At 35.6% G+C, this 108682-nt stretch overlaps 1 protein-coding gene across 2 annotated transcripts; it reads right to left on the bottom strand.

The window, feature by feature from the left end:
• Nucleotides 1-5256: 5256 nt before the first annotated feature.
• On the bottom strand, nucleotides 5257-98916 carry LRPPRC (leucine rich pentatricopeptide repeat containing). Of its 2 annotated transcripts, none has more exons than XM_010997156.3 (38): nucleotides 98729-98916; nucleotides 86970-87166; nucleotides 85476-85598; nucleotides 82874-82995; nucleotides 82712-82770; nucleotides 81944-82030; nucleotides 81176-81302; nucleotides 80703-80847; nucleotides 80266-80411; nucleotides 79886-79991; nucleotides 79697-79804; nucleotides 75978-76096; nucleotides 74164-74257; nucleotides 70982-71048; nucleotides 61673-61700; nucleotides 59889-59946; nucleotides 58710-58816; nucleotides 58405-58482; nucleotides 58033-58077; nucleotides 57575-57688; nucleotides 56431-56561; nucleotides 55626-55711; nucleotides 54003-54210; nucleotides 46007-46131; nucleotides 45424-45530; nucleotides 34263-34331; nucleotides 33380-33470; nucleotides 27283-27425; nucleotides 27042-27147; nucleotides 23913-24039; nucleotides 19192-19280; nucleotides 15402-15606; nucleotides 13535-13674; nucleotides 13283-13398; nucleotides 10733-10807; nucleotides 8624-8708; nucleotides 6515-6657; nucleotides 5257-5414 (listed from the first exon to the last, which is right to left on the bottom strand). In XM_010997156.3, the coding sequence occupies exons 1-38, from the start codon at nucleotides 98875-98877 to the stop codon at nucleotides 5358-5360; spliced, it is 4182 nt and encodes a 1393-aa protein (XP_010995458.2). In that variant the 5' UTR covers nucleotides 98878-98916; the 3' UTR covers nucleotides 5257-5357. The 2 variants fall into 2 exon arrangements, with proteins under 2 accessions (XP_010995458.2, XP_064350602.1); XM_064494532.1 differs by having other exon boundaries at nucleotides 86970-87162; nucleotides 98729-98809.
• Nucleotides 98917-108682: the final 9766 nt, after the last annotated feature.

Genomic DNA, 108682 nt, shown 5'->3' with positions numbered 1-108682 from the left:
AATAATTTGAAAATAAAGACAACTGAATCACTTTGCTGTACACCTGAAACTAACACAATATTGTAAATCAACTATACATCAAAAAAAAAAAAAAGCAGGGATTGCAAATCTTTCCCATTAGGGGTCAGATAGTAAATATTTTAATCTTTGCAGGCATAGTCTCTGTTGCAACTACTCAAGTCGACTGTCACAGTGTGAAAGTGCCACAGACAACTGCAAAGTACGGGTAGTATGGCTGTGTTCCAGTGAAACATTATTTATGAGAACAGGCAACACGCTGGATTTGGCCTGAGGCTGTAGTTTGCAGACCCCTGATCAAAAGGTAAAGGTTTTGAAATTTGCATTTTAAGCCCTCCAATTTTGAGTTATGCTATTGACAGGGAAATTTTAATTAAGCAGAAAATAATTACCTATATTGACTCAAGTATTTCCTGATGTGATTTTTTTTTTAATTGCTTTCGTTCCTATAAAGATTATTTAAGACTCAATCCTGCCCTCAGTCAAGCTGATCTCCCTGGTCAGGCTCACAGAGGTAGATCTTGCATTTGCTTTTTTGTTTTCTTCCACTTTCTTCTTGTTTTGATCCCAGATTAAACAGCTAGCAGCAGTGATATTTAAATCTACCCCAAATCCAAGAGTTAACTACAGACCTGGAGCTAGGGGGTTCTACTGAGATGGAAATAAGTCACTTGGCGGAGTTGAGCACAGCTGCCTTGAGCCACTCTCCTCTGGGCCCAGTCATGGGTCTGGAGCACCAAGCAGGCTCCGAGGAAGAGATCAAAGGCCCGGGATGCAGGAGTGAGGAAGCATCTCACTGGCTGATCTGTGCTTATTTGAAAAATATACCCAATGCTCATGCCTGAAAGAAAGCATCCTTATTGGCAAATAGTCTGAACTAGGTAGTTCAAATCTCAAGTCATCTGTCACTTGTTTTTGGTAAAATGATTGGTTCTTCTGAAGTCACTGGGGCATAGAGCAATATCCTGTATCCCCATCACACGGTCCGCCCAAGGCAGCTGGGGCAAGGGAGGAGGCGGGCAGGTGGAGCATAGCGCGCTTTCTGGTGGCGGCCCAGAAACAGCCGCTCATGTGGTGTTAGTAGCTAATAATTAAAACAGTGTTTTAAGCAGTGAGTTGAGATTTTTAAACACACAGCAACTCAAAGGCTGGATAACAGTTCCCAGCTTTCGTATAATAGTGCTCACTTTTATCGTTTGTGTGATGGTCTTTGTAAAATTGGAGGTGTTCCTTGTTTTCCCAAACTGCTAAAAAGCTCTCCGGCCCCATGGTAAAATGAAGCTTGGTTTTTGTCCATTCTACTCACTGTGCTTGCGCTCAGCCTGAGGTTATCCGATTTCATCACATTTGAGAGCCTGCCTCCTCTTCCTGATGGCAAATGTGGAAATGCTTTCACGTGGCACACAGGTTTTGAAGGACTTCTTGGGCTTCAACCAATAACCTAGCTCTGAGCTACCTACCAAGTGGCATCTCTGATCTGCTATGAAGATGTGTGTGTGAGGAAACCTTCAGTGCACATGAACCGTAACGTCTCAGAAAAAACATGACTTGGAAAGGGGGACAGGTGATGTGCCCAATGAGCCATTCAGTGATGCTTACTGGCCACCTGCTGGTGCTAGGCTGTTCTAACAGGTGGGTCTGTGGACCACTGGGAGAGTTCAAGTTCTTGGGGAGGAAGCTACAAAAACAACTAACGGGTAGAGTCTCAGCAAGTGCACACCCAGGGGCAGGGCTGGTGAGGTTACTTTCAAGAGAATTCTCTAAACATGGGTCCCAAGGGCCAACCATCATCCGAACAAATGTGCAGGGGCAGTAAGTCTGAAGTTGGTTAAATGTTTTTGTTCTACCTGGACCTGATGTTTCTTTTTTTCAGGTTTAAAAAAAAAAAAAAAAAAAAAAAAGAGGTAAGTGCCTATTTTGAATTTGCTGATGCAGCCATTTTATTTGTACTAAGGCAGCATAATGTGGGCTTTGTAAAGCCCTCAGGCCTGAAAGCAGGATACATGTCTAATGGAAACACTCATGTGCATGATTGTACAACAGCAAAGCAATAAATTACCATGATTTTGTACCCCCTGCAGCTATTTAGTTCGACCATACTTCAAGAATGCGGCTTTCACTTACAGAAAACTCCACAAATATTGGTTGTCAGAAAGACAAACACTGAATGAAAATTATGCTCAAAGACACAGGAAAAAGTGTACAGAGCACACACATTGCAGACCTGAGAAACTGTACTAGGAAAAACAATGTGCAATATAAAGCTTGCTTAATAACTTACAGGAACTTGAAAACCTGGTGATTATGCCAGGTCCTGGGTATTTGATTAAATGGAAGAAAATAACCTTACAGTGCAAGCTGTCCAGAGCCTGGGAAAACCTATAATAACGTAAAAGTATTTTTTTTAATATTCTTTTTTTGGGGGTAGGGTAATTGTTTTATTTACACATTTATTTATTTTAATGGAAGTACTGGTGATTGAACCCAGGACCTTGTGCATGCTAAGCATGCACTCTACCACTGAGCTACACCCTCCAACACTAAAAAAAAAAAATTCTTACAGAGCTTCCAACTTGGCATTAACTGAATTTTTAACGGAGTTAACTGGACTGCATCAGTTTTTTTTGCATTCTAACAGTAATACTGTCAAGAATCCTCGACATGTGATGTATCGCTGTGATTCTGGACAAATTAACTTCTGTGAGCACGTTTTCTCACTGTGAATATCAGGCAAGAGGGGTGCCTGACATGTGGTAGAACCCACAGAACCCACCTGCCAACTCGGGTATATGCAAGGCCTGGGGATACTTACACAGAGAGCTGCTCCCCCGAAGTTCACAGCCTGTGTGATATTGGTTCTGCGTTCAAGTGGCTGTGGGATCTGCAGAGAGAGAACAATTAATACACTGGCTGGGAGCGGTGACACTCGTAGCGGCCTTGGGAGCACTCACAAGCCAAGAACAGGAGGGTGGGGACAGGGCTCCCAGTCATCTGCATGCCTGTATAATGCTCCGTCTGACAATTAAAGCAAGATAAAATCCCCTTCGTTTTCAGTGTCGTTTACCATAACCCAACTCTAACTTTGTTATTCTTCCTGGTACAATTTATTAAATAGCTCCTTAAACAGAATACGGTGACTTTGTTGATTCTGAACACCATTTAACAAAGAAATTCTGGCCACAATAGTGGCCACCACACAATTTTCCATTAAAAATTTCCAGACTAAAGTCCTTGAAATGGCTTAAAGCGGTTATGCAATTTGCTAAGATAAAAACGAAGAAGCCAGTGGGGTTTTGGAGTACAATTTATTCAAAGCATTTCACATTAAAATTATATTAAAGTACAATCATATAAAACACTATACTTTTCTGAAGTTAACAGATGTTTACCTTTTAGAATTAGCTGTTTGCTTATAATTTGAGTCTAAAAGGTATCACTCAGTGCTGCTATAATTGTGTTTACTGTTTCTATTTATTTTAATTTTGCTATTAGATACTTAGAAAGCATTCATAAGCCCACCCAGAATATGCAATGATTACATTTTAAATATTTACATTCCAAAGGGGAAACCAATATAGTGCTACAGATATATGACTTGGTAATTCTTTACTGCATGTAATATATTTAATGGTCCAGACTCCTGTTCAGAATGCTAGACGAAGGATCTGCATCTGTTTCTTCTGCGCTAGACCCACCTTTTACCAGAGTCCATACACAAGACTGCCCTGGAACTGCTTCATGCAAATGAGTTTGTACTCCCAGTTTCCCCAAAGATGACTGGGAAGTCCAGATTATGCCCCAAAGGTTCCACCTCACTTTAGAGACCTATTTTAGTGACTAGCAATAAAATTTAGCTCAACTAACTTATGGTTAGCATAACTACAAACTATAAGGCCTGCTTCAGTGGAATGACTAATGGAGTGAGGCTCACGGCAAATCAGGTAATATCAAAACTACAACGTGTACAAGTCCTGCACTGAGGAGTGCACAAAGGAAAGCTTCACCAAGTCCTCCAGGCTGGGACTCGGCACTGACCGAGCCCCTGACTCTACCACAGAGAGAAGGAAAGCATGGCTGATGCCATGATGACGTTTTTTTCTTGGCTTCCGTCCATCAACCCTGCCTCTCATGCCATCTGTAGGCTCTAGGATGGCTCGTCCCACAAGACACAGGTTAGCAACATGAACAGCATGAGGCCGGCTTACCCGCCCCAGCCCCTTCTGCCAAGGCCATGTCTCTCTTCATGTAGACGGTGGGAACCAAGTAACTTCACTGAAACCAAAACAATAGCTAATCATCGATTTCCAAATGGACAAGGAATACATCAAGGTGGGGTAACTCTCAAATAAAGCACCTTCAACATTTTAAAAATTAATTACATAATCCCCAAATAGATCAACATTACATATTAAGATGGCAAACCATCTTGTCTACCCATCTTGGATTCCTTTACAGTAACTAGTTACAATATAGATATTAACAGGCATGAAGGCCAATTTGGGGATAACTTCGATAAAACTGAACACAAACCAAGATTTCACTCCTTCATGTATACTTCATCACATGTTCATTGGATATGAGTCCAGTGTAGGGTATAGCTTGTGCTGATGAAGACCTGAAACCAAGACAAGAGAAAGCGCATTGCTCTAATTCATGACCAAAGTCACGACTCAGATGTAGTTTTGGAGACGTCTGTGAACAGAGGCTCATGGGGGCCATTGTGGTAGAGGGAAGACCCGGAAGGGAGTGCCCTGACCAAGTGCAAGCCTCTGTGAGTCTCAGCTTCTCACTGGGAAATGACGAGCGCTGGATCTGATGACTCATGAGATGCCTTCTGGCGCCAACATTTTACAAGATCGGAAAAGTGTACAGGGCTTTAAATAAGTAAAGAATTGTTATTTCACAGAATATTAAGCATTAGAAAGCTCAATGAGCATCATTTTGTCCAGCTCCAAAAGTTTCCAGACAAACATTACTGACAAGCAAGTCTTAACTAAAGGAACAACCTTTTTATGAAAATAATAAATGAAATAAAATAAGCATGGGATCTGAAGAGTCAACTGGGAGAAGAACCCTGAAAAACAATGGCTTCATACACCGGACACCTCAAAGAAAATGCCATACAGTTACACTATAGGCAAACTTCCCAAAATTCAAGTGACTCTGTACACACAGTTATTGTCAATAAGATGTTGAACATATCCTATACTATGAATAAATAAAAGTACATAAACAAGGTAACTTCATTTGTTTATTTTGTCCTCTCAAATACATTTAAAAAATAACATTTTAGACACAGAATCACAAATACACACAAAACAAAGTAGTGCCCAGTTGTTTCACAAAGGGTTTTCCTTCAATTCCTTTAGCTGCTTTGCATAAAATTCAAAGCTTTCCTGTAGAGAAAAAAAAAGGAGGGAAATTACACATAAAAGTTACCAGCAAGAAGTGATGGTACAACACTCAAAAATCATAAAGTACTGCCCCCCACCCATGTTCATTACAGCATTTACAATAGCCAGGACATGGACACAACCTAAATGTCCACTGATGGATGAACAGATACAGAAAATGTCACACACGAATATTATTCAGCTATAAAAAGAATGAAACCTTGCCATTTGCAGCAACATGGGTGGACTCTGAGGGTATTATGCTAAGTAAAATAAGTCAGGCAGAAAAAGATAAACACTGTGTGATCTCACTTACATTTGGAATCTGAAAAACACGAATAAATAAAACCAAGCTAATGGATATGGGAGAACAGACTGGTAGCTGCCTGAGGTCAGTCGAGGGTGTTGAGGGAGGAGGAAGATAGGTAAAGGAGTTCAAATTTCCAGCTACAAAATGAGTTAAGTCATGGGAACATAACGTATAGCACAGTGAGTCTAGTTAATAATACTGTACTGCGTATTTGCAAGCAGCTAGGAGAGTAGATCTTGAAAGCTCTCATCACAAAAAAATCTTTTTTGTGATTCTGTATGGTGACAAATGTTAACCGGACTTATTGTGGCGATCGTTTTGCAATATACACAAATATCGAATTATTATGTTGTACACCTGAAACTAAAATAATGTCAATTATACCTCAATTAAAAAAATTCCTAGATGAAATAAAAACCAACTTATTTAAAATGGAAGTGAACAAGTAATTAATAGTGACATAATATGCTTGGCTATTGAAATACTGGCCATTAAATCCTATTTCAAGTTGAAATGAAGAGAGAACTGCCCCAAGGACATTTGATAAATTCATACCTAGAGCTGAAGGTCTGAGATTGACCTCATATTTTAGACCTCAGCCCCAGAGGGCTATGTTCTCCCGCAGCCAAACCCACGGCACGGCTGTTCAGTTCCTGAAGCCCTCCCTCGAGGGTCCTTCACAGAGATCTAATCCTCATGTAATTAAGTATTCAACTTATTTTTTTACACATTATTATGAAGCACACACAAATCTGTAGAGGTATTTTTCCCCTCTTAATTAAGAAATACTCACAGGGGGTTCAGTGAAAGGGACAGACTCTCCAGCATTCTTCAGCAAAACTGCATAACGCTTCAGAAACATATCATTCAATTTTACATCCTTCGCAGTCAAATTTTCATATAGTGCTTTAGCAGATGCAACATCATTGTCCAAGACTGAAGAAGAAGATATTAATCATAGATAAAGGCAACCCATCTTCTCCTTTCCCCAAAACACTTAGCCTTTCAGGGACTCCTGGATCTCTTTTTATCCCAAAGCAAACAAATACTTCATCACCTTCAGCAGAAAGCCACATTCAGAATCTGTAACCTCCCCTCCTTCATTCCCTACCCCTCATTCAGCATTATTCCCTATGAAAGATAAGGAGAGGTTTTATTTTAAAAGACGCATGCCACTTAAAGTGACCACAAACTGAAGTCTTCAAACATAGAGTAAGTATACAGCATTCAACCTTCTTTTGCTTAAAACTCCACTCGAAATCAAGCTAATTCGGGGACTGCTGCAGTGAGGGGCCTGTAAAGTAAGTGATGTGGAAGTCTGTATCTATACCAATATCAAGATCATCAGCTAAACACCACCAAACGACTTTCAATACCTTTTCCCATTGTCAAATAAGCATATGAGGAATATAGTTGGCTACGATGACGGAAAGAAATATATATACATTATCAATATACATAAAAAATTATATACACCCATAAAACATTAATAAGTTACACTGATATTTCACTTAATTGGATGAAGTAGCCTAGGGGCTAAGTTTAGCTGGCTCTCTACTTGTGGCTGATTTGCAAAAATTTTGTTTTTAAGTTCACTGGTAAGATTAAAAAGGCTCTGCTAACAATTACTGTTGGTGATTCAACTCTTAAATTTTGCATTAGATTTTTAGTATCTAAGCAATTAACAACCCCCTGCCCTACACTGATGCTGAATAACCTATCCCAACTCTAGGAGCACCAAGGTGAGCCTCCAGGATGGATGTGGGAAGGTCAGGGATCGATCCAAGAATCTCCCAGAAGGGAAGGAGGGTGGGTGACTCTTCAGGTCTCCCTGGACTTGAACAGATCTTCACAGTTTGGGTGAAGTAGTTCCCTCTATGTAAATCCCTTGTTCCCCTCCCTAAGGGACCAAATCCTTCCCCTGAGTCAAGGGCTCAGCTCAGGTTCTACCTTCTAGGAAGCTGCTGGGAAAACTCTCCTCTCTTCCCTTGCACTACTTCCTGGCCCCTCCTGCTCTTCTCACTCCTGGCTCCCAAGTGCGATTACACAATATAGTAGTAGTTTTACACTATTTCACCTTATTTCGTTATTAGTTAATATTTGCCAATTCCCCATATAAAACTTTAAGAAAGCTTGTGATTATAGCACTGTTTTGAAATACATCATGTTCCACTCATAAGGGTGAAAAAATGGAGAGCCAGTTTATTAATTCTGATTGCTGAGTCTGGTGTCCTGCCAGCAGTAAAGTCAACAAAACAAATATCTACCCCTTGCCTCAAGTGAGCAAATCAGTGGGTGTCAGATGGACAGGTGATCATAACTCAGAAATGCTAACATTTATCTGGATTACTGAGGAAACTGTAGACTGGCTCCTTTTCATATGTGATTGGCTGGCAATCAGGGAGCAAACTGTTTAAAAGACTGGAATTTTACCTGTGACTTAAGGTAAAACCTTGGGACCCACTTTTTAATTAAGGGGTCCGCTATTTCAAAGGAACAGGTAGGCAGGAGAGGAGGGCACTGATGGAGCAAGAAGGCAAATCAAGTGATAATCTCAAATATGTACCTATTTCATGTTACATTTTAGGTGGCAGGCCCTTGGAGAGACTGGACTGGCTCCCAATATGTACACCCAAGTGGGCTTCCAAGTTCTTTCCAGGAGCCTAAGAGCATACTTAATAATTGTGGGCCCCTCTGAAGATGCTCAGTGATACTTTATGTAAAAATTTTATGAATAATTTCCCATTTTCCTTAATATATCTTAAAAAACATATTCTGAAGCTAAATAATTTATATCGTAAGTAATATCTGATAGGATTACTGCCTTTGAGCTGAAGACTTAGCTGACTATACTACAGATATTTAAATCACTTAAATAATGCAGTTAGAGTGAACTTGTTACCATAGCTTTTCATGACGGAAGTATATGCTTCTTCCTTTTCAATTAATTCAGGAATCAATTCTAACAAAGATTTCATAGCTGGTGCCTAGGAAATTAAATACAGGTAACATTACTACAACTCAAAAGAACGGTGAAATAGAACACTGGTATATGGACATAATACAAAAAAATCTTGACAATAATGACAATACAACTGTCTGTTCAATTTAATGGACTATTTCTCCCTCTGTATATCTTAGAGCAGTCAGCCCTCTGTATCCAGCGGGTTCTGAATCTGCGGATTCAACCATACACGGATTGAAAATATTCAGGAAAAAAAAAAACCCAGGAAGTTCAAAATGGCAAAAGTTGAATTTGCGTCATGTCAGCAAATATTCACACAGCATTCACATTATATTAGGTATTATAAGTCATCTAGAGATGATTTAAAGTATACGAGGGATGTGTGGTAGATTATATGCAAATACTACAGCATTTTATATCGTGGACCTGAACATTTGCAAAGTTTGGTATCCTCAGGGGTCCTGGAACCAATAACCTGCAGACACCAAGGGATGACTACATCTGATGTTGATTTAATAATTTACATCCAAAACAAACCAGCATTTTTCAAAAGTTAATGCAATTCCATTTATATTTCTATGAATATTTTTATAAAGTATTATAAAGGTTGCTTGTTTTGTCAACTGATAACCATTCCAGGAAGTTATGTGATCCCAAAGAGTAGAAGACATAATAACCGTGTCTTTTAGGTGCCAAAATTTTTAGATGAAATGTAAAGAATTCAATCAAACATTCTGAAGTTTTCCCTACTTGGTATATAAGCAGAGCATTTCCAAGGTATCACTGAAACTTTTACTTGATCACTTTCAGGAGTATCCAGACATAGTTACAATTTTACTTCCTGTAGTTCATACAGAACTACCACATCCTAATGAATAACCACTGAATATTTCCAAACATACCCCAATGCTGCTGGATAAATCAAAGATTTAGATACATTATAAAATTGAGGATTTTATACACATTTATGTCCTGCTTCCGTAATACCAAGGAACGCTAAATCTGGCTTAATTATTCCACCGTCAGAGAGCTAGACATTGTAACGGGGAATTTTCAAAAATCCTGATTTACTTTTTAGCATGTTTATTCAGTCCATCCATAGTTGGACCTGCATCTTCGCAGGACTTCTAGCAATTTAAAGTGTCCTGGGAAGAATGTTCTACACAGATATATTACGATACATTTCCTGACCCATCCTCTGAATAAGGCAGTAGGTACTTGGCAAAGCCCCACTGGTGGAGTGACAAGTGCTTTAAAAGATTTCTTACACTTTTAAATTACAAATTTAAAAAGACAGTCTCTTTGAAAGGAAAAACAAAGGACCACTAAATATTTTCTGAATGTTATTTGTTGTAAATAAATACAGGAGTCAGAGATTAAAAAGTGCAATTAGGTAAAAAAAAAATTTTAAGTGTTTTTTTGGGGGGCAGTATATGAAAATTAAGGAAAACTAGACCTCTAAGAGCTGGAAACAACCTGTTTCACACAGAAATCTTTTTGAAATATGCTTTTATTCTTTTTTCAAAAAAACATCAAAAATAGGACCTGGTTCTCTTTCACATGTACTTTTTAGTGTAAATAGGTAACTGCACAAGCTGAGAACATTAATTTGTGGCACATATCAGTCTGAACGCTAACTGGTTCATCTACCCGACGATTTCCACCCGACAGGAGACGCCCCGCGGTGGAAGTCTCCATCAGCAGTGCTCTGTGCTCTGTACTATTAAATGTACCAAGTGACCCAAGCAACAGGATTTTTACCTTACATTTCTAAGGGCCCTTTCTTGGGGATCAGATCAGTGCACAACTACATGAATGAAGAATTCACCGCATAAACTTGTTTTGCATTTCCAGTACAACCAATGAGCCAGAACTGACTCTCTATCCACATCTAAAACAGTAAACAAGTACAGACCAGCAAGTGTTCAATATCTGCTGTATTTTTCGAAAAGGTCCTGTGCAAATAAGCTCTTCTGTGATACTCGATACCTTTGAACAAGACTGGCTTATAGCGTTAATGATTTATCAGCAAGTAAAGCACCATACCTTCCCCAATTTCCGAGAAGTCCTAATACAGAACACCGAGATAATTGGAATTTGTTCAGCAATTGCTCCACATCTCTGAAAATTGAAACAGTGGTCAGGTAAGTGAAGGTTTCTGATAAACAAACAGACCAACGTGAATATTTCCAATTAAGAAAGTTCACAATAATACAGTAATGTATCATTACCAATAGGAAGGCCTAATAGTCGGCCAAATTTTTTAAGGCAAGAAGAAAGAAAACAAATGCAAACTATGCCAAGCTTTTGTGAATGCTGCCCATGGCATTGCAACTATAAAGTTTGTTTAAAAAGAAAAGGGAAAAATTAAACTAATGCTTCAACAACCACAGAATAAGGTTTAGGACTGCAAAGGAAGATGAAAAAAAGAAACACTATTCCTCTCCAATTATACTGCCAAGCATTCACAAGTGAGCTAGGGATCATAAGGTTAATTATACATTTAATAAGGTGTCAGGGAGATAACTGCTCGTTTCTTTATAAAAATTAAAATGTACAAAGCAAGTTCTCTTTAAAGTATAATTACCTACACTTATGCATACAAAAGGACTGATTTCAATCTCTCTATTTTATAAAAGGCTTTCATGGCAACAGACAGCCAGTGCTTGAGAAAGAGACAAAAGTTAAACTCAAAAAAAAAAAAAAAAAAAAAAAAAAGTTTATATGACAGACCAGATAATCAAGTGTCTATCCCATCTTAGATGCTATAGTAAAATCAAATATGGCAAGACCGTATTTTAGTTTACACTCATCACAAATGTCATTCTCTTAAGTTTCTAAAAGCACATTGCTCTTTCAAAGCTTTAAAACATTGTCAATACTAAAACGACTAGTATAAAAAGAACTTTGGGGGACACACAGAACACTTATACTATAAACGGATGCTTTCGACATCTGTGAATAAAGTATTCTTCACTACAGCAAGAACAATCTTTCACTGTTTGACAAGCAAGCAAAGAATGGGTAAAAGGTTTATCATCTAAAACCTCAGTCTATTGAAGGAATAAAAATGAGAAGACTGTGCTGTTGCAGCAACACTCGGCTGTCATCAAGAGCCCTAGACAGGCCGTTGCGGGTAAACGCAGCTCCAAGGGCAGCTGCGACGTCCCTGCTATCTCCCACCCTGGGCTGTGGTCAGTCCTGCTTCTAAGAGCCCTGAAGATGGCTCTCAGAACAAGCTGATAGCTGAAATACCAAGGGTCACTTTCTAAAGAGCTATCAACACTGTGTTAAAACTGAACGGATACTATCACATGTAAAGTTAGATGTGTATAAACCCTGAGTAGGTACACTCAGGTATGTACACACAGAGATAAAGCATTAGATTTACTTTCAAGGTAGAACTTTTAACTCTAAAGACAAGATAAAGCAATGAAAAGATTCCTGAAATCCTTATCACAAATTGCCTTTTCTGTTTAAAAAAAATTTATAAAGGAGAGAAAATGTAAACAAATCAAACCAAACAAGAAAATTCTGTTACCTGGAACTTCTCTCCCTTTAGGATCAAAAGTAAAAAAGCTTTAGAGGAAGTGCCAATTTATACTTTGTACAAAACTATTAACAGGGAAATGTCTCAGGAATTCCTTTTAAAAATGGCTTGGATTCCACTGTCAAAATTGATGAACTTGGAAGGATCAAAAGTAGAGCTCCAGCCAATGGGTACAGTTTTACCTTCCCTATCTACTTACTCAAGATGTGTCGCAGCTCGTAAAGACGAAGGTGAACATAATACTATTTACTATCGAAATTGGTCCCAGGCCTCAATTTGACACAGGGAGTCTACACAAACACAGCCGGCTGGCAGGATCACAGTGACTGTTTGACTGCCACCTGCTGGGAAGGGGCTCCCCAGCGGGGCCTGTTTGTGTACATTGCCAGTGGCAGCTCTGATCACCCGCCGTTCTGTCGGCACTTGGCGTGGCTTTATACTTAGTGCTGTTAAAATGGCATGAATGCAGTTGTCTCCTTCCCTGAAGATTGCTAATTTAACTGAGAGTGTGGGCCACAGAGACCTGCATTTGTCATTTAATGTGTCTGTGACACACAAGTGAATAGAAAGCAAATTCAACTCTTAATAAACCTTGAATAAGGCACTGAGAATGTTTGAGTATGCAAGTGAGAAGCTGTACGTGAAAAGCAAACATTTCCTACTTTTTGTTTGCAAACTGTGTTGCCATGGTGATGCACAGTATTTAAAGCATAAGAGAAATTAAAGAAGGAAATCAAAGGAAGTGTTTTGCATTACCTATCTGCACAGAAACATTTGTCTTTAAATCACTTCAGCAAAACATGTCTTCTCCCACCCCCACTTAAATCTAAAGACAGTTCTAGCCCGATCTGGCATCTTTTAAACCAGCAACCTGTAACTTACAATCCAGTCCTTGTCATGTAACCTTGATTCACACTGACTTTAAATGTACTAGCAGCACTGCACCTCATTTCCAGTATTCTACCACACACCTGACTCTAGTAATTTCTCAGCTGACTTCTCACAAGCCACAAGCCCCACTGCTCCACGTGCGGTGCGGTCATTACCTGTAGGAGAGCTCTGGCGTCCTCCACCTTGCCTGAATCCACAAGCTGAAGGAAGAGATCGGTGACAGGTTTGTAAACTGCAAACTGATTGGCCAATCTCTCTGCCATGATGCTTACTGAAAAAATGACGGGTAAGAAAAAATCTTTCGTTTAAACTGTGGTGTAACTAAGTCATCCACCAAGGTCAGTCAGCCCAGACTCACTCGAGAGAAAAAGTGCTTCTGTGTTCTCTGGCTAGAACAGCACACTTACGCTTTTCAAGCGCTGGTTCCAACTGCTCCTCTATGACTTTTCGGAATAAGTATGCCAAGCCAAAGTACTGAAGTTCCATGGCCTGAGTCCCTGAGGTTAGCATATTTTCAATGTTTTCTATGGCAGCGTCTATGTTATCGCTGTAAAAGAAAGTAAAATAAATTATAAAAAAAGATTTGCTTTTGTATTAATGCTGCAGGCAGTTTCAGCATGAGTGCTCTGGGCTTCACAAATTTCACTTTAGGAAAAAAAAAGGAAATACATTTATAATTAACTGGATAAAAAACACCATGCAAGTTGAACGCAATCACATCTAGGTGGCAAAAGCAACCACTAGATGTTTCATGCTACAGTAACTCAAGTAGCTGCTTATTTTAAAACACTGCTCTAGAGAAAATATCAAACAATTATATACAGAAGAATGATGATAACAAAAAAATTATATCTCAAAGATTTAATTTGATTTTTGTAGCTGTTTGGATTTAAATGAAAACTTGTTTAAATGCTACAGCTACAACTGGTCACTACTGCAGGAAGTAAAGATAATGTGTAACATCTCGGGATTCTTAAAAATGCTGATAATGTTTCACATCTCTCAACCCATAGTCACAACAATTTGTTTTTGTCAGGTAATATACAACATTTGAAAAATACTCAGTTTATACTAAAATTCTCAGAAAAAAAGATCTGCACATTTTACAGTAAAAAAAAAAATCAATTACATGGCTTTTTTCAACTAGTTATGATAAAAAAAATTATCTTTATGACTATCTTTTTGGGTAAGGTTCTCTTTTAATTGATACTGCACAATTATGATACGACACTCCAAATCCAAATAATTTATGTTGGAATTATTACCTAAAATAAGAATTCTCTAAAAATGAACACTCCATTACAATAAATTTCTCTTACAGGTTTTACAGAATTATTTAATAGTGACTAAAACCATATTCTCCACATCATATAAAACTGTGTTTATATGGTAACGTTTTAAAATTCATTCAGATCTTTCTTGGATAATTTTCTGGATCGTCTAACTCAAAATAATCATATTTTCTAATTAAAGGGAAAGTTTAAAGTTCTACCTGGTAAAATAGTTTTAAAAGGAGGAAAACTAAAAGAAAACCTCTTCTCTGCCCAAATAAACATGAACAAACAAAATACCCTGTAAAAACCAGTGTGACATTTTAATATCAAAACCCATGGAATGCACGTAAGATTACTAAGGAACATTTTTTCTTTTGAAAAACCATTAAGAATGTTACTTCCATAATCACAATCACCCTGTGAATCTTTAACTTTGCTAGTGAAGTTAGTAAAAATCAAGTTCTTATTTACTTCTACAGTAGTGATTCTCAACAAGGAATCCAGAGGTGGTGGTAAGAGAATCAGCTCTAAAAAACTCCCTTTGTGTGGCTGTGTGCTAACAGGGGTAGACGAGCAGGAGGGTAGGGAAAGTGGAAATGCATGTAATTTTTAACAAGCTTGCTGGGCCCTGTTTCACAATGTGCTGGTAGAGCATCACCCTCAAGTGTTGCTGACAATCAAATGAACTCAGTTTTCACTTTTGCAACCAACTGCTCTGACAGCAAGAAAAGTTAAACGAGAAAAGTTACCAACCATGGAGCAAGTTTAATGAATTTGAAAAATTTGATAAATGTTGTTTATTCTACAATTTAACTTAAAGCTAAAACATATTTTGTAATGTATAATTATTCCCTGATACTTAAAGAATAACCAGCAACTGCCACCAATATTTCCCCTGTAGTTGATATGGTTTCTAATCGCCTAGTTTTTAAAAGGTGGTATTTGAGGTAATGCTTCTTCCAGTTTCCAGCAGAGGGAAAGAAAGCTCAACAATACTCACTTCTTTATTTGTGCTAAAGCAATGTTATTGATGAAAACCATTCGGGAAAGTCCAATTGAATCTTCGAGTCCATTTACCAACTTCTGAATTGCCTGTACACTTTCCGTATCACCCTTCAAGGCGCATGCCTGAATAAGGCGGGTCACTGCTACCCTAGAAGGTACCTGCTCCAGATCTAAGGTTGTTTTTAGCGTTGTCAGAGCATCTACAAAAGAAGAACAGGCGACAGTTTTTCTTATATGAACTGTATTAACTTTAATGCATCTTGAAGACCAGCTTTTAAATATGTGTACCAAGTGGCTACACACAAAAAGCTATGAATAATTTATTCTGTATTACAGAAAATATTAATACTTTATGAGAAACCTAAAAAATATAATGCTTTATTTGACTACAAAATATCAGAGATCAGAGAAATTTCTTCTTTAAGACACAGAGAAAAATGGAAATGTTACTGACAAAACATGAGCTCCACTCAGGGATAACATTTAGTGACTAATTTCAAGGAAGCTTGACAAGTTCAGAGAAGTACAAATAAGAATGAGTTTTAAAAATTAAAAACTTTCCAAAAATATGTAACTTCTACCCACTTTCATACTTTCCCAGATTTTATTACACTCAAAAGATTCATGATTATCAAAATCTTCTAATATCCCAAAGATTCTTCCTTGAAAAATGATGTCTCTTTCTAGTCCAAAAAGGGCTGATCATACAAGGCCAGCCAAACCGGAACATTCGAGTTACACACTTAACAAATTTATTTTACATGATTTAAATCCCTAGTCAATATTTTCTTGCAATGATTTTTTCAGAGAAAATAAAGCTCATCTGATTCCCAGGAAGACTCTCCACAGAAGTATTTGTTTTTTAAAGCATCATGCTCACTATAAGTACTTAATTATGGATAAATATGGAATATCCTTCTGATTTACTAACTCCTGTGCCAGTGTAGCAAAATCAGTATTAAATAAAGTGGCAGACTGGGAGAATGTAACACTTAGTAACAATCACCGCTCTCACTACCTAAGGAAACTTCATGGCTCTGTAGCAATTAAAGTGGTGTAACCTGCGTAAAACTGAGACTCTCAAAGCAGCTTTCCAAGGAAGAACGGCCTCTCTTTTACAGAAGAATGGGGAAAAGGCAATAATTAAACACTCTATTAAAAGTGATATAGTAAAAGACATAATGAATTCAGTATTTATTACTGAATAAATAATTTATAATTACTCCAACGTTACATTCTAAACCAGTGATTCTCAAGTGGGGAAAAGGGAAAAGAAGTAGCTTTAGAAGGCATATACAATAAAATGTTATAAATACACACAAACACACAGGAAACAAAAAATGCTATTTATACTACTTTAATATTATCTATAGAAAATAAGCCTGAGGAAGTCTTCTTAACTGGCAGGCATACAGAGATAAACAACTTCAGAATATTCTTATTAGCCGAGAATACTGTCATCCAAGGAGGATCTTTCTACGAGTGGATCAAAATAATATCAACAAAAATAAGATCACGATGATGATGACAGCAACCAGCATTTTACCACATTTGTTGCGCATTTACTCCACGCCAGGCACAGTATCAAGCAGCTACACTCACAACTACCCTTCTGAGGGAAGCACCAATTTTATAGGTGAGAAACTGAGGCACAGATAATTTATGTACTCTGCCCAAGGTCATACTGTTAGAGACCAACCCAAGAATCTAAGCAGCCTAGAGTCTGCATCTATGGGCGCACGTGTTCGTAACAGCGTGGAGGTTTGAGAATAGATCGTTTCACGTCTATCCAAAGGGAGCACATGACCTTTGAAGTGAAGTCATATCCCCATACGGGACTTACCTTCTGAACAGTTTATGACTTAAGGGACACCAATAACGATTTCCGTCCTACACCCCTCCCTCCGAGTCCTTTACATGCTGTCACCTAATTTACTAGTAATATTGATGATACTGCAGAAGTGTTATGTATCAGTTGTTAATATTCCAGAACAGCATTAGCTTATAAAATTAGATTAAGACTGAACTGACTTTATTTTTCTTCTGGCTTTAGATGGGATTGAGAAAAAGAAACCTGAAAAAGAGAAGGGTAGTTTTAAAATTGGGAGCTCTAGTTGGCCATGAAGCAAAATAAAGAGAGGTGTGTGGAGAGTGCCAACACCATTCGCACCTTGCCAATAACCACTTCAACAGTAGGTCAGTCTGTGGCGAGGCACGGGAGGTGGAGGTGGTTGGTAGTGGGGAGCAGTGGGCTTCTGCTCTCAGCCAACCTCCAGTTGAACTAAATAGCTGAGAATAAATGTGAAATTGTATCATAAAGTTTCTTGTCGTAATCATAGGTACCTAACAGACAAGCAAAGGGTAGCAGTCAAGTTAAAACATTGTTCAGATTCAGCTCAAAAATTAACCCCTTGAAATTAAAAGGTGTTTTTTTCCTGATCTTTATGTCTACAGAAACTTTAGCTATTTACAAAAATGAGCTTATTTATATGGAGAGCAAGCTTAACTTTCCAATGTTTTAAAATTGTTTATCATCTCTATATTAAATATCAATTTGTCATAAAGCCTTTTTTATTGAAAATAAAATGAAAGCTTTTAAAGTTTTTATAACAAGTCCTACAACACTCAATTATGACTTAAGGCTGTCTAGATGTGGCCGGCCCTGCCTGTGGAATACTGAAGTAGAAATTCTGCAAAGGGAGAAACTATCACATACATGCTCAGTCCTAATCAATTAGGAAGACATCTAAAGACCAACACTTCTAGGTATTACGGGAATACTAAAGCTGAACAATTAGACAGCAACTCTCACGGATGGGAAACTATTTTATAAACATGCAAGTGAAGAGTAACCCCATTATTACAGACTGAGGAGGAAACCAGGTAACATATTTAACAGTTAATGAGCTTTGTTCAGCCCTCCTTAGAGAGTTCCTAAGTGGGTTTTGTTGTGTGAGCAAAACTGTGGTGTTACTGTATTGACAAAAATTCAAATGCAAAACTGAATGTGAAAAGATGCCTACCTAAATTTAAGAGATTCATCATTTTCCCCCTTGGGAGCTCATTCATAAGACCTCCAGATCCAAATCCACCCCTCTCTGCCTGCAATCCCATTAAACAGCCTCTATCAAACAAACGGCCCCCATCTCAATCCGCCCCAAAGTCATCTCCGCATTTTTCTGGTGTTATCCTCTTACTATTAATTTAAAAACTCCAAACTCCAAACAAACACTGCATTTTACTGCTGTTGGTATTATGAACTATTAAAAAAGTATTAGATTAAGTTTTAAAAATCAATATTATAATCATTTGGTGCACAATCCCACACATTTAATACTCAATTTAACTTATTTGCTATCTCACACACAACCAACACAATATGCAAGAAACAACTGCTGGGAATTGTTTCAGATGCTCTGAAGTATGTTAATTTCCAAAGCAAAATGACTTGTGCTGTGAATTTTAACGCACTTGAAAGCCTGTACTTTCTCTCGTTCTGGAACACAAATTTTGCATGTCTGAAGAGCTGTGATTCATCTTAAGAAAACCCATCTTGTGTTAAATGGAATGGAAACTGGACTAAGTGGTCAAATGACAAGTACATTCATATTCAAGCTGTATTATAAATGCATGTGCAGTAATTTACGTCTCTCAGCTACCACAAAAGGCTCTTGATAAGCAGGTAATTTGCTAAATGGACTCCTTTATCCAAGTATTCGAAGGGCGTTACAAGAAAAATCTGCAGAGGCATTAATGTGACGTAAAGGTCAAGCATTGTGACATACCTTTCAAATAATCCCGCCTAACTTGCGTTATGATGAGGAGGCTGTTGGCAGCATCGTTCAGTGTGAAGCCCTTGATGTGGGTCTCAGCGCTAAAAGAAGCAGACATTTAGAAAGGAATTACTGACATGCTTCTGATACGATAATAAATGGTTGAGCACCAAGGTGAAATTATAAAAACTACTGTTCGTATGTTAAAAATATTGCTGCAAAATATCGACCTGGAGACAGCTTTTGTGTTATCCTGTCAATGGTTATAGAAGGATAATTTTTTTTTGCATTCTGACAGATGACAAAGTTGGAAATGAGCAACAAAAGAAACAAAGTACAAGATTTTTTTTAAACAATCGGTTCAGATTCTTGAATGCTGACATATTAGATGACTAAAATAACTGCATGCCCTGCATTGTTCTGCTGTATCCGAAGCAGGATACTTTTTCCTCTTTTTTCTACATTCACCATAATTATAAAAATGTAAAACTATTCTTTCGGCAACAAAAATGAGCACTTATTTTCAGCACTTTATATTTTAAATATAAACTAAAGCACATTACTAACACCGTATCATTTGGTTGATTAATTTTCAAATTTCTGTCATCCAGATACATACAGTTTTTAAAGAGGAATATACTGCAGAACTAAAACCATCGTTTCATTAAAATTAAAAATTTCACACAATCTTATCCCGGCATTAAATTTGAGATCCTCCCTCCCCAACTTTTTAAAACTCAAGAGCAAAAATTTGCTTTATTTATGACTAAAACCTACATGATTTATTAAAAACAAACAAACAAACAAAAAACCCTGAGCCAGAGACTTCTGTTTGCTACATTGTTTGCACATCTCCTGTGATGAAACTTTAGCATCCTTAATGCCTCTGGGTTCATCTCCAGATTAGGAAATCTCCACAGGTCAAAAGAAGCAAAAGCAATTGCTGCCATTCGCCTTATCAAGCTCAGTGATGATCCTGCTGCCAACAACCTCGGCCTGCCGACAGGAACGTCTGAGCTGAGCAGATTGCGAGAAAAGCAGGGTCACTGCTAAATTATTCTCGTCAATCCCAAGAAAATCCTCCAAAGACACCGTGATGTGCCCATCCTCTCAGTCACTTTGAGCCTCTGAGGTTCCCCCCTGCAGTCTCCGGGCACAGGATTTTCTTATCCCCGACCAATCCTCTTAATCCCACCAGAGCACCCATTGCTCACTTTGACTTTTTCCCTTTGTCCCATCTGTCAAAGCTCTTAAGTCAACAACTCGTGCATGAGACTATAAACTGCAGAAAATAAGGGATTTGCTTTCTCAATCTTTAGCACGATTAAATCAACAGGAGACACTATTAAAATAGTAAATACTAAACATTAGAATAAAAGCTCACTTCCTACACCAATATTATAACATGTGTTCTATCACGTTTACTTGAAAATACTACCTAAAACTGACTTAAACCACTGAGGTGACAAAACTTCTCTAACTGACATCACACTTGATGTCAAGTCTCTTGAAAACCTCAAAACACAGAATATTCTTTTTCAATAATCTCTTCTTATCTCAAGAAGGTGCCTATTGAGCAGTAAAAATTTGAAAGTGAAGTTAAATAGGAAGCAAAAAAAGTTCTCCTCAGCTCTATTTTATACTGAACATATATATGTTTTATACATGTAAAAAGGGACTAATCACAACCCAAATATATTCCAAACTGGCAAAAGGAGAAGAACTACAAAGGGTACTGCTGATCTCTGCACTGGACTCATTCATACAGTAAGTTTAATTCTGAATCATAATTATGAGCTTCCAGGAAGAAAAAAAAAAACAACCAGAGGAAAAGAACTACTACAAAGATGTCAAATCAAACTTCCTATGATGACAGGAATATTCTTTATCCATGTTGTCCAACAGGGTAGCCACTAGCCACATGTGGCTATCTGGTTACTGTGATGGAGGAATGGAAACTTTAATTATATTTAATTTTAATAATTTAAGAAGGCACTTATGGCTCGTGGCTATGGGACTGGACAATACAGAATTCTAGACATTTTCTTTTCATTTTTAGAACTGCCAAAACAAAGGGAAAAAATTACAGAGAGAGACAGAGAGGTATTAATCTTTTAATTCACGATCAACTGCAAAAATTACTGTCTTAACCAAAGAAGACAGTATTATAGGGAAAGTTTCATACTAGAGATTTCAGAGCAATGCCTGGTCTATGGATTGTACTTACGTAACGTGCACATAGGACATTAGTCAGTGATTACAATTTATCTTACTTTGGATAATAAAAGCTGGCCAATCCAGTAAAAACCACCAGTGATTGATTTAGCATTATTTTTAGATCGAATGAAGTAAGAAGCTAGCAGGAACAAGAGAAAATGAAGTGCTATTTGCAAAAGATAAAAGCAGAGTTATTGCCACACAATTCTCAAATTTCCTAAGAATACAGTTTAGCGTTATAAGAGATTTGAAATAACAGTTTGTATTCCTTGCTGCTCTTTGAATAAACAGTTCCCCTCCCTTGGAAGAATTCACTATCCATAAAGTTTTATCCTGAAACACGAGGAAATGTAATTCTAATTAAAAATGAAAGAAATTAACTTTCTTTAAAAAATTTTAAAAGCCATCTATTACTGTTACTTCTGAAGTTCCATTACTTGTCGGGAAACTTAAAAGACCTTAATAAGACTTAAGAAATCTCATTAGTAGTCAAGTGAATCTGCAACAAAATAGAGATAGCAAAGCTACAGCAAAAACGAAGATCGCATTAGATCCTAGGGAAAACTACTGCTCTTCAGACTAGACAAGTGGCATCGTGTAGGAAGGTGTAACAGACTGCTATTTATAGACTGAGTGACAGTGCCAGATAACACTGGGAGTACTGCCACTTGCTACAGTGCTCATTTGGTCACACCATATTACAATAAAGAAGCCTACCAAAAAAAGGGCAACAATTCTTCTTCACTCTTATCATTGATACAGAGCTGGAATGGAAGATGATCTAGTCTGATGCAGGCAATGAACCAGGATGTGAATCCAGAGAAGTTATGTGACATTCCTCCAATAACATAGTTACTCTTTTTTCTGACTCTCCTTCCTCCCAAATCACTGTTGCTTCAAAACACCTTTGATTGTTATGGAGATGGTGTTGGGGTAAGGAGTTAATATAATAATTTTCTGAGAGAAGTTACTTTAGGGAAAAAACTGCACCTCTTAGATGACTTCAAAGGTTACAGATGACAGGACACTGTTCAATGTCAACTTTTCCAGGTCACTAACTGAGGATGTACTGAGTATTTTATAGATAATTTAATTAGCAACTGAGTAAACACACAAATGAGACACGGAATGTTAAAAACTTGAACTTAAAACTCTCAGTGTGACTGTCTTCTAACCAGACATATAAACGACGATTCAAGAGCACAGATATATATGGTGTATATGTATGTGTGTGTACATTGTACGTGTGTATATATATTTCCACAGACAAGTATAGTTATATATAACATATTTTTGAAAATGTACTGAAACAATCAGTAAATACGGCCCTAAGATGAATTAACTTTAACACTAGGTTTTCCAGCAAATTCCAAGAACGGCAAACATTCATTTTCTTTTCAAGATTCTAATATTCCAAAAGTGCTATGACTTAAAAAATTTAAGGCCAAAAATTAGCCAGAGAGATGATTTCAAAACTTACAATATACTAGGAAAAGGCTGACCTTTGCCCTTGAAAATAAAGCTAATGACTCATCAATAGGACAGGTCTACGTTCAGGTGACCTTGATCTACTCCTTTGCAGGCCCCTTCTGATTAATTACTTAACTTTTGAAGGTAACTCCTTGGGTTGCTAAGACAACAGTCAGTTAACTGACACAACACCAGGGAAGAAAACTTTATCTTTCTTCTTCTTCTTTTTTTGTTTAAATAAGGAAGCATCCTTTTATTTATTTTTGAAGGGGGAGGTATTAGGTTTATTTATTTAGTTTTATTTTTAAAGGAGGTACTGGGGATTGAACCCAGGACCTTGTGCGTGCCAAGCAAACGCTGTAACACTTAAGCTATACCCCGCGCCTCCAAAGAAAACAATATTCTTGCTCTGATTAACAAAGTTTTTTTACTCTAGGGAACCAGCCAGAGAGACAAAACCACTACCACCACCCTAAACAGATTACAAAACAAGTGGAAAGAGAAAAGGTATTTAAAATGTGTTGAGCAGCACATATTTTTCTACTTCACTTTATCTCCTTCAATACCCAGTCGAAATCATTAACGTAAGATCATTTATCATCTACTCATCATACAGAAGACGCAGCTCAGAGACAGGAGGGAATTTCCCAACAGCTTTCAAGTAAGATTCAAACCCTAGCCTAAGTTCAAAGTCCATGGTGTCTTCATGTATTAGGCTGTTTCCACCATAAAAGGTACACACATCTAGCTGATGAATAAGAACCGGAATATGATTTAAAAAAAAATTACTGTATATGAATAGCATACATAAGTTGTAAGGTTATCTAAGGTAACTAAAATATACTGTACTGTGCAGGGACAGTAAAGGTTATATTTTATATAGGTTACAAACCCCCATAGAATTAGAAAACCATTTCATGTACATTTTTTGTGGGTAGTTAAAGCTAATTATTAAGCAACTGCTACTACAATACATCATTAGAAAAATCCTAATGACAGCTGATAGTTTTTAAAGTGAGAGGTTTAATGAATGGATTAATACTTACAAATCTTTCACTTGTAACGCTTGTGCAGGATTATCCTTCATCAATAGTAAGTTTATAAGATTGTTATAAGTTTCATTGTTAAACACAATATTTTGCTTCTCTGCTTTCAAGAAAATATTAAATGCATCTATGAAGGAAAAAACAACAACAAATGAGATGACATTATTCTGAAATGGCAAAAAGGAGGGGGAGCTCTAAAACAAAGCCCTAAACCCACATATTTCCCTTTCTTTTTCTACTCACTCACTGTACCACTCTACAGACATACAATGACCGAGCAAGCAGATGTTTTATCACTCTTCCAATCTTTAAAAAAAGAAGTGACAGTTTTGGAAACTAATACTTAATCCAAATGGATGGTACCTGAAAGGGCTTCCTTTTAAAATTATTTTTCATACTAGCTCTCTATTTTCATGCCAAAAAAACCGAAAAACAGCTCTTCTGAATTTGTCAAAAGATGAACCCAGTTTCAAAATAAATTGCAAAATGTGTGTTAAAGTCCAAATAAGCCAGGGGTATAATTTAGATTGAGGGGAGCAAAAGATTCATTTTAAAGCAATCTTTAATCTATAAGTGGGTGGTTACTATGGTTAACATTTCAACACAATAGCATTAAAGTGAATATAGCCTATAATTCTAAAATTAGGAGATCAAATTATTTGGCTACGACAGGACTTATACAAAAACATACAATTTTCAAATATACAGATATCTAACAAGTAAACTAAGCAACATTTGTTTGACTGATTAACAGTTTTATTTCACTTGTTCACAATAACTGTCAGTGAATGAAAAGATGTTACCAAAAGAGAAGTAACTACACTTTTCAGTCACTTACTTTTCTGAAATAAAATTGCCTGGCTATAAACATCCAACTGAAACTACAATCCACACTCTGGTGTATATAAACAAATCACAATAAAGACAGGGCATAACTGAACTATCACGTAAGACCCTTTATGGATACACACAACTAGGAATGAGCATGACGTTAATGCTCAGAAGAACAGTCTGAGCTATTTTAGAGGTTTCTGAACAAGCAGACATTATGCTTGTGTTTATAAGTTAGGGGTGTTTGAATTAGCTCTTCAATTAAACTGAAGCGACAATATCAAAAACATCCTTTCAAGTGAGAAAAAAGGTATGATTTGCATCTTAACTAAGAACAGGTAGAATCTCTTCTTTAGTATATAATACAAGTATTTTCCTTTTAAGGGAGCTTAGAGGTTAAGATGTATTGCAATTATTGGCTACACCTCAACAAGTATATATATAGTTCACTAGCTTGATGAATGAAAATATACAAGGTACAATTTGAAAATTTAAGATCAGCAAAATAATCCAGAAAATCTTAACTAGTTTTTTTTTTTCTTCTAAAATTGTAGTCTGTGCATGAAATTGTTATAGCTGTGTTTATTATTTTCCATTAATTTTTTAAAAAGGCTATTGTTGTAATGCACCAAACTCATTCGTCACAAGTTTCTGTTGTGAAAGGCACAATATCCCTTTAATATACTGAACTATCAGAAATTCAATAGTGTTAATGCAAACATTCAATTTTCAAAGTATTCATATTTTGCCACACATTCAAACCCTGAGATATACACAAAAGTAACTAAAACCTTTGAAGAATTAACAGAATGAAACCAACTAGGTAAATGTAAATTGTATATTAAAATTAGAATAGGGGTATATCTTTCTTTGCATTTATAATACACATTGCATTATATTTAGTTAACTGGTTAAATGTTTTTACTTAAACTTAAAAAGAAACAGTTTAAAAAGGTAATATAAAGCATTTTAGAATCTTAAAACAGGAGCTATACCTTATATTCATTTCAGTCAAAGCAAAATTCCATTAGAATATTTAAACAGTATTGATAACAATGAAATTTATATGTAGGTTTAACAGATACATGGTGAAAGAGTCAAGGATGTATAGACTGAACTTGAAGCAAAGGAAAATGACTCAAAAACAAAGTTACTCTGCAGAATTGAGAAAGCGGAAAGCTTAATTCTTACTTCAGATACTTTGTCAGTGTCACAAAATTTCTAATTAAGGCAAGAAGTCAAGAGAGTTTATAAATCTCCAAATTGATGGCTTTCAACTGAAAAGAGCTGAAAACTGGCAATACAAAAATGAAAAAAAAAAGCTGCTGCATTATGGTTAAATTATTATAAAGCATATTTGAAAAGCCACACAAAAACTGGAAAAATTAAACAGTTGCATCCTATGGAAAAATATTAGAAAGGAAATATAAAATACATAAACATACAACATAAACATTAAAAACAGAAAAAGAAACAAAAATAATACATAATTTTGGGAGAGTACAACAAAGCCTAAATGAAAATATCCAGAATATAATAGACAAGCTTGTACCAGAGGGTTCAAGATGGTCACAGGAATTTTAAAGTAGTCATAACAGAGGTAGGCAAGCCTTCAGGAAGGTTTACCACTAGAGAAAGAGAACAAGAGCAAGACACAGGGCTCATGTCCTGTCTTCAACCCTGAAATACTGCTTGACCACTTTAACACACACTAGTACGATGGTTAATGCCCTAATCATTTTCTTCTTTCAAATGAAATCGAAATATGCAACAAATGTATTTGCCAAAAACCATTCATGATCATGCTATTTTCAAAGTATAATTTTGATACAATGCATAGATCTACTTTAGCCTTTAGTATGAAAAATTTCAAATGTACAGAAAAATAAATAGTATAATGAACCCCTCCATATACCCATCACCTACGTCTGATAATTAACATTTTGCTAGAATTTGTTCTTTATAGCTTAAGTATTTTAAAATAAATTACAGAAATCTTGATTTTTTTTTTCATTTCTCAATATTTCATTATAGATACCAGAACTTAAGGACATTTTTCTATAAATCATAATACCATTACCATATCTAACAAAACGAGAGCAACTCCTTAATTACCTACTACTCAGTCAATATTTCAATCTTCCTAATTGCCCCAAAATGTCTTTGTTAATTTAAAGAATGACAGAAAATAACGAACATATATAATTTAAGTTCCATCTCTATCCTAGATCACGTCTAATTTATTGGGCTTAGACCCCATGTTGCTATTAGAAAGAAGACCCCAATGTACACGTTTACCTTTGTTTCTCTTCCTTTGGCAGGCAATCAGCAGATCTTTCTGGAGACTATCGTCTACAGGTGTGGGCGATGAAGTCACAGAAAGGTTTTCATCCTCATACCACAACTTAAAAACAGAATCATTCAATTAAAGAAAAACCGGTAAATACAGTGAACTTTTCAGTGTAAAGCTGGACTAATCTGTAACCTAAAGTTATACTGGCAACAAAATCTGTTATGCTTACAGTTAAAAACAAATTACCTCAGGCACATCAAATGGAACTTCTTGATTATTGTTTCTAAGGATTTCTGCTAATAATCTTAGTGTCTTCCCACGAGGAATAATATTTTCTTCTTGCATTTTATTCCAGACAGCATCAGCTCTTTGCCAGTCACCATTTGCTTCTGTAAAAATAAGCAGAAATTAATGAATGTACTAAATAGAATTCATGAGCATATTTAGAACTTTTAAAAATTTGATGCTGAAGGAAGCATCACAAATATTGTCTCCATGGAAAGGAACAGAGTGATTGTGGATCAAAGATGAGAAGACTTCTTCCTGTATACTTTTTTGTATCTTTTGAATTTTAAACCACAGAGATGCCTTACCTATTAAAAAACAGCACGGAAAAAACCCACCCTACTTTATTTATTAAAAACTTTCAAAATCATGTTGATAAAAAGTTTGTCTTTTTAAAGTAACTGAGAAATTGCTCACTGCTGACATCAAAATCAGAAACAGCTAACAACTCAACTATGCCTATTAGACTTTGGAAAAATGATGGGATACATATGTACAGTTAGGTACACAGCCGAGGGTCTAAAATGATTGGAAGCGTGCAGATGTACGATTTTTGTCAAAAGTGACAGATCAACAAACCTTTTTCACTTAATTAGGTAGGGAGAATTCTGTTCTTCTGTTGACTTGAAGAATTTCTGACAGTGTGTGATAGATTTCCTATCTCAATAGATAATGCCATCAGACTAAGTAAGTATTACAGGGGGACAAGGACGTTTATTGGAAACAAACGGATTCCTTCATATTGAATTATCTAGTTCCTTCTACGTGGTAACTGAGTCTGCACAAATAGCAAAAAGGTAAGAATCAATACTTTATTTTTAAACATTCTGATGGGTTTTGAAAAAGAAAAGGTCAAGTCATTTAATTTAGCAAGTTTCTGCTTGTGAAAAATAGAGCAAAACATGAAAAATATCTTAAGACATTAAGTTCAATACACCTATCACACACAAAGAAATACTGTTTTAAATGTGGCCTTTAAAAAAAATTGCAAATATGAATAAGGACTATCTCAGTGGTGTATGGTCAGCTCTGGGAAGGGGGCTTGCTCAAGGCACAAATGGTCCAGAAACCATGAGTTAATTTATTTCTTAAAAATGCCAAAATGCTAAAATGAATGGGATTTTCCTAGAGTTCCTTCCCACTCTAAAATTGAAGAGCTTATAAACAAGCTCTTTGATAACTAATGACCCCTGGAGATAAAAAAACTCAAAGAACAAAAACAAAACACATTTACATTCCATCAGAAATCGGCAATAAACAAAAATGTAGGAAATAGAAAATTTCCCAGGGGTCATACAAAGATTGCAGCCCAGACTTCCACACAGAAAATAGTAAAAGGTGGCCCAAACAGCAGAAATTAACCTGAAGTTCAAAGTGATTTTATACATACTTTGATAATAAAATCAGCCTAACATAAAACCCTTATTAAATTTACAATCCATTTTCAAAACAAGACTCTCATAAGCTAATTATGCTTTTCCCTCATCAAAATGTTCTCATGTAATGTAAAATTCAAGAGTAATTTTTCAAGCATGGTAATGATTAAGACTTTATACATAAAGTTTATCAAATAAACTTTAATTTATTTAATTAAATAAATTAAAAACAAAAATCCAAGCACCAGAATCTTTAATTCCATAGAAGGGAAAGGCGGACCACTTCTGTTCCCTACAAAAGGGTACTATGGACTGTGGAAGACACAGGGAGGGCTGCCAAGAGCCGGGAATAGCACTGCTAAGGTACTTTTTAAAGAGATTAACTTTTAAGCTAGCATAACTATTTTGAACAGCGAAGATGTGGATGAGGTACAATTCTGCCTTCAGACTGAAAGAACTCTGGGAAGATAATTCTTTTTAAAAAAGCACAAACTATATGAAAAGCTTCTAATCTGGGAGGGTATTACACAGATGCACCTATTCAAGTGAACTAGAAGCTTATAACAAGAAAATATTTCAAAATACAGGTGAGAGAACTGGACAGTGTACATAGCATGAAATGACTGAGATATACATATATATATACATACACACACACACATACACACACTTTTTTTTTTTTTGAGAAAAAATTTCTTGGAAATGTCCCTGAATCACAGAATATATACCCAAAATCTAGGGCAATCAAACTAGTCAGTGCCAAAATCTACAGCTGTGTGTAAAAAAATCTCACAAAGATACAGAAAGGCCATGCCTTTCTTTCATAATATGCCTCTGGGGCTTAAAATTCCTTCAACCAAGACAACAACAATCATACTTGTTATCTGAAGAATGAAACAGCCACAAACCCAGGCTGTGACCAGGGAATGGACGTTGCCTTAATAATTCCATCACTTTCCAGGAACTCCCAGCTCTCTCTTCAAAGAACAAGAGCACTGGCTGCTAAATGATCTCTGAGAACTCTTAAGCTACAAAACCAACGGTTTCTGACACTATTAGTGAATTTTACAAGAACACAGTTGCGGGCTACATTTTTGGCCATCTGATCAGTGTGTAACAACAACTGGTACTTCACATGCAGCTTCTATGGTATTAAACCAAGAGATGAAGATTTCTAGATTTCAGGATTTTAATTATAAAGCTGTTGAGTTTTTACATATTACTGATAGGCTGGGGAAGTTTCCAAATTCCCCATGTGTCAGTCACCTGATCATGGTCTGTAAATATCACTCCCCTCTAAAATAAGGCTCTAGGTTTGGGACAGGAATTATGCCACATAAGCCTGGATGGCCCTGTTTTCCCTGAAAACAAGGACCTATCAAAGACTAACGGGGTGTGTCAAATGACACAGAAGCCGATGTAAAGGGGTTCCCAGCGGCCAAAGATGGGAAGTTTGAGCACCAAAAAGAAAAACGACTGCAACAAACTGAAACACAAATATACAAAAAATTCATGAACTCATGACTCAAAAAAAAAAAAAAAAAGATAAACGTAGGCGGTTCTAAGGATACCTGCACTTAAAACTGGTAGTTAAAGGGAGAAAAAGCAATCATATCTTTTGCTGTGAATTTATTTCCTATTAATTAAAAAAAACACAGAACATAGAGTATGAAACACGTAGAGCATAAAACAATCAAAATAACAGGTGCATATGTAAAAAAAAAATGGATACAAACGTAGAGAGTGAATGGGAAGGATGGCCAACTGAAAAGACTGTGAGGTGAACACAATGACGTTTCCACATTTTTCTCTGTACACTAGTGTACTGCTTGAAGCTTCAGTGATTTAGAATATATTCATGTTTTATTTGTGCAATACTAGAGGGGGAAAGACCACATGGCATGAAAAGAAATGTCAATGGCTCTAAGTACCTGAAGAAAACAGCAAATAAGCAACTTCTGAGGATAAATGCTCAGGTTTTAAACGTTGGGGTTTTACAGATAGATTCAAAAAAAATTTTATTGCAAAATTATGAATGTAAGGAAGCTTTCTTTTTGGATAGAATACTTTATATAGACAAAGAATAAACTATCTTTACTTTGTATATGTACAGAAAGTGAAATGTTTCGAATATAAGAAAGTGGTAAGTGAAAATACTGTCATTTAGAAATAACAGTATATTCTTTATGAAGGTGAGGGAGTTGTTTCACTCATGTAATGTCTGTTGTAGGTCTCAGGAGCTAATTTAAAAGACTACCACAATGAAAGGTAAAAATGCATTAGAAAGCATAGAACTCAAGTTTGAATTATGGTAGATTCTTGTTACAGATCACCTATGAACATCAAATTATATAGAATAAGTAGAAAATGAGAGCAAGCTTAATACAGCTATTATTTAAAGGTATGAAGAGTTATATTTTCTATTCCTTAATCTAGATAGATTATAGTTACATGGATGCTGGCTGTCAGAAACCATCAAGCAACGTATCTTTGGGCATGTTTCTGTAGGATGTTGTAATTCACAGAAAAATTAAATGCGTATCTGCATTTGTGAGAGGTACTGTTTTAAAATGAACAAAGCAAAACTGCTCTTCAACAAACCCCTAAATAACTAAATGAACCCCTTTTAAGGGCTAAAATTACATCATGAAAAAGAATGAGCTCATGAAAAATTCCAGTAGGTCAAAAAAAGGTCTTCTCAGAAAGCCACAATCCAAAATATGGATTTTTCAAGTGTTATAGGGCCACGTTTCATGTATCACTCCATACCATATGTTCCTTTTCAAACAGATTGAGTCTACAGTCTTTATAAATTATTTCACACACAAGTAGTAGTTTTAAGTCAGAGGGCAAAATGGGCAGAGGCGGCCACAGTGGGGGACAGCTTACGTCTTCAGAAAGGAATATTACTGATTTATAGCACTACAGAAGGTGGGAAGTAAACAAATTGGGCAAAAAAAGTATACTTCCCTATAATGATTCCTCTGGCTTCCAGACCCACAGGAGGCCACCCTCATGCTACCTCAGCCTCCGAGGCTCCTCAGCTGAGGGGATGACAGCTCCTCAGACTACTGTTCAAACACCAGGCAAGAAACTGGACAGAGGTGTCCATCAGAACAGGCGAAGGGGAGTAAAGGAAAGGGTAAGAAACCTCAGAGTTTATCTTTAAGAGTTCCTGCTTAACCTGAAAGGAAAGCTGGTTTTTCTTTTTTTCTTTAAAAAAAAAAAAGCAAAAGCGAAAGGTCCCCTGCAGAGGAAAAGGCGGTCTGTAGGGCTGCCTGCATCTCATTCCTCCCCGGAGGACTGGAGGACTGCGGTAGCCCAGGCCCCCCTCCAGTTCCTGTCTCACCCCGCACTGCCGCCTCGCTTACAGCTCTGAACTCTTCCTGCAGCGCACTCTCTTCCTGTCTGCAGTGCCCACCGCCCGCCCAATGGCTGGCGTAATAAGGGCTTCACCAGTATTTCTGAATCAAAGTTTATATAGTCTTCCCTGGGGATGACTTTAAATGCTGAAACTCATTTAGATACATAAACTCAGGTTTTTTTCTTTTTTAGTTTGAATAAAATTAGAATTCAAGCATGAAACAGTTCTTCAAAAGTAAGAAAGAGGGAGAATTAGCACTCCAACAATGGTTATAATCAACTAATTAAGGACTAAATGCCTAAAACCTAAGTTTAAAAATTCTATAACATTCAATAACAACCTCATTATTGTTGCCAGGATGTGATCATCATTCAAGCGAGTTTACAGAATTACATCGTGAAGTGTGTGTCAATGCAATCACCAAGTGAAATGTAAATTTTACAGCAAATCTTATTTTACATACACCGTCAAGATGTAAGATAAAGCTTCCAATGAGAATAAATACAAGTTCCAAAAAGACAAATGAATCAACTTATTCACTGCTGTCTATGTTTAGTGAAGGAAAATTTTCCATGAGAAAAAGAGAATAATCTAGATTAGGAAAGAAGGAAGAAAGGGAGGGAGGAAGGATTCACTTTTAATACAAATACAAATTCAGCCTAAGGAAACAATTAAGGGCGTGAACAAAGATTAAGGTACAAAGATGACTAATGCAGTGTTATTTTACAATATGGAAAATTGAAATCTATTGACATGTCTAGTGGTAGGAGACTGGTTGAGTAAATTTTAGTGTATCTGTCCAGTATAGCCATTTGCAGGTGATAAAATGTAGAAAAATGTTTGTAATACAGAATTGAGACAAAACTGCATTATAATATGATCACATTTTTAAAAGTAATTGTTTAGCAATAAGTTTGTACATCAATATGCATTTTTGGGGAGGAAATGATCTATACAAATGAACAGTCAATGATTACCTATTTATAGAAGTGACAAATAAATCTACTAAAGAATTTAAATTAAAAGAAGGAAAAGAATAGTCTCGCCTGAAAAAGTCCCATTAAATTCTGTGGCTCTGATGAAGATTTTTCTCACCTCATTATTGCAGTAAGAATGTTAGAAATTATGAAGGGTTTCTAGTGATACAATATAACATTCTGTGATAAAACTCAATGTGGCCTCTATTGAGCCTCTGTTGAAGACACCACATTTGACAATTCCTGGAACTTCCTCAAAGCCTGATACTCCTTTCTGGCCACTGCCTTCTACAAAATAAATGTCTCAAAATGAAAACATGAGGAATAGTCCAATCACTTACTATATAGTTTTAGTAGACTGTAGTATAGCTGGTCTCTATCACATTCAAATAGCTTCTGTGTCAGCTCCACTAATTTTTCTAGAGTTTCAACCTTAAAAATAAAATTAACAGGTAGATCTAGATTGTGTAAAGGATACATTTTATAGCTGACAAATCACAGCTGAATAATGCTTCAAATTAGCTTTATCCAAAGGTCAGATTAACTTCACTTCCAAAGTTAAAGGACTGAGTACATTTTGAATGTACTTAATGCCACTGAACTATACACTTAAAAACAGTTAAAATGATAAATTTTATCTATTATGTATTTTATCACAATTAAAAAAAAATTTTTAAGTTAAGCAGCTGAAGGACTCTTTGGAGTCAAGAACACATATAGAATAACTTTCTAGTTGAGGGAACCTCCACGAAGAGGCATTTTGGAAAATTCAAAGATACTTAGGGTGGAGGACTCAGTGAGTACATCTTTATTTGTTAATAAGAATATTCCTCCACTCAAACATTACACTTCCCCTTCCCTGTGGCTTTTTCTTGGCAGGATGTGAACAGATACCTGCGCTGGAGGAGAAATAAAGCAGAAACTCCACTGCGCTCCTATCAAGGGACTCCTCTGGTCACTAAGGACTGAAGCAGATTTAAATTGCCAAGGAAACAGCATGAGCCTGCTCAAGCCAACAAGTGAATAAAGCAAGCTAAAATCTTCAGGGCCCATGTTAAAATGTTTAGAGATTTCATGGGACCTCAGGAATCAGAATTAAGCTACTGCTTGGTTTGAATATAACAAAGATAACCAATGCTGCATCTCCTGAAATCCCCAAATGCTCATATGACATGCTTTCTACTTACAGTTTCAGGTGTTTGAGACCAGAAATTAAACACAAACCTGATTACTTGCAATACATCTGTCACAAAACCACTGAAGTCTTGCAGATCGAGCTCTAATGCCTGGAGTCTGTAAAACAAAATAATCAAATAGCACACAAGGTAAGGGCTTTAGCCAAATGTTAACTTTCCCTCAAAGACAAGTAGTTTTCCTCCTCTTGAATCTGCTGCCACCTTCCCAAACATATAGGTTTCCCAAAAGAAACCTATAATTTAACCCCACAGTTATCAAAGACCTTTAGGATTAGAACAACCTACACTTAACAACTGTGTCTACAGGATTCATGTTATTTCAAAATGTTATTTTGTAGGTTAATTTTCATTCCATAAATTTTCAATTATTAAAATAGCTAAGCTTTCTGTAATTCAAAAGCAAAGCTTGAAATGATGAACTAAATCAATCCCAAAATATGTCAAATTACACATACATACACATATATTTTAGAAATCCCGACACATTCAAGAAGAAAAATAATTAATCTGTTACATAGGCTTATTAACAATTGTCACAGTGATAAACCAATGGCTTTTATTTTTAAAGAAACACACTTTGTAAAATTTAGTGATAAAAGTATTCTGATACCACATGCTTGCCTAGTATCTAAATGTTAAGAGAGCTAAGTACTAAAAAAAAAAAAAAGCCAAGTACTTAAAGTTAGTTCATAGTCCTGGTTTATTTCAGTAATTGAGATGTATGTTATATCCTCAATTAGGAATTACTAAGGTTTAGTCACTAACTCTGGCTTCAAAGCAATGGTTTTACAATTTTGACTACTAGGATAAAAGACAAACCGTTTTACACATAATTCCTAGGATCTGTGGCACTACCTATAGTGGTTTCATCACCTGTAAGAGCGCTTCACTATTAAATACTACATTTCAGTCACAGCACTGTAAGAAAATGACACTCATTACTCTGGCTGCTTCAGTCCAGAGGATCTACCTTTACTGCTTTCTCCACTCAGCTTTGTGGACTATACCAGATCTGATCTCTCATTTCTAAGATCTCATTATTTTTTATTTCTTAAAACTAATACTGTACAATGTTAAATTAAAATCTGATGCAGGAACCAATATCTCAGAGCTAGAGTGACAGAAAAAAAAATGGTACAGAAAAAGTTGTATAAGTGTTCTCATTCTAATTGTGCAAGTACCCATGTTTTGGGATACAAGGAACAAATGCTGAATAAATCATTGACATACATTCTCAAATATCATTAATATTTACATTTTCACCCAATTTCTACTCCAGGAGTTTCTCATACTACCTGCTTGTTTCACACGCATTACACTGAAAATGAATCCAACATCAAATGCATACAAAAAGCCCTTGAAAAAATACTAGATAATCCTCTTTAAAACATAGCAAAATGCAAGGACTACATTCACTTACAACTTTCATATTATTGCTGATCTAAATGCCAATGATCTAAATAGCACAACTTTTATGGCAAACTCTTCCTTTTTGTGGCTGATAATCTGCCTGTCACTGGCTTATATGGCTGATATTCCTATGTTTCATTTTGAAATTGAGAATTGTTTTCACAAATAAATCTCAATCATCAAAAGAACATCTAGGTCAGATTAACTAAATCTCCTAGGCTTCTGTAACATTCTACATTTCTGGCTTATCTCTGAACATCTTATTAAATTTTAAACACTGCAAGTTGAAAGCAAAAATAAAAAATGTAATAAAACCATAGAGAAGAACAGAATCCTAACTGGGGTGTTGAATGTAACTTATCCAAAACCAGTTAATGCTTAATTAAAACGATGAACTCACCTCTAATTTTTCCTGTTTTTGCTACATATAACCTACTCAGTAGACAGTGAGGATAAAGTAATTGTAATAATTTTTTTTAAAAAGGCATGATTGATTCTACAAGTGTTACTGTGCTTCAAAACACTTTGTGTAGTTCCAATTCAAAAAATTACTTTTATTAAATTTTATTATTTCTCTGATGTAAAGTTGCTGTTATTATAATAGGCTTCTATGTATACCAGTAAATATATATCAAGTAAATATTACCTTTAAAGTGAAAAGAAATGAAGAGTCTTCTACTTCAAACTTTATCTCAAGGAAAATTACTTTAACTTCAAAATAGCAATTTCTTGCCATTACTGCCAGAAACGGAAAATGGAAAACAAAGAAACAACTACTCTGGCTTCATGTCCTCCAGTTGGAGTAGGAGGAGGAAAGTCAAGTGCATGAGGACAGGACAAACAAAACCACAAAGAAACCAACTATCATCCCGTGGCTAAATAGCAAGGGAAGAAAAGGGGTGTCCTGAATTATAAAACCTTCCAGTATTGTCCTCTTCCCTAAAATCTGCAGAGATAGACTTAAGGACCATATCTTGTATGGAGGAAAATATGGCTGAACAAGTCAAACTAAAAGCCTAATTATCATAAATGAAGTATGAACCACTTAACTAGGTGCTACAAGAAGATACTAAGTAAACTCATTCATGGGAGAGGGGGTATGAATTGGCGTGAGAATTGACATCTCTTGAAATCTGGGAGGTAAGGGGGAAAAAATTAGCTCTAAAATCCCTTCTGTACATATAAGATCCACCCTGGCTTATTAAGGGAGGCAAGTTAGGATAAAATCCTGAATTTGATCTAGTAAAGAACAAAGGGAAGAATAACAAAGGTTGGGAGATCACTGTAATCCAAACCCAGTCTTACAGGCTACGTTATAAATAAAGAGAAGGGTCTTGCCCCCTCAGAAGACAGCAAATTTACTCTGGCTGAAGTGTGATGGAAGAATAGTGGTAGTCAAGAAGAGAAGGGAAAGTCAGGGAAGAGGAATTTCGGAGAAAGGGTAAGTTGTTTTGGTGGTCCAGATACTGAGGTTAAGGGATCATGGAGGTCATACTGCAATATATAAATGTATTAAACCAACACTTCCAACACCTTAAATTGATGAAATGCTATACCTTATTTCACTTTGAAAAAAAGAGAGATCATGGAGGTGGGAATGGTGTAGGGGAACCAACAGAAAAGATTTCAAATTCCATGACCACTACTAACCAATAAGCTCCACACTCACACCCTGAACTGGAGTTTTGTTACCTCTCAGGGTTTCTGTGAGAGGCTCACATGAGGAAGTACATGAAAATCATTTGAGAAAATATAAAGATGTTACCAATATCGGTTATACCATTTAGCTTGAAATCTAGGTTTGAACCTCAACAGAAGAAGTTAGAAAAAGAAACGCTAAATAATTTTAAAGCAGACTCTAATTCGCCTTTGGGTTTGTATCCTGAGAACTCAGCAGTGCCTGGCACATGGCAGGCACTCAGTAAGTGATTACTGAACTGCTCAAAGGGTCGAGAATAAAATTAAATAATATATTTTATAGAAACCCTTCATATGGTTATTTAACATTTCATTTCATTATTTTTCATACTTGTATGTATCACCTCTCCTTGGACTTAATGTCCAATGTTAAAATACAAAACGAATTATCCAAACAGTGTTAATTTATTTAAATAAGCTGCAACACTTCCTTCCTGGGAGGTGACTGAAGTACCTTAAAAGATATTTGACTGAAAGAATGAAGTTTTTTTCTTCCTTCCTTTCTTTTTAAACAAAGAAATACCACCCTATTTTATCATAATTTTGAGCAAAAGAAGTATAAGGACTAGAACTCGGGAGGCTTGGGTTTCAGGCCATATCTGTACTACAAAGAACCATAAAAGAGGTATCGTCTTTAAACACACAACAAAATTTCTATCTTTATGTATCAGAGCCCTTAAAAATTGGAATAACATTTGACCCACTTCTGAGAAATAATCCTAAGTAAACAATCTGAAAATCAAATATGCCAGTAGCTAAAGATATGAATTATGACAATTACTTATAATAGTGACAATTTTTGTCAAAGGAGGAATGGGCAAATAAACTTTAGTTCACTTACACAATGGAATAATGTGACCATTAAAAATGCTTAGAAGAGTTCTTACTGACATGTAGGGAAATGTAGAGACAGTAATGTAGGGTTAAGAAAGTATTAAATAAGCTGTATGAACATAGTTTTGGAAGTCCTAGCCACAGCAATCAGAGAAGAAATAAAAGGAATCCAAACTGGAAAAGAAGAAGTAAAACTGTCACTGTTTGCAGGTGACATGATACCATTCACAGGAAAATCCTAAAGAGGCTACCAGAAAACTACTAGAGCTCATCAATGAATTAGGTAAAGTTGCAGAATACAAAATTAATATACAGAAATCAGTTGCATTTCTATACACTAACAACAAAATATAGAAAAAGAAATTAAGGAAACAATCCCATTTACCATCACGTCAAAAAGAATAAAATCCCTAGGAATAAACCTACCTAAAGAGGCAAAAGATCTGTACTCTGAAAACTGTAAGATGCTGATGAAAGAAACTGAAGATGACACAGATGGAAAGATACACCGTATTTTTGGATGGGAAGAATCAACTGTTAAGATGGCCATACTACCTACGGCAATCTGCAGATTCAATGCAATCCCCATCAAATTACCAATGGCATTTTTCACAGAATTGGAAGAAGATTTAAAAATCTGTATGGAAACACAAAAGACCTTGAATAGCAAAAAAATCTTGAGAAAGAAGAATGGTCCTGGACAAATCAGGCTCCCTGATTTCAGATATACTACAAAGCTACAGTAATGAAAACAGTATGATACTGGCACAAAAAAAGACATATAGATCAATGGAACAGAAAAGAGCCCAGAAATGAACCCCCAAACTTTTGGTTAACTAATCTTTGACAAAGGAGGCAAAAATATGCAATGGAATAAAGACAGTCTCTTCTGCAAATGGTGTTGGGAAAACTGGACAGCAGCATGTAAATCAATGAAGCTAGAACACTCCCTTACACCATACACAAAAATAAACTCAAAATGGATCAAAGACTTAAACATAAGACAAGATACAATAAACCTCCTAGAAGAAAATATAGGCAAAACATTATCTGACATACATCTCAAAAATGTTCTCCTAGAACAGTCTACCCAAGCAATAGAAATAAAAGCAAGAATAAACAAACGGGACCTAATGAAAATTACAAGTTTCTGCACAGCAAAGGAAACCATAAGTAAAACAAAATGACAACCTACGGAATAGGAGAAAATTTTTGCAAATGATGAAACTGACAAAGGCTTGATCTCCAGAATATATAAGCAGCTCATACAACTTAGTAAGAAACAACCAAACAACCCAATCCAACAATGGGCAAAAGACCTAAACAAGCAATTCTCCAAGGAAGAAATACAAATGATCAATAGGCACATGAAAAAATGCTCAATATCACTAATTATCAGAGAAATGCAAATCAAAACTACGATGAGGTATCACCTCACACCAGTCAGAATGGCCATCATTCAAAAGTCCCCAAATGACAAATGCTGGAGAGGCTGTAGAGAAAAGGGAATCCTCCTACACTGCTGGTGGAAATGCAGTTTGGTGCAGCCACTGTGGAAAACAGTATGGAGAATCCTCAAAAGACTAGGAGTAGACTTACCATAGGACCCAGGAATCCCACTCCTGGGCATATATCCTACTTCAAAAAGACAGCTACACCCCAATGTTCGGAGCAGCACTATTTACAATAGCCAAGACATGGAAACAGCCTAATGTCCATCAACAGATGACTGGATAAAGAAGATGTGGTATATTTATACAACGGAATACTATTCAGCCATAAAAATGACAACATAACGCCATTTGCAGCAACATGGGTGTTCCTGGAGAATGTCATTCTAAGTGAAGTAAGCCAGAAAGAGAAAGAAAAATACCATATGAGATCGCTCATGTGTGGAATCTAAAAAAAAAAGAACAACAACAACAAAAAAAACCATAAATACAAAACAGAAAGACTCATAGACATAGAATACAAACGTGTGGTTGCCAAGGGGGCGGGGGGAGTGGGAAGGGACAGACTGGGATTTCAAAATTTGTAGATATTGACAGGCATATGCAGAATAGATAAACAAGATTATACTGTATAGCACAGGGGAAAATATACAAGATCTTGTAGTAGCTCACAGCGAAAAAAAATGTGACAATGAATATATGTATGTTCATGTGTAACTGAAAAACTGTGCTCTACACTGGAATTTGACACATTGCAAAATGACAATAACTCAATAAAAAATATTAAAAAAAAAATTTATGTTGTAAAAGTAAACCAAAGGAGAATAAAAATAGTAGAGACAAGAATAGAGAATATTTTTTCACCTAAAATATTATCTGACAGTTGGAGTGACTTATGGGAGTTTACTTGGTGTTAGCAGGCTTAGAGGTTTAGCCTAAGTTTAAATAATCTGGCACATAAGGAAAGTAAATGTGAGCGAGGGTTTATAATAATCCAAAACCTTGTCAGCCCTGCAGCCCAAAGAGGAGCCAGCATGATGGGAAAAGAGAGGTGAGGCAGGAATGGGGGTGGAAAGGAACTCATCATGGCAGAAGAGAGCTCTTTAGACAGTCTGTAATGATGACGCTGTATTAGATAGGTATGTTTGCGTGCAAAGGTCTTCAGGACTGAATGTGTGTGTCTCCCAAAAATTTATATGTTGAAATCCTAACCTCCAATGTGAGGGTATTAGGAGGTGGGGCCTTTGGGATGTGCTTATGTCATGAGGAATGGGACATTATCCCTTGTGAATGGGCTTATCCCTTGTGAATGGGATTACTGCCTTATAAAAGAGACCCCAGAGTGCTCCCTCATTCCCTTTGCCATGTGAAGAAACAGTGGGAAGTCACTGGCTATGAACCAGGAAGAGGGCCTTCCCCAGAACGTGACCATGCTGGCGCCTTGATCTTGGACTTCCTAGCTTCCAAAACTGTGAGAAATAAATTTTTGCTGTTAAATCACCCAATTTATGGTATTTTTGTTCTAGCAGCCTGAATAGATTAACAGGGGAAGGTGCTTAATTTTTCTTTATTTTCAATTTAAATGTTAGGATGTACAAGGCTAATATGTGCATTTATTATTTTTAAATACAGATATTTAGTCATTCAAAAAAAAAGAAAGTAAGAAAGAAAATAATCCAATTCACTAGACTTCCAAAAATTATAAAATACTTAGGAATAAATTTAACAAAGGTTGTGAAAGATCTGTACACTGAAAACTTTAAGACTTTAATGAAAGAAATTGAAGACATAAATAAATGGAAAGATATCCCATGTTCATGGATTGGAAGAATTAATATTGTTAAAATGTCCATACTATCCAAAGCCATCCACAGATTCAATGAAATCCCTATCAAAATTCCAAAAGGCATTTTTCACAGAAATAGAAAAAACAATCTTCAAATTTGTATGGAACCACAAAAGACCATGAATAGCCAAAGCAGCCCTGAAAAAGAACAAAGCTGGAAGGACCACACATCCTCAGCTCAAAATATGCTACGAAGCTACAGCCATCAAAACATAATAGCACTGGCATAAAAACAGAAGCCAAGGCCAAAGGAATAGAATCAAGAGGCCATATACTCTCATATATATGGTCAACTAATATCTGACAAGAGAGCCAAGATTACTCAACAGGGAAAGGATAGTCTCATTAATAAATGCTGTTGGGTAAATTGGATAATCACATGCAGAAGAATGAAATCAAACCCCTATCTACAAAAATTAACTCACAATGGATTAGAGACTTTAACATAAAACCTGAAACTGTAAAACTCCTAGAAGAAAACAGAGAAAAAGCTCCTCGATATTGGTCTTGACAACAATTTTTTGGATAAGACACAAAGGCACAAGCAACAAAAGCAAAAATAAGCAAGTGGGACTACAAACTAAAAAGGTCCTGTACAGGAAAAGAAACAACAAAATTTATAGGCAACCTACAAAATACGAGAAAATATTTTCAGGTCACTCACTCACACACACACACTCACACACAGAAGAATATTACTAAGCACAAGAAAAAGAAATCTTGCCATTTGCAACAACATGGATGGACCACGAGGGCATCAGGCTAAAGGAAATAAGTCAGACAGAGAAAGGGAAATACTATATGATATCATTTATATATGAAGTCTAAAACAGTCAAACTCCTAAAAAGACAGCATAGAATGGTGGCTGCCAGGGTCTTGGGGGTGGGGGAAGTGGGGAGATGTTGGTCAAAAGGTACAAACTTCCAGCTCTAAGATGAACAGGATCTGGGGATCTAATGTATAGCATGGTGATTCAATACTTGACACAGTATTGTATATTTGCAAGTTGCTAAGAGAGTAGATCTTGAATGTTCTCACCACAAAAAAGAAATGGAACTTACGTGAGGTAATGGGGGTGTTAACTAGCTACTGTGGTAATCATTTTGCAACATATAAGCATATCAAATCAACATGTTGTATACCTCACGCTTACACAATGTTAAAAGTCAATTATATCTCAATAAAGCAGGAGAAAGAACGATTACTTAGATTTTGCTTTCCTATTTCTCTGCTCTACCTCTAATACCTTTAATACATTTTCCAAACCTATCAAACTCCCAAGTGTGAAGAGTACAACTACATCCATCAATCTACACCCCATACCCCATTTTCTCCATAAAGTCCTGCCTAATTTCCTCCACTGGGATAAGTTCCACTCTTAAACTCTCAGAACTATTTATGCTTTTCTTACAGCAGTTAACACTTCTCAGTCTTATACAGACGCTATCTTCACACATTAATCTCATGTTCAAGGAGCTTCATAGTATCTCTTTGAGGGTTGATCTCAGTCTGATTCACTTTTGTCTCTCACTCTCTTTCTTTTGGAAGAAAATAACACTTTTCCTGAGTATATCTAGAATAAGAATATATATGTTTATTATTGAAAACTCAGAAAATACAGAAAAGCATAAAGCAAAATACCGGCTATAATCCTACCCTCCTACAATAGTCTATGTGCAGAAATCAAACATAAAACTATGTTAAAATGTATTATACATAATACATGATATATGTACACCAACTCATTTAAAAATAACACAGGTCATACTATACACTGAATCTTGTCTCTTTCTTCATTTAATGAGAGGCATTTTTATGACTGGTTTATCTTATCTCTCACAGAGCTTCAAATACAAAGAAATTTTATTGTACATTTTGCTTTGGAAATTCAACCCTAGTGAATCTACCCACTGATAAGACACAATTGCATATTGGGAATGATAAAAATGCTGCTCACTATTTATAATATTCTTTCACATGCTGACATAGTCTTGGTTTATTAATTTTCATTACTTTTAATATTTTCAATAATCCTTAGAAAACCACAAGAGAACTCCCAGTCTTGAATTTTAATAGTCAAAAAAGCCAAGTTCCCAGTTTAATTTAACTCCAATTAACCATAAAAAAAAGGCAACTGAAAACGTGCTTCAGAATATTCCCACATATTGCACACCTAGCTGTCCAACCCTGTGGTACTGCAGGGATTCTGTAAAGCTATTCTTTAACCTTTAAGCAATTCTGTACACAACCACTATAAAAATTCTGTCATCAGCAGACATTAAAGCCATTCCTAAATGATTACACTCAATGATGCTGTACATTGGCAGAGACTTAAAGTAATTAAAAGGCAGTCTTCTCTTGCCTATTCGTGTGACAAGCATGTACTTTATGCTAAGTGTCATATTGTGAATTACATGGGGTAAAAAAGACAACACAATCCCTACCTGTAAGAGGCAAAGAGAATTAATATTATTGCCACCATAATCCAGGAAACATGCAAGCTGCTTTACATGCATTACGTGATTGAATCTTAAAGACAGATACTACATTCCCTTTTATACATGAGGAAGCTCAGAAAGGTTTAGCAACTTGTCCACTATCACACTAGCAAGTCGATGACAAAAGGAGAACTCACTCTTATGCCTTTGGTTCTTCCTACTAAGTGTTGCTTACTACACAAAGAGAAGAGCATGATTTCCTATTGGAGAACCTCTAATCACTATCATCTGAATACTTGAGCTTGATTTCTGCTCTGATCAGTGCCTACTAATACTGAGACCATGCAGACAGAGCAGCAGGACTCAACAGGCAGACAGCAACTCATTTTCAGGCACATACACTGTGCACGTTCAGTGAGGGAATTTATGCCATTTTCTAGAAAATACAAATGAACTACTTGAGTTACAGAAGCATCTGTCCAAGACAGACAGCATGCCCCACTTCCCTCTGACAGGAGGATAGACTGAGTTGTAAGACAGAAAGAGAAGAATGCTCTGAATTAATTTCACAGTCCTCCTTTTTCATAAAACTTCCAAAGAAACTAATAATTTTCTGAATTGTGTAGCTGTATTTTCCATTTCATGATAAGCAGTCATCAACACAAAAACAAGGAGGCCAAATACCACCTTTGTGTCTTGTCCACCACTGGCACTTTTGGAAAAAGATACGGAGTAACAGCAAAGTATATCTGGGAGAAATGTGATTACTGATATATTTACAAATTTATTTTAATCACATTAAGTAATATTTCTTAAAGCGATGGGTTCTTCTGTGAAATTTCTTTTTTTAGTGAACACAGAGTTGTTTAATAGTGAAATTAATCACAGTTTGGACAGACTTTATAGTTGCCCTTTGACTTACCAATTTCAGTAAGCAAAATTTCAATCAAGTCTAGATAAAATATACTAATCCTAAATAGCCCAGGTTTGTCACCTACCATTTCCCATAAGCTGCTTACCATAGTGAAAAAAAAGAAGAAATTTTAAATTAAATGCCAAACAGTTGCAGACAGCACTTGTTTGGCTGATTAACTTGTAGACAAGCATTACAAATAAATCTGAGCATGGTCTGCAGCAAATTAAATTCCACTGCTTTTAAGAACAAAGAATTCCTTGGCAAAGAGGATTAGCAACTTTACACCCAGGAATGCCAGTTTAATTTAATTGTTCCACAACCCAAGATTTAATATGCAAATATCATTTTGATATATAACAGTGAATTTAACAAAGTGAAGAAACAAATTCAATATACAACCAGGCGGCCTTTTCTGAACTGTAATTACATACAATAAAGAAGCTGGCCGTATCTCCCCCCACTGGCCCCCATTATTGGGACTGAATTATATTAACATGAATCAGAGCAAGTGTAATTAAAGGTTAAATTTTAAAAATATATTCTAATTAAGAGTCTAAATAGCTGTACAATTAGAATATTGTAGTTAAAACCATACCTCAATGATCTTCTTGGCCTCCTTGTAATTTCCTGTTTGTAGGAAGGCAAAGAAGAGATCATAGAGCATCGTCATTTCACCTTGTTCTTGGCTCACGAAGTCCATTGCTAGAGAAGAAAGAACGTTTATTAGAAGAAAAATGTAGAGAAACACAATAGCACTAGAAGAGTTCTAGATAAACACAAGAAAACTTTAAAACAAATACTGAGAATAACCTAAGGGTTACAGCTCTATCAACCGATTTTCTGCCACACTGCTTACCTAACAGCATACACTCATGACATTAAGTACCTCTGACTAGCTTCAAAGAGAACTGGTGAGAAGGGTAAAAATCCTCATAAAGACAAATCACCAAGTGGAGCCAAAAATAAGAGGGGCAACTTTTCACAATGAACAGTTACTAAAATCAGGGACATTTATAGTATTAAAAAAGTGGTTACTGGAAATTTTTCTTTTCAACTTAGAAATATAACAAAGTTTCTCTAGATGTGCTTGCCTTCCTGTTAAATTTTCTCTTCACAGCATTAAGATTAAATAAGGGGAAAAGAGAAAACCAACATTAAAATATTAGAAGGTGACTCACCTTTCTGAATTAGATCAGTCTCGCCTTTCTCTATCAGTTTACATAAGACATCATGAATCCTTGGTAGTACTTTATACTTTTCATAGCAGTCAAGGGTGACTTCGAGAGCAGTAGGTAAGTCATCTCTTAGAAACATCAAAATATTAACAATGAATGAAATATATGTAATTTAGTTTAGAGAGATACACAATGACCTGTCAAAATGTAAGCTGAGCTTTATTTAAGGTAGAAAATCACAAAGCCAAAATGTGGGGGGTGGGGGATGGGGGGTGGAACAATCTTATATAAAAATCAATGCTCAGAGTTCAGACATCATTAGTGGTTCTCTGTTTTCCCTGCTTCATCTTTTATTATTTTACTTGCTAAATGGCACTTTTTAAAAAGTTCAAAAAGTGAAGGCATTCTCTGAGATGACACATAAGTTGCTATAAGAATGCATTATTTCTAAAAACAAGGATTACTGTCAAATATTTTTTCCAACCACTTCTATGTGTTTATGGTTCTCAATAATTCCAGATTTGGGAAACTTTATTAAATGCCCATCAATAGCCATTACAGAATTTTCAAGCTTTTCACCTTCCTCATCATATTTTCCATAGTGCTGCTTCTCCAGATAAGGAGGAAATAACTTCAGGATTCACATACACAGAAACTTACTATAGCTAAACTAAGATATTCTTACATTCGGTGAATTCTTAGAGAACTCTTAAAGTTTTTCATTAGAGGGTAAGCTTTTAAAAATTTCCAATTATAAAGTCAAAGTTTCTCTTATGTGGTTCATTAAAATAAAAAGATATTTTCATTAAGTAAGTTTCTTAAACAGAGTGTGGAAAATACATTCCTGTGGGTCCTCAAAAACTACTTTTTCATTTTAAATGGAAAATGACTGTATGAGACCTTGGAAAAGCTGTAGAGATGATGTGATCCAATTCTACATGCCACCTTCCTTTATTTTTAAATAATGAGGCAATTAAGGCATCTAGAGACTTGACTGATTAGCCAAGACTACTAGGGAAGGCTCTGCCATCAGGACCCTGGACTTCTCACTTTCAGTAGAGTCCATCTAATTATACTTTATGCTCTCTTAAAGGCACTGTTGTTTATTTAACCTGATAAGGTGGCACAATATGGAATAAAAAATTAAAGTTTTTGAGAAGACAGTATGAAATATATTTTTTAAAAAAGAAGCATGGTTAGAGGCATGGACCAACGTACAACTAGTGACAGTGGTGATAATCTTTGGGGAGAAAACAAATTTCTCTCACACACGCAATAGTTTTCAAAAGGAAGAAAGCCTTTTAAAATTTTCCACTGAAGCCCTAACATTTTGGTTCATTATACAAATGTTATGTTGCCCTAGATTGAATTACTATTTTATCTAGATTAAGATTTTAAACTGTACTAAAAAGTAAAATACCATGAAGAAGCATTAATTTCATGGCAATAATACTGACATAGTGAAAATGAGCCTATCCTGATGGAACTCTACCTTATCCTCTTACTAAGCCCTGTTTACAGTGCATCTTCTGGCACCCCACAGAGTCATTTGAATTTTTGTCATTTGGGGTGAAGACTAAATTACAGGTTAATTTCAAAACTGCAAGTAGATGTTGCAGGCTAGATTACTGTCATACAAGAGAAATGCTACAGTAGCTACCACATATGATATAAAGCTTTATATAATCAGTATTTTTCCTTGCTTTAGACACAAGTTCAGTTATTACCTTTCCACAATTCCATTTAATGGAAAACTACCAAAATATTTTTAAAAGAAAAACTAACACATACTGACTTTTAAAAAGCAATAACATCTACTTTTTCAGATCAATTCCCAAACTAGAATTGTATTTCCCCTACATTATGTCAAAGCTATCAATAAATGAATGAATAATTGTTCTGTCAATCAAAGAGACATGTTAATCGTCTCTGGTCTCCAAATATATGCTTCTGAAGATTATACATGCTCAGAACAACAACAGAAAAGACAAGAATAGCAAAATGGAAACAATTCATATATTTGTTAGTAATTTTAAGTAACAACGTTACTGCTCCCAAGTTGCCAACAAAATGAATTAGAAATCTATAATGAAACATTTCATATAAAGTGTACTGATGATAGAAATGAACTAATAACTAGTCATTTCTTTTCAATCCCTATTATCTACATTCTGATTTGTGGCTGGTTGGATCATGTTACTATAAAAAGAGATAAAAATGTCCATTCCTCATATAATTTGATGTCATCATTAATCTTTCTGTTAAAGCTTGAAAACTCTGGGTAATGGAAATGAAAAATACTAGAAAGTATCTAAAATTCACATTGCTATGAAAATAGTTGCATATGTACAGGACTTCTGAATTTCAATCCCAACTGATAGGTACTATTCGCAGCTAGGCTACAGTAATGTGATACATTTTGAGAAGTGGCGATGAAAAGCAGATTATCACAACAGCTGAACTCAAGAACCTCTGGGTTCCCTCCCAGCTTTAATACTGTAATGTGAGGTTCTATGAACTTTGGCTTATTAAGTTCGTCAACTCAAATGCTTCACACCAGAAGAGAAAATCATCACATGAAAATATGACTTTTACTGGGCAGGATGAAATCACTAAGTACAGCAAAATATCAAAGGGAAAAAGGTAGAAACTGCTTTCTACCCAAAATGCAAGACAAGACTTTATCAATCAGTGTAATTCTAATTTCTGTGACCTAAAATGATTCTGTGATTTCCTATGTACACTTTAAAACACTAAAACAGATTTAAAACCCCACCTTAAAATAACAATAATCCTTTCAATAAATCTTGTTGATAACATTAATTCTGGATTCAAAACTAATTCCATGCTCATTTCAGTATACATACATAATTCCTAAAGCTTTATATACAAATGGGTCACAAATGTTTAAAAGTCCAGTCCTAATAAAAATTTAGCCACTGCTTTCACAAACCTCAAATAATACTAAATGAAAATCAACTCTATAACATATTACCTAAGAAAAATCCATTGTGATATTTTCAATGACTAGACCCCCAAAAAATATTTCAATGAAATATAGAAAGCAATTTTAATGAATAAAACTACATATGCTAATAAAAAGTAAATAATCATTTAAAAACTATTTTTGATAAATGCTAATTAACTCAACATAAACTTTATCAATATTCTGTGAGCCAATGAAATAAAAACAGAACAGAGGAAAGGAAGACTATAACTCTAAATCTTAAGAACATATATATATATGTATATTATATATATATATAATAGGCTGAGTCCAGTAAGTACTTTTAACACTTAAAAGAGTTTTATTCATTAACCTTAATAGATTCACTTGGGTCATATTAAAATTCATTCTAGAATTTCTACTTTACTTTTTAAGGGGACACAACCATTTATAAAATTACTACAAACTGTAACTCTGTATCATCATCAGGAGGAACATGCAGAAAGGTAAGCTTGAAGCTCATACGGTAAATCTCATGTTCCCTCCTGTTTAGTCCTTATTATGAAATGAAACTATGCTTTACAATGTCACTGACAGAAAAACAAACAATGGACATAACATTTATTTTGAGGCTCCCACTGATCATAAAAATATCTGTTTAAAGGTATCAGGACACAAAGCCCTCCTAACTCAAATTCCTTTATACATAACCGTAAAAATCACCAATGTGCGTCATACAATCTAGAACTGTTAGAAGAACAACCAGTGACAACCATTTGTTTACCTACCAGTAGCTTTAAACTTAGTCTCCTTACTTACAGTAAAAAAAAACTTTCCAATGCAGCGCGCATGCTTAATTTAATCAAAAATTTTAAGTGACAAATATTGATGTTTAATTGGTTTAAAGTGCTTCAACATTATGCATAAAGTGTTAGTGAAGTGGCAATTTACTTAAAGGGCTTACTGACTGAAAAGCTCTTAACATCTGAAATCACTAGAGAAAAGAGGAGCTTTGAGGGAGAAAAAAGTTTAAAACAAGGGAAGGAGGGGAAAAAGAACCCTCACAGGTCTAAAACCTGACTATTCTATAAATCTTAGGCAGATGTTCAGTGTGGAAAGAAATCAATTCAGGAGGAACCACAGACTTAAGAAAAATTATTCTGTTAAGAGAACCAGCCCTTGAAAGAGCTACATTTTTTTTTTCTGTTCATCATCTATAAATGAGGAATCTTCAAGGAGACTGGTGTTGCAATTACAACTAATCCTCCCCAAAAAATTAACTGTGTTGAAGGCTTTGTAATTTCCCTAGGTACAATTTAGCTGTCACTTACTTTAAAATTTACTCAAACATGCGTTCCGAACAGCACTAACTTCACATGTCAAGTGCTTTCCAGCCAATTGAGTCTAAACTGGAAGTCGGTGTTAAACAACTGAATGATTAGACAAGATAGCTCATTTCCCTGCTCTTTTGTTCAGAATAAAATGCCACATTTACATTATCAGGCTCAACAGGATTTTCTGACAGAGGGAGAAAAAACCCTACTGAACACTGTCCGTACTAAGCACATGAAGCCTGTCATTTACCAATCATCCTTCAAAAAGCAATAGCCATGAATGTAACTTAATTACGACCCAATGATCCTTGAAGAAAAATCATCTTATCACTGTCCTGTCCCCCTAGGGCAAATGAACCACTTTTTGTCCTTTGGCACTGATGATGCTAAGTTCTTAATTGCAATAATGGAGTAAAAGAGCCAAACCTCCTTAATTTCCTTTCAGCACATGAAGAGTTTTACTCTAGAAGTAGCATTCCCATAAATAATAAAAGTATCTAGTACAAATGAAGATGCCAAAATTGAACGGGTGTATATATGACAGAATAACCAACATTTTAAAAAGTATATTTCCCACTTCTGTAACACATTAAAGTGTCACAGTGAGTTTTTAAAACATATTGTTATAGGTTCGTCTTACAGAAATTGTGACCTTTATGAAGAACTCAAGATTAACTTAGCAAGAGTTCGGGGAGGATTATATGTACAAAGTCCATGATTCACTTAAATGAAATGCATCTGGGCATACACAGATTATAGCACAAATCAGCACAGAAAAATCCTTAATGGAAAGCAGAAATTAAAGCTTCTTTGATCATTTGCACTAAATAATCCAGTTAAAACAGCTTCAGATATTTTTCACAGGCAATGAAACCAAAATAGATCAGTTATAAAACAAGTGAATCTGAAACTGCATTATACAAATTTCTATGCCTTTAAAACTAATGGCCCAGATTTCATTAATTTCATTTCCTTTACCATAGCATAAAGACTAATCAAAAGCTTTTTTAACCTATGTTAAAGCGTTTCTTTCTTCCTTAATATGGAAGATCCAGGTCATCTTTCAGGATCAGGCATGATTTCAATTAAAAAAAAATTTTTTTAAGTAGTTACGAAAGAAAATGTTTAACATTGATGTGGACAACATGTAGACATGTGGCTTACAGAACAATCTCAGTGTCAATAGAACACAAGGAAATATTGTTCAATTTGGCGTATTTCTCTCTGCTCAATGCAAGTTACTATTTTGATAATATAGAAGCAGGTCACTTTTCGCTTTAGTAACTTCTCCATAATCTTGCAAATCTGTTATTATTTTGGGTTTCCCTTGGCAAATGAATAAAAACAAAATGTGTATTATTTTTCATACCTATAAAGCTTTTTATACAAGTAACAGACACAGTATTAAATTTCTTCTATGTTTTATCTAATGCTGGAAAAGTCAGTCCAAAATTAAGATCTATTGAATCTTAAATAGATCCTCTTTGTAAGGAATTCAACCTCATAGATCTGTTCCAGAATTACAGTATGTAAGTGATAGCCTCTTCAGAGTCTTGCAATGACTTTCCAAAAGGATGCTTGCCTTTGAAACTATGAAGATTTTGTGCAATGTTCTGAAATGTTTCTCGTAATTTTACTTCATTCCCCAGATGAGCTCAAACCTGCTGAGGCCAATTATGTGATATTATTGAAGATTAAACATATCTAATCAAATCAAACACATGTGGGCTTTTTGGCAGGCTAGTGTAGCTAATTCTAGTACTGCACTTGTCATGATTCTGTACTAATTAGCTATCGTCCATCAGTTGGGGAAAACACAACTGAAAAAAAGTTTCAAAGTCACTGTTTTCCTCCAACTTAGCCCCAACTAGGAGTACTACCACCATTTTCCACAAAACATGAAGTCTCCTTTACCTGCTTTTTATTATTCTCCCAACTCTGAAAGAGTCAACCAAACCTTTTTATTATGATAGATGAAACAAGAAGATCTTGTCATGGAGACTGCCTCTGCCAAAGCAAAGAGAGTAAAAACAAAAAACCAAACCAAACCCAGGCAGATAAAAATAGAAGGTAAATGATTTCTCTTTGTATCTGAAAGTAGTTAAAAAAAAATCATAAAAGATATGAATTTAGATTTTTCTAGCCCAATTAACAGGGACAGTCAAATTTTACTGAGACACAAATCTGACTATACTATAAAATCAGAAGCACAGAGCATGCTCCAGGATAGCATCTGAATCCCATGCTATTTCCATCTTCCCTTGGTTCATGAGCCCCATCTGCAGACCTCTTTCAGAAAACTTCTGTATTTCCTCTGTCTTCAAAGTATTTCTATTTGTAAGGTACTTTTCTACCATGGCCTCATTTTCATTGTTAATTATTTTATTTTTGCTCAGTGGTGGAGGAGGGCCTAATTCTTCTGGGCACTGGGCCCATTTCTTTCAAATCCGCATGCAGAGCTCTACATGCAATTTGCAGAGATGGGTCTTTTAAACAATCAAAAAAATTCGAGGAGGAAGCATATTAATTATAGGATTTCTATATAAAGTTGGCTGTGAACATGAGAACTCAATAACACAGTAATTGTTTGAATCACTATTTCTTTAAAAGGATGTAATGCTGAGATTGTGGAGGTTAAAATTTGGCCAATCGTCTAACTTGATAAACTGTTTCTTGATTGGATGGCAAAAAAGTTATTTCATAAAACGTGTGTGTGGATATAAATATATGTGTGTATACACATATTTCCTAACACAGAGTTAGTTAAAAGAGATGGTTTTTATTCCACATTTTAAATACTAAATCATTCATTATATTCAATTGATTATACCCCGTAATAAAGAAAAACCACTAGAAATTTGGGGGAAATATTTTAACTGTTAAGACAGATCTTTTACTTTTCTTCTGGAATTGATAGGACAACATCCATACAAAAATCAGAAAATCCCAATCATGAAATAAGCAGATTAAAACTGCATTAAGCCATAGAAAAAAATGCCAAAGAGGTAAGGGCTAAGAAATTTTAAAAAACAGAAGAGAAAAACAAATGCAAGAGGAAAAGAAGATAATAAAGGGTGCTTCATTATCTTACTAAAATGTTTCACTCATTATAAGACAGTAGGTTGATTTCCTGATCTGCATTGAAAAATACCTTATATTGGGCACCGACATGAACATTCCAAGTGTAAAAATGTTCAAACTCAGTAAATGTTACCCTATCAACAAAATTCATCCTCTTCCCACAAGACAGAGACAACTTCTACAGTGTTTACCAAAGCTAAATAACTACTGTATTGGTACATGCAACTAAAATACTATACAGAGAAAAGGAGCACTGAAGAAACACTGCTACATCATTACCTGAATAACAGTCATGAAGCACAATCAAAAGCCACAGAGAATCCTTCTTTCTTACATTTATTAATAATTAGCACTTATTAGGCTCAAAACTGGGAAAAACTAGATTTGATTTCAAGTAATAGCATCACATCCTCACACACACAAAAAAAATCACCATAGACCACTCCGTTGAGAAGTCCACAGGACCACAGGGCACTGGTGATTTTAAAGGTCACCTACTCCATGTAAGTCTTCTTATTCTGTGGCAAATAACCTCCAAGGCTTCCGCAGCACCGAGTATTTACAAAGCATAATCCCCAAGTGATTAGATTCATTCTTTTAATGCCAACATTTAAAATTCAAAATTCAATTAACTTACTTTTCCAGATATAGGGTGACCAATGGGGAAGTTAAGGTGGTGGTCGGTTTCGCTAACCCTAGAGTCACGATGGCTTCATGCAACTGTTTTACTGTTTCAGTTTCACCTCTTAAAGCTGCGCCATTTAGGATGTGGAAAAAGGACAAGACTGTTGCATCTTTGATAAGAACATCCTTCTCTTTCATCTCCTTTAGAATGTTAATAGCATCTACAATGAAGTAGCACAAAAGACCCTTAGGTAATTTCATGTAGGGAAAACAAACTGCTATTAAAACAGCATTTCAAGCCCAGCAGGAATGTAAATTCTAGTGTATAATGCCGATTTCAAGTTAATTACTACTTGCATTTCTAAACGAGACTACAATTATAAATCCACAATAGCATGGTTTTATCATTTCCCTGCAACTTTGACTACAAATTATAGATAGGGACTGTGTGCCCACTCTGCACCGCATAACCCTGTACGGTCTGCCCTATAGCTGCAAGATCCTCCTAAATGGATGCTTTTATCGTTCAGAGCTAACATCTGCTAAATCACACCATTGTTTCTTCAGCAGATGGCTTGTCAGGAGGCCAGATAATAAAGATGTGTTTACACTGTATATACAGCCAGACTAATGGTCTGATACCGATAGGGCCTGTTTGCTATGTCGATACTAATTAGCCAAGCAGAGCCAATGAAAGCTTTCCAAAAGACTGCATGTTAATACATTAGATTCATTAAGCTTCATTAGGAAGGCAGAAACAAACATTTTAGGGTATGGAATAAGTGCATTTTTATAATGTTGTTCTTAATTATTGCACAGACAAAATGTTTTGACCGCTTTACAGAAAGTGATTTTTAAAAAGCAGGCTAATCTTTATAAAGAGTTTTCTGTGTTAGCAAGGCTTCCAAGGAAAAAATTCAATGTTCAAATCAAGTATTTTCTCCATACACTTTTCACTATAAATTTTTTTAATCTTCTCTAGGCACAAAGAGAGGAAAGCTAAAGAAAAACAGTTTCAAATATAAAGCCCAATGAGAAACTGAAGAAATGATCAAATAGTAAGAATATATTATCAAGTGTAATTAATTATGTTAGGCTTAGCATTATCTCAACAATGAGAAAACTGGAGTATGCATATCAACTATACGTCAGCTAGGCTCTCCCTGCAAACTTTTCTAAGTAAAAACTTATTAGAGTATACATTTTGCTAATGTTATTAAAAGTTAAGACAAAGACTCCTGCAAAATTCATATTCTGAAATAAAGGCTATGTTTATAGGTTTTATGTTCAGCCTTCTGACGTTCTTAAGCAAAAACAAAGCCATTAGTGCAGGCATATAAGCAAATTGTGCCATAAGTCATGATCTTCAAACTCAGTCCAAACAGCAATGCTAATAAAAACTAGCTGCAGAAATGCAAAAAGCACTGAGCTGTGCAAATGTAAATGACAAGCTTGCCAATCCATTAAAACTAATGGCCTACACTGTCCATGCAGCTCTGGTTGGATTCACATGCAAATTTGTATGCAAAGTGTTCAAGCACTCTGAAGGACATGATATACCATTAATATCAATTCACATGTTACTGCAGTGGCAAGATACTTGCATCACGTATTTCCTTTATGTGCTGATGCTTACCTTGGAGCTTGCCATGTTTTCCCAATACTCTTACAAGTGCTACATACTTGCCGGTGTCAAGGACGGCAGACGAATCTAAACGGTCACTAAAAATTAAAGCCACATTTGTATTATGTCAGAAATTGGTTAACTGAAAAGGACTGCAATAGCCACTTGATCACTTTTCAAAAACTCAACAGTCAACCTGGGTTGCTGTTATCATTGGCCTCTACATTTCAGTTGAGGTTTATTTTTGAAGCCATATACAAATTCATATGTAATTATATTCAAAGCGACAAAAGAAGAAAAAGTATAACATTACATATATATTGCATCTTTCGATCTGTAAGTGATACTCATGAAGAAACTCTCCTGCTTCATGGCATTTAAGGTGATTCGAACTTTGTAATGAATACCAAAATACCCAAAAAGACATATTTTTATTTGGTAAATCTATCAGGATAGGAAACCAAAGATACTTGAGAAATGGACAGAATTTTGCTTACACCACAGTATAGACAGGGGACTGTTTAACAAGCCTTATAAAACAGTTACCATCACCACTGTTCTAATATGCAGTTGTGTAACTGTTGGGAAAAAATCTTGGCTTTAAGGAACAGAATGCTTTATCATATTTACACAAAGGCTCCTTGCTGAAAACAAGCCATAATTAATCCGAGTCTTACAGTATGAAATTTCAAAAATGCTGACAAAAAAGAATTTTTAAAAGCTACATTATATGCAAGTAGGATTCAATCTACATGATCCATCAAGAACTGTGTATCAGCATAAATGCTGATGATTTGCTTCAGAGCCAAGTACTCACAATTCTCGTTTCAGGTTCAGTGCATCTTCTGCATTATCATGTCGACAGCACAAATTTATTAAAGATGCATAGCCACCGACAACCATGTCCGATTCATATTTTGCTTTCAATTCAAGAGCTTTTTGCATGTTCTAAAATAAAGGATAGAGGTGAATAGTAAGATATGAATATAAAAGTAAAAATGTGAAATGTCTAGTTTCAATGTTTGGGGTGTAAAAAAAAGTTAATAGTACTTTTAACATAAATGGATTCATGTTATTAACTTCACCTTGCTTTCTGGTATTTTTATTTGCCTTTTAAAAAGCAGGAAAGCCATATATGTAGGGTTTAAAAGATTTGTTATCTGTAAGGCAAAACACACCACTATGCCAAATTTGATGTTTTAGATTTGGGTACCATATTATAAAAAAGACTTCCAGATTAAATGCATACCAAGTCAGCCCTCACTCACAGTCCAATTTTCATGCTCAGAAAAATATATCATTGCAAAGTTCCTCACAGTCTAATTTAATATTCAAGTAATGTGAAGAAATATTTTAGAATTTAACAGTACCATATTATAACCTTAAAATCAGTTGTATTTTTTCCCCCCTAAAAACACAGGCATACAACCAAATGATACTGAACTAGAAACTGGAAAAGTCTAGTGCTATACCACAAATTGTAGACACACACTAAAATGAACACAAAGTACAGCTGGACGCCTGCTGAAAAAAGGCAAGAGACCCTTTATCTCAGAAAGAGCTTTTTTCCAGCAGGAAAATGGAATTTCAATCCCTGCATTAACAACCTAGTAATATTTGACTTGCAAATGACTACTGCATGTATCAGTTGCTTGACAATCTAGATACAAGAGACCGGAGCCATGGCTTGAAAGGACATTTGGCATGTATGATAAACCTATCACGGCTGTTACTATCATTCACTTTGCAGATTATCATAAACAAACTACAGCAACCCGAAAACATGCCATTCAAGGTGTAGCTAAAATTAGTTAACCTTTCATTTAATTGCATTCTTCACAGACATGATGTATAATAATCAACTGTAAAAATCATAAATATTATATTTAACTTTGCTTACTTTTACCTACAAAGAATTTTTTACCTTAATAGCATATTTGAAATATTTAAACAAAGGTTACCTCTTCTGAACAAAGCATTAATATGAGTTGCTTTAGGACATCTCCTATAGGTTGATTTTTGGCTTTTAGTTGTTCAAGTTTAGACTCCAAATGAGATGATGTAAACTGTGTAGTCTACAGAAATGGGAAGAAAAAAGAAGGAAAGAAATTTACTATAAATCTCATGCACTCTTTGTCTCTCCTTGTCTTTAAACTGACCTTTCCTAAATGTCATAAATGCTATCAAAGATATTAATCTGGGTATCTGTGGATGGACTCCAGGGGTTTATAAAGCTCCTAGATTAAATGCAAATTTCTTAGATATGTTGATTTTTCTGAGGTGGGAAATGGCTTTCACCAACTTCTTGGAGGTATACTGATGACAAAAATGCTAGGTTTCATAAGAACATAAGTCTATAAGAATTCACATTAAATGCACTTATTATAGCATGTAAAATCTACTCAGAAAGCCTACTTACTTTTTGAGCATCTGTCTTCTCTCTTTCAACCAACATATTAACATCCTAAAATTAGGATTTAAATCCGAATTAGAAAACACGTGGAAAATATATTAGCAAATGTACAAAGCAAATTTTGAAAGTCTCGTCTCATTTTTACTGCTATTTTCCCACCTTTCCAAAATTTTCCAGAAATGCTGTTTATACTTTATTAACCACTGTAATAAATATTTAAAACATATCCTTCAATATATAAACAGCATTTACCAACAATCAATGAAAAGCCTTGTTTTACAGGTTGTCATTTAAATAAACTTTTGGCCAAAAGCATCATGTTTAAATAAAATTTTAAAATTAAGCATTTTAAAAAGTTGATTACAATTTCACACACACCTTAATCAATTCAGGAACATGGTAGCTATCCAGTAGATTACGGATGCCTCTGTAGATATTCTCAGGAATTTTTACATTCTGTGCAAAGTGAAGGGAGAAAAAAAACAAGACAAAACAAACAACCCTAAGTTGTAGACAACCAAACTGAAATTTGTCTAACAGAAATTATCTCAGACATAATTTAAGTCTCCAACTCGTGTATGTCATTGAGAAGTGGTCTGGTTGTACGTAAAAGCAGCAATTTCAAATCTAATAGATACATGTCAGGCAGGACAGGCATTATATAGCAAAAAATGAAATGGTACCATCTCCTTCAGCTGATGGAAGTATTGTCTCAAACGCTCCTCCTTGGCCTGTACCTCTGAGTCACTCATGCTGTCAATCAAGTTATAAAGAAAATAGCCAACAGCTTCTGTGGAAAAAAACAAGAGAAAGCATTCCACTAAAATTACTGAGACTGTCATGTTATCAAGATTAATTTATAAGAAATCATTTTGGTGTGAGATGTCACCCTGATGAGAGGCTCTGAAATGGCAACAATGATCACTGAGGCATAGAGATTATGTGGTTTGGGAGCACATATCTAACTGGTGAGTGAAAGGAATATTAATTATTTTCAGACCGAGTGACAGCTTTTCAGTACAGAATCTTACTTCAATCTATTTTTTTCCACCACTCTGTGACAGAAGTGGTCCTGCCCAAGGCCTTACCCCTTTCCTGTCCAAATCACAAAGAGTGAGAATAAATGCCTTGTGTACATTTCTATACTAATTTTTTGGTGGGCAATATTTAGGGAAACACATAAAATTAGAGTATTGTTAAATGTTGAGTATAGAAAGTTAAATAATTTTAATAAGCAGATACAGTAATCCTGTGGAGAGCTGCCTATTAGCCAATGAACAACCAAGATTAACAAAGATGCTTTGTAACAACAGTAATTTTCCTATGCATTCAAGCATAAAATATATAGGGCCATGTGTTAATCTAGGACAGAAAAATTTGAACTTTTAAGAAGGGTACCGGGTACCTTCTTACAGAAAACCCTATAGTCTAGGCTTTATTATATGAAAACAAAAATTATTAAATGTCAAAATAATGTACTTTGGGTAATAAATTATATTTAAGTGGAAAGACCTCTTTATTGCTTTGTATGTTTAAATTACACCTGCAAAAACACTAAAAACTCACAAACACTAAGGATTACTGACTGTTAAGCTTATTTTGATAGGTGCTATAAGAAGCATTTCTTCAATATCTAAAAAGAAACTGCCCCCAACTCTGTCTTTTAAAAAAATAATTATGATAAAACCAAACAACTCATAGATCTCAAAATGCTGTGGTTAGCAATATAAAGATTTATAATCAAATGTTTTCAAATTTCACTTTCAAAAAGAAAGCATTTACTGCTGTAATCCTTCTAGCCCATCATTACACAGAAGAATGGATTTGTGGATAAGTTACAATCATCGAAATTGAAACGCTACCCGTTGGTCCTGGAGGCTTCTGGCAATAACGTCCATCCTTGTACAACAGTTCTGTTATCTGGTAAGACAGAAAATGCGCACATTGCAGTAAAAGAAGCAAACAAGAACAAATACAATCTGAAATTGAATTCTTGAAATAATAAAGCCTCTGCCCAGTAAGGTATTATTCTATATCACAGTAATTCAACACCACCCCCACCTGCCAAGGAGATTGTTTCGTTTTTAAATAATAGGTTTGTCTTTTAAAAACAAAAATAAAACAAACCTATGTTGAAGGAAAACTGCAATGTTTCATGAAATGTCACTAAGAAAGCCTCCAGACTGACTTGTTAATATATTGTTCTAAATAAATTGTTATAATAGGAAATAGCTTACAGGAATTATCAAACAAAGTTATTTGTCATTGTATTGTTTTTGGTCTGTTTGAAACTGGGCCAGTTTCTTCCTTTTTAATGAAGTTTTACAGAATTAACAAAGCAAAATATAAGTTTGTTGTCATTGTTGACAGTTTTTCAACAGTTTTCCAGTCATCTTAAAGGGTCAAAACTTCTAACGTGTTTGTTCTCATGGATTCTTATCAATTGAATACACAAACACTAAAAGACTTACTCTTCGACATTAATTCTGCCCACAAAATTTCAATAAAAAAATCCAAATATGTATTTTATGACGAAAATGATTACAAAACCTACAGTACTGACATGTAACTTGAAAACAGTATTTGACTATATATCCACAGGCTGAAGATAGTAAGAAACAGTTATCTGAAGTGATACGAGTTAGGAATTCTGAATTACTTTTATGTATATTCTACAACTGAACTTATTAGTTCTTTAAATAGTGCCTGCCACATATTATAACTTAGCAACTCAAACGACAGTTACTTCTGCAACTATTTATTTTCTAATATGGAAAATTAGGCAAAAGTGACCATATCCCACTTCACTCCACCATGAATTAATGCTGCGGTTAATAGCAACTCAAAGGATAGTTAAGACAGAAACTGTTCAAAAGTAAAGCAAAACAAAACAATCTTCACCTACAAATTGTTTTTTAACCAACACAGACATGTATATAAGACAGACAATAAATTCTACCAGAAGCTGTAGCCATACATTAGACACAGGACAGCCACATTTAATACCAAATTTTGTACAAAAACACATTTAAAAAACCAATGAAAAATCTTTCTAGTCAAAAAAATTATTTCTAAATATAAATGTCTCAACCATATATTACAACTGACTATTTAGTTTGAAAGGCAATATAATACTAAAAAAAGAACTGAATGAAAATAAGATTTAAAAAAATACTTAACTTGGTAATTCTAATCAGTAATGCATATTCTGATTTTATTAAGCTACAAATATTCTTGTAATTCACCATAAGGGTAATTGTACTTCCTGCATAAAAGCAATTAACTTCTTAAAAAAGATAGCCATTTAAAAGTGATCTATCATTCATATATAGATACACTTACACAAACATATATGTACATGCATATATTTTTTAAAATAACTATTAAATCTGTATGGTCAAATGCCACTGCAATAATGTTAACAGCTGTTTTTTGGAAAAGTTGGAAATCTTAGGAACAATTTAGAACTAAGTCAAGGTTCACTGCAATAATAAATTTCATGCCCCAGGAAGGCATTTTCAAAACTACCAACTTTAAGATTCTATATTCATTAACTTATAATGACACATCATTAATGTATGAAGCTATTACAACTTTTGCTTTTTTTATATATCACCTTATGATTTGCAATATTGAGAGTACTTACCTTGCTCCAAAGACTTATATTCATACACCTGCAGGGGGCAGCAAAGGATTAAAAATAAACCCAGAGGTTTGAAAAAAAACACTTCTAAGTTAAAACACACTAGCAATTACTATATGCAACGGATACAGATCGAAGCTTTAAAAAATAAGTACATAAATGTTTCCAAAATCAAGGTGAATTTTCAGGGCAAGGTAATTCAGAAGGATTGACTCTCGGTTACTTTGAACCCTCAAAATAAAGATCAATTTGGGCAAGAATCATTAAGAAACATCCCTAAATCTTGGGGTCCCAGTTTGACGGAGCAGGATGTTTGCATGGTCTCAAAGTGTCTGCCCAAGACTGCTTACTACTTGCAATAGTAAAGACAGTAACCACATAATGGGGAAATGGAACCAATGTCTCCACTTGAGTGATCAAAACTTTTATCACTAATGAGATGCTGATGGACACTGTTTTTAGATTTGATTCCCTGAGAATGACAGAACATCACTCCTGTGGTATTCCAGCCAGGGGTGTAACATGAAGCTAAGTAAGTATGGGGAACCACCAAGAGGAACATTCTGTAAAATAACTGGCCCATTTTCTCCAAGACTATCAATGTTATCAGACAAAGGCTGAAAAACTATTCCAGATTAGAGAAAATTAAAGAGAAAAGACAACTAACATCCATTCCTGAACTGGATTCTGTACAGGAGGGAGAAAATACAAAAAAAAAAAAAAAAAAATGGAGAGAGAGAAAATAATTGATAAAACTGGTACATGAACATTAGATTAAAATATTCCCAGTGTTAAATTTCTTCAATTTGTCAACTGTGCTGTGGTTGTATAAGGGAATATCCTTGTTCTGTGGAACTACACACTGACATATTTAAGGGTAAAAGGTCATGACATATGCAACCTCAGCCCAAATAGTTCCGAACAATTAAAATTTATATATATGTATACATGCGTGTTTAAATAGATGGAGAGAATGTATAACGATAAGGTGGCAAAATACAAAAAGTTAATAAATGGGGTATATAAGAGTTCTCTCTACTACTCATAATTTTCTGGAAATTTGAAAATACTTCAAAGAAAGCAAAAAGAACAGCTTACTCAGATTTGCCTGTTTAAATGAAAAACCATTTACAAAACTGGGTAGCCAATGAACACTGGTCTTATACTATTTCTAAGCTTTGTAAACATATGTCTATAAGCTGTGTATATTTTAATTCAAACACAGAAGCTACTTTAAGATGACTGGTTATGTGTTTTAATGATAATCTTACAATGCAAGTATAATTTATATAAGATATTTATTGTAGTTGTGTGTATTATATTTACATTGTAAAGTGTGTACAAAACTTACAGGCTTTTTTAAACCTATACCCACAAAAATTCAGATTTCTTTAAACTTGAGTTTGGGTGGATTGCTTCGGTACAGTGAGTTAACAAGGCACTTATTTTTACTTTAAAAACATATTCAGAATGAACTACTGACACACAAGACAAGTTGGATGGATTTCAGGGGCACTACACTGAGTGAAAAAAGGCCAATCTCAAAATACGATATACTCTCTGAGTCCATTTATACAAACTCTACATCTAAAATCATAAAAATTGAGAACAAATTAGTGGTTGCCACGTGTTAGGGACAGTGGAGGGAAGACAGAGGAGAGATAAAGAGGCAGTGGTGGGTAACTTGTGATGATGGAATAGTTCTGTATCTTCATTGTAGTGATAGTTACACAAACCTATACATGTGATAAAATGTCAGATCTATACACACATGTTGTACCAATGTAAAATTCCTAGCTTTGATAACGCACTATAGTTACATAAGATGTAACCACTGGCAGGAAATGGGTGAAGAGTATATAGGCCCTTTGTGTCCTATCTTTGTAACTTCCTGGAACGCTCTAATTATTTTAAAACAAAAAATAAAAGCATGCTCCATGCCCCTCTGTAATCTTCTGCCTTATGATAAAAGCATCCCTCCTACTAAAGCATGTTAAGAAAACGTTTTGAAAACGATGAAATCTTATCTGTTAAGTGGGAAAATGTTTATAAAGCCCTGTGTTTAGCATAGCGCTTATTTTGATTTGGGAAAAATTCTTTGAGCAGTTAGCAGAAGAAATGATAAACTGACTTAAAAATTGCACCTCTAGGCTGCATCAGAAAACAATCTCTCACCTATTACAGGAAATTTTCATCTCATCCATCCACAGATTACAGAGTAGCCTCCTCTGACTACTTGGTATTTCCATATGCAGAAAGTTCTTTTTTTTTTTTGCCAATTAGGAAGTGAATGTGGAGTAAGCCCTCAAAATGAGGATAAAATGCTCCTCAGTGAAGAATGAGTAAAAATCTATAGTGATAAAAAGTCAGGCATCTTTTTGGTTAGGCCAGTAACAGCTTTAATTCCAAGGAACCTGAACCTGTAGCTAGATGCCTACCACATGTAAGGACTGGGGGAGGGGGCTGAGGGGAGTAAGGAAATCAGAGTTTGCAAGTGAGAAGCCAATGCCCAAAAGTGCACAATGTTAAGTGGCAAGATTAGCTTTTCTGCACCATGGACCCCTTTGGGAATTTGGTGAATTCCTCTTCTCAATTATTGTTAATTTTGTCAGATGCGATAATATTACAGTGGTTATGCTGTCTTAATTAAAATAAGTTCTGAGACATGTACTAAAGTATTTATAGATAGAATGACAAGAGGTCTGTAATTTTAAACAGTCCAGGGGGAAAAAGGGGGTAAGTGGGGGTGGAGAAGGAACAGATGAAACAAGATTGCCAAAACCTTAACTGTTGAAGCTGGGTGGTGGGTACTGGGGAGTTCTACTTTTGTGAAAGATTGAAAGCTCCATTAAAAAAAAAAAACACTCATATGCATATACCATCTTTGGTTTAATTAGATTTTACATCTCTACTCAAACTCTCAACATAAATAAAACTGAACTTTCTTTTAAAGAAAAGCTACTTTAATCATATTTTTCATCAAATATCAACTTAATGTAGGATAAAAAATATTCCTAAGATAGTAAATTGCCCTCAAACTTGGCCTGAAGTACCTAGGGAAGGCATAGAGGTAAACTTTCAAAATTGTACATAAAGCTAAAACAACTGAAAATGACTAAAAGCACTATCTTGAACATGAAGTTTCATGATGGATGGCACAGGTCCAGAAAAAAACAAACCAACCCCGTGCAGAATCTTTTCAAACCAAGCTTGTGTAAACAATAGTCAACACTTACTCATTACACATTCATCCCTGCAATATGACTTCTGGTCCCAAACTTCCACAGAAAGTACTCTCACTATTACCAGCAATTTCAATTCAAAATTCAACCATCACTTTTTGGTCCCCTTTGACCAAGTTTTGAGATGTGCTGTTGATCGTTCCCTCCCAGTCTCCTAGTGATGCTACTCAATCTCTTAGAAATTCTCCTTCCCCAGCTGCTTCTTAAAAGAAATTCCTCTGTACTAGATTCCAAGTACATCATATTTTTTTATTTTTAAGATAATCCTGCATGTAGATACTTAAATTCCTTGTTTCACAACAGAGGAAACAGACTCAAAGGCTAAGTGAAGTATCTTCACCTGAAGTTCCACAGGCTCCTCAAAGGATCCCCCAAACTGCTGATCATCTCTTCCTGTTGTCCCAGTCCCCCATCTACTCATATCTGCACCCTTTTCTACCCTCTTTGAAAATCCAGTCAGTCTTATCTTCATTATGTCAATCTTTCAGTGGCTCAAAGCCATGACTCAAGGTCTAAACCTCGTAACTTAGAATGAGCTCATTCATGAAGAGCCCCAGGCTACCATTTTGCTTTATTCCTTGCCATTACTTCATGGTACTGGGCTACCATTATGTCAATCTGTCATCAGGTCCTCAAATGCACTATTCTCTCAGCCCCAAAGTCTTTGCCTAGAATGCCCTTCTTTCCTCTGAACAAATTCTTACTCATCCTTCAATGCTCAGCACCTTCTCTACGTATCTTGCCCTGACCCATCCTTCCTCTAACCTTGGCAGAAAGAGATAGTGTCTTCTCTAAACATGCACAATTATCAAGACTAGTTTGCAGTTGCAGTCTTACTTTCTGGTCTCCAACTAATGAACAACTTGGGGGCAAGACGATTTCTATTCATCCTTGAATTACCTATTATCTTGCAGTCCCGGCCCTCAGTACACATTAATACGAGCTACTATTTTCTTTTCTAAGCACTCACAAATTGTAGTTCATGAAGTATTTCCCCTCCTCTTGTAAAAATGTCATGTGTGGAAGTCTCACTGGCTGACTGAAAAGAGGACTTAACATGAGGCACTTGGAGTCTTTGATACAGCTAGTATCAGAAACTTGATTTTCTTCAACATATGAAAGGCAGCTCAACCTTTCACCACTGGGTCAAAAAATCCTTCCTTATATCACAGAACTCTCTCTCTATGGACTACAAAGACTTAAATGCCTCCATACCAATTCTGAAACATTTCTCTTTTTGATATGTTGTATCGCCAAGCAAATTCTGAACTATCTTCAGTGCCATTTTGTCTCTTAGAAGTGAGTCAGTATTTCTGGTGGTGGTGTTTTCAGTAACATATAAAATGTACACTACCTTCTTTCCAATTTGAAGTTCGTTCAGCTAGTGCTACTGTTAAAAGGGAAGAAAGTCTTATTCATACTAAACATCTACTTGCCCTGGATTTGACAAAACAATTTACTAACTTTATCAGTCAGAGGTAAATGCCCTTTAAAATACTCTGGAAATAGCTTTATTTCTTTATGAAAGTTTAAAGTAAAAATTTCCTAATAATCTTGAATAATCTAACCTTAACTAAGTAGTACAGAATTTAAAAAGTTTTTTACAGGGGACTTTGCCTAGATATGTTAACAGACAATTTAATTTAGAAATTGGAAAACTTTGGGAAGCCATTACACTTGATTGGTATTCAATGATCATTCCTTGAGTTTAACAATTTACAGAAAGATTAGCTTGCCACTTAAACATCACTCAAAATATATGAGAAAAAGTGTTGGTTTTTAAAAAAAATATTGTGGAATAGCATAAAAAAATTCATCTGGGCTCAAATAGGTTACACAACACATGACAGGAACTACTGCCTCGTGGACCCTGGACCTACCCCTATTAGGGAGGTTATACTAAAGGTAGATAACTATTTCAAAAATTGCATTCCAACATTGAAATGCACATCCAAGTTTCCCTTAGGATTAGCTAAAGTGTCTGTCATATCTCGTTTAATATTCCATAACTTCTTACATTTCTGATAACACTGAATAATTAAATTTTGGTAAGGAGTAACTTTAAGTGAATTTGTTATGTGCTAATCCTTACAGGAGCTGCAGGACTCTACTGACCACACCAACCAGATCTCAGTTTTCTCCTAGTCACTGGGCCAATCCTAAAGTTACTAGAGAAGCACATGACAAGCGATTGTTTCAGTAGCGGTGCTGACTGTACTGACAAAGAGACTTAAAAATATACATACTATTCGATTCAGCGTTGAATGAAAGAACAGAAGGCTACGCTGATGCCAAGATGATAGACTATAACAACTATGTTTTGAATTATTAATAGTTTTGGGGGTGGGAGGAAAAGAAAGAAATCACTTCTAGTCCCAAACGCTTCAAATTACACACATTCTTACGATTAATGCCAACCACAACCTGAAACTTTTCTGTATCTATGATAAAATTCATCAACATAATATAGTTTTAGAACCTACAGATTCAAAATATTTCCCCAAAAGGGACTAACTGAAATTTGTTTTTATAGGGCGGACTATCAGAGCAGAGAGACCTGGACAAAGAGAGCCCTAGGGATCTGCAGGGAGCTGTCCTCAGTCTTCAGCTGAGTACTGATAAGCACATGCCAGTGAGGAAACAATCTGAAGCCAAGGAAACTACCCGAGAACTTTTCAGAAGCTCCAAAAGAGACAATTCCCAGAACTCACACAGGGATTGGAATAGTTTACACTCCCAATAATCTCAAAATACATGGCCTAGCAGATAGAGTACTCAGGAGGATACTGCCTTAATAGCTGGGCTCAACTAAGTCAGTGGGAATAATCCTAGACCAAAAGCTGCTCTAGTCCTACCCAACAAAGCAAGCACTAAGAAAACTGTCCTACCCTAATGTACAGTACAGAGAACTACATTGAGTATTTTGTAATGACCTATGATGAAAAAGAACATGACAAAAGCATATGTATGCATGTATGTATAACTGAATCACTATGCTATACACCAGAAACTAACACAACATTGTAAAAAAATAATAAACTGGTTGCTTCTTTAAAAAAAAAATTGTTCTAAGTAACTTAAGACCATCTCAGAACAAAGCTCAAAAATATTCAGAGAAATTGAAAAAACAAAAAAAACCCCAACCAAACAACAACAAAAAACCCACATCCACCAGCATAAAATCCACATCTGGTATCCAGTCAGAAATTACAAACAAGCAGAAATGTATGGTGCATAATGAGAAAAGTAATTAATTAAGAGAATTAGTAGACAAGGACATCAAGACATCTATCATTAACACCTCCAGAGTCAAGAAGGAAAAAAAGAAGCATGAGCATGTTAAGGAGATGTGGGAGGTTAAAAAAAAAAAAAAAATTCAATTTCTAGAAATGATAAATACAATGTCTGAGCTTAAAATAGATTCTGGATGTATCTCTGCCTCAGCCAAGCCTCTGCACTGCACAAGTTAGTCTACTTTTGTCACAATAAAGAACAAGTTCCTCTATGTTACTTAAAATATTTTACAATCTGATCCTAACCAATACTTCTAATCTCAAGAATACTTGTTAAATTAAAGGGAATGCTCAAAAACAGGCAGAAATAGAGAACAAAAAGGCCTCAGTAATTAATTCAACAGTGCTAATCATGTGCCAGGTATTAATATCTACGAGCTAAAAATAGTGCAATAAACCAAACATGGACCTTATGTTCTAATAATCAAAACATCTGCCTCAAAATCTTTGTCATAAAATAAGAGCAAAAAAAAAATGCATGCTCTTATTTAGAACCTTTTATTTTTCCAAATTGCAATGACTTAGGTTTATTTAACTTCCCAGCCCACAATGAACCAAAACCAGAAAATTATTTAAGCATATGTAGGTTACTTTTTTTTTTCATTGCATTTTTTTTGTCCTTTTTAAGGGGGGAGGTAATTAGGTTTATTTATTTATTTATTCTTAGAGGAGGTACTGGGAATTGAACCCAGGACCTCATACATGCTAAGCATGCACTCTACCACTTGAGCTATACCCTTCCCACCTATGTAGGTTACTTAAGGTAACTACACTGAAAGTTGGCAAGAGGAAGATTGAAAAAAAAATCTTACAGCAAAGATGACACAAAATTAAAGAGAAGCAAAAAACACAGCAACCAGACACATTTACTGGAGGAGTAAGCAACTCTGCATTTTAATCATTAAGCCACTAAAAAAGATCAGTGACAGACCTTGGTATATATCAGAATATACAATTCAGCTTTCTTCATCATATTGGATCAATTTTATAGTCCAAGTACTTTGAGAAGTCCACAATTTGTGAAATACAACAACTGCCATTCAAACTGACTAAAAAATAGGTTAGTAAAGCTAAAGAAGGAAATACCCACAACCTGGAAGTTTATATTAAAAACTTGTTTTCAAGTCTTAAGGACAAATAAATGTATGACAATGTCACTGTATTTCACTTCATGATGCATTAAGGGTTCTTTTTTAAAAATCTAGCTCTACTAGCATTTTTATCTGCTTGATTATATACATGTGTTTTTCAAACTTTATTTTTAAAGGCACAGACCTTGTTGCTTTTTGTTTTTTTTAAACTTCATACAAAGCAGCTAATCATTTATAAATGTATGCAGATGTATGAAAGGAGTGGAACTACACCAGCTGAAGAATCCTACCTGCTTGTTCTCTCTCTTGTCTGCACTGGAGCTTCCGGAGTTGTCTATAGAACTAGTGTTCCCATCAACAAACAGTCTAAAAATTACTGGGATTATTATCAGAAGTCATTAACATTATAAACACAGAAAGAATGAAAAAATTACAAACTCATCCTTTTGCAACTACCACAGTTAACAACTGATTTGACGAATTACCAATGGCTGCTATAACCACTGAAAGTAGCTAGGAATCAGGGAAGACACACTGTCTCAAAGTATCACCCCACAGACACCTTAATGATCACAAAGGAGATGAGGTTCTTTTGCAAGGGAGACGCAGGGGCCACCAACGTAAACAAATGATCAACCCTCGCTGATGGCACTAACACTGGACACCTGACATTATACCCCTTTAAGCCAATCACCTATGAAGTACACTTGCTAAAAATGTTCAACCTAAGTCTGATCATGAGGAAGAAATTAGACACAAATGTGAAAGCAACATTCTACAGAGAAAGTAGCCTGGACTCTTCTGCCCACCCCACCCCCTAAAAAGTAGGGAACTGTTCTTGATTATGAGAATAAGGAGATACCAATCACATACCATGCATAAACTTAACTGAATCCTCAAAAAGTAAAACAGCCATAAAAGAAAAACTTTAAACAGCTGGGACAATCAACATAGACTATATATATTGGATGATGTTATAATATTGCTAATTTTTTAGGAGTGATACTGGTATTTTGATTATATAGATGATGACCTTATTCTTCAAAGAGATATGTTGAAGAATTCAGCATCATGTTGTCTACAAATTCAAGTAGTTCAGCAAAAAGGGAAAAAAAAGTGTATATATGTACATGTCTGTGTGTGCATATAAATGTGTGTGTATATTAGAGCGAAAGTATATGAGAGAGGAGGCAAGTCAATGTGGCAAAATATCAACAACTGGTGAATCTGCATAAAGGGTATGTGGGTATTTCCTTTCCTGTTCTTTCAATCTGTCTCTACGCTGGACTATCTCAAAATAACAAAACTGGCAGAAAAGGTCATTAACATTCCCTGAGCACACCAAAGCAGAGAGTAGTTTCATACCGAATAAAAGTCATCTTGTAATTAAATGCTCAAAGTATAAATCAAATATACATGTAAATTTGTCTATAACGCCAACTCACCACAAGCAGTGCATTCTTTTTTGAAATAAGACTTTTACCAAATCAGTGTTATTTCTGAGAAGAGATGATATAAAAGGTGACCTAAACTCAACTACTTAGTAGAAACAATTAAAACAAGTAAGGTTATTTCAGGTAACTAGTATATTGGAAGATAAGAATATCTGTTTCTTTCCTGACAAAGGAGGTCAAAAGGAGCAGTCAGTCAATATTCAGGCAAACAACATTATATATATCATCTTACCTTCTAAAGCCTAGAATTAAGCTGCCTCTGAACGAAGTAAGTGAGAGAGGCAATGTATTTGATTCTACTGCAAAAGAAAATGAACATCATAAAACCCCAGAGCAAAAACAAAAACTTAAATTATCAACTTATTTGGAAACACATTTATACCAATACTTTTCAATTTTCATTTTGCAAACAGTATCTTAAGAATGGAAACGTTTTCATACAAAATTAGACAATGCAGTAATATATACTGGCAATATAATCTATCCTTTTAAAACATTTTACTTCATTTACATAAATATACACAACTATGATTTTATATTCTCTTCTATAAATGGCAGTAACTAATCTACCAGCATACTCAAAGTCAGCCTGGCACACATACCAAGGCTGTATGTTATTGGACAACACGGCACTACGAAGGGAGAGATTGTAACTACCCTTTAAAAACAGAAGACGAGGGAAGAAGTTCTTTTCTAAGAGTGGTGTTGGATTTTGCTGAACCATTCACACTTTCTCATTCCATTTTCCACTATGATCTATGGCTTGCATTCATGCAAGAGTGACAACCTAAAGTCATAATAACCTCTTTATCTCTGTTACATAATTGACTTTTACTGATTGTTCACTTTTCTGATGATTTGTTTGCTCTACTATTCATTTTGGCATTTAAGTCTACAACCTTATATGTTTCAATGCCGACACCATGAGCCTGACTTGCCTTAGTGTAAAAATCAGGCCTTAAGGCATAAGACCTGATTTTGCACATAATCCTTGCCATAATCCACAGAATGGAATCATGGTAGGCATCGCCTGAATTTCTTTTTCCCTGTCACTATATTAAAATGGTGTCCTGTTATAAATAATTGTTGTAATCTTTTCAGTATACATGTAAAGTGGCTACTGAATGATCCAAGAGGGATGAAATTAGGAAGGAACTCATAGTGGGAACAAATTCTGAAGAGAGAATTAATGAATATCAGGTAAAGATTAAGCTACCTGGTTAACTTTAAAAAAACAAAACCAAAAAAACTCATGGGAAAAGACACAGTAGGTTTTAAGATTTGCTCATTTCCCTAAATATGAGTAAAAATTTAACCTACATACATAAGGAGAATTACTTTAGATCGACTGTTAGATCCCCTGAACAGGAAGCTTTAAGTTTCACAGTGGTTGTATGCAGCATTTGAAAATCTAAAAATCATTTCTGAAATGACCTGCATTTAGTCACTCCAGGAATTTTAAAGTAGACACACCACATGCTTTTCAGTAACCTTCAATTTTGCTTGATCAAATTAATTTCTATGCCTACAAACACAAGTGGAAAGAATGTTTCTTCCTACTGTACAAACTTGATCAAGATAAGCCATTTACTAAGTCATAAGGATGTAATGTACAGCATGGTGACTACAGTTAATAATACTATGTTTCATATGTAAAAGCTGCCAAGACAGTAGATCTTAGAAGTCTTCATCACAAGCAAAAACAATGTTTGTAACCACGTACGAGGACAGACGTTAACCAGACTTATTATAGTGATCATTTTGCAATACACACAAATATCAAATCATTGTTATATATTTAAAACTAATATAATGTTCTATGTCAATTATACCTCAATTAAAAATTAAAAGCACAAGTCATTTACTCTTCTCTACTACCTGCCATTCCTTGTAGTAACCAAAAGGGCTTATCTAATAGCAGCCTACAGTGAACACCAGCAATTATAGAACTAACTGCTCTTCAAAGACCTGTAAATCAAAGGTGGAGGGAGGGCACTGTTGGGAGTGTGAGCTGAAATCTTCTTTAGTCTTTAAGTTCATGGCATCTTTTTTTTTTTCACACAGTTAATAAATAACCTCTTGGAAACTTATTTCTAAACTATTCAAATTAGTATTTTACAGAATATAATCAAGTTTTTATTCATTAAAAAGGTGACCAGAAATATCTCAGCAAGCTGGAAGGCTGCTGACAAAAAGCACCTAGTTTCCCTAGCAACAAACAAGTCTAAAAGAAAATCAAGAGGTTGACAGTGAAGCAGAATGGATGGTATGATAAAGGGAAAGGCAGCTCTCATGTATCCACCTTATGTGCCCAGATTCCTCTGCTAATGCTTCTGTTTTCATCTTGTCAGTATGGAAAATCTATATATTATACAGAGTGGAAGGCAAAATCAATACACTCAGATAGCAGCCAGCATTAATTCCCAACCTTGCACTCAAATAACTACACCTCTAACAGTCACCACTTTTCATACTGAACATTTTGCCTTTCCCTTACAATAATACAGTAAGTTACTTTCAATAACACAGATACAGGTAATATATATTAGTAACTTAGTTTTCACAAAGCTTCCATGTATACCATTTGAATATACATTAATCAAAGCTTAACTTTTAACATTTTCAGGGACTAGAAATTGATGTCTATAGGTTTTTTTTAATGATTTTTTTTCACAAGATCTGAAACACTGTCAAGTTAACGTCATAGACATGTTTTTTTAATGTAGAATTTATTAAAATTAAAATATAGGGAAAAAATAAGGTTAAGGTTAGATGATCTTGTTTCTGGCTCAATCGATAACTTTGGGCAAATCATTTAAACCTCTCTATAATTTTCTTCATCTATCAATGGAGGAATTTTATTAACATGTGATGAACACTATAAAGCACCCTAGCATTTATAAATGTTTAGTAAACATCTGTTGTGTTTTTGTTAATGAGGACCGGTAGATGGCTTCATGCAACTTAGGGCTATAATAGGCATTAGTTTAGAATACACTGCCAGAAACAAAATCTCATGATTTTCAAGACTTCCACATGGTAAGACAAATAGGTTATACTATTCCATTTCATGAAACTGAAGCGAAGAGTGGTATACAGACTTGTTTCAGGTCCCATAATCAGCAGCTTAGTTATAAATATAATCCAAGTCTTTTGGGTCTCCAGTCCAACCTAATACCATGTGTTTTCCAAGGACCTTTTAACTTTAAAGTTACTTCCAAATTATGCACAAGTTCAACTGATAAACTGTCTTAGCAGTCTGACCTAAACAAAACATATAAAAATTTCCCTGCTTTCAAGGAATTTACTTTGAACTACATGGCGTAGGCACTGAGGGCATGAACTACCCTGTATGCCCTCAATAGTAACTGAAATCAACGTTTGCCAAGTTTACTGCTAATGCTGCATACTTACAAAATGATAAAACATAGTCTAAGTTTCCATTTACTGCTTCACTTCTCAATTCAGCTTGAGAAAATATATCATTTTCATGTAGACATCCATGTTCCTAGGGATAAAGCATATTTCAATACTACACTTCAGTTAAAAATATTTTGATATGCCATTCAAATTTCCTGTTTTCCCATTTCTTTGTGTCACCATATTCTGAAAATCCTTCATTTAAAAAGATCATTTTCTAGAATAACACATATAAACTGAATAACTGAACTTTAGCAAAAGCTATGATATGGTGTACCAACATTTCAAATTATATGCTTATTTTCAAATTCATATAATCTGTTACCCTCAGAGTGCCTTCCTTCTAGGAAGAGTTTACCACTGAAGACACTGGAACAATTCTCTCATTTGAAGCAAAATAAAAATTTAACACATTGATTTAACATGATATTTGGGGGCATATAATAAGGTAAAGATCAAATTTATTTTTATTTAACTCCAAATGACTAATTACTTATCTCAACATCATCCTTTAATAATTTAAGTATATAAACCAAAATTTAGCCATTTATTGAACCACTTTTTATTAACAGTGTATTAAAAAGCAACTAATACTGCATAAAGATAAATTACGGTATATCCATACAATAAAACAGCATGCAAACATAAAAAATAATTGCGTAACTACATACTATAATGTAAAGGTGCCAAGTGAAAAAAGGAGGTTTTTGGGAAATAAAAATATGGGGGCAAATTACTTTTTAAAATATATTTTTAATAGTAAAATATGTATAGCACAGTCTCAAAATACACTGCTAAGTACTCAGGTAAAGACACTGAAGACGGGTGGGAGGGGATAAACTGGGAGTTCGAGATTTGCAGATACTGACAGGTACATATAAAATAGATAAACAAGTTCGTACTGTATAGCATAGGGAAATATACTCAATATTTTGTAGTAGCTCACAGTGAAAAAGAATATGAAAATGAATATATACATATTCAGGTATGACTGAAGAATTGTGCTGTACACCAGAAACTGACACAACATTGTAAACTGACTATAACTCAATAAAAAAAAAAAGCTTAAAAAAAAAAAGTGAAGACATAAACTCTACCTTTAAGAGGACTGTAATTATGTAATTTTTTCAATGAAAAAAGAGAACACTATAACAATATGAGAAAAATCAAGGCATTATGTGAATAACCACCTAGGAAACAGGTCTTCTGAACAAAACACTTCTCATTAAGGTATCTGGTGCTCTGCCATGTTGTTCCTAAGTGTACAGCACTTAATTTCAAAATTGAGAGTGCAGCCATTGCTGACCCAATGCACCGTCCAAGTCAGTTTCTTCATATGCCCCTTCATAAATGCCTTGCCTATTCTGGTGGGGACAGGAAGCATCTGGCAGGAAAATAATGCTTTGGGGTCAAATAAAAGATTATTTAAAAAAAAAAGGAATAGTAAGTATACTAGGAGTATATTATAAAAATTCATATAGAAGTGAAAAGTAATACTCAAAACATGAAAACTGCAGTTGCACTGTAAAGTAGGATTAAAGAGTGAATATTGTTCTATCTAAATTTTGTACTGGCATTGTCTTTTCAAAACACAAGAAAAATACTACTTTACTTTTTTTAATCTTTTTAAGTTTAACAACTATAAATGTCACACTAACCAGTATTTTTACAAAGCTTTAGAAAATTGTATATAGACATAACCATTTTAGCCCTCAGTTCAGTGACTTTTTTTTTTTGTGGTTACCACAAAACACTAGGGAAGAAAGAAGTTCTCTTCAATTATGAATTAAAACCACACTTGCACTCACCTGCAAAACAGCACGGACTGACTTGATATTATCAAAACATGGAAACACGTAATTTATGTACGTCTCCTGATCAGGAGTTACTCCTACTTCATGCATTCCTTTGAGGACTTCAACTACACCTGTAAAATCAAATTTAAAAGCACAAAGATGAGGAACTTGGTATACATTAGCAAAATATCAAAAAGTTCAGTTCATTTACTCTCTGAATTATACTGTGGGAAAATTGCTCAGCATTTTGTCTGGGAAATAAGATAATGATTTAAAAAATCTCCTTAGATGTTACATAGACTAGATGTAGCATAAGGGAACCATATATTTGATTTTCTATCGTTGGAAAACAGGCCAACACAGTGCTTGCAGATAGAAGATTTTTATTCCTATACAAACACTTTCCCCATCATCTATGCCTCAAATACATTTTATTCTTTCATTCTTCATTTTCCCAATAATGTTCTTCAGGGAGAGGAGTGCATTCTGCTCATTCAGATGATCTGTGTTGGTAGTATTTTTAACTTACGTTATCTTTCTAACTGAAACTAAAGCAGGTTTTAAGAAACATGAGTTCACACCATTGCTCAGATAAGTAGTCACTCCCTTGAGCACTCTGAGGAAACATGCAAGGGTATTCAGCTCAATAACTACAGCCAGATGGGAAGAGGGAAACATTCGTCAATAAGGAGAAAAAAGGTGGTTGATCTGACATACATGCATACATCCTCCCAAAGGATACAATTCATATTTTTTTTGAAAAAATAAAAGATTAAAATAATCATACATTAACTTAGATAAACATGTGTATCCAAAAACATCTGTGAATTTAGAGAATCTAAACTAAGACTAAATAAACAATCTAGTAAAAATGTCTCAAATGTAGGCACAAGAAAGTTTATAACTCTAAAGGAAAGTCTCCATTCAGAAAGTTTTATTAAAATAGTTCAAACTATTGGGAAAGACACATGGTTTTCCTGAATAACATTTGCCAGCTAGGGCTGTTCACTTCACATTTCACATATATTTTTAATATTTTTTTAAAGTTTATTTTTGTTATTATTTTTTTAATGGAGGTACTGGGTGAACCCAGAACCTTATGCATGCTAAGCATGCACTCTACCACTGAGCTATACCCTCTCCCTCTCCACATGATTTTAGACTACCCAGGGCATTCACTTTAGGAGGAGGCAATTTCTGACTTTTTAAAAAGTTCTCTCTATTCAACCACTTCACGCAACTGGCATTTTAGGCTTTCATATCAGTCCTTCCTTTTATATCTTTCCCCTTTCATATTCTTCGTTTTATGTGTCCTAAATATACCAAAGGATGTAGATCCTCAATCATTCTGCATTATTTCCTCTCACTCGGACCAATTTGCTAAAATTCTAAGAGAAGACTTTTCCGTTTGCACCACAGAGAAAAATACTAGCAAGATAAGCCATGAGGAAGTCATTGTAACAATCTCTCTTACGGGCTGCTGATAGCCAAATCTGACGCAGAAAAATTCTAGAGTTCAATAGAAATTTGATTATCCTATTGTTAAAAACTTGGTTCAGTTTGATCTGACCTCTAAATACCTTTCCTGAATTTCCTAAAGGATATTTTTATTCCTTGTGAAACACTTCTCTACATCCTCCATTTCTGCAGCCTTTATTTCCCTCTGTTATTTATTTCTACCATATATAACTCCCCAGACAAAAAAAAAATTCACTGCACTGATAAGCATGTTACTTTCTTACCCTACACCAAAGAAAGCATACAGAAGACATACAGCCATTTTCCTGTTACATAAAGAAAAGACTGTAGAAATATATACTTTACTCTATTTCAAGACCTCCTGCAAAGGAGAAACTAGTTTTTAAAAACTATAAAACAGCTGACAATCTCTCATATTCTCAACTTACCTTTCCCAGCTTTCCTATTTTTCCAGATAAAACCTTCACTGATAAAAAAAACTTGGTACCACTTTTTCAAATGTCCTTAATGCAAAAATCAGTACCTAGTTTTTAACCAGTAGCTGAGAATTTTTATAAAATAAAAACAGCATAATATTTACAAACGTCTAATATGGAGGTGTTATGGTATTAAAAAAGATTATTTAAAATAGGACAGAAATCCTAGTTCTAACGCCAGCACCAGTGACAGCCACATGTGGAACCTTAGACGAACCACTGAGTCTCTCTGGGCTCAGTTCCCTTATAAATATAATGTGAGCTTCAAACAAGGCACTTTTGACCAACTAAGAATCTAAGAAAAGATTAGGGGGAGGATATAGCTCAGTGGTAGAGCACATGCCTAGCATGCATGAGGCCCTGGGTTCAATCCCCAGTAATTCCATCAAACTAAATAAATAAGTAAACCTAATTATCTTCTTCCCCCTGCAAATAAATAAATAAATTTTCTAAGAAAAGATAGATTCAAGATGAAGTCCACTTTTCTACTAGTTTGAGCTACAACTACAGAAAGAAATTATCTGAATTCTGTTTACTAAGTAGTAAATATGTAGTAACCAATTCAAGTCTAGATACCATGATAGGTTGAGAAAAGCAAATCTACCTGATGAACAAACATTTCAACAGGAGTACAAAAAGTGTTTTCCTATCTGCATAAAAGTGGACAATGCTAATATGCCCAAAGATTTTCGTAGAATGATGTCAACTTTCCGTGGTTCAAAAATACTTGGTTAAAGGTTACCTCCTAGAGTTTACAGAACTGGAGGATATGCAAAGAGTTAATCAACTGGCATACTGTTTCCACAAAGATTTTTCTAAAAAGGATTTAGAGACTTTTATAGCCAGAAACAATTAGGGAATACTTGTTTCACTATTTCCTTTAAACCAGAAGACGACTATATATTTAAAATAAAATTGCAATATGAAAGTCTGCTAAAAGCACTTTTTTTGATGTTTGTGCATTTTGTTTGTCACCCAACGTCACACTAACAACTCTGCATCTCATTCTAAAGCACATTATACGGTGAGATAAAATGAAAAAGACCATTTTTTGTTTCCCCAAGGGGGAAGTACTTCTGTTAAAAGCATCTTTTTATGAGACTACTCTTTCTGAATTACCAATAATGCAAACCAAAGAATTAGATACTGTGCTCTAAAATTTAATATTTGTTCAATTCTTATTCATATCCTATAGACATCCCATGTGTACAGGGAAAAGTATGTTAAATGCTGAAATGTACTTAAGAACCTGAAAGATTGAACATTTCTGTCCTTCAATCAGCAGGCTGTCAGGTCATGAGCACTCATTTTGCAATAAAACTTTTCCTGCCTTTCCTATTACTGTAACTCAGCTCAGTTAAGAAGAAATAGACTGGCCCACAAAGAAAATGGCCTGATTATATATAACTTTATCTTTAATAAGGCTAGATAAACTAATTTCAAATGCTGTATGTATGTAAAATCAAGAACTAAAGAGATTTTTGAAAAACTTAAAAATAATGAACTATTAAAGCCATATTCACAAGCTTGAATATCAAGATCAGAGATGAATTAAGAAACTAAATTAATGAAATTAAGATGAAAGAAATTCATTATGTTTGTTTTTTAAAACACTTACCTAACACTTTACTATGATTTAAATCAATTCCATTTTCTCATAAGAGCTAATACTCAGGAATAAGTATGTCTTCCCAAAGAATTCAATTCGATGTGTGTAGAAACTGTCTCACTGGCTATCTGAACACCATTACAAATTTGTAAAAGGCAAAACCTAACCTTGAAGATTTTTCTTCTTCTGATGTCCAACTAGCAATGGCCAGAAATAATGAGTTCTGATAGGAAAACCTTCTTCCTTCAGAGCCTTCATTAGAGTTTTTGCCAAATCTGAAAGAGATACCATAAAACATTACAAAGCTACCTCAGCAAAACTTATTTACATGAGTTTTAATTATGAGAATACAGTACCGAGGTTATTGGCCAGTAAAGCACACTGGAGTGTGAACTGGAAAGGAGATGCGTGCAGCGGGGCTTCCTTTAACTTCTGACAGTAGTCTTTAATCTTCTCTGCAGGCTAGAAAAGAAAGGCTCCACATCAGCTGAATCTGCAAAATGCCTACCATGTGACCTTCTACAAATATTCTACCACTTTTGGGATAAAAAATTTGAACCTCTCATGATCTTTCTACGCAATAATCTTACAACACAAAAACAAAGTTTTCATACTACTTATAGTTAGTAAAATCTGTAATATGTTCTAATCTAATCTCATAATATGTTCTTATACTTTAAAAAATCTTATTTCATTGTCTATTACACTGTCTACAAAGTAAAAATGAACTGAATACCGTGTTCATAGTCACACAGTGTCGTAAAAAGAAACTGCCAAAGTCACTTGGACTGTCTTCCCTTGATAAAGGACATGCTAATAAAATCTGCAATGCTGTATCTTCCAATTTTTCAGTGACTAAAAGCAAGATGAGGTTCATCGCATCTGAAAAGAAAACAAAGACAACTTTTGTTACTGACTTCAACAATTTTTCTACACTGCTACCAATATGAAAGACAACCAAAAGGATCTGCCTAAACAACAGTGAAACACTTCCAAACCAAAACATTCCCATGTATTCATTAACTCAAGTCTTTCAGTTTATGAAGCTGACTTTAAAAGAATCATATGTTCACCTACCACAATACTCTATTGCTAGAGAATGCCCTTTCTATCATGTAAAAATAGTAATTAAGATTTTCGGAAAAATCATGAAAATAAAAAATTTTACACTACCTGGAATATACCTTCTCTCATATGTAATTTTTTCCAAAATTTCTGAGACATATTGAGGATAACCAGCTTTACTGAAGCTAAGAATAATTTGCAATAAATCACGGTCCATAAGGTAAAGATCAGACTTCTCCACCTTCTCCAGGGTCTATAGACAGTTCCAAAAATTAGAAGAACAAGTTAGAAACCAGTCATTTTTTTTTTTAAATTAAAGCTAAGTAAATTAAAATAACAAGATTTTTAAAAACTAGGAACATATACCAGCTAAAGGTTAAGCACTTCTTCCATAATTCTATATCAACAATAACTGTTACATCAACACCAAAGTACTGAACTACTGTAAGAATTTTCCTTCAATACCATCTACAAGAGATATCTTTAAAAACAGATATAACCTACACTTCTCTGCTTCATGCAAAATGTAACACAAGTTTATACAAGTGATTTTAAAGTATGTTTACTTATATAAGTCATACCTGCTTAACACGGTCAATGTCACCCTTCTCGGCATATGCATTCAATAATGCTAAGTACGTGTCTGGACCAGGCTCAATTCCTGCCTCTTTCATCACTGTGAGAATATTTTCTGCATTCTCCATATCTCTGTAAATTAATTCAAAGAAAATTAAACAGATTACTATAATACTGCCAGATGTAATATTATTCAATCTGGAATGTTATTACCTATGCTTATTAAAATGGAAAGTTCTTAAGTTAGATTATAACCATTTAGATTATGATAACACTGGAAAAGGACAAATACTTATTAAACTGGTTACAGGTTTCTGAAACAAGAAATACCATAAACATCTCAAATTTTTACAGGTAATTTTTCCAAAACAGAAATCAAATTATATAATAATTACACAGATATTAAATAATGTGCCCTCTTTCACTAAGTATGTTGTGACTCAAACTTACCTTTTTGAGGAAAGAATAACATTTAATAAATGATTCTTCAAAAATAAAAATATTTTCCAAGGCACTAGCAGAGCAGTTAACAAACTTTACAGTTACTTTGGATCAGGCCCAATTTTTAAAACTGAAAATCTTCAAATAAAAGTTTTATAAAACAGATAGATTTAAGAATAAGGTATTTTAAGATACGCATGTTCTACCTCACATACACCAGGGTTTTTGTTTTTTTTTTTGAGAGGGTGGACAAACATAGTTGAAGAATTTTTTACAATAGTTTCCTACAATTTAAATCTCACTTGAGAACAGAACTTTATGTTGAACATTACCCGGCTCTTGCGTGCCCTGTAACAAGGGCACTGAATACTGCTTCTGTGACTGGAAGATCCTTAGTTTTCATAAATCCAAGAATCTTGCTGCAATAAAAGAGAAATAAAAATACTCTTTGGAAATACACATTTAGAACACTTTTTACAACATGTGTACACAAAATTCCACTCTCTTAAGCTATATCAATAGTCTTGAAGTAGTCTTGTTAAAAATAGTAGGTAATTTTTAAAAATCTGATTGTTTCTTCTATACTAATTAATACCTTTAAAAAGCATAAAGTTTAATAAAATTCATTTGTTAAAAATGAGATTGTACATTTCAATTTATTCCTTATTTCCTAAACCATCCATCCAAAAGTACTAACAAATTTTACATGAGCAGAGAAATATCACAACTGATTTTATATGAACCACTAAAATACAGTATTATCAGTTTTATAAACAAATAGTTTAAATGGCTAAGAACATTTCCTTTTGGAAACAGCAATTTAAAAAAAAAGTAAACTCAGCTTTATACCTCAACAATTTTAAACTTATGCTCTAGTAAATCAAGTATTTAATTAAAATAACAATTTTCAATTATCTTTCCCTTCTCACACAATTTTATTTTATCTAAGTCATATGACCAAATTTGCTGGATTAAAATACTTCTGAAATAATTTTCTTATGAAGAAGAGAATTTAAAAAAAAAAAGAAGATTAAATATATTCTAGATTTACAAGACTTACAAATTTATTTGCTTAAGCATACATTTATGAAACTACATACCTGGCACCTTCAATATCTCCCACATTACAATAAGCAGCAATCAACCTTTGGTATGTCACCTGTCAATGAAATGGGCCAGTTAATACTTTTTAATAAATTTTTTTTCTGGGTAAAAATAAAAGTGGATATGACCAATAAACATTTACAATAGCAACTACCTACTCGATTTGGTTGAATGTTCGCTTTCTCCATTTTTGCCAAGAAGTCAGTTGGTGAAAATTTATACTCATTTTGAAGGTAGACTTTAAGTAAAGCATTATAGTGACTTACATCATACACAGTACCTATAAATGAAATTTAAATCAAATTTTTAGAATAGCACTTAAAATCACGTCCTTCATCACAATTAAAATATGTGCACTTAAATGTACAAACAAAAAGGGTGAAATTATCACTTTACCATTTTTCTCCATTTTTAGACCCATCTATATAGAAATCCTGTCAGAACAGAGCAACCTAAGTACATGTAAGATAGTAATTACTGAATTAATGGACAGTTACAAGTAACTGCCTACTCAAGTTATTAAGAGGTCTCTTACTTTTGAAGCATAGTATTCCTTTCTTGTTGGAAAACACTGACAAGACCCCCGTATTTAAAGTGACTGAACAGTTTTTTTATATGAAGCAGCCCTTGCCATACTACACAGAACCTCAGATGGCTGGACTGTGACTGCAGTTGTTTTACAGGGAGGACTGTGCTGACAATTTTGCTAATTTTTTAGCCAAGCTACTAAGCTTGAAAAATGGATTGATTTAAAGAGTAAGAAACAAAGAATACTTCAGAAAACATGAATGAACAACTTGAACAAAAAAAGTTAAGGAGACTTATATTATCATGATGTGGCTAGGAAGTACACCAGAAGTAATCCTATTTTTAAAAAGTTAGCAAATGGCAACATTAAAAAGGGAGTCTGTCATTTCCAGTGTTCTTTCCAAAATCTCCTTTACTCTGGAAACCTCAGTTCCAGTCTCAGATCTGTCAATAGCTCATCCTGTAACTTTGGGCATGTTACCTAAGCTAAAATAACTCTCACAGCTTTAGCAATCTGTGAACAAGAGTCACAGTGGCAACCTACCAGGTTCTAGATATATTAATTCAACAAGTATTTACCAAGTGTAATATGTACAAAGCATTATGCTACTGGCAAAGAGGAAAACAAAGATGTTATGGATTCTACTCTCACAAAACAGGATATATAGTATAAAGACATGTTTGTGAACAATTATTATAGAAAGTTAGTAAGTGTCTATTTTTCCATTGAGGTCTTAATGTTATGACTAATGAATTAAGAGCTCTGTTTTAGATTATAGCCTTTCTTGCAAATATTTCTCCCAGTTCAGTATGTGTTTTTAAATTATGTGGCCTACTGACATATAGACATTTCTAGTTTTTATAGAGTTAATTCTTTATCTTTTCTCCTTTTATGCTTAGAAAACCCTTTTCCATCCTAAAATCCAACATTTAGCTCTATTTTAAAAACTTTTTCAAAATAAACTTGTCATCAAAATTAATTCTAGATAAACTCAAAACTCTGAGGTGAGATTCTGTCTTTATCCTATGGGTTTTTTTTTTTTGTTTGTTTTTTTTGATGTGAAGTGCTACACATCTTTTGATGGACATTCCTAGATACTTTATGTATTTCTGACTAAACTTGGATCCTTTTATCCATTTTATTTTCTCACTATGAAAAGTTATGGATTCTTGAATATTTAATGTTTGCATCTACTTTATTGTAAATTGGTTTTCTGGGATTTTACAGATAAGCAAGTACATCACCTAAAAAATAATTCCTAATATTTCACATCTTATTCCATTGCCATTATACATATTAGTTGACTTTAGATTTTAACATGTTAAAGAAGCATCCTTCTATTCTTTGTTAATATTTTCTTAAATCAGGAATGAACATTGAATTTTATCAAATGGCCTTTCAAGCAACTTTATTTTTTGAATAGGTACTATGTTCACAGCCCCAAATTGAAAAAGTATAAAAAGGTATAGAGTAAAAATTGTATCTAGTGTTTATCATTCTTCCAGAAATATTTTAATATTATATGCACATTCACATATAAACGTTTTTCTTCAAAATGGTAGAATACTATACACATTGTTCTGTATCTTAATTTTTAACTATATTTTGGAGAACACCCCACATTAGTATGCAATGAACTCCTTCATTTTTTTTTAACAGTTGCACAATATTCCATTTTATGGACACTCCGTAATTTATTCAATGAATCCCTTAGTGAGGGACAGAAGAGTTAGTTCCAACTTCTTACTATTGTGTTTGCAAGCTAAAAGAATATCCTTTTGCACACGTGAGTGTATCTATCTAAATTCTAACAAATGGACTATGTTGTACACCTGAAACTAATATAATATTATAAATCAACTATACTTCAAAAATTTTTTAAGTGTAAACACACTAGAACGCTGAAATGCTTGATATATTAATAAATAAATTATAGCAAATGGAACTGCTTGATCAAATGGCATGTGCATTTATAACTTTGACAGACCAAACGCTTTTCTATTTTATTCTTTTTCTTAAGTTACCATAAAACTAATACTCATTATAGTCATTTTATTCTCAATGCCCCTAGATGTCACTATAACTCACCAAATAAATCACATCACAAAAAAATGAATCAAGTAGCCCTTCCATAAAATAGTTACATCATTTATGTGAAGAAACTCCTTATTACTAAAATAAAAAATATCTACATCTTTTATTATACACATTCTCTATTCAAATAATCATACCCAATTTCTGAAGTTCATCCCATATCCTGTGAGCAAATTCCGTTCTCTCTGAGAGCTTCAGTTCAGGCAAGAGAGAACCACAGCTGCGCAGTAGAAGCAAGGCTTGATTACCACCGGGGCTACCTATGAAAATGGGTTAACGGATGATAGTTAACACAGTGCCAATGCCCTAAAGATAAATGTCAAAACTTAAATAGAAATCCATATTTAAAAATCTCCTGCCTCACTTAAAGATATTAGAAGAGTACTCACAAACAAGAAGAATTCTACCCCAATCAACAGGTACCATTTACAATGTTACTAAAAGTTATGTTTTTTAAAATGATCTTTCTTAAGGAAGCTGAAGTTATAAATCTATATAATCTGCAAGACTACAGAATAAAAAAATACATAGAGCCTAATTTATAAGCAGTGCTCACTGCAATTCAAAGGCTAAGCTTCTCAATATCTTATGAAAATAGTTCAAAGCAGTACAGTTAAAACCCATGAATATCTAATTTAGGTTTATAATCTGTTACAAAACATAAACTTCCTTCTCACCTTATCCATGACTTTTTATCTACAGCTTTGTCCCTGAAAGCTGACTTTAATATAAAACAAAAACAAAAATAAACCATTTATTGCAGGATTCTATTTACATATAGCATCCAGATAAATCCACAAGGACAGAGTACATTAGTGGTTGCCTAGGGCTGAAGGCATGAGGGTTTGGGAGCTGATGTCCAGGGGTGTGTAGGTTTCTTTTTGGGGTGATAAAAATATTCTAAATTGACTATGCTGATAGTGGTACAACTCAATCTTTGATTTAAAGAGAGAAAATGATAAAATTTATCTTTAAATGCACATAATTACAACTGACACTTCGCTGATAGTCCTTCCTCATCGTTAGATTCTACAGCTTCTTAATGTGACTGAAATCACAGATAGGCTTTAAGAAGCTGGTGAATGCTCCAAAATTATATACAAAATTATGTGTGTCTGAATGTGGGCTTGTGTGTGTGTGGTGGCTTTTTCAGGGGTGGGGAGGGGTAGAGGGCCTACAAGTTTCCAGATGATCAAAGCTGCATATATGATTCAAATAGACTTTAACAGCTAAGTGAAAATGAAAGGAATATAATGATTATCAGCCTTCCTGAGACTGTCATGTGTGATTATCTTAGGGGAATCAAACACTATACAATGGAAGATAAGAAAAACTAGTTATCGTCCATGACAATTTACCACTGACAGTGAATCTTTTATAAACTATGGGAAAAGTCAATTTTTATTTGCTGATTTTGAAGTAAACATGAAAAACAACATATTTTAGTTACTCAACACTTGGCCCTCATGAGTTGGGAAAACAGAGATCACAATCAGCCCATAAAATCATGATGATCAAAAGAAATAACAAACAAAATTAAAAGTATCAAATAATGTACTCTACAATGAACTTATCCTCAAACAAGTCCTTAATAAGAAGTGCAACTTTCTGAACAGAAAATTTTGAAGTACCTGAGTGGCGGGTGTTATCAAAGACTTTTTGTAGAAGAGTCTTAGGGATGCGGCCAGTTCTTCGGACAGAATTATCTAGCCTCATTAGAGCCCAATCAAATTGACTGGCATTCCTTCTATAAGAAATGAATTCTTCTTGAAGATAATTCTTTTTTTCAGCAGCAATGGCATACAGCCTGGTTTGGCTCAGTAGCTGTCTATAAAATGAAACACAATTAGTAATAAACTAAGACAACTATTATCCATCCATAAAGTCATCTTTGAGAGTAAAATTTATGCAAAGCTTTTTTATTAGTTACTAAATACCTAAATTCACAGCACAATAGCAAAAATGCTCAGAGAAGTGTAAATGGGTAGGAAAGTTTGCTTTAAATAAAATCACAAGCACATAAATTGTACGCAAAGTAATCCCTTGAATAACTGGCTGTGTCTCGATAACCTTCTACATGGAATCATTTCAAACTAGACAATAATATGGTATGTTTTCAGCTTTTTAATCTCCCTTAACCAAAACCAAGTTAATGAAGGAAAATGAAGCAGATCATGCTACAAAGTTCTTCTCAACTTTACAAATGAGATAAGAGATCTAAAATATATCTAAAATTCTGATAACTACCTTCGAATGCTTTCTAGGTTTAGCTTACTACAGATTTAAAAGACCAGTTTCCAAGTTAAAATTAGGCAGGTTTTTAAAGGGTCATTAAGGACAAAAGAATTCCTCATCGTCTAAATAAATTTGAAACATTTTATAGTGGCAATGTTTCAGCTCCCAATTCATATTTGTTAAAATGCTAACTGTATACTTAGTTCTAATTATTTTAACAACTGCAGCCAACAAAAATAAAACTAGATTTCTAGGGTTAAACATCATTCATTTGGGATAGTCAAAAGGAAAAAAGTTTATAAATTAAGTAAGGTCAGACTAGTACCTATGTTTACAAACAGCCAAAGACCTTTAAACCATCCAATATTTTAATAATAAAGGTCTAACATGCACGCCAAATGCTCTAAAACAAGAAATCAACAGTATTCCATGTTGTAGAAATTGAGACTGTATGTGACTTAACTAATCTCAAACTTAGAAATAATCCTTATGTGTGAAGGAAACCCTGTTATAAATCTATGATGAATTTAAACTTTCTCTGCATTCAAATCTCACCTACACAAAATTATCTAATTCACAAAGATTTCCATATTTACCCCAAAACACCTTAAACTTTTCAAAATTAGCTAGTAATTATAACTAAATAATACACACTAAGTATATATTAACTAAATGTAATGTGAAAACACTATTAATTCAAGAATGTCTTTAGGATTATAATCATTCTTCTAGTAGGTGTACATTTTTTACCAGCCAATTACCAAAATATTTACATAGTGAGTTTAAAAATAAAATTATTGGTTTTATCCTATGTCATTAACCTGGAAAACCAGTCACAATTTGAATGATTAAGTACATGATGTTACATTAAAGAAAGCTACACCAGTAATTTCACCACAAGGTTATATAAAACACAGAGGCAGTAACTGATACTAGATTAGAAATTCTACCACTGTGACCTAGGACAAATCACAACCACTGTGGCCATCAATGGCTCTACCAATGTAAACCAGGAGACTGGAAAGCAATGGCAAAAATCAGGATACCAACTAAATAAGACAATGTCTCACCTTTGTAAACCTAAGCACTTATAGATGGCTAATTGATTAAAGTTTGTTAATTAAGCTGAATTAATTAAACGCTAGATTTTTACCTACAAACCAAAGAAGTTACACTCCTACGTATATTTATCCCTTATTTTCAATTTTTCTCTGGCCGTTTATCTGACTACTGGATCAGTTGTTATTAAACTATGCCCTTGTTAGTCAGGCAAACACAAAATATTATTTTAAATCACCCAGAACAATGTGTAAGGTTCAAGTGAGTGTGCAATAATATTGTCCAACAATGAAAGCTAAATATTATAAAGACTTCAAAATTGTAGTGAAGTATATTTGTCAATGTTTTTTACACAACCCAAGTCTAATAAACTGTGAAGGAGCATAAAAATAAAACCTTTGCCAAAAATGCAGTTTGAAAATATAAGATCAAACACAAAGAAGACAGAGGTACTAATAAACCAGTACAGCATTCTGACCATTCTAAAGTTAATTTTTCTCACAAAATAAATCTTAAATGCTGTCAAGTCAAAATAGGAATCTACTATGAAATAAACTGTGGCAGGGGAAGAGTTACATATTTAAAGCAAAGTATTCTTCACTCTTCAAAAGGATTCTTTGGTGCTTCCCCACATGGCAGCAGTTTCTACACTTATTATTTGGCCCAGAATTTCTTTTTAAATTCATTTGAACACACCCTGCAGAAACAAGAATTTCAGAGCCTGAAACAACAGGTACATTGTGATAGAAAGGAAAGGAAAGATCAAGTCCAGGGGTTAAGGTGGTCCATGCAATGCAGGAACCCACCCCTCAACCAGGCTCGCACAAGCTGGAATGCACTGCCTGCACATCCTGATGACCACAGTTGATGCAAACTCATAAGAGAAAATTATTTTATCAACTCATCCAAGTGTCATAAATGGCTCCTTTATATTTTGAGTTAAACTTCTCAGGTACCCTCCTAAGATTTCGGCACTTACTACTAACATCCAGGTTACCCATGAATTTTCTCTGGCAAAATTTGGCATTTAAAAAGTTTTTCTTCTCATTTTTTAACTTGTATTGTTTTGTAATCAATGGTGGTGGTTTCTGACTCTTCAGTGCAAAAAATAACAAGGTACAAGGATCAGAGTATTATAAGCAGGTTTCCATGGGACTCCTCTATTAAGCCTGTAACTTTTAAATATTAATTCTTTACTTTTTCAAGGCACTTCTGAGTTTATAGAAAAACTGTCCCATAAAAGTACAGAGTTCCCATATACCCTCTTTCCTCTTCACCCAGTTTCCCCATTAATATTTTGTATTAAGACATAGAAAACAAACTTATGGTTACCAAGGGAGGAGGGAGGATAAATTAGGAGTTGGGGATTAACAAATACACACTATATATAAAATAGACAAATAACAAGGACCTACTGTATAGCACAGGGAGCTATAATCAATATCTTATAATAACCTACAACAGAAAAGAATCTGAAAAAGAATATATATGTATAACTGAATCACTTTGCTGTACAACTGAAACTAACACAATATTGTAAATCAACTATACTTCAATTAAAAAAAACACTTTATATTGGTGTATACATTTATTACAAATGATTACCATATTGATACATTTTTATTAACTAAGGTCTACAGTTTACCATAGGGTTTGTTGTATACATACCTATGTGTTTTGACAAATATATGGCACGCATTACAGAACTATAGAGAATAATTTCACTGCCCTAAAAATGCCCTGAGCTCCACCTACTCATCCCTCCCCACCTCCCCCGAACCCCTAGTAACCACTTTTTACTTGTCTATATAGTTTTGTCTTTTCCAGAACATCATACAGATGGATCATACAATCTGTAGTCTTTTTCAGATTGGCTTCTTTCACCTAGCAAAATACATTAAAGGCTCCTTGGTGTCTCTTTGTGGCTTGATAGTTAATCTCTTTTTAGTGCTGAGTAACATTCCACTGTATGGAGGTACCACAGCTTGTTTATCTGTTCACCTATTCAAAGACCTATTGGTTGCTTCCAATTTGGGGCAAATATGATGCATTCCCACATGCAATGAGAGTTCCTACTGCCCACATCCTTACCAGCATTTGATGCCATAGGTGTTTTGGATTTTAGCCACTCTAACAGCTGTGTAGTGGTATCTAATTGTTGTTTTAATTTGCAATTCCCTAATGACATATGGTAAGAGCATCTTTTCATATGCATTTTGGTACTCTGTACTTCTTTGATGAATTGTTCAGATCTGCTCATTTTTCAATTGCATCGTAAGTTTTCTCATTGCTGAGTTTTAAGAGTTCTTTGTATGTTTTGGATACTCTCAGTTTTTTTTCAAGGTAACTTTTTATTGAATTGTTATTCATTCCTTTTTAACTTTGACTATACACCAAACTAACCACATACATTCTTAAAACTCTCCCTTTTCTATTCTCCTTTTCCTTTTTCACTGCTATGATGAGCCAATTCAGCATCACTTTGGATCTATCAAGATTTTTAAAGGATACAAATATATGATAGAATAAGTATAATCATAGTTGTGTTTATTATGCATCTAATACATGCTGGGTGCCAGAAAATTACAACTATAATAACCCATGAAGATAAGAAAACTGAAACAACTTGCCCAAAGTCATAGTGAAAGCTAGTTGATGACAGGGCCAGGATTTGTACTCAGGCAGTTTCATTCTGAAATGAGCTCAATGTGGTAGAAGGGCATCAAGGAAACTCATCTGGCTGCAACAGGGGTTCACACTGGAAAGTGGTAAAAATTAAACCTAGGCAGGGCAGGTGAGACTAGATAAGGGAAAGTCTACAATGGTTGATAACTAAAGGATTTGGATTTTATGACATGCTTATAAAATACAAGACTGACCTCTATAAAGCTGCTTTCAGCTTATTTTGTTGAAACATTTTGTAGGCAATAGGTATCTCAGGTTTATCTCTTACGTTCTCACCAATCCCTTATTTTTTTTAATTGAAAAAATTGGGGTAATTAGGTGTATTTATTTTTTTAATGGAGGTGCTGGGGATTAAACCTAAGATCTCATGCACACTAAGCATACCCTCTACCACTGAGCTATACCCTCCCCTCAACCAATCCCTATTTTAACTATTCCACTTGAGTTTTCTTTAGCATATTGATACGGTTGATTGCATCAATTAATTTTTTCAAATGTTGAGCTAGGCTTGCACACCTGAAATAAACCCAACGTGGTCACAGTACATAATTCTTTTTATATATTTTATATATACACTTATTCCAATTAAGTTTTAACATGTTAAAAATTCAAAAAGATAATGATTCCTAAAAGTGGTTGGTAGTCCTTTCAAATTTCTCCACTGCTACTGACTATACCATCTTTATACTGTTCCTTCAAGCTCAAAATCTTAAGACATTTTATTGCTCAATCCCTCTCATATTTCACACTCCATCTGTTGAGCCCTCAGATTTCTCTTTATTTCTGAGTTCCCTGTTCAATACAGAATACATGGATTCTGCAACAAACCACTAATCAGCTTCTCAGGCTTCAGCTTTTCTTCATACAACTACCAGATCAATCATTCCCCAAAACATCTCCATGTCACTACCTCTTTAAGATCCTGAACTTGCTTACTTTTACCACAGTAAACCTAAGTTCTTTCATTTATTGATTCAAAAACAATGTACTGAGCACCTTCTATGTATAAGGCACTGTGCTAGGATTAGCCTTTCTACTTACCTAGTAAGTAAATCTGATAATCAATTAGTTACACTTTAAAAAGTTATATTAAGTTCTGTAAAGGAGGGACTCCAAAGAAAGAATAACAGCAGGGTTCTACCCTGGATAAATGTACAAAGATGATGACAGTTAAATTTTTAACCAAGGATGAACAGTAGCAGCCATACATACAACAGGGGATGAGCATTCCAAGGCAGAACGGTCAGCAGACCACGCAAGTGAGCAACAGATGCTCAAAAGTTGGAGAGGAAGACTGGGCTAGATCATGAAGGATTTTGAAGCTAAGGAATTTGGATTTTATTCTAGGTACAGATTTTATTCCAAGTACAGAACTGTATCAGAACCCTATTGAAGGTGTATAAGAGGTTGTAGCATGATCTATTTCTGTTTTGAAAAGACCAGTCTAGCTGCCTGGTAGAGAATAAATTAGAGGGCAGCAAGAATTATAATAGAGATACCACTCAGGAAGCTGCTGCAGTAGTCCACCTGAGAGACTGATGGAAGCTGAGAGCAGGATGGGCAGTAGAGATGGGAAAGACATACGTATCACCAAGGCCCCCACCTGATTTACCTGCAAATTCCAGGCAACAAGTCTCACCAGTACAATTTTTACATTTTCACTTCCACGTAATAGAGAAAAATTCACATCAAAGTACCCTGCAAGTTACAGTAACTCTAAGCCTGTAAAATCTCTGAGATAACAGTATTTACCTCACAAGAATATCACAAAGATTGAGATAATGCAGTGCTTCCCAAAATATTGTACTTCTGCCAGGAAAATGATTTTAGATAGCATGTATCAAAGATATTCCACTTCAGTAGTTTTATTTAACAACTATCATATCAAGCTCTTTATTTTACTAGCATTCTTAAGACAAAATTAAGTCATAAAAATGTCAATTTAAACCAAAAACCAATGAAAAGTAAAATATTAAATATAAATAAGAGTTTAAGTAGTGCTCAGATTTGGCAAAAAATCAGAAGGCAGTACACAAATGCTCGAGGTTTGGGCAGTAATACTAAAGTGTACATAAAGGACCAAGCAAAGAAAGCATAATAAATAGTAACTACATATTTCTTCTTTTTAAAATATGTCAGCGGAAAGTACAAGGCATACTGAAACCCAAGCTATGCTATTTAACAGCCATGTGACTCTGAGAAAGGTATTTGGTCTTTCTAAGCAGTAGTTCCTTCACCTAAGGAAAAATACCTACCTTGTAAAGATCACATAAAAAAATAAGATTCCTCATAAGAGTGCTCAGTAAATAGCTCTTACTCTAGAGGGTAATCAATAAATATGTTGATTGATCTTTTAAAAAATCTTTCATAGTCACAATGAACGTTATCCCTGAACTATTTTTTCCCTGAACATTCTCCCTGAATTTTGTAAGACCTCAATTCTCCAAAAAGTCTTGCCCAGTTGAGCTGTCCCCCAACACTGCTTTATGCTTTATGGTACGTCACAGAATTTTAGGCTGCCTTGAAGCACCAACGCCTTTCCACCTATCCAGATGTCCCCTCCATCTCAGGCTCCTCCAGTCCAAAGGGATGTCTCCTTTGTCTCAGCTATGACAGGAAGTGATGAAGAGTCAGTTAACGAGGCTGGGACCTATGATGTGATGTGGAGCAAGATACTCGGCAGAATCTATAAAGTGAGAGTGGGACAGACTAGATTAATTCTAGAGATCCCCTACAGAGTTGACATTCTGAGATCTTACTTACTTGCTTACTTACTTGTGATAGCCTTTAATTCCTAAACTTATAATGTGTTATGTATTGCTTTAAAAAAAAAAGTTTGTATGTCCTTAAGTAATCCCTTCAGCATCTAAAACACAACAGGAGACACACAAAGCAATCTCCTAATTTGTAACATCAACCCACAGAAAATGAAAGGTGTGTGTGATATATTCATATAAAGACAGTTTGAAAATGGTAAAGATCTACACCAAAGATACTATTATTTAGCCTAATTTCCAAATCTATTCTTCCTAATGCTGCTGACATCTTTGCCAATCTCCTGTTCTGTCTCTCAGAAAAGGAAGTAACTTTTGAGTTACTAGTTGAGGCCCCATTAACCCTAATCTGCAGTATCAATGTTGTTCCTAACTGGTCTATCCATCTCCAGCCTCTCTCTCTCCTAGAGTCTATGTAAACTTTGTCAAGATCTGTATCTCTTGAAACCCTCCAATGGTTTTTGACCAACTTCCTAATCAACCTTGGTAGCTTCAAGGAAAATGGACTGACCTTTGCAGTATCAACATCCACCACATCCCAACCCAAACAGCTACATAGGATAAAAGTACAGCCTCCAAGTTCTTCATGCTCTTTCTTTCCCTGGAACATTGTAACTACTCATTAAGACGTGTCCTCTTAAACTTGAGCAATCACCTACCACAAAACAAACGTGACTCTCTTCTCTCCGAAATGCCACGGTATTATATTCCCCTCTTGCGAAGAGCGCACATACCATAGTTGTGTGTGCCTATCACAGTCCTCTGTGACTGATAAACACACAGGGAGCAGAGGCTGAATCCCAACTCCAAAGGACCCATGCAGATTTTTAATATTTGTTGAGAAAGGTTTTTTTAATGAAAGGTAAACAAGGAAAAGTTTTCTTTTCTTTCAACCTTAGAAGTCACATCATTCTGCCATAGGGCAATATATGATCGTCACCTTTAACACAATCACCAACCTAGATCCACTTCCAAACTGATTTAGCTCAAAGCTCACCTTTCCTCTAAAGCACTTAAGTGTTGATTAATAAATTCTAATAATTTCATTCAATAATACTCACCTGTCCTTCTCAGACATTCCTGGAAACCAAGATCAGGGTGAATTTGTGGAGATTCACTGCATAGTATGAATGGGTTAAGTACCCCTTCAAACGTGTTTGCATCTCACAATATTCCTTCCTCAATGTCTAAGATTTTCATTAATTCACTTAACATACATTTGACACGTACCACGTGCCACAAAGTTAGACACCAGGGAAGGCAGTGACTCAGAAAAGAAACCACAGGAAAGCAGTGGTCAAATGGGGAGAAGCTGTCAAGAGAGATTTAACAGAAGAGACACATCCCAAGAGTGAACATCACATTCAAAGGCAAGGAGATGTACAACACAGCCCATCAAAGCTTTGCTAGTTCACAGACCAGCAGCACCTCTACCATCTGGGGGCCTGCTGAACATGTAAAATCTCAGTCCCCTGCCTACACCTACAAAATCAGAAGCCACATTTTCATAAGCTTCCCAGGGAATTCTTCCGCTCATAGTTTCAGATGCCCTGCTGCAGAGGACTTCAAAGTAGTAGTTTGGTATGGCTAGGATAGAGGATCCCATGGGAAGGAACGCATAAGAAGTGAGGTTCCAGAAGCATCTCCAGATCATGAAGCACCTTATCCTGGAACTAATGGGAGCCACCAAAGCGTCTCATTTTAAGTAGGAAAATGACATGATCAAATTATCAGGGAATCTACAGAATACTGTGGGGGTTGGAGGAAGAGGGGAATCATTCCAGATGAAGCAGATCTAACAGAATTTAAACATTTGTGGGATCAATACATAGGGACAGGGTGGGGACATGAAGGTGTCAAGGAAATATGAATGAGAAATCTCTAGAAAGCAGATAGGAATAGCAAAACTCATAAAACAGGGAATATACAAGAACACATTTAGGAGGAAAGACAAATCCAGTTTGAGATGTGATGGGTTTGAAGTAACCATAGTTCAATCAGTGGAGGTGTCTAGTAGACAGTCTATGTCCAGGAGAAGAAATACTGCAATCATCAGATATGTGTGTATGGGCTGATGGCCTGAAAATGGAAGACGTAGTCCAAAGGGAAGGGGAAAAAAAAGAGAGAGAGAGAGAAAACAAAAGGACTAAGGACAACCACCCCCTGCAAGACATCAGCATTTAAGAGATGAACAGAGGAAAGGAGATGCTACAAAGCAAGTGAGAAAAATTCTGAAAGAGAAAAATCAAGAAAGAGTGGTGTCATCATCAATGCCAAGAAAAAGATCTCATTAAGGAGGAAACAGGCAACAGAATAACATGCCAGAGGTCAAGGACTTACAAGCGGATTTAGTAATTAAGAAATCCCTTGGAAAAATTAAATGAAATAAACTTACATCTCACACATACATAAATTATTTGAAAAGATATACATATATCTCAATGGCTCTAAGTGATAGAATTAAGAGTGATTTTTAGTTTACTGCTTTCCCCCTTGTGTTTTACAACTATTCCTCAAGGCATGTAAGTTCTAAAATTTAAAAACATACAATAAAAAAATTAATAAATAAGACAGTGATGGCTTTCCCCAGTGGTGTGGTTGCAATGTGAAGCGAAATGAGGGAGACAGGAGAGGGGGCAGGGAGGAGAGACTGGGAAGCATCTAGAGTTAAGCTGAATTCCAGGAAAGGATCTGTTGTTCAGGTGGGACAGGTGTGGGCATGCTACAGGCTGTGGGACAGGAGACTGGAAGGAAAGAATGCTCAGAGTCCGGGAGAAGAAAACAAACTCTTCTTTAGTGCTTGCTATGAGCTGAGCACACAGTGGTGAACCAGACAAAGTTCTGCTCTCATGTAACTGACTTTCTACGAAGGAAACAGAGAGCGGATAAATAGTATCAGACAAACATGCCATGGGAAAACCAAAAGAGGGTTGTTTTTAGATTGAGTGTTGAGGTAAGGTCTCTCTGAAGAGACAGCATTTAAGATGAGTCCTGAATGACAAAAAAGCGCTTCACAAAGAAGAGGGAAAGGCCTAGTTACCTGTACTTTACAGATAACGAACTGAGGATCAAAAAGATAAGGTAAGATTACGCAGCAAGTAAGTGGAACCCAGGTCTGAGGACCTCCCAGACCAGGACCCTTTCCACTAGATTGTGTTCCCTCTACTGTTTTCCTCAAATGCAACGGTGCAGATGAACTATAACATCGACCCTCCTCTGGCCTCACAGGGATATTAAAGACTAGAAAAATATGAGTAACTGGCACAACTTTCTCAAAAGAAGCTCTTTGAAAGCCAAGAGATGTAGTTCTGCAAAAGCAGAGGCATGACTTCTAAAGGTTAACTGTTCGGATCTAAGTAGGCTCCAAGTTACAAGTAGGCTACATTCCAAAGATCTTTAACTAACTTGTTAAGAAATCATAAAACATTTCCTCTATATAATTTTACACATAAAGTAGGTTTCCAGGCTGGTCCACAAAGATTTATGCAATCATTAGTGGTACTATTACAGTAACTAATAAAACATTTACTAAGTACCAAGCCCTCTGTTAAGAGCTTTATATGAATAATTTCACATAATACTATCAACACTATTAGTATTCCCATCTTATCCAAAACTAAGGAAACTGAGGCCTGGAAATGTTAAGTAACTTGTCCCATGGCATAATGTAAATAAAAAGAGGAGCCTGCATAAGCCCTGGCTTATGCCAAATCCTTAGCTCTTAGTCAGCATGCTGTCTCCCACGGTACCTTTATTTATAAACACTAGTCTTTCAGAATCAGTTTTTCTCCAATTCTAAAACCTCAGCGCACATCTGCCCTTCTCAGGTGGTCAGAATACTACCCAAATTAAGGCTTTCATCAAGCTTCCTTATCCTCTCCCTGACAAAGTCTATACCAAACCTATCTCCTGATAAACCTCAATCCATGAGGGCATTTATTCACACATTTGACACCCACTGAGAATTTAACTTGCCTCTGCACCCCCAGTTCCCACAGAGTGCCTGGAATACGTTCACGTATCCACTCACTGACACTTAGAAACCCTACGTTGACAATTCCCAACCCACAGAACATCCTCGTAAATACTAAAAAGTAAACTCCACTCGAGAAAAGGCAGGCAAACGCCCAAACTGATCATAATTTAACGCCCAGCTCTAAGCTATCCCGAGCTCACCCAAAATTCCCAACCTATCCTCCCCACCCCCAAAGAAAGCTCTCGAAACCTAAGTCCTAGCTGATGACTGAGCACCAATAATGCTCACACGTGGCACAGCACCAAAAGCAGTCAATCATCAGGAAAGGAGTAACACCTGATTCCTCCGCAGCAGCCTCCACAGGCCCCCTCAGCATCATTGACCGTCGGTAGCCTGAAAGCAGGAAACCAGAGTCGGAGGCGGCGACGGCAGGATCCATGCCGGAAGCGAGCCATGCCCGTGGCCGTGACCTTCTGAAGGCGACCAACCCTGTCACCCGAAATCCCTCTTGTGGGGAGAGTGGTCCGAAGCTCGAGGACGCTCGGCCCTGAAGAGGCCGTGAAGAGAGCACAAGTGGGACCCGGCCCCCGCCCGCGCCCATGACCCCGGGGAACGGCCGCGCTGCAGGCAGGCAGGCAGGGGGAAGCGGCGCAGCACTCACCCGGCGACCCGCCCGGCGCGAGCGGCGGGCAGACAGAGGGCGGCGTGCGGCCGGCCTGGGCCGCCGGCGACCAGGCGCAGGGAGAAGGGGAGGCGCGGCGCTGCCCCGGCACGGAGAAGCCAGCGGGCGGGTCTCAGCAAGGCTGCCATGGCTCGCCCGTCCCCACGGCGGGATGCACGTTCGGCGAGAAGGACAGGGGGAGCACGTGACCGCGGGGTCGCCCGGCGCGGGAGAGACCAAAGGCCGGGCGCGCCGGGCGCAGGGGGAGGCACGTGTTGTTATAACATAGAAGACGGAAAAACACGTTCATCCCAGGCAACGTGCGCCCCATGCGATGTTGACAAGACAAGGTGGCTTGATGTATCATTTCAGGGAAAGCCTCTTTCCGTCTTCTTTCCTTCACGTCAGCATGTTCGGTCCTTCCACCCCTACACTTTTCAGTTGGTAGAGTCGGAAGAGGTCGACTCCTCCCAGGTTAGCGCAAGGGCTTGCGGGGGACCGACTAGCAAAAATACCCGGGAAGTTTCGAGAAGAGCCAACTGTGAAGATCCCGAAGTGTGGGACAAGTCTGCAGAGTGCGGGCGTTGCCACCGGCGTTCCGCGGTTCCCGCTCCGCGCCAACTGAGAGGAACGTCTCTACTCTCAGAAGTGTGGGACAGGAAAAAACGTCAAGGACATTTGCACTGTGCTAGCAGCCTCCAAGGTTAAATGTGATGTGGTTTATATGCCTGGTGCCTGGGGACAGTATAAAGGAATACGGAGGTCCAACCCTAAGTCCATAAGCAGTGCCTCACTTTATGAAATGATGGATTTTAACGAAGGTCGTACAGTTTTAAAGCTGGAAGTGAACGCATTATCTCCCCCAAACTCCCACCCAGCCCCTTCCTTCAGTAAATGCACCGGCATCGGAGGTAAGATAACAGTATTATTCAGAGTCCCAAACCAAATCTGGAGCTAAAACAGGAGAGCCCTGCCTGATGATCTGGAAGGGTACCCTGTGCACACGTGGAAACAAGCTTTAAATGTAGCCAACTGTCCAACGCCCTCTTCACCTAGCTGTATCCTAAGCAATCCCAGGTGAGGGCTCAGAAGTCTTCAGAAACCGTCCAGGGTCGTTTCCGTTTTGACTGTTATACCACTGGACATCGAGCTCCGTTACCTTTTAAGGAGTGTGTGGCCTTTTCTTGTGGCTTTTCTTGTGTGACCTTTCAAGGAGTGTGTGCCAAGCATACAGTAGGTTGCATTAAATAATTACTGAATAAATGTGTTTGGAGATTATCTAGCTCATTTCTCCTCTGAGAGATGAGGAAAATGAGATTTCCCCCACCACCACCAAAAAAAGATTAAATGATTTACTCAGGGTTCTACTACTAGGCATTAGGAATATAATTTCTTCACTTATTCAGTACTAATTTCACACACATTCGGTGCCAAGCACTATTTGAGATGTGGGTACGGCAGAGAACAAAGCAGACCAAGTATGGACTTTGATTAATCGCTCCAAAGCTTGGTTTAGGAAGACAGACAAGAACTGTGATGTAAAGTAAATAAGGGTAAGGGGATTGAGGGTGACATGTTTTAGCCTTTTCAAAGAACAAGAAGGACCATATGGATGAGAGGAAAGAACAAAGGGAGATGCGGGTGGAGAGGGACAGTGAGCATGGAGGTCTGAGAGGTAGCTGGGGGCCTGGTCAAGCAGGGTGTTACCAGTGGCTGTAAGGACTTTGATTTTTATTCAGAATGACATGGAAAACCATTGGAAAGTTTGATGTGTTGCTATGATATGAATTCATTTGGATTTTTAAAGGATCACTTTGGCTGCTGTTTGAAAAGTTGATTGTAAGAGAATGTGGGTAAATAAAAATAGGGAGATCAGTGAAGAGGCTCTTGGAATAATCCAGGTAGTGGCTTGGATTAGGGGGGTGGCAGGTGAGATCATGAGAAAGGGTCAGATTCTCTATTTAATAAATGAAACCAAGAAGATTTACTGATGGACAAGCTATAGGGTGTAATTCAAGAATGACTCCAAAATTTTTGACCTGAGCGATTAGAAAGGTGGAGATGGCACTGATTTAAAAGGGGAAGACTGAGAGGAAAGCAAATTTAAAAGGCAAAATCAAAAGTGGTCTTCTGGGATATTAAACTTGAGGTGCCTGTTAGATATCCAGATATCAAATATGAGTAGGGGATTGACTGTATGACGTACAAGTCTGGAGTTTAGAGCTAGAGATACACTTGAGTGTCTACAGTCGATACCTAATATTTGAAGCCATGGAAATGGATGAGAAATGGATGAAAGCACTTAGGAAGAAAATATAGCTAGACAAAAGATGAGGTCATAGGACTGAAGCATGTGACATTTCAATATGTAAAGGATGCAAAGATGAAAATGCAGCTCAGTAAACAGAAAGAACAGCCAGAGAGGTAGGAGAAGGACCAAGAAAGTGGTGAGTTCACACACACGCAAAAAGGGGGAAGTCTTTCAAGGGGATTATCAGCCAGGTAAAATGCTGCTGTTCTGGTGAAATTAACACTCAAAATTGACCATAGAATTTGTCAACTCAAAGGTCCTGGTGATGCTGAGAAGAACCATTTGGTGACATGTTGAGTCAAAAGATTGAAGTTTAAGAGTACTTGAAGGAAGGGGGAAGTGGAGGCAGAGAGTATAGACAAACCTTTTGTAGAATACCCTGTAAAGGAGGGAGCAGAGAAAGGGAGTGGTATCTAGAAGAAGGTCTGAATTCAGGGGAGGTTAATTATTTTTTTAAGATGAAAGGATTAAGGGCATATTTGATGCTAATGGGAGTTATCCATATGTAACTGTTTTATTTAATTTAAATTAAACATTTAAAAGATTCAGTTCCTTAGTGATTAAGCACATTCAAATACTCAATAGACAACATGTAGCTGGTAGCTACCATGTTGGACAGCACAGACAGAACATTTTCATCATCATAGAAAATTCTACTGGACAGTGCTGCAGTAGGGAGGGAAAACTTGATAATGCCTGAGACAAAAAAAAAGAGTACTTTTTTTTTAATTGAGTTATAGTCAGTTTATACTGTTGTGTCAATTTCCAGTGTAGAGCACAATTTTTCAGTTATACATGAACATACTTATATTCATTGTCACATTCTTTTTCGCTGTGAGCTACCACAAGATCTTGTATATATTTCCCTGTGCTATGCAGTATAATCTTGTTTATTTATTCTACATATACCTGTCAGTATCTACAAATTTCGAACTCCCATTCTGTCCCTTCCCACCCCACCCCCGGCAACCACAAGTTTGTATTCTGTATCTATGAGTCTGTTTCTGTTTTGTATTTATGTTTTGGTTTTTTTTTTAGATTCCATGTATGAGCGATCTCATATGGTATTTTTGGAAAAAGAGTACATTGAGTAGGCAAGAGGGGATGGGATCGAGTACAAAAGTGAAGGGATTGACTTTAGGTAAGAATCCAGACAGTCCACCTTTGTCACAGAAGTAGAGACAAGGCATGTGGTTACAGAATCCAAAAGGCTGGTAGAGGTAGTGGTGAGAATGAATGGATATTGTCCTCTACTTGCTTCTAGCCCTGAAAATCTTAATCCCCAACCATTGTTCTCTCTGTTCTTGTCCTGGGTGTCCTCTTGAAGTATGAAGCAATACTGATGAAATTTGTCCAGCTATTCACTTATTCAATCATGAATGTACTCACTATTGAACACAAGATCTCCCAGCAGCAAGTTAAGTGCTAGAAAAAGCATGCTGGGCAAAAACAGGTGTGGTTATTACAGTTATGGAGCTTCCATTCCAGGGGGCAATCAGTTACTCGCACTAAATGAATTACATACTGAAACAGGGGTTCTGAAGAAAAGATACATGTTTCCATGAGAGAGTGTGCCTGACCTGGGAGTCAAAAAATTCCCAGGGAAAGTTTCCTTAGGTTTGAAGAATGAATAGTTGTTAGCACGTACAAGGTATGTGCACACACACACATGTTTGTAAGGGAGAAAGAGTGGGTTTTGCTTGTTTTTCTTTTCAGACTTCCCAAGTTGTTCTCAGATTCCTTTAGTCTCCAGAGCTGTGCTAAAGCAGAAGAGAAGTCCAGGCTGATCATCCTTGGTTTCTCCCTTAGTTTATTCTGAACCATGAAATGGATTCAAATGTTGGTTAGAAAATTAGGGGTCCCTATCCCAGTGAATGGAGTAGCCTCTGAACAGAATCTTATTAGGAAGGACAGCTTTTAAGAATATAAGAAGCTAGACTTTGCAAAAGTACATAACTTCTTGGTAAACTGGCGATATCTACCCTTTCCTCCCTAGGAATTTTTGGGACTATTAGATAAAATAAGTAAGGTATTTACAGTACCAGGCATATAGGAAACTGAAAAATAATGTCGCTACCACTATTGTTGCTTTTCATGCTCAAGTCTAAACCTCATGAATTTGGGCTCTTCTCCAGTCTCTCCTTGTGGCCCAATTTTTGACACCAATGTCTTTACTGTTTAATCATCTCTAGCCAGTGTCCCAAATTCCCAACTCAGTTTATTCAGTTGTCAGATGCTTAGCGTAAGCAAAGCACAGGGCAGGTTACATCTCAGGGCAAAGGAATTATGCGTACTGCACTTGATGAGCCTAATTTATAGGACCAGGTAAAACACATATTGCATAGAGATAACCATTACATTAGCAGTGTGATGAGTGCAGTGAAGAGGCAAACCACGTGATAGCCAGGCAGGAGAACAGAAGAAGGGTTCATGGTGGAAATGACATTTCAGCCCTCCGAGGCTGGGGAAGATGTGAAATAGTAGATAGGAATGGTGGCGAGAGGGCTTCCAGGCAGAGGGAACAGCAATAGCAAAGATGCAGAGCTCTGCTTTCTGTATATACATCCCTCCTTAAACTGCAGAAACTCATTTCGGACACAGAAGTCTGCCCAGAGCCTACTGAGTAAAGGAGAGGATCACTGAACCAGTGGCTTTCATGCTTCTGTGGCTATGGCCAACAGTAAGAAAATACATTTTATACATGACACAAATACACATATACATAAAGAAATTTTATAAAACAATAATGAACCTTACTGCATGTGATGCCATTGGATATTTACTGATCTTTTTTCCTCTATTTTGTTTTTTAAAATGCTGATTGATCCTAATTTAAACAGCTAGAAGAAGACATTTTTTAGATGGGGTACGGTACACAATACGAGAACTATTGCTAACTGTTCCAGTGTAATAATGGGCTCTGTGGTTATGTAAGAAAATATTTATATATTTTTGGAGATACATGCTGGCATATGTAGAAGTAAATTAACATGCTGTCTGGAATTTTCTTGAAGACATTTCCCCGTGGACTTAAAAAAAAAAGCAAAAGAATATAAGAAGCAAGTGTGACACTATCTTGATATTTGTTGAGTCTGAGTGATGGGTGTATGGGAGTTCATTTTACTGTTCTCTACTTTGTATGTGGTTTTAAGTGTTCAAAAAGAAAAAGATTGTAAATGCCGGTTGTATTTTGACTTCACTACCTGTTAATACAGCATGACTTGGAGTTTGAAAACACTGTACTCAATCATGTCGATATCATGCAGGGTAAACAGCAGGCAGACAAATGTATTGGGCTGTACCTCTTAGAGCTAGAGACCTGTTCACGGGAACAACATAATTGACTTCTCCAGCAAATAGTTTCTCAAAAATCAAAACTTGCTGTTGTTGCTAAACCATTTTACATAAAATATGAACTATCTGAGATTGTGACCATACAATCTAAGACAAAATAAAAAAAGAAACATTTACTTTCAAAATTCTGACCTCAGATTATGGTACTCAGCACCCTGAATGGGAAATTAACAAGGCTGTGGACATTAATCTCCTTTACTTTGGTCAAATTAACCTTTTTTTTTTGGCCTCATAGTAATTTATGATGACCCACAAAGAATCAAAAAATAGAACTGATCATTTATAATTGTTGGCCTTTTTGGAGTCTCCTCCAATTTTCACACAAATACAAAATAGTGTGAGCAAAATACCAAGTGATTGCCTTGAGTTAAAAAGCCTATTTTGCTTAAAAGCCTTAACATAGTTTAAGCGGCAGATTTAGTGTTTAGCTATGATTGTATTTTCTCTTAAGGCAACTTGTCTGATGAATCAAGGGCCTCTTCCATCTGTAACTACATTTTTCATATCCATATTTATTCATGCATGTAATTCCTAATTATTCAAAAATATTTCCACTCAGACCTTTATTTGCACACAGCTCCAAGATTCTCATTATAAGTGGAGGTCTAATTTGTCATTGTTACACCCTTCAGCAACACTTGTCAAACAATAATTCTTTCATAAGTGCAAGAACCAGGAAGACAGATGCAGGGTCATTTACTGTAAGAAAGTATCCAGCACTGGCAACAAGGGGTTATCACTGGTATTTTCCCAGTGTTACCATGTGTAAAGGCTGAAAGTTATGTGTTTCCCACAGGGCGGATAGTGTCTGGATAAATCAATATAGAATAATAGTCAAACATAATTGGCATTTCAGTGTACCATACAACTTGAGTCCCTTCAAGATGGAAAACAGTTATCATCCTTCTTATAGCTGAATAGAAACTTTAGGAAGTCTTTATTGGCAGTCATTGTCAATTCCTGAAATGTGACTCTCTTAAATTTTCTGATTAATTGAAGTTTTTTGTTTTGTTTGTAAGGAACTAGAAAATGTATTTAATTTTCTCAGAGCAATAAGTAATGTGAAATTTTTGTTTTAGCTAGTATCTCTCTAAGGGTTGGGAAAAATTATCTTTTACAAGTTAGACACTTTTATGCAACTTCTGATAACTTCAGTATAATTTGGAGACAGAGACTAATAAGAGTTTACTTGGACTTAGTAAAGAATATATGGATTTTTTTTTCCATTGTATTAAGTTGCAAAGACACTGATATGGCTGCTGTTCTTGGCTACCCATCTTGCTTTCCAGGCCTGATTGGGAGGAATGCAGATCACCTGGAAACATGGTAGAGCAAAGAGTATGTAGAAACAATGTGTGTCTTGGGGTTGTCTCCCCCTGGAGAATGAATGGTGTGTTTTCAATATAGTGTGGGTCAGTTGAATTATGTTAGATTAAAGCACTTTTTTGAGTTATAGATGGGAAGAAAGATATGTGTTATTGCTGCTTGTTAGAAGAAGACTATGCCAGCATTTTTCCTTTTTTTTTTCTTTTGATTTTTCCAGTGTTCCCCCTGTATACATACCTCTGATTTCCAATATCACCCCTCACTTGTGGTCACAGGGATCAGCACATGAGCCAGGCTTAGCCTATGAGAGAATCCCAACCTTTTGGCTAGAGTGAGAGGGACCCAAACTAAGGCAATTGGCATAATTCATTGAATTTTACTAACTGCAGTTGGTGGGAAAGACGTCTCATTGTGGATTTATCAGCCATGAAAATGTGACTCAGTAATTGCTGGTGGCCATTCTCCCTGCCCCATGAAGACACCTGCATGTAGTAAGAAAGAATTAGAAAAATACAGAGAAGCAGAGCCAAGGACTGGACAGAAGCCTGGTGACTTCATTGGAGTTTCTGTGTCCAATTGTGCTTAAAGCCCAATTCACGCCTAGACTTCCCAGGTACATGAGCCAGTAAATCACTTTTGTACTTCAGCTAGTTTGAGAGAGGTGTTTGCTGTTGCACTAGAAAGAGGCCCAACTTAATACATACTGAGTTTGGATAGGATCATCATTCTTCATAGTTTTAGGTTTAATTTTTAACAGCATGCTTCTTCTAAACATAGATAAGGGTTGATTCTTTTAAAATATTTCAATGTTTTAATTCATTCTCTGTGTTCTCATTTTTTAAATACCTTTACCATGGTATGATTCCTGTACAGTAAACTACATTTTCAAATGTACAATTTAATGAATTTTGATAGACATATATACCTATGAAACCATCATCACAATCAAGATAGGTAACATTTCCATCACTCCCCAAGAGGTGTAAATTTCAAACTCCTGATTTATCCCTTCCCATTCCCTTTACCATAAGTTCGTTCTCTCTGTTTGTGAGTCTGTTTCTGTTTTGTAGATAAGTTCATTTGTGTCCTTTTTTAAGATTCCACATATAAGTGATATCTTATGGTATTCTTCTTTCTCTTTTTGGCTTTCTTCACTTAGAATGACAATCTCCAGGTCCATCCATGTTGCTGCAAATGGCATTATTTTATTCTTTTTTATGGCTGAGTAGTATTCCATTGTATATATACCACATCTTCTTTATCCGTCCATCATAAGTGGACATTTAGATTGTTTCCATGTCTGGGCTATTGTAAATAGTGCTTGTATGAATACTGGGGTACATGTGTCTTTTTGAAGTACATTTTTCTCCAGATATATGCCCAGGAGTGAGATTGCTGTCTAATATGGTAAGTTTATGTTTAGTTTTTTAAGGAACCTCCATACTGTCCTCCATAGTGGCTGCACCAATTTACATTTCCACCAACAGTCTAGGAGGGTTCCTTTTTCTCCACACCCTCTCCAGCATTTATCATTTGTGGACTTTTTAATGATGGCCATTCTGACTGGTGTGAAGTGATATCTAATTGTAGTTTTGATTTGCATTTCTCTAACAATCAGCAATGTTGAGCATCTTTTCATGTGCTTATTGGCCATCTGGATGTCTTCTTTGGAGAGAAATCTGTTTAGGTCTTCTGCCCATTTTTTGATTGGGTTGCTTGTTTTTTTGATATTAGGCTGTATGAGCTGTTCGTATGTTTCAGAAATCAGTTCCTTGTTGGTCGCATCATTTGCAGATATTTTTCTCCCATTCTGTAGGTTGTCTTTTCTTTTTTGTTGATGGTACCCTTAGCCGTGCAAAAGCTTTTAAGTTTAATTAGGTCCCATTGGTTTATTTTTGCTTTTATTTCCATCACTCTAGAAGCTGGTTCGAAAAAATATTGCTGTGATTTATGTAAAAGAGTGTTCTGCCTATGTCATTTCTGTTTTTTTTTTATCATTTTGTTGATTATAACTTCATTACATTTTTTAAAAATATCACACTGAAAATTCTGAAAGGTTAAAATAAAACCAAACTATACTTCAAAGTTTCAACAAAAAGGAGTAAGTCAAGAATAAATGAATTTTTTAAAAAAATCAGATATACTCCAAACTGAAAGTAACACACCAAAAATATTCCAGAGCAAAATGGTGCAAGAGGTTGAGGAGAAACACCCTAGAGCAAAGGTATAATGGTTTGCTGATCAAGTGGCTTGGCAGTGAGACTTTCAAAGAAAAACATCTCAATTAAGTTCTACACTACACTCTACTATCATGTCCCCAGATAAAATTAACTGCTTTTAGGGGGCTTAGTTTCTTTAACTTTTACAAACCCCGTAACATAGTTTACATAAATTCTCCAGGTGATTCTGTTACACACCAAATTATAAATTTATTGAGCAAATTATATGAATTCATTCATTTATTGTTCCTAACAGTTCTGTAAGGTGGATTCTATTAACTACATTTTATAAATGAAGAAACTAAGGCACAAAAAGGCTAATTTGCTCAAGATCACACAGCTAATAAATGGTTGAGCCAGGTTTGAAACTCAGAAAGGCTGGTTCCAAAGCCAGTCTATCTAACCACCACCCTGCACTGTTTTAAAATAATGACTGTTATGCAAAAGCACAGCAATAATGGTGACAATTGTGGGCAGGCCAGGAAAAGATGTATTTGGGTTCATTTGGAGTCTTTTGCTACTCAGTCTCCCAGGAACTCTTCCACCCCAGCCAACACTGATTTCTCTCATTTCTGAACTTTGTAACTTAAAATCAGTATCTCACAATTTGGCATTTGATTATACTCCCCTTTCCTTCTGGCAGTTTGGTCTTCTCAACTGGATGAGAAATTGAGAACTCAGGTGCAGTTTACTTTGCCCCTTGCTTGTAGCATTGGAGAGTTGTTTGTTGACCAGATTTAGAAG

The sequence above is a fragment of the Camelus dromedarius genome, chromosome 15 (assembly GCF_036321535.1).
Source record: "Camelus dromedarius isolate mCamDro1 chromosome 15, mCamDro1.pat, whole genome shotgun sequence".
Taxonomy (NCBI): Eukaryota; Metazoa; Chordata; class Mammalia; order Artiodactyla; family Camelidae; genus Camelus; species Camelus dromedarius.
Note: the sequence above shows the minus strand (reverse complement) of the source record. Positions and strands in the feature narration are given on the sequence as shown.

Coding starts and splice junctions, on each gene's coding strand:
- LRPPRC (XM_010997156.3), bottom strand. CDS start 98,877: ATGGCAGCCTTGCTGAGACCCGCCCGCTGGCTTCTCCGTGCCGGGGCA. Junction 56,562..57,574: donor TAATGCTTTGTTCAGAAGAG/GTAACCTTTGTT, acceptor CCTTTATTTTAG/AACATGCAAAAAGCTCTTGA. Junction 27,148..27,282: donor TTCCATTTGATGTGCCTGAG/GTAATTTGTTTT, acceptor TCTGTTTTTAAG/TTGTGGTATGAGGATGAAAA.